The sequence below is a fragment of the Canis aureus genome, chromosome 14 (genome assembly GCF_053574225.1).
Source record: "Canis aureus isolate CA01 chromosome 14, VMU_Caureus_v.1.0, whole genome shotgun sequence".
Classification (NCBI taxonomy): domain Eukaryota; kingdom Metazoa; phylum Chordata; class Mammalia; order Carnivora; family Canidae; genus Canis; species Canis aureus.
This window is the reverse complement of record NC_135624.1, coordinates 64610564-64754742: the sequence shown is the minus strand read 5'-3', so window position 1 is coordinate 64754742 and position 144179 is coordinate 64610564. Positions and strand designations below refer to the sequence as shown.

Sequence of the window (144179 nt, the reverse complement as noted above, 5' to 3'; positions counted from 1 at the left end):
AACCATTTACCATTTAAATGATCCTCAAAAGAAAGCAGGGGTAGCCATCCTTATATCAGATAAACTAAAATTTACCCCGAAGACTGTAGTGAGAGATGAAGAGGGACACTAAATCATACTTAAGGGATCTATCCAACAAGAGGACTTAACAATCCTCAATATATATGCCCCGAATGTGCTCCCAAATATTTAAATCAATTAATAACCAAAGTGAAGAAATACTTAGATAATAATACACTTATACGTGGTGACTTCAATCTAGCTCTTTCTATACTGGATAGGTCTTCTAAGCACAACATCTCCAAAGAAACGAGAGCTCTAAATGATACACTGGACCAGATGGATTTCACAGATATCTACAGAACTTTACATCCAAACTCAACTGAATACACATTCTTCTCAAGTACACATGGAACTTTCTCCAGAATAGACCACATACTGGGTCACAAATCGGGTCTGAACCGATACCAAAAGATTGGGATCGTCCCCTGCATATTCTCACACCATAATGCCTTGAAATTAGAACTAAATCACAACAAGAAGTTTGGAAGGACTTCAAACACGTTTAGGTTAAGGACCATCCTGCTAAAAGATGAAAGGGTCAACCAGGAAATTGAGGAAGAATTAAAAAGATTCATGGAAACTAATGAGAATGAAGATACAACCGTTCAAAATCTTTGGGTTGCAGCAAAACCAGTCCTAAGGGGGAAATACATCGCAATACAAGCATCCATACAAAAACTGGAAAGAACTCAAATACAAAAGCTAACCTTACACATAAAGGAGCTAGAGAAAAAACAGCAAATAGGTCCTACACCCAGCAGAAGAAGAGAGTTAATAAAGATTCGAGCAGAACTCAATGAAATCGAGACCAAAAGAACTGTGGAACAGATCAACAAAACCAGGAGTTGGTTCTTTGAAAGAATTAATAAGATAGATAAACCATTAGCCAGCCTTATTAAAAAGAAGAGAGAGAAGACTCAAATTAATAAAATCATGAATGAGAAAGGAGAGATCACTACCAACACCAAGGAAATACAAATGATTTAAAAAACATATTATGAGCAGCTCTACGCCAATAAATTAGGCAATCTAGAAGAAATGGACGCATTCCTGGAAAACCACAAACTACCAAAACTGGAACAGGAAGAAATAGAAAACCTGAACAGGCCAATAACCAGGGAGGAAATTGAAGCAGTCATCAAAAACCTCCCAAGAGGGATCTCTGGGTGGCGCAGCAGTTTGGCGCCTGCCTTTGGCCCAGGGCGCGATCCTGGAGACCCATGATCGAATCCCACATCGGGCTCCCGGTGCATGGAGCCTGCTTCTCCCTCTGCCTGTGTCTCTGCCTCTCTCTCTCTCTGTGTGACTATCATAAATAAATAAAAATTAAAAAAAAAAAAACCTCCCAAGACACAAGAGTCCAGGGCCAGATGGCTTCCCAGGAGAATTCTATTAAACGTTTAAAGAAGAAACCATACCTATTCTACTAAAGCTGTTTGGAAAGATAGAAAGAGATGGAGTACTTCCAAATTCTTTCTATGAGGCCGGTATCACCTTAATTCCAAAACCAGACAAAGACCCCACCAAAAAGGAGAATTACAGACCAATATCCCTGATGAACATGGATGCAAAAATTCTCAACAAGATACTAGCCAATAGGATCCAACAGTACATTAAGAAAATTATTCACCATGACCAGGTAGGATTTATCCCTGGGACACAAGGCTGTTTCAACACTAGTAAAACAATCAATGTGATTCATCATATCAGCAAGAGAAAAGCCAAGAACCATATGATCCTCTCAATAGATGCAGAGAAAGCATTTGACAAAATACAGCATCCATTCTTGATCAAAACTCTTCAAAGTGTAGGGATAGAGGGAACATTCCTCGACATCTTAAAAGCCATCTACGAAAAGCCCACAGCAAATATCATTCTCAATGGGGAAGCACTGGGAGCCTTTCCCCTAAGATCAAGAACAAGACAGGGATGTCCACTCTCACCACTGCTATTCAACATAGTACTGGAAGTCCTAGCCTCAGCAATAAGACAACAAAAAGACATTAAAGGCATTCAAATTGGCAAAGAAGAAGTCCAACTCTCCCTCTTTGCCGATGACATGATACTCTACCTAGAAAACCCAAAGCCTCCACCCCAAGATTGCTAGAACTCATACAGCAATTCGGCAGCGTGGCAGGATACAAAATCAATGCCCAGAAGTCAGTGGCATTTCTATACACTAACAATGAGACTGAAGAAAGAGCAATTAAGGAGTCAATCCCATTTACAATTGCACCCAAAAGCATAAGATACCTAGGAATAAACCTAACCAAAGAGGTAAAGGATCTATACCCTAAAAACTACAGAACACTTCTGAATGAAATTGCGGAAGACACAAAGAGATGGAAAAATATTCCATGCGCATGGATTGGCAGAATTAATATTGTGAAAATGTCAATGTTACCCAGGGCAATGTACACGTTTAATGCAATCCCTATCAAAATATCATGGACTTTCTTCAGAAAGTTAGAACAAATTATTTTAAGATTTGTGTGGAATCAGAAAAGACCCCGAATAGCCAGGGGAATTTTAAAAAAGAAAACCATAGCTGGGGGCATCACAATGCCAGATTTCAGGTCGTACTACAAAGCTGTGGTCATCAAGACAGTGTGGTCCTGGCACAGAAACAGACACATAGATCAGTGGAGCAGAATGGAGAACCCAGAAATGCGTCCTCAACTCTATGGTCAACTAATACTCGACAAAGCAGGAAAGACTATCCACTGGATAAAGGACAGTCTCTTCAATAAATTGCTGGGAAAATTGGAAATACACATGCAGAAGAATGAAACTAGACCACTCTCTTGCACCAGACACAAAGATAAACTCAAAATGGATGAAAGATCTAAATGTGAGACAAGATTCCATCGAAATCCTGGAGGAGAACACAGGCAACACCCTTTTTGAACTCGGCCACAGTAACTTCTTGCAAGATACATCCACGAAGGCAAAAGAAACAAAAGCAAAAATGAACTATTGGGACTTCATCAAGATTAGAAGCTTTTGCACAGCAAAGGATACAGTCAACAAAACTCAAAGACAACCTACAGAATGGGAGAAGATATTTGCAAATGACGTATCAGATAAAGGGCTAGTTTCCAAGATCTATAAAAAACTTATTAAACTCAACACCAAAGAAACAAACAATCCAATCATGAAATGGGCAAAAGACATGAAGAGAAATCTCACAGAGGAAGACATAGACATGGCCAACACGCACGTGAGAAAATGCTCCGCATCACTTGCCATCAGGGAAATACAAATCCAAACCACAATGAGATCCCACCTCACACCAGTGAGAATGGGGAAAATTAACAAGGCAGGAAACCACAAATGTTGGAGAGGATGCGGAGAAAAGGGAACCCTCTTACACTGTTGGTGGGAATGTGAACTGGTGCAGCCACTCTGGAAAACTGTGTGGAGGTTCCTCAAACAGTTAAAAATAGACCTGCCCTATGACCCAGCAATTGCACTGCTGGGGATTTACCCCAAAGATACAGATGCAGTGAAACGCCGGGACACCTGCACCGGATGTTTCTAGCAGCAATGGCCACAATAGCCAAACTGTGGAAGGAGCCTCGGTGTCCATCAAAAGAAGAATGGATAAAGAAGCTGTGGTCTATGTATACAATGGAATATTCCTCAGCCATTAGAAACGACAAATACCCACCATTTGCTTCGACGTGGATGGAACTGGAGGGTATTATGCTGAGTGAAATAAGTCAGTCGGTGAAGGACAAACATTATATGGTCTCATTCATTTGGGGAATATAAACAATAGTGAAAGAGAATATAAGGGAAGGGAGAAGAAATGTGTGGGAAATATCAGAAAGGGAGACAGAACATAAAGACTCCTAACTCTGGGAAAGGAAGTCGGGGTGGTGGAAGGGGAGTTGGGTGGGGGGTGGGGGTGACTGGGTGACGGGCACTGAGGGGGGCACTTGATGGGATGAGCACTGGGTGTTATTCTGTATGTTGGTAAATTGAACACCAATGAAAAATAAATTTATTAAAAAAAAAAAAGAACAAAGGCTATAAAAAGAAAAAGAAGAATCCTATTCCCCTCCCATCCTGACCATGTCAGGTACTTCTAATTGATTTAGAATCAAATCTCCAAGTATGATCTGCAAGGTCCTCCACTGTCCAGTGCTACCCATCTCCACAAGTTTGTTTTGACCTTCCTCCCATCCATCATGATTTCTTAACCAGTTGGTTGCTTTCCAGTTCCTCCCGCACTAATACCTTCCATAACACAGGGCTGTAGTGCACACTGCTTCCTGGACCTGGTTTGTTCTTTCTCATATTCTTTAAATGATTATTTTCCTCTTTGCTTTTAGTTTTCAGCATGCAAAAATATTGGCTCCGCTGAAAGGTCTTTCTTTTTGAACATAAAGAAAATATATAATTCTATACAGGGCTCTTCTTTTATTGTTCACTGTCTTGTTTTTATTTGTTGTTTATATGTGTCACCAGCTAGAATATACTCCACGGGAGGGCGAGAACTATATCTGTCTTGCTCACCTTTGCATTCCCAACACTGAATTGTCAAATTATGCACAGTGAGTGACACAGATGCATAAATTGATGTTTGCTGTAAGGTATACACAGAGTGTTAAAGGTACAAAGGAGTTCGACCAAGATAGGATGGGATGTCCACATGCACAACCCTTTCCCTCTTTACAGATCATACAGATATGCAAAGCTGAGGGGAAACCATTTCTAGGGGCAAATAACAGCTTGCCTACACACTTACAGCTTTTAAAAGTGTAGCTAATGAGTCCTCCTATCCAATTTGATTTATCTGAACAAATAAACAAAAGCGAATGTTATTATCTAGTAGTAATAGAAATTAAGTAATTGCAATTTCTGGCCCAGTAGGAAATTGTGCATGATTGAGTATCAACCAGCATATACTATTAAAATATTTGTTCAGTTAATTAAAATTAATGTCTCAAATTATATTTCAAAAAGTTCACTTCAAGCCTCAGGGCTCTGTATATGTTTGTTAGGTCTTTTATTACAAGAGTTTTTATTAGTGAAGGAAAAGCTTTTTTCTTAATAGACAATTACTAGAAGAAATTGCACTGGGGGTTGAAAAAACAGCATGATGTGCTTCACTGATTTCACTTCTCTTCTCACCAGGTTTCTGTCTCCCCTGGTGAAAGATGTATTTTCTACCACATTTTTGAGAGAGCAATGTTAGGGAGTTGTTCAGATAGGATTTAGGAACCGAGCGGTGCCATTTTGAGTCAGCATCTCAGTAGTCCTCAGGAATAACCATCAGAGGCCCTTCTGAATCCCCTTTATGTTCTTTTTTTTTTTTTTTCCTTGGGAAGTTGTTTGGGAAAATGCAGTCTAGCCTTTGAGGTCACACAGATTCTGGGTCAAATCATGAGTTATCACTTGTTGGGCATTTATTACGCTGTGCCTCAGTTTGTCATCTAAAAGTCAGATTGAAAATATTTAATTTATAGGATGAGCTATATGAAATAGTGTATTCATGCCTGACCTAGAATCATTATTAATGGTTGCCTGTTATTATTCTTGAGATAACAGAATACTTTGGAAACAGAGTTGCTGATTTAAGCAAGATTATGGAATAAAGTAGTACCTTATGCTATTTGTCTTCTATTTTCAGTTGACTTGCCTTTCTTCTTTCCTCCTTCATCCTGACTACTCACCTCCTTTCTTCATATCCAGTGCTTACAATTTGCTTTCTGTCTGAGAGTTCTGTGAATATTCACAAAGATTTACATCTTTTGGCTAATGTTTTGCTTCTACCATGCCCCTCCCCCTCACAGCTCCCAAAAAACATGCAAGGAAATTCCTGAGATAAAAAATCAGAAATCTCTCTTGCTTCAAAAATGATTCTTGTGGTAAATCTAGACACACATCTAATTTAAGACAAATTTTGTGTAGATTTTATATTGGCTATATTATGAATATTTACGGACTAGAATTTTATTCTAGAACATGGTATTCCAAATTTACACTACGATCTAAAAAGTTGTTACAATTAGAAATAAAAATATGGGGCACCTGGGTAGCTCAGTCAGTTAAGCGTCTGCTCTTGGCTTGGGTTATGATCCTGGGATCCTGGGATGGAGCCCCATGTGGGGCTCTCTGCTTAGCAGGGAGCCTGTTTCTGCCTCTCCCCTGCCTGCTGCTCCCCTTGTTTGTGTGCACTCTCTTTCTGTCACATGAATCTTAAAAAAAATAAATAAAAGTTTAAAAAGAAATAAAAATATTAGAAATTTTAACAAAATATGCATGCCTAAGGAAAACCAATGTGCCACTCCAGGTAACAATCATGGGCCCTATAATGTATACCCTGAATACCAGCCATTCGGTGAAGTCCCATTTGTGTGTTCTGGCATTTAATTCGCCCAGCCCTGTGTTATGTGCTGTGATTGTTGCATATTTGTAGAGGAGGACCTCAGGATTTAGGCTAGAAGAAACTTTGTTAAGTCCTACGGAAGGCAGAGTTAGGGCTGGAATCCTGACAGGAACCAAGCTCCATGGTTTTTCTTTTAATCCCTAAGTACCTTCTGCATTTTACTTACTCTCTACTGACAATCTACTGTCTCCACTTCTGGGACTTGAAAATATGCATATGGCAGTTACGTGCCTTTGATGCAAAGCACTAACTTGAACCTAGCTGAATGCCTGCTTGGTATTTATATCTGTTTGAGGTATTTCCTTATACTCATTTTTAAGGTAACAGATAATTAAGTGATATAATGAAATTTGCATACTACCCTGTGTTTTTTTTCTTACTAATGAATCTGGTTGTTTTAAATACTGTCTTATATTTGCTAGCCATTAGAGGTTTTCCTTCTCTGCCCTATTCCTATCCTTTGTTTATTTTCTTTTTCTTTTCCTATTTTTCTTATACTAGGAAAGAGTTTTTTTGTATTGGGTAAGCCATATGTAATTGCTATTCTTGTATGTCAAAATTGACAATTTCACGTAATTCCATCTAATTGTAATACAGATTAAAGTTTGTCAGTTTTAAATGTATAAGTATCTTTGATTATTCTGTCATCTATATGTTAGCATTATGTATTTTTAATAGAAATCACTGATTTTAATCAAATCCATCACAGTTTTTTAAACATATAATTTCTATTAAGAAGTCCTTCTAATTTCAGAAATGTTGTTGAACATTTTCCTTACTGGATTTATTTTCCTTTCTCATTCAGGTCATCAATCCTTCTGAAGGGCATTTTCTCATATGATGTAAAATGGGGCTCTGTTTTTCTCCATACACTTAAAGAATTCTCTCAGCATCACGTATCATAATTGGTTTGTTCTATTTTGGTTGGCAGGGCCTCCTTCATCTTGTATCCATATTCAATACAAACGTAAAGCTATTTCTGTGCTGTTTATAAGATATTGTCCTATTTTGATCTTAATGGTATGACTCATCCCATTTCTTTGCTTTTTTTTTTTGTAAAACCAAAATATCTTTTCAAACCTTTAACTATTTTGTATTAACTTTAGTATATACATTTCCTATTTCTCAAAAAACAATCCAGATGGATTTTTGGATGGGAATGCACAGAATAGGCAGATTAATGAATTAATGGATATCAAATAATATAAAATATTAAAGCTTAATATTTTGTGTATTTAAAGTATGAATTCATATTGTCTTTGGACATAGTATACCTCCTCATTTCTTCAGATCATATATCATATCCTTTATGAGAGTTTGAAATTTTTCTCTTCAAGAGTTGTATGTAGGGACACGTGGGGGCTCGGTGGTTGAGCATTTGCCTTTGGCTCAGGTCATGATCCGGAGGTCCTGGGATCAAGTCCCACATCAGGCTCCTCACAGGGAGCCTTCTTCTCCCTCTGCCTATGTCTCTGCCTCTCTCTCTGTGTCTCATGAATAAATAAATAAAATCTTTAAAAAAAAGTTGCATGATGACATACTTTTTTATATGCCCAATACTGGCAAACACTATAAATACAGTGGATAAAATCAGATGTAAACATATTAGTGGAGAAAGAGGAAACTGGGATGCACTGCTGACAGGAGTGTAGATTGGCACAGCTATTCTGGAAAGCAGTCTGGGAGTTCTTAGTATACTTCAGTATGTACCTACTCTTTCAGCATTTCAGTCCTGGATAAATTAATGCATAAGTCAATTAGGAGACATGATGCATACAAAGATATGTAAATTATAAAATATAATGTAGTAGTTATTAGCAAGAAAATTTAAAACTTTGTTATTTTTTTTACACATTTGAGAAAATGGGAAACTACAAGCTTCATAAACATAGCCTTAATTATGTACGTTAGCAAAACCAACAAATAAAATAACATTAGATGCTACAATAAGGCATTCCTTGAGGACCTACATGAAACACATAACAGAGACTGAGGAAGAAGAAGAAAACTATCAACATGAGTGGGGCCTTGCCTGGATTGTGGATAATAAAGTGCCCGGAACTAAGTATGGTTAGTACTTATTCTATCTTCTATCTTTTGTGTCCAGGCTTAAAAGACACATTTCTAATAGGTTGTGAAAATTCTGTTTAGGAGGGGGAGGCATGTTTTTCACTCTAGAGCTTCAAAAACAGAGCAGGAAGAGGGCCTATCATTTTCTCCACCACACCTGTCAACCTCAATGCGAGCTACAATTATCACTGGAACTTGTGAGCAGAACTGTACTAAAAATGACATTTGAATGCCAAGTTTGAGCATTTATTTTAACTAATTCCTGTCTCAACTATTTATATGATCCAAAGTCAGCAATTTTTGAGGCAGATACTTAAGGAAGAACATAGGCTCACTTATTGGATGCTGTAGAACAAATTTTAAAAAAAAGAGAAGTTGTCTTTATGCTTCATATTTCTATTTTCCTACCCTGGCCAGGACCCTCTTGTGATTTGACCTCAGTGTTTTTCATGAAGATGGATGCGGCTGGTATTGCATATGCTGCTAGTGACCCCTTTTGGACTATGGCACAGCTGCACGGGAGCTTTTTAAAAACAAAGCTTGTGCTTATGGGAGAAATCAGTGGTTCTCAAAGCATCAGCCAGAGAAGTAGGACGCACCCACAGCGGTCCTGTTCATGCCTGTGGCTAATGTGAAAAGCCTCCATGCCTCACTCCTATTTCCATCTTTCAGAAGAAACCCACTTCGAACCCAGTTATATCTCCTAAGACTATCAGATCTTAGGATAGCCTGAGGTTATCCTTAACCAATTAGGTTGGCCGTATTATTATTGTTATTATTATTTTGCTTCCTTATGAGAGCAGTGGAGCTATAAAACTCTAATTATTGGCTAATGTGCTTTATCTTACATGGGGGAAGACTTTGGTTCATGTGAGAGACAAAAATGTTCTGGGGTCAGGTTTATTGACTGGTCTAAGTTATCACCACCCATTTGTGATACATAAAAATAATAAACAGGCTTAATATGGAGTTAAAGTGATTTTTTTAATCCTCAAGTGGAGATAATGATAATATTCTTAAGGAAAATTTCCATACATGGGTTGGCAACTGCTTTTGGTTTTCTCTTGTTCCAAATGAGATAATAAAATATAGAATATAGGAAATTTTCTAGAAAATCTTTAAGGCTCTTTAGAAAGAGGCAGAATGTGTACTGGATGTAGAAAGACACACGTGGTAGAGTGATGAAATCACAAGCTCCGTGCTGTCCAGCAGCAGCCCAAGTCACTGGCTCGGAGAGCTTCTCTGCATCGGATAAGTCACTAAATGTGCTCTGCTTTAGATTCCTCACCTTTAACATGAAAATAATCATAGTATATAGGTTAAAGGATTTTTATGAGAAAGAAATGAGTGAATATATGTTAGATGCTTAGAACAGTGCTTGACTGATAGTAACCAATACATGTTAGCCATTGTATTGTAGCCACAGTGATTAGAAGGACAGGCTCTGGAATCAGCCAGCCAGTGGTCGTATGTGTTCCACTATTGGTTAAGTCTTAATCATGGGTAAGTCTTGACAGCCCTACGCTTTAACCTATTCCATTATAAATGATGATAATCTTGATACCTAGTCCAGAACTGTGTGGAACATTAAGTGAGATACCACATGTAAAATGTTTAACATAGTGTGCGGTACACGGTATATACTAACCAAATATTAGTTATATTGACTGGGATTTTGTTAAACCTGGAGTCAAACTGGGGAGATCTGACATCTAAATAATATTGAGTCTTTCAATCCATGAATACATTGTATTCTCCGTGCACGTAGATCTTTTAGATTTTTTTATCAAACAATTTAGAAATTATTTTTGTTATTTTTCCACATACATATCCTTTTATATTTTGGGGATATCTGGAAGATTTAAAAGAGTGAATATTACATGAGTTTATCATCAGGTAAAACAGAGTAGTTGGTTTGGAATGAGCTGGTTTTAGGTAAAGTGACTGGCTACTCCATTAACATAGAATTAATAATTGGGGGATTTGCTGAATATTTTTTAATCAAATTGAGCATGGTATCAATGAAAATTTTTTGTAAGTTTTCATTTAATTACAGATTTAAATATAAAATTATGCTATGACTAATTATTCTAAGCACCTCTAATAATCATGGTTTGATCATATCTGATATAATTGAATCATGATGTGAATTTTTGAGCTCAATACGCTTTTAGAAACAATCTAATTTTATCATACTGAAAATACAACAGGTGGAGATTTTATGATCTTGGCCCAAACCACATAGCTAATTAATAATGAAAATGGGCCTAGAACTTGGCCTCTCAGTGGAGGTCTGCTGCAATACAAAATGATCTGTCTCATTCCCCATTTTACAAAGAGAAGACAAGAAAGGAAATATGACTTGCTCTGGATGGTAATCCTAAAAGCAGTATCTGTACCCAAAGTTCAGGAAACCAAGAGCTTAATCATTTCCCTTAAGTAAGAATTAATCAGCATTTGGGTGTATTCATTTACTCCACAGAGAAAAAATTTGGTGAACTATTTTTTGGTGAAGGGGCTTTAGTCTAATTCACCCAGACCTTTGCTAAACACTTACGTTTGGAAATAAAGAGGAAAAAGAAATCCCACTGACTTGAAGGATTTCAATGTCCAAAGTCTGACATTCAGTAAAGCAAGGGCACATAGGTATGCTAATGAAAGCAAGATACTCAAGCAATCAGTAATCAATCTTTCAATAATTTAGATCCAGGCATTTGCAATAAGGGAATGGTATTGAGCTAAACGTTGCCAAAAGAAAATGTCTTTAAACATTTCAGGAGGTCTTCTTACTAAAAGCACAGTTAACACTTGGTAGTATATAGCACAGAGATGGTTTATATATGGGATTTACTGCTGTTATTCTTTAATTCGGGTACCCATTCATTCACTCAAGAAATATTTACTGACTACATATCATAGGCCTGACACTGTTCTAGGCACTGGAGTAAATAAAATAGGCTGTTTTCATGGAAATTGCTTTTTACTAGGAATAATAAGTACAAGTAAATATATAGCATGTCAAAATGATAAAGAAAAAAAAAACTGTGTGGTAAGGGGGCTATAGGGTATAGTGTAACGGGATGAGAAAGTACCTGGCAGGACTTCAATATTTAATGCAATAAAATATATTCTATTCTGTAACTAAGAATAATGTCATCTTCTCATATGACTTCAAATAAGAAGTGTTTGCAAAGATAAATACATTATAGACTGGAAATTCCAAAGAAATTGCTAAGCTATTTAAGCGATTTTATTTTTTTTTTATTTTTTTTTATTTTTTTATTTAAGCGATTTTAAAAACAAAGATAATTTCCCCTTGGCTTTCCGAAAGAAAAAGAAATTTAAATTCTTAGGACTCTTTTGAGGAACACAGTCCCATGTAGTTCAATATCGTAAACTCTTTAGTTGCTGGCAATTTTCTCTGCATCCTACTTACAGATTTAGCAAAAAAGATGCCAGGTTGGAAATGCTTTATCTATACAAACAGCTGAACTAAATGAATATCGCACTGTACTGTAAAATCTGTGAAGATTTTTATGCATCCAGTTTTTCAGATTAAAATTTAAGTGAGTTAGAGAAATAAACTACTGAACAAGGAATAAAGAAGGAGGAGATAGAATTTAAAAGAAAACAAAGAACTTCAAGTAATAAGTAAATCTGATGAGTCCTACATACAAAGTAGAGTAGCTCATTATTCAAGGCAACTATTCATTATTCACCTGCACACTAAAATTTGTCATCCCCAAGTCAATACCCAAAGTGCTTTTGTGGTCATTTGCAGACATGCACAGCCAAAAATGTTAATCACCTTATATCATATTTCCAGCTGCAGTCCAACAAGGTGCCATTTTGCATTGTCATGTCAGCTCTCATGCTATGTACCAGTGTAATTTTTGTATGTAGTTCTGCTGTTGATTTCACTGTTTAAATGGCCCTCACCTATGGTATTGAAGCGTTGTCCAGTGTTCCTGAAGGCAGGGAGGTTGTGATGTGCCCTAGAGAGAAGACACATGTGCTAGATAATATAATGCTATTGACTGAATTCAATGTTAGTGATCCAATGAGATATACATTAAATAAAGTGCCTTCCAACAGAAACACATATAATACAAGATTATTTATTAATTGGTTGATGAAAATATTGTGACGAGAAGCTCATAGTAGTCTAAGCATATGTATATCTCAGGAACAGTTCTTCGGAATTGGCTTACTCAGTATTCCTAGCAACTTTGAGAACATAACTACTGTGGGTGACAAGAACTGACTGTATCCACAGTCTGACACTTTGCATGATTTTTGGCACTACCATAACTTTAATTAGCCTCTTCTATCTAAGATTCTTTGTGTCTCTCCAGCACACAGATTGAGCCTTTGAAAATATTAGCTGGGTCTTATTCTTCTACTTAAAACTTGCCCGAAGTTTCATTGTATCGTCTTAACAGGGCTGCAAGGTCCTGCATGGTCTGCTCTCCCTACTTGAACATAGCCACTCTCTGAACCATTCTTCTGCCATGCTCACCACCTCACCACTCTGCAGCCGTACTGGCTTCTGTTATGTTCCTTGAGTGTGTCAAACACACTCCTACCCCAGGACCTTTATGCCTCCCATTCTCTCTGTCTGAAATGCTCTTCCACAGATAAGTAGTTCATGCTCCCTCTTCCTGTAAGTGGTCTTTTCTAACATCTTCGGTAAGATGGCATCTGCTTTAGTTTAGCTACCTTTGAAGTCAGTGCCACACTGCATATTATATACTTATTTGCTGACTTATTTACTGCTGTCATCTTCCTCTGAAAGGTCAGCTCCCTGAGGATAGACTCACTGCTGTGGAGAACAGCTCCTGACACACAATAGGCATTAAATAGATAAAAGCTGAAATAAAAAATGAGGAAAGTTGTTAAAAAATAAATCACGTGACTACAATTTCAGAACAAGAACCAGTTTGCATATTTTGAAGCCACCTATAGTCAATCAGACAATCCTCAGACTGTGTAGTCAGTCATTTAGAACTTAACACCTTAGATCTGAACAATTTTTTTTTTAAGTTTGCTCTGTGAGGACACAGGGATTGCAGTGCTGAACAAGACAGCTTTCCTTATCAAGGAGCTCACCATTTTTGTGGGAGAACGTGGCTACCTACACCCTACAGGTGAGAAATAAACTTCTTGGTTTCCAAAACGGCAATCTCTGGTCCAATGCAATTGTTAGATTTCCCCTAGTCCATGAGAGAGAGCGAGAGAGAGAGAGAGAGGAAGAGAATGTGCAATAAGTTCACCTATAAATACAGAATTTATGCTTTCAGGAAGATAAAATATGTCTCGAAAGAAAAAGAAAAGTGTGAAGATTATTTTATAAATCTGACTAGTGAATAAAGCTAAAAACAAACAATCTTGAAACAATTTAGCAGCAGCCAACTGTTCTCATGGCAAGCTTGTCATTACGAGAAGTTAACCCGGGACTCTGAACTAATCTCTAGCAGTTTAAGGTATCTGGTATGTGCCTCCTGCGAGATTACGTGAGGCTGCTTCTTTTACCAATTGAACCTGTGTCTGCCTCTGACTGCCTTGAAAGTGCTGCTAAACTAAGGAATGCTTGGTCTTCCATAGCATTATGAGTACAAAGGGACTGTTCTCCATGGTTCGTGACTTCAAAAGTATAACTAAGGCTCAATCTAAAAGCAATGCTGAGCATTGCTATGTCTCTCCTTTACCTACCTATCCTCGTTTGGCAGCTCCTTATCTTTGCTATAGATTAGCTCCATACTTTGTTTCCTGGTCCTTGACCATAATCATCGTTTTCCTCCTGTGCCTTTTGGAAATAAAAAAGCAAAAAGAACATTAATCTCCATTTTGAAATGCTTTCATCTTTGGAAGCAGGAGGATAGCAGAGTGAGAAAAAGAGAAGATAATTACCTAATCTGCCAGGTAGATACACAAAACTATCTGGCCATCAGATGGAAGGGAATACCTTATATTTCCTACTTGATATAAAATCTTAGAGTTGGAAGAGAAATTATGATTATTATAATCTGATATTAGCTCTTTACTGGGAACCAATGAATTTGAGCTAATCTTAAATTTAAATTTCTATTAAATGCTTATTCATCATATGTGTTATTTCAGCTCTCATGTTATGAACCAGTGTAATTCATATTCGTGTGTGTGCTTGAAAATGCGTGCACAAGTGTGAGGGAGCTTGCTAATAACGTGCTCCTGTGTTTAATTTACATTATATACTCCTTTGTTTTAGATACACAAAGTGAGAAATGCTTCATGATTTGAAAGCTTCTGAAGGACAATAGGTTGTAGTGGACTCTCCAGAAAATTATTCAAGCCCTTTCTGTTACAGTATTATCTGGCATAAGAACATTTATTTGGTATATGTATACTATTTGGTATATAACAACAATACATAGAAAGCTGCCACTTAAGATGGATTTGTTATACTGATTTTTTTTAAAGGAAACGAAAAAATTCTTAGCACTAACATCAATTGAAATTAATTTTGATTTACAGTGGTTTCTAATTTATACCTCATTTTTCATGGGAAGATTTAGCTTTATATTAGCTCTCTGAGACAGTTTCATCAAGGGCTCAGCTTCACTTTGCAAATCAGTGTAAGAACTTCTAGTTATTTGTAGCACCTGGATATGCTCTGCTGGTGCATTAAAGTGCAATTGAGCATAAAAGATGAGCTTATTGGTAATAGATAGGACATTGAAAAATTCACTTCAGAAATGTGTACACTTATGACTATAATCTCTATGTGTCAACTAATACACGAAGCTCAAAGTGAATGTGAATAGGAGCTCCGTGACTCCTTAACTCTCTACCCCAAGGAGGACTGACCAGCAATTAGTTATAATAATATATTTAAAAAAAACATTGTGAAAATAATTACGATTATATTTCCCCTTATTTTCCTAAATGGTATCTGTAGATATTCTTTTTTTTTTTTTTAAGATTTTATTTATTTATTCGTGAGAGACACAGAGAGAAAGAGGCAGAGACACAGGCAGAGGGAGAAGCAGGCTCCATGCAAGGGGCCCGACGTGGGACTCGATCCCCGGTCTCCAGGATCATGCCCTGGGCTGAAGGCGGCGCTAAGCTGCTGAGCCACCCGGGCTGCCCTGTCGATATTATTTTAAGCTTTCCTTTTCATTTAATCACATAATAGAATCCTACTCTGATCTACATTTGAATTTCTGGACCTGGGACTCTACATTCAGCTTTTGTGAGTTCACTCTTGATTTCCAAAAGGAAACTTTGTAGCTCTGTGATACTTGCTATTTCTTCTGATATATTTCTTATATCCCTCCCTCATAAGCTATCTTCTCGTACTCATCCTCTGATTTCTTTCACAAACTGACAGTCTTTGGGAATATCTACAAATATACATTTATTTTTACTTAGGGGTTTTTAAAAATGAATATTAATACCTTTGGACTGAGCATACAACCCCCAGTTTGACATATTCTCACTTTATCTTATAAGGTTTTTATTGGTCTATTCCACTCTTTTATGTCCTCTTTCTTAGACTTGTAGGCAATTGAGTTTGAAAGGCCTCTGTGGAGCTTTAAAAGTCTTTTACCTGCTTTGTATTATTCCTATGACTGGGCTTTTACTTATAATATATAAGAATCATTTAAGCCTTTCAAAACTTCTTTAATGACACTTTTTAACATCAAAGAAAAAACATGAGAAACTATATTGTGTAGTCTGAAGTATTGTACTCTTCAAACATGGCTTGATTTATGTGTTATAGTTACTGGAAAAAATGGAAAGCCTTCCCCTATTATCTTCCCTTGCTTTACATACGATTTCTAAAAAGATTATAAATTAAAGGGCAAATAAATATTCTTAGAAAATATTTTTATCCCCCCAATTTTAAGATATGCCATTCATTCATCAAAAAAATGTGTATTGAGTGCTTACCATGTTCTAGGCATTAGTAGAGATGAAGTCCTTACTTTCAAGATCTTACATTATAGGGGCTAGAGACTCAGTAAACATTCAGGTGGGTAATCTTGGGTATGAAATAATGAAGTAGAGCACTGAGGGTAGGTAATGATGAGAAAGAACACAGAGGTTAGTATGGCTGCAGAAATGTGCACAAGGATTGATCAGTTGGAGATGAATGCCAATAGAAAGAGAGAGTGGAGCTGGGCAAGGGTGGGTCACATAGGTCCTCATATTCCATGATGATGGTATGGTTTTACTCTGAGACAGATGGAAAGACACAGGAGGGTTTTAACCAGAGGAATGACGCGACCTGATATCTTGCTTTAGAAGGACCGCCAAGACTTCTGGGTAAACTATGGTATAGTGGGACAGAGGTCAAAACAGGAACACTAGGAGATAGGTGAAAGATGAGTATCCTGAAATGGGTGGGTAATACTGAACTTAGTGAGAAGTAGTCTGATTCCGGTGCATTTTGAAGTTAGAGCTGATAAGATTTTCCAATAGATGAGAGCAGTATGAGAGAAAAAGATAAGCCAGGGGAGACGTTCAGGCTTTTGACCCAAGCTTCTAAAAGAAAATGGATTTCATACACTGATGGAGAAGCCTGTTGAAAAGGGTGTAATGAAGTCTTGTCAGAGACATGCTACATTTGAATTGTGTGCAGTAGACATCCATGTTAGACACTCAAGTACCTTTGCTTAATAGGCTATTGGACATTTAAAACTGGAATTCAGGGTAGTTGTCTTCTCTAGACATATAAATTTGGGCTTGTAAAGTATATTGATGGTATTTAAATTACAAGACGGTTTTCCTAACAACTGAATATTTGAGAAGAGCTATCCAAGGATTGAGCCCCAGTCCATGCCAAGTCATAGAGATTGCTAATATTATAAAGGAGTAACCAAGGACACTGGGAAGGAGTAGCCCTTGAGTTAAGAGGAGAACCAAGAGAGGACTTTCAAGGAAATCAAATAAAAAAGGAATTTAAGAAGAAGGGAGTGACAAACAAACAAACAAAAATGATGTTAGTAGGTTAAGGAAGGTGAAGTCTGAGAATTGACCACTGGGTTTGTCAGTATGGGTTCACGTGTGATCACAGTGAAACGGCCTTCAGCGGAGTGATTGGGAAAGTGCTGATTGGAATGTTTCCAGAGAGAATGAGAGAAGAGGAAGTGGAGGCAGCAAACACAGACAACCTTTCAGGAATTGTTTAAGGAAAACTGAGAATTTGCGCAGTTGCATAGAGGAGTGTGGTGGCAGGGGAGAAAGCTTTATGAACATGAAAGTTATGACAGCATGTGGAAGAGAATAATCCAATAATCCCAGAGAAAAGGAAAAAAACTTGATGCTACAAGAAGAGAAAAATTCCAAGAACAATGTATTTCATTAGGCAGGAGGGTGGGATCTGACATCCAAGTGGAGGGATTCATCTATAGTATAACGAGATATTCTTGTCTGCTGTCATAGAAGTGAGGGCACAGAGTGGGTAGTTCATAATCCTCAGAAATTTCTCAGTTATGTATAACAGTGAATTAAGGAATAAAAAACTAAAACTCTTAAACATATGGAAAAACGTTATACAATATATGTTAAATACTGATAATGTCTATGGAATTAAGTGTTCAGTATTTAAGAGGTAAAAGTCTATCCAGTTTTCAGGGTGAATAACTTAAAGAAAAAGACAAAGATAGAAATAATCTTGTATTTCAAAGTAAATCTGATTACAATGGTTAGTACAACTAGAAATGTTTAATATTTTTAAAAGATTTTATTATTTATTCATGAAAGATACACAGAGTAAGGTAGAGACATAGGCAGAGGGAGAAGCAGGCTCCCCACAGGGAGCCCAATGTGGTCTCCATCTCAGGACCCCGGGATCATGACCTGAGCCAAAGCTCAACCACTGAGCCACCCAGATGCCCCAAGATTTTTAATTTGTTAGGACTATGAATGGATTAGAGGAGTCTATTAAAGGTCAAAAAATGGCAGAGTTTTTTTTTTTTTTTATTGGAGATAGGTCAGTATCTCTTTGCAGATGAAAGAACATATTACATACAATTTTGGCAAAATGAGATGGGAGGAAAAGTTGTTTTAGGATTAGATTAAATAGGCAAAGGACTTACTAACTTAAATCAATTTGCTTTGATAAGATAAATTTAATAAAAGTTATCACCACAAGAAGAAAATTACCATTAAAAACTTTTCTCTATAAGAAAATCTTCCTCTAATCCACATTTTACCTGTCATTTTAGCTGAGTTACCACAGCAGGCATCAAATTGCCTTCTTGATGTGGTGATATATTCCATTGGTCTACTCTTTACATAAATTAAAGTTCACTAATATTATTTTCTATATCCAAAATAAATAGACTTCTTTGCAAAATATACTTGAGAATATTAAAAAACTTAAAACAAGATACATTAAAAGTGATGGTAATGAATTCAAAACATTTATATCCATAGAAATGAATAAGTTCTAACTAAGAGCACAGGGAGGGAGGAGGGTATTACTTATTTAACAATTCAGATCAACAAAATCATCCCTGAGATAATCTGTTCATCATTATTTATGGAAAACAGTATAGAAATAGTGACTGAATTTTTCTTTCCTGGTTTGGACCCCTATTTATCTCTAAAGACTCAATTTTATTACTTTTTAAACCATTTATTTATTTATTTATTTATTTATTTATTTATTTATTTATTTATTTTTTAGTTTCTTTCACTGCAACAAATTCTAAATCCCAGCCTCCCATACAAGACAGACTTTTACCCTGAACTTCTTAATGCAATGTGGCCTTCATGGTGGATGGAGGAATAGACAACATATTAAAAAGGTGAGGTTATAGGGATGCCTGAGTGGCTCAGTGAGTTGAGGGACTGACTCTTGGTTTCAGCTCAGGTCATGATTTCAGGATCCTGGGATGGAGACCCCCATCAGGCTCTGTACTCAGTGCTGAGTCTGCTGGAGATGATCTCTCTCTCTCCCTCTCCTCTTCCCCTGCTGTCTCTCTGTCCTTCTCTCTCTCTCTCTCTAAAATGAATAAGTAAAATCTTTAAAAAGTATAAATTAAAAAAGGTGAGGTCATATATTTAGCTACAGTTAAGCTTTTTACCATTTTAATTATTTTAATTCAAATATAAATTATTATAAGGAAGTAAAATCCCATCTTTGTGGCTTTAATTTTTAAGATATTACTGAAAATAATAATTTACCTATTATATTTTCATTAGGAAAAACTTGGATCTTTGATGAATTTTTAGTATATTAGCATTTCAATTATAATTTTTATTGCATTCATCTCCATGCTGATTTTCTAAAAAAGATATTATGTATTTATTCATGAGAGACACAGAAAGAGAGAGGCAGAGACACAGGCAGAGGGAGAAGCAGCCTCCTTGCAGGGATCCTGGTGTGGTACTTGATCCCGGGACTCCAGGATCATGCCTTGGGCCGAAGGCAGATGCTTAACCGCTGAGCCACCCAGGTGTCCCCTCCATGCTCATTATATCCATCAATTACTCAGGATTTTTAGAAAAATATGTATTTTATACCAATACATTTGCAATAAATAATAGGCTTTAGATTGTTTAAACATGCATATCAAAAATAAATTATTCACAATTTCCTAAATTGCTGTTTAATTTTCAACATCTAAATTATCCCAGGGTAAACAATATATTTGTATTTACATTATTTCTCAGTTATAAGACCTAGTGTTTTATTAGTAATTGATTAATGGTTAGTTGCTTCATCTAGTAATTATTGAATATTTGTACAAAACTATTCTAGACTCTGCAGAACGTAATAGTGAGCAGAACAGGCAAGTTCCTTGTCCTTTTCAAACTTTGAATTAAGTTGCTTCTTTATAAGCTGGTTTGTAAACAAACAAACAAACAAAAAAACAATTTTGTGTCTTTCTCAATAAATATTCAGTTGGTTGAATGGAAATAATTTCTATGGAAATAATTGCAAGCAGATCCTAATATTGTTGATGTAACCACATAATGTAGCTCTAGGATTAATACTGTATCAAGAAAACATTATTGATAATCAGAAAGATTCTTGGGGTACCTGGATTCAAAGCTAATAGAGTTGAATTCTCTTGAGGGATCTTTTATTAAATACAGGATAATTTGAGAAATTATTCTTGACACACAGTAGAATGTCTTCTTATAACAGAAACATTGCTTTCTACTGGATATAATATATATCTATATGGCCATTCACTTGTGAAGTTGATAATTATTTTGCAATATAGACTCTCATTAAAAGAAAGTATGTTAACATCTATCAAATCTGATCCATCATCAATTTAATTACAGCTTTCTCATGGGCAGCAGAGTTTTAAAACTACTTCAGGAAAGGTACTCATTGATGAAAAGTGATATTCTGATGGTAAAAATATAAAGAAGGAAAATGAATGTAGGTCTTAGAGTCAAGGCTTTACTATTCTGATTTAAAAAAAAAGAGACTGTTGCATAGGTTAAATGAATGTAATATTTCTTTTATAAAATGGGGCAATTGAGTTATTTGCCCTGAGCTTCTCAATAGTACTTCACGGATCCATTAGGATCCTGGTATGTCTCCAAGGGGGGTCAGATTCCTAGGCTGTTGGAGGAAGTTTGAGAAGGGTGATTTAGACTAGCTGAGGTTCTATTTCTTTGATTTTACCGTCAACCAACTAACAAATTGGGGTACGCTGAAAATTGACCCTCAAAAGACTTCCATGTCTTAATCCCTGGAATCTGTGAATGTTTTCATATATGATAAGAAGAAAGATCTTTGCAGATGTGATTAAATTATAGATCTTGAGATAGAGAGACTAAACTACCAGGATGGGCCTAAATACAATCCCATGTATCTTTATAAGAGAGAGGCAGAGAGAATTTAACTACAGACACAGAAGAGCAAGTGTCACAATGATGGAGCACAGAGAAATTTGAGGAATATGTCCTTGAATATTGGAATGGTGTGATCCCAAGCCAAGGAGTGCAGGTAGCCACCAGAACCTGGAAGAAGCAATGAATGGATCCTCCCCTAGAGCCTCTGGGAGAAGTGTGGCCCTATCAAAACCTTGAGTTTGGATCCTTGTTATAAGAACTATGAAAGAAAACATTATTTTAAGTCACCGAGATTGTGGCAATTTATCACAGCAACCACAGACTGCTAGTATACAAGTAATGCAACATATGGACATAATATTAAGAATCTATGAAGGTATAGCTCCCTATGGCTTTCCATTTTATTCATGGAAGTGTACCTGAGGATGATTGTTCTCTGCAGCCCAAGTGGTATGCATAATCTGGCAAGGTCAGGCAATATCCAAAGTTCACGTTTTTTTCTCTCTTGTAGGCTATTGTTAGATAATCTGCAGTTAGGAAGATGGCTAAAATGAGCGGCAATATAGGAGTTTTTTATTTATTTTCATTAGAGAAATAAAGGTACGTCAAAACACTATGACCTTGGGACTGCATTCTTATATGCTAGCAGGGAGATTGCTTCAGTGTGGGTGAAAAAGATTGATGGAGGCAAGCCAACATGTCCTGCAAAGCTCTACTGAGCTCTGGTGTGGAGTGACCATGCGCAAGCTAGATCCTCCAGGATTTGGAGTTTGAGGTATAAGAATCCTTGATGTGATTTTTGCAGTATATGTTGGCTGAAGACGATCAATACTTTTAGGCATTCATTGAAGCACAAGAGTTTTGTTTCGGAATAAAACTGAGGAGTGTGATACATTTGAAAAAAGAACATGGATCTCAATGACCAATCAAATTAAGACATTCTTAATGAGAATATGTATACAATTGTTTAAATGAGAAAGGCAATATACAGCATGGTGGTAAAGGACATGGTCTTGGGAGTCAGACTTCCTGATCCTGTCTCAGTTATAAGCTATGGGGCCTTTGTTAAGCTACTTTATCTCTCCATGCTTTCTTTTTCTCCTTTGTGAAATGTGGATGATGATAGTGAAAATATTCATGTCTGAGGATTGAAGCCATCTAGGAGAAGCATTAGAACTGCGCCTGACACAGCAAGCACTTACACAAAGGGTGGCTAATATTATAAACTACTGTCTGATAATTTATCCATTTGATGAATATTTATTAGGTTTCTATTCTGCCTCAGTTCCTTAAAGGCAGGCATTTTGCTATATGTAAAAATAAAGCAATACATTCTGGAATATAGGCATAATGTAGGTTAAAACAAGAAACGGAGAGCATTTTATATGGGTCTTGTCTTCTTCCAAATGGAATAGGATGGTGGGTCAGTTTATAAGTCTCATGTTCCAGAGACCGAAGTCTCTGCACTGGAGAGTCCGGTCTCAGTCCAGTCTCATACATTGGAGACCGAAGATCTGCCTAAGAATTGTAAAGGAAAAAAGACTTTGCTCCCCCAGAGTCTGAGTGCACAAAAAAGGGATATAGTATGGCAAATGGATGGAAAAGATATAAAGTGCATTGTTCTCACTATTGTATTCTTTAGTGTCTATTGATGATTCTCCTGGACTAGAGGAAAGGGCATTTCTCCTTGCCCCTTAAGTGAATTCTTTCTTCTTACTTTTATATGCTGCCTGGGAGTAACCAATTTTACTAAAATTTACATGAAGTATTTCATACATTGAAGATAGACATTTAAAATACCATTTAGGGCAGCCCGGGTGGCTCGGTGGTTTAGCGCCGCCTTCAGCCCAGGGCCTGATCCTGGAGACCCAGAATTGAGTCCCACGTCGGGCTCCTTGCATGGAGCCTGCTTCTCCCTCTGCTTGTGTCTCTGCCTCTCTCTCTGTCTCTCTGTCTCTGTCTCTGTTTCTCTCTCCTCTCTCTCTCATGAATAAATAAAATCTTAAAAAAATACCATTTCTAGAGGAATTAATTGATATACTGCATGTGACAATATGATGTGACTTGTGAGGCACCATACAAATTATTTATTTTAAAGATTTTATTTTGTTTATTTATTTGAAAGAGGGCACAGAGGAAGAGTGGAGAGGAGGGGGAAGCAGACCCCCTGCTGAGCGGAGAGCCCAACTTGGAGCTCATTCCCAGGACCCTGAGATCATGACTTGAGCTGAAGGCAGACACAGCCATCCAGGTGCCCCCCAAGTAGTCACTGACTGATGAATAGATAATGAAGATGGGATCCATATATATATGCATACACATACAAGAAATATTATTTAGCCATAAAAAAGAATGAAATCTTGCCATTTACCATGGCATGGATGGAGCTAGAGAGTATAATGCTAAGTGAAATAAATCAGAGTAAGACAAATATCATATGATTTCACTCAGATATGGAATTTAAGAAACCAAACAAATAAGCAAAGTAGAAAAAACTCCATGAGGGATAGGGAGATAGGTTAAATAGGTGATGGGAATTAAGGAGTGCACTTGTGATGAGCACAGTGTGATGTACGGAACTATTAGTTGTATTTTTTGTACTGTTTCTTATAGTGGCTGCCCCAGATTGCATTCCCACCAACAGTGCATAAGGGTTCCATTTTCTTTTCGGATTATTTGTTTTTTGGTGTTTTTTTTTTTTTTTTTTAAAGATTATATTTATTTGAGGTAGAGAAAGCATGAGCAGCGGGGAGGGGCGGAGGGAGAGGGAGAAGCAGGCTCGCTGCTTAGCGGGGAGCCAGTCATGGGTCGATCCCAGAACCCTGAGATCATGACTTGAGCTGAAGGCAGACACTTAACTAATTGAGCCCCCGGTGTTAAGTTCTATGGGTTCTTTATATATTTTGAATACTAATCCTTTATCAGATATGTCATTTGCAAATAACTTCTTCCATCACCTTCCAAAAGTGACATTTTAGTTCTGGCAATTATTTCCTTTGCTGTGCAGAAGCTTTTTATTTTGTTGTAGTTCTAATAATTTACTTTTGCTTTTGTTTCCCCTGACTCAGGAGACATATCTATAAAGAAGTTGCTACAGCTGATGTCAGAGAAGTTGTTACTTGTGTTTTCTTTTTGAATTTTTTATGGTTTCAGATCTCACATTTAGGTTTTTAATCCATGTTCAGTTTATTTTTATGTATGACATAAAAAATTTGGTCCAGCTTCATTCTTTTGGAGATTGCTATCCAGTTTTCCCAACACCATTCGTTGAATAGACTTTTTCCCCATTGCATATTCTTTCTTGCTTTGTTGAAGATTAATAGACCATAGAATTATGGGCTTATTTCTTTTTTTTCTATTCTGTTCCATTGAATTATGTGTCTATTTTTGTGTCAGTACCACACTGTCTTGATCACTACAGTTTTGTTACATAACTAAGAGTCTGGAATTGTGATGCTTCCAGCTTTGCTTTTCTTTTTCAAGAATGCTTTGGCTATTCATGGTCTTTCATGGTTCCACACAAATTTTAGGATTGTTTTTTTCTAATCCTGTGAAACATGCTGTTGGTATTTTGATGGGAATTGCATTAAATATGTAGATTCCTTTGATAGTATCGCTGGGCTAAAATTAAGGTGTCAGCAGGCATTTCTTTCTGAAGGCTCAAGAAGAGACTACATTTCCTTGCCTTGCCAGCTTCTAGAAGCCTCTCCCTGTTCCTTGCACATAGTTCCCTACATTTCAAAAATAGCAATAGGGCATTATCAAATTTTTCTCATGCTGCCATCTTTCTTTGACAATAGAGGAAAGATACGCTTTCGAGTACTCATGTGATTATATTGGACTCACCTTTATTAACCCAGGATAATATCCCCATTTCTTAACCTTAACCTTAACCTTAACCTTCATCACATTTTCACTGTTTTACCACGTAAGGTATCATAGTCACCAATTCTGAGGATTACCTTATAGAGATCTGCAAATCTGTCAATATAGGCTTTATATATTTGGGGGCTATATTGTTATCTGCATATACCTGAATATAAGATCAGAATTTTTATTTTTACTTATTTTATTTTTTAACATCAGAATTTTTAGCATTTCCTTGTGAAATACACCTTTTCTCATCCTGTAATTACTGATTTTATTGTTAGTTATGCTATTTGCCTTAACATCTAATTTGTCTCATGTTGAAATTAGCCATAGCAGCAAAAAACCAACGATGTATATGAGAAGGAAAATCATAGGAGTGATGAAAAAAATGTATGGTATAAAATGGGAACCAAATTTTAGAAAACAAGCACCCCCAAATAGATCTGAGAAAAAAAAATGAAGCCAAAATAATAATGGAATCTATGAGAGAAGAAAAATATTTGGGTTAAAATAAACATATAAACAACCTTGAGCCTTGACACTGTAAGAATTATCCATATTCTCATTAGATTTGATGAAAGCATTATTCTTGAAATTTAAAAATGAAAAACTCATCCAGAATTCAGTTTAAAAAATGTAAGCAATAAAAAAATCAAGACCAACATAGATAGCCATGTGGCAGAAGTCAGTCTGACTAAATTTTTTTGCACAGTGCTAAATTGCAGAAAATGCAATGCTGAGAGGAAATTTATGATGTCATAATTTTATACTCAGTCAATTTTCATTCATGCGTGAAGAGAATAGTCTCAGATATGCAAAATACAGCTGTTTTAGAAATCTTGCCTCAATCAAGAGCAACTCCTTTTCTTTTCCACATCCTCCTTAATCACTTGATTCTTTTAAAAGTGATAGGAATATTTTCAGAATACTGAAAAAGAGAGGTTACCAAAGAAGGAAGACTTCCACCAAAAATAATATAAAGAATACTACATATATATATAATATATATAAATAAATTATTTATATATATATATTATTATATTATAAAATAATATAAAGAATACTACCAAGTGTTGTGTGGACTGGTGACCCAGGTCCTGCCTTAGTTGAAATGTCCAGGCAGTTGGGTCCCTCCACCTTAGGAATTATACTCTTAACATGTGAAGGGTTCTTATGCATTGATTTAGCTGAGCACTAGTCTTTTAAAACGTGTCTAAAAGATATATATATAGATTACTGAACAAGTAACAATGGCTGATAAACATAGCAAATGTTCAGTCTCACTGACAATGGAAAATACTTAAAAATGGCTGTTATAACATTTTTGTCTAGCAACATAGAAAATACAAAAAACAAGAATACTTGCTGCCAAGAAGGGAATATGTTAAAGGATGTAGTGCAGATGGGCATACAACCCAGGAGGGAGAGGCAGAGACAGCAACACATCAAGTTCGTAATAATTTACTTGCTGGCAAAGAAGGGGCCTCTTGGGAGATATTCCAGCCTGTTTGCTCTGTCTGACACATGAGCCAGTTAGGCCAAGAAGTCTCTGTGCAGAGTATTCAGGACCCCTTTAGGAGTAAGAAACCAGTGAGTCCAGCTGGAACCTGTGATTAGCCTGGCAGCTGACACGCGACAGATCCATGCTGCATGCGAGCTAGAGGAGCAATGGAAACGAATGTTAGGGTGAGACTTTGCAAACTACTGTGGACCAAGCAGGTCTCAGGGGTCCCCTCATTCATGCATTCATTCTGCCAGGGAAGGGTCTTCCACTTTCCTCAGCCTGTTTGCCATGTGATTTGGCAATTTGAAGGATCTAAAATATTAGTGGTGACACACAGTCAAGGGGCAGTGGTGGTCATCATGGTGACCAGTGGAAAGAAGTGACATCCATTTGGAATGGCGGCATTTGCAGGGTAGCATGACCCAGTGGGAGAACCATGTTGTCTGAAGTATAATGCTGGGCACTTAGTTTACCTGCTACCATTTGCTAGATCTCTGTAGGGACTTTGAAAAGTACTTGGGACTGGGATTTTATGAAAACAGGATTTCACCTCTATCCACAGACACTGAAGCTTGAATGAAAAAAGGGTTCATGATTGTAAGGAAAAAAAAAAAAGAAAAAGAAAAAAAAGTATGAGAAACGACAGAAATATTCCAAAACGAAAATGAGAACAGTGCTAACTTTTGGGTTATTGGTAGAATTATAGGTGACTTTATTCTGTGTCTCATCAAGTTTCAAAATAAGATATTTTAAAAATTAAAAGTAAAGTATCTATCATCTATCTATACACACACACACACAAACACACACACACACACCCATACACACACAAAATATGATTAAACAATGAAGCTGTGATGCCTGTCTTAAAATAGGGCATTTCAAATGGGACACACTGAATGATTTATAGAATCACTGGGGAGTCTACATAATATAGTAGTTATTTGGAGGCTCTGGGTTCACATCACAGAGCCACCATTCCCCGTCTATGAAACCATGGGCAACTTAAAATTCTGGGCCTCAGTTTCCTCATGTGTAAAATGGGGAGTAGCAATAGTGCTTACCTCATAAGAATGTTCTTCTTTGAGTTCTTTAATCTGATTATCTGGTGTATTAGTATTGAATGAGTAAATCTAGAATCGATTAGAAGAGTGGCACATAATTAGCTATTAAAATGACTCAAGGCTTGTCATTGAGGAAATAATTGAAATTAAGGGTTAATTTACTGAAATTATGTGTTTTTTTTATAGTATACTATGTTTTTATTTGTCTTGTTTTACTCAGTTCAGCAAAGACAGTGACTTATGGTAGAAATAGCATTCAGCTTTGTATAAAGGGACCTGATTCCCAGATGTGACTTATCGCATACTATCTGTGTGACCTTGAGGAATTCTTCATCTGTAAAGTGGAAGCTAATTTTGATTACTCATAAAATTTAGCCATGCTTCTTAAAAATTATTTATTTATTTATTTATTTATTTATTTATTTATTTATTTATAAGAAAGAAAGAGAGTGAATGAGAGGGAGAGAGAATGTGAAGCACACTCCTCACTGAGCACAGCCTGACACAGGGCCTGATCCCCCAAATGTCAGATCATGATCTGAGCCAAAACCAGGAGTGAGACGTGAAACCAACTAAGCCACCCAGGCACCAAATAGCCGTAATTGTTTTTAAAAGGTTGCCAGTCATGATCATTAATCCTGTCTTTCTTAGTGGGAGCTGAAAGGAGATAATAGTGAGATAAAAATAAAGGCACTTTGAAAATATGATTTTAATGTTAGAGCATATTTTAGCTTCAGTTCAGGTGTTCAATAGAAGGTGAAGCAATCCATGCAAGGTTCTTATGTCTCTGCATTTGGTTCCCTCTCTCTCTGAAAGAGAATAGCATTTACCTAGGCAGAAAGACAGAGAGCTTGCAGATGATTTTAGAGGTTCTATGGATTCCAGCTATTGACATCTTTTTCCTAGGACACCCCTTTCACCTAAAGGTTTCATCTGGAATCACATGATATAACTTTCTTGTATTCATCTTATATTGTTTATATAACAGTCACACTTTCTAAGGAGAGAAACCCCACATCGGGCTCCCTGCTTAGCAGCGAGTCTACCTCTCCTTCTGACCCTCCCCCCTGCTTGTGCTCTCACACACTCTCTCTCTCAAATGAATAAATAAAAAAAAATCTTTAAAAAAACCTAAATAAATACATCTGTTGGTAGAGAAGAACAGTGGCATACAGCAAAGAGGAAACAGTGAGGAGTTGGGAGATACATGACGGGGCCCTAACCCTGCTTCCAGGCGCCCTAACACTGCTTCCAGCTACATTGTTCTGAGTGTGGCATCATTTTTCAGAGGCTTCGTTTACACCTAGACAGAATGAACATCTTTGAATCAGTGAACACAATGTCACTAAGTCCTCTATGTTGAATAACATCGAGGAGGAATTTGGGGGAAGAGATTGTGCACTTGGCCCCCAAGCTGAGCAAGACGGCACAGAGAAGGCACTTGAAATCCTCTGTATGTGTTCTTTGCCTACCTGATGAGCTCACCTCTCCAGGTCAGAGTGACCCAGGTTATAGGTGAAGAGCTGAGAGAGGCTGAGTGTAGTTTACACGGACAGAGAAGCAGGTAGTTCCTCAAATTGTTGACAATCCTGTTCAGAGGCCTAGAGATTCATGGCCTATCATCACCTGAGAACCCTGCTGTATTCTTTGCTTCTCCCCTCACTAACCATCTTGAGTCAGATGTACAATCCTGGCTTGCTCAATTATTTCCAGGAATGTAATGGTACAAACATGAACATTAGTAGCTATACCTGCAACAAGGGTTTTAAAATATATATGAGTGTGAACTGAATACTTCAAAAGATGCCCTAAGTTCCTCTGAAACATCACAGGATCCTTGTTTAAAAGCCCTTAACAATTACTTTTCACAGAATGGAACTTGGGGGAAAATGGAAGTGGATTCGTAACAGCGGGTAAGGCCTAGAAAATATTGTGAGGCTCAGATAGAATGTATACCTGCTAGTGATCTTGACAAACAATTTTTCAAGTTGCCTATGCCTAAATATGATGTATCCCCCTGCAGAAAGTGCATGGTTGTATACTATCTCTATATGTTTTCTAGGCCCAAATCGGTATGTTGCAATTTTAGGAGTACACAGTTCTGGAATTTTTGCCTTGTGAAAAGTGCTGAACACACGGAGGAAAGAACTCTTGAATCGTGAGTGAGCTTTTACAAGTAATTATTCTCAAATATGGTTAAAATAGTTTAGTATCCTTTTCTCCAAGGTGGTGTGCTAAGAGAATGCAGAAATAAAGGAATAGCCACTAATCTGCATGTTAAGAATGCCAGAAAACAGTTACTTATGAGGGAGAAGTAAAATTTGCTCTGGTGAGTTAGGGTATTTCTCTATAAACATTATTCTGTCAAGAGAATTTAAACTGGTAGTTTGTCCGCAAAAATTACTAGATATCCCTAGAGTTTGTTGTCAGATATGTCATATTTTATATTAATAATGATCTTCAGGGACACCTGGGTGGCTCAGTGGTTGAGCATCTGCCTTTGGCTCAGGTCATGATCCTGGGGTCCTGGAGTCGAGTCCCACATTGGGCTCCCCTTGGGGAGCCTGCTTCTCCCTCTGCTTATGTCTCTGCCTCTCTCTGTGTCTTTCATGAATAAATAAAAATAAAATATTTTAAAAAATGATCTTTGGGCAGCCCGGGTGGCTCAGCGGTTTAGCACCACCTTTGGTCCAGGACCTGATCCTGGAGATCCGGGATCGAGTCCCACGTCGGGCTCCCTGCATGGAGCCTGTTTCTCCCTCTGCCCGTGTCTCTGTCTCTCTCTGTGACTCTCATGAATAAATAAATAAAATTTTAAAAAAAGAATCTTTGAAGGGAGAAAGATATTGTATTATCTATACTGTATAGTTAAGCATATATTATAAAAAGACATAAAAATCCTCCAGACATTTAATATTTCTTCTTTTCTGTTAAATGTTAGTCACTATTATGTTCTGACCTCCAGTGCTATTAATAACTATATTTATATCTACATTTCCTCTGAAGTTATGTAAAGTTTCAAAAGAATTTTTTGGCTAAACAAAATAGGTTTCCTAGACTTTGAGAGTTCTTTTGCTCTCTCTCTCTCTCTCTATCATAAATAAATCAGTAAATCTTTAAAAAAAAGGGGGGGGGGCTTTGAGCACCATCTTTCCCAGCTTCGCTCACAAATCAGAAAGTTTCTGTTTCTGTCTAGAGAGTGCTAATTATTTGAAAAGTTTTTCCTTGTTTCTAGAGTGAAATCCTGTTAATTTCTATGCTTGATTCTTGTTTTGGTCCTCTGGTAGAGACAAAGAAATGTTTTATAGCCCACCTTGGTTGTACCTTTCCTGGATTAACTAATCTTAAGGTCTTCAAAAGTTCTTCATATAAAATGGCTTCAAGTTCCTCCTTCCTTTTTTTAAAAATATTTTATTTATTTATTCATAGAGACAGAGAGAGAGGCAAAGACAGGCAGAGGGAGGAGCAGACTCCATGCAGGGAGCCCGACGTGGGACTCGATTCCGGGACTGGAATTCCAGAATCCCTGGCCGAAGGCAGGCACTAAACCGCTGAGCCACCCAGGCTGCCCTCTTCCTTCCTTTTTGATGTTTCTAAAATGTATCCATGTTTCCTTAATTTACAGCCCTTGTGGAAAGTCTATGTATTATTGTCCTTGGTTTAGACACTGCAGCCTCAAGTTATTTTTCCATGTAAGTAGTACCTATTATTTTATGGCCAAAGAGAACCTAGTATCAACCATCCTGTATTCATATAATTTCTGTTTTCAGCATAAACCTCTTTCCCATTCTGTCAAGTTTCTCGGTGATTCTTTGTTCGGTTAAGTAACAAGGCACTCTACTTCTATATTCCATGAATTATATATTCCACTTTCTTGGTTTTGTCATGCACATATTTGAGAAAACTGTCTTCTATATGGATTTCTGTAAATGGTTTTTAAACTTGACTGATCATTAGGTCAATACGTCAATAGGTCTAATAGGTCTAAGACCTATTAGATCAATAGGGCTTAACTAGACCTATTTTAATGTATAGAGATTTCAAGCATTTAGTACTGAAGATTCTGATTAATAGACCTGGGATGGGGTGGAGAACACACGTATTTGAACAAAAATTTTTCTAGATAAATAAGATAATTAGTTCTACTTGTCATTACAGCTATAGATCAATAGTAAAAATGTTGAAGACCGATAGAAAAACAAAATTTAGTTCAATAAAATTCAGTGAAAGAGGAAATGCAGTAAAGAGAAACATTGTAACCTGTCCTAGGCCTAGTGTGACAGGATTCCTCATTTGGTCTATGGCCCTCTGTGCCACATCTCCTGGACTTTATAATAATCTCTGCCTTCATGGATGGTTGGTTGGTTTGTTTGACTAGATAATCTACCAATAGTATCACAGAGTTTAATTTTGTTCACATGATATTATGATGTATCTACACAGTTTTGGTGAGACGAGTAAAATTGCTATATTTGTAAGCATTATGGGATGACTTCAACTAATTGATTTAGATTGACACACAGGTTCATTCTAATGCATGCTTTTAGAATCATAGATTTAGAGGGATAATAAGGAGGTGGATAAGTAATAAGCCTGTAATCTGTTTTCTTCCATACCTAGAGAAACACCCCAGGGAAGAAGAAGGTAACCTGATCAAATCTCCCTGTAAACATGCTAATGGCAGATAAATAAACAGCCTAAAGTTAGTGCCAGCAGGAGAATACTTCTATGGGATTCTTCTAGCAAGATGTACCTGGGTTTTTTTTTGTTGTTGTTGTTGTTGTTGCTGTTGTTTGGTTTTTGTTTGCTTGTTTGTTTTAGGATTGCTTATTATAAACTAAACTTTAGGACTTACAGATTTACAGGGCGTGGTTCCCTGGAAAAAGTTACCTAAGTTATGTAAATGAGTATAAATGGGGATGTTGTGTGACCCATCTCCTCTGCGTAAGTGCTAGGACTACAAACATTGCTTAGAGATTTTATTTATTTTTTTAAAGATTTTATTTATTTATTCATGAGCGACACAGAGAGAGTGAGAGAGAGGCAGAGACACAGGCAGAGGGAGAAGCAGGCTCCATGCAGGGAGCCCGACGTGGGACTCGATCCCTGATCTCTAGGATCATACCCTGGGCTGCAGGCGGTGCTAAACCACTGCGCCACCAGGGCTGCCTGCTTAGAGATTTTATATGCTGATCTAGAGTTGGAGCAGCAAGATCGGACCTGGGGAGCTACAATAGAAATCCTAGATTTCTCTGGGCTCTACTCCTATTTCCTAATTTTCATACCCTTGAAATAATTAGTAATTCTTACTCTCGAGTGACATTTCTGATTTGTGGGTAGCTGACTGGGCAATATAATTCTTTCAGTTATTGGAGTGTCACTATGACAAGACTGTTTTTTAGACCCCTGAATCACAATGGTTAATATAATTTTTGGTAAGAAAAAAGGATAGAATATGTTATGAACTGAACGTTTGTGTCCTCCTCAGAATTCTTATTTTGAGGCCCTAACTCTCAATGTGATAGTATTAGGAGATGGGCTTTTGGGCGATACTTAGATTTAGATGAGCTTGTGAGGGTAACGCTCCTGTGATGGGGTCAATGACCTTACAAGAAAAGGAAGAGACTGGAGTGCTCTCTCCATCCTGTGAGGCCACAGTGTGAAAGTCTGCAAGCCAGAAAGAAGGTCCTCCCCAAGAACTGATCTTGGACTTTCCAGCTCCCGGAGCTGTGACACGCGTCTGTTGTTTAGGCCACCCAGTCTGTGGTATTTTAGACTGAGATGTGAAAACACAAGGAGGACTTGGATATCAGGATGGTGCCTACTCATCTTTGGACTGAAGTAGAAAAAGTCTTGGACAGATTATGGGGGGAGGGAGGAATCTCAACCATGGGATTTGGTGGAAATAGAACTGGATGAAATACCTAAGTGGGTAGAAAAAGAATAGATAGAAAAAGCAGGCAGAGAGGAAATGAGTGAACATTTTGTTAATAGCCCTCTAAAAGAAGTGGCAGTTGAAAAACAAACAAACAAACAAAAAACCTCAGTAATACTGTTTTTCCTCTGTTATTGTAAAGCCTTCTACTGCCCTTTTGGCTACCTGGAAAGATGTTATTTTCATTCATAAAGTCATTAAATGATTGATAAAAATCTAAACAGCCAGGAGGAGGCCACAGCTACATGAGTACAGAATCCCAAGGGCATTCTGTGGGGAAGCAGGCCTTTTTACAGAGACTATTAGCAGAAGGTTGGCAAACCGTTATTGGTACATTAGTATGATAGATACTGCAGCTTGCAACGCGTTATGTTTCATGACTGATGTCCGAGTAGCTGAGAACTTCCTGGAGTGGATTTCTCCAGATGGTCTGACAGCTGACCTCCTACATTTGACAAAGGTGGGACATTGACTGACTGACTCTGGAAAAGGTCACTGGCACACCTTCCCATTCCACAAATGAATACTTACTTGTAACAGTAGGAGTAAGTCTGTATGCACTGGGGAAACCGAATTAAAAATACATTCTCTTGGGGTGACTGGGTGGCTCAGTCAATTAAGTGTCTGCCTTCGGCTCAGGTCACGATCTCGGGGTCTGTGATACGGAGCTTCACACTGGGCTCCCTGCTCAGCGAGGAGCCTCCTCCTCCTTCTGCCTCTCCCCCCTGCTCATTCTCTCAGCTTTCTCTCTATCAAGTAAATAAATAAAATCTTAAAAAAAAAAAACCCTCTCATCAAACCAGAAAACCTCTCCAAATCATAGAAGAGAAAGAAGATAATTTTATTACTGGATAAGCATTAAATCAGAATGTGATGTGCATCACAGGCGATTCACTACAGAGATTGTAAAGACAGAGAGAAATCTTACCCTCTTATATAACCAAGAAGGTAGAACCCACTACATACGTGTTCGTAGGGGAACAATAACTAATCCTCAAGTAAGAGAAACTGATGGCACCATATGTCACACAGAGTTTGTCTTAACCTTCCTTGGTTGTTATGGTAGCCATTCCTGTTAGCTAATTGGCTTTATCCAAAGAAAAAAATGAACTAATCTTTATGATGATCTTTCAGATTTGGGCTCTTGCTGTCCTATAGATAAGTTAGTCAGGTGTTTGTTTGTTTTAAATTGGAATCACTAAAGCTAAGGGAGAGGCTATAGTTAATTTCATTTTTGAAAAGCCTCTTGAGATTTTAGGTACAAAATCAGAGAATCTGGAGAATCATGCACCTAATTGCTCAGTCAGAGGATTTGTTTGTTCTGCAAAAGCTGGAATCCACTGTTCTGTACTCAGCCCCAAATTTTCTGGGTTTTGCTTTGTTTTGGTAACAAGGTATTTTATCTCAAGAGTGGACTGACTCCTAGATTATAACACTCTGTGGCCCATGGCTGACAACATATATCATAAATATTTTACCCCAGGGGAGCAATATTACACATTGTCTAGTGAAATCTTGTGGCCACGTGAAGCACAGGATTGTAACAAAGCCAAAGGATCAATTTAGCATCGTTCTCTTCTTTCTGAGGCTACCAGCAAGTCATTTACATGTTGAATAGTTATAAATCCCTCCAGTGGGACAGATTTTCTCTCTCTCTCCTTTTTTTTTTTTATGACTAAAGAATAGAGCGAGAGAGTCCTAAAACCCATGAGGAATCCTCGGACATAAAAATCATACTCCTTCATAAGCAAAAGCAAACGAGAACTCAAACTCAACTGCTAGAAGAACAGAAAGAGACAGAGAAACAAACAGAAAAGGCAGAACAAAATCAATCACAGAGAAAAACTTTGCAGACAGTGTCCTGAAGTGAGAAGTCAGAGGAGATGCAGCCGGGAACCACCACGATTAATGCCCAAAATCGCGTACAGGTTTATCCTAGAACTGCCTTCAGGAGGCTTAAGGAGAAGTATTGGTAAGAACCATAGCACAGCTGGTTCTGTGGTTAAAAAGAACCCAAAAGGCTGACCGCTGAGGGAGGGAGTTGTGTCAGGACACGTTATCCGTGGACACCAGAGCGCACAGCCAATGGAAGAGGTGCTGGGCTCCTGAGTGAAAAGCACCCGACTCGGGGAAGGAATGAAGTCAAGAATTTCTGAGGGAGCACCCAGAGTAAGAGAGAATACCAATATCTTTATTTAACTATTGATAGGTAATTTACTTATTTATTGGCATAATTAAATAGTATTACATTTAATTAACATTACTACTATACATTAACAAATAGGTTTACATAAAATTTATTACATAAAGGCAGTAACAAGTCTGACTACGACTGATGGCTGATGCTGGGGAAATTGTTAGAACTGTATTCTCTAGAAAGAATTGAAAAGCTTATCTAAGAATTCAATCACAATTTTTTTGGGTAGATGTAGTGACCCAGGGCTGCCTAAAGACTCAGCTCTGATGATCAACCCTGGAAGTGAAGAGACTAATAAAAGGAGTTTAATGCTGGGACAGAGCTTATGCCCTCACTCATTGATAGACTATTGGTTATTCTGAACACTCTGGAATCTTATATCTTTAAGGTCAATCTAGGACTGTGCAATACTGTGATTGATTGATTGATTGATTGATTGATAGTGTTGAACCCGTCCTGGCACTGGACTCCTAAAACGCTTGGAATTTCCTGTGATCAGAGTGTATCTTAGATCAAGAGATCTTACTATGTTAATGAGGTGACATTTGGAAAGCCCTTAGATAACCAAAGAATGGGCACTGTTGCCCAGCACCCCCATGTGATTAGAGCATTGCTACTTTCAGTACCCCACTCCCACAACCTCTGGGAAGGAGAGGAGCGAGAAGATGAATCAATAGCTAATGGCCAATGGTGCCATCAATCATGCCTATGTAATGAAGCCTCCTTTATAAAAATCCAAAAGGAACAGGGTTTGGAGAACTTCCAGACTGGCAAACGCATCCATGCCAGGCAGGTAACTCACCCCAACCCCACAGTGACAGAAGCTCCTGTTCTCAGGGCTCTTCCTTGCTCATTTGTCTCTTCATCTGCCTGTTCATCTGTATCCTTTATTATATCCTTTTGATGTAGATTAGGAATGTTGGTGTAGGGATCCCTGGGTGGCGCAGCGGTTTGGCGCCTGCCTTTGGCCCAGGGCACGATCCTGGAGACCCAGGATCGAATCCCACGTCGGGCTCCCGGTGCATGGAGCCTGCTTCTCCCTCTGCCTATGTCTCTGCCTCTCTCTCTCTCTCTCTCTCTGTGTGACTATCATAAATAAATAAAAAATTAAAAAAAAAAAAAGGAATGTTGGTGTATTTGATGGGGTCCACCGTGGACCACCAAGAAAGAATTCTTGAGACGTCTTTGGGGCAAAATAATGATTTTTACTAAAGCACAGGGACAGGACCCATGGGCAGAAAGAGCTGCTGCTCAGGGATTGTGAGGAGCAAACAGTTATATACTTTGGGATTGGGAGAAAGTAAAGATTAGGGAAATTCCAAAAGGATTTTCATATGTTTGGGAAGATTCACAGGATACTGGAGGCTTTGCTGTTGTCAAACCAAGGTTGTTTTCCCTCTAGCATGGCATTAACATTAAGACAATTGAGAGTTCTCTGAGAAACATGATACACTGCCTGCCTCCAGTGTTTGTCAATGCTGCAGGTTATAAGGACATTTAATTTTATCTGCATTTCCTTCTGCCTTTGTGTCCCACATCACTTTAATAGACTGGACATTTAAGCAACTCTTTCCCTGTGTTCTATGAGCCGCCCTAGCAATCCTAAGGACGGGGTTGTTGGAACCTCCAGTCTGTAGGTGGTTGATCTTAAGCTCAGGTGATAACTTGGGCTTTTGACTCCTGTCTGAAGGGGAGGGAGCAGGACGGAGGGCAGTCTTGTGGACCTGAGCCTTAATGTGGGATCTGCTGCCATCCCTGGGCAGATAGTGTCAGGGTTGAGTTGGCAGAGAGTAAAGGAGACTCACAGGTAAGAAGCACCCAGGGGAGATCTGGGGTTTCCCTACACAGGAAAGAAGAAAAATTTTCAATTAAAGCCAGGCTAATGAGTGCATTGATGCGAATACTATATGGTAAGCCCAGGGCAGGATAGCTCTGTGTAAACAGAGTAAAGGGTCCCCAGACAGAGGCAGACATAGCTTTGTGACACAAGTCATTTTAGGTGCCCAGCTATCTATCCATCCTTGCCTGCCCCCCTCCTCGTCGTCCCTTCCATGATCTTTGCCTACTTGCCCAGGAATGCTGCTGCTTGTAAAACTTCTTAGGAGGTGTCAGAACTATGAAGAAATGCAAAAACCTCAGTAATTAAGGATTTCAAGGGAACACAGGGGATGCAAAAGCTAAAAGCTTCTACCAGGCCAGGAAATTGCCTAACCATATGAGACAGACCAGATCCCCCATCGCTATTTCAAAGGTGAACAAGACCCTGCATTCCTTACCCAATATAAGGATCCAGGCCCCATAGAGTTTATACTTGCTCTTAGAGCATGCCCCGTCCCCTTGCCCCCGTTACCTCTGTTTCATGATAGCATTAAAGTCTCTACCCTAAGAGGAGCACACGTCTCGTTAGCACAACATACGATGGCTGTACACCATGCTTTCTAAGTTCCTCTGGGTAACCTGCCCACCTTCACATGTCAAGACCAAGAATATTGAATATTCATCCTAAATCCTAAATAAAAATAAATAAATAAAAATAAATAAAAATAAAAATAATTTCTCACTCCTGCATGGGGAGTCACAGCTTTGGCAGTTATCCCCATGATCTCCTTATTTGCTACAAATAAAATTTCCTTTGTGTGACAACTTCCTGGTAACTGTCCTCTCTATCTATATGTGACTCACTGAGAAGCAAACTCACCTTAGTTCAGTTACCATTGGATGGTTGTGCCTTTATGATTTTTAACCAAAGGCCCAAGTACTACAGATTTGCCCTCTTTGTGGTTAAGACCTATAAAGGGACAAAGTTGTTTATAAGGGTAAATAAGCAACATTATGTAATAATATCTGCAAACTGGTATCTGTAGAAAACTATACAATGAGAGGTGTTTGGGTGACTAGTTGGTCATCTGCCTTTAGCTCAGATCATGACCCCAGGGTCCTAGGATTGAGCCCCATGTGGGGCTCCCTGCCCAGTGGGGAGTCTGCTTCTCCCACTGTCCTTCCTTCACTGCTTGTGCACACTTTCTCTCAAATAAATAAATGAAATCTTAAAAAAAAAAAAAGAAAGAAAGAAAGGAAACTATACAAAGATATCACTGGTATGGTTATGACTACAAACAACAAAGAATACAGAAATTACCAAACATTGATCTCTGGTCACTACTCTAGTTACCAGGGATGTGCGATACGTGGAAAATGTTTCTTTAGGGAAGGAATGGATGGTTTTAACTGATGTATGGTACATGAAGTATTGTTCCAACCTCTATACCACAACTCTCTATGTGACAAAAGCTTGGTAAATTCATTTGTATACAGTCTTCTCCTAGGAAGAGACATCATTTAAGAAAGTTGATTTGAAGACCCAATTCATGTAATACTCAAAGAAACTAAGTGGTCAGTATCACGAGCACTCTGTAAAGGTGCACACGTGAGTTGCGTCTCTCCACAAAGTCAGCTTTATTCAATCATCAAGCAATATTAACATAATTGTAAAGCAGTTTCAGAATTGTAACCTCAATGGCATTTTGCCGCGTGTTTAACTCGGTTTCTTACACGTCACACAAGCAAAGCACAAGACAAGTCACACAAGTAAGCTAGAACAAGGGATAGGAAGTTAACGAACCAAAAGTGAGCACGCAGTCAAGGTGAGGTCTTGGACCCGAGTCCTTGGATTGTTGCTTATTAATTTCAAGCAGTGAAAGATCTGCTCCGCTCACATCACTCAGGAAGAACCTTCCACAGCAGGTGCCTTTTTTGATGTGGTCAGACATGAAAGGGTCAGCATCTAGAAAGTCTGATAGTTTGCTCAAAGATCCTCCCTTTCTAAAGGAGTTTTTGTCAGGTCTTGGACCTTTGCAGACCTCCTCTGGTTCTGCTGGTTATTGGTTCTGGGTGTGTTGTCAGCCTATGCTAATTTCAGCCATATCTGGTCTTAGCTCAACACCCTTGGCTGCTTGCATCACTGCTTGACATAAGTGACTCCATCATGCTCTCTACAGCCAAAAACAGAAGTTCAATTTAGTATTAAAAAATTACAGTTGATAAAATGTTTCCAACAATATTTTCAAAAACTACTAATTACTCTGGGTGATGGAGGAAAAAAATAATTGAGCTATCAAGAGAATATCAAAAGATTTGTGAAGGGATATGGTCATGATTAATATCCTTATAAAGGGAATCTAACTATATTAAAGTATGACAAAAGTTGTTGTAAGACAAATAATGAAAATACATTTAAGAAATATGTGGCAAAGAGATATTTACACAGATCACCCACATCTTGTGGTGTGGGGCCATGGTATATCTAGATGTTGCACTGGAAGTTCCAGACTTTTCTGCTTCACATGGGCCTCACAAATACTTGTGTCCTTGAGACCATCAGTAGAGCCTGATACTAGGAAAGATCTTCTGATTTGTATGTATCTGGTTTGACAACCTAATCCTTTATGTTATCTTCTCAGAGCATGTTTAGAAATTATCTGGCTAAAAGAAAAGAAAAGAAAAAATATTATCTGGCTCAAATTCATTTTGTTATAGATGAAAAAATAGAATAACTTTTGCTTCTTTAGAATTTTTGCTTAACCATTAATGAATGTTGCATCTGAATAATTTTATATTTCTTTTAAACAACCTATATTTGATCTATGTCATTTTGCCATTTTAAGTTCAATGTCATCTCAGGGATGCCAATGACCTATTTGTCACCAGGAGTAAACACTTCAAATTCAGATTTATTTATCACTATATTCTGTGAATTGGCATATAGACCTTAAAATTCCAAATTATTGCTCCTGAAACTTGGCTTCTTTTTTCCTACTAGGACTATTTGAAAATATTTCCTCCCTAGGCACTTGACGGGATGAGCACTGGGTGTTATTCTGTATGTTGGTAAATTGAACACCAATAAAAATTTAATTTATTTAAAAAAATATTTCCCCCCTATGTTGTACCTACTCTATGTATTAGTCAGGATTCTACAGAGAGGCAGAACCAACAGGGTATGTGTTAGGGTGTGTGTATGTGTGTGTATGTGTGTATTTATTTTAAGGAATTGGCTCACATGATAATGTGATTATAGAAGTTGGCAAATCTGAAATCTGCAGGGTGGGCTAGTAAGCTGGAGACCCATGCAAGCCATCTGCTATCAAGAATTCTCTGTAGCTTAGGAGGAGTCAGTCTTTTGTTCTGTTCAGAACAGAAGGCTTTCAACTGATTGGGTGAAGCCCACCCATAGTATGGAGAACGATCTTTATTCAAAAAACACTGGTAATTTTATCCAAAAACACTCTCATCACAGAGATGTCCACAATTATGTCTAATCATACATCTGGACATGTGGCCCAGTCAAGTTGACACATAAAATTAAAAATCACAGTTTTCATGGTGTCCCCATCTTCTAGTTTTCTTTGGATATTCTCATCTCTTTGCTACAAATTTCTTTTTGTATCTTTATTGATCATTTTTACAACCCTCCAACAAATACATTTGTTGAGAAAACATTGGGAATCACACACATTCAGTCCTATGGAATAGTACTTCTGGGGACAACTTCAGAGAGAGTATCAGTATGAGGTATGTGTAGATATACTGCTGCCCATAAAATTCTGGAATAGCACATAGGGATCTCATCACAAGACATCAGATATCAGGAGAGAAACTCTTTTTGTCATGATGTGGAACTTAGGCTGGATGATGAGTAAAACAAGAGTTGCTGCTATATTATAGTCATGGGTTAGGATCCAGGCCAAGGGATCCCTGGGTGGCGCATCGGTTTGGCGCCTGCCTTTGGCCCAGGGCGCGATCCTGGAGACCCGGGATCGAATCCCACATCGGGCTCCCGGTGCATGGAGCCTGCTTCTCCCTCTGCCTGAGTCTCTGCCTCTCTCTCTCTCTCTCTCTCTCTCTGTGACTATCATAAATAAGTAAAAAAAAATTAAAAAAAAAATTAAAAAAAAAAAAAAAAAAAAAAGGATCCAGGCCAATTTTGCCACTTCACATTCATTGGTTGGAAGATGACAAGCCTCTCTTCTGGTGTAATGAGCAGTCTATGTTTTAAGTCTTACATTTTTAGCTAAATAGTATGGTGGGCCAGTGGCCTGATCTGCCTCTTTGATATTCTTGAATTAGAGCCTTAAGGTTTTGGCTCTAGTTGGTTTCCATAAAGCTCTGTTGGAGGCCAAAATCTCCTCTGGAAAAAAAAAAAAAAGCCTGGAAAGAATCAGTCATGGATAAATGAACTCTTACATAACTTTAAAAAAAAAAATGTTTCTTTCATCCTTCATGAGATGGTGAGCAATACCTGCCTAGATTTGTTATCATAGTTTACAATCTGAAAATCAAAATCCTTTGAAATTATCTTAATTAGTCATCTATATCTTCATTTCTTTATCTCTTCATTTTTCATAATGTTTTTATATCTCCATCTCCACAAGACTCAGTCATCAATTTGTCAGATGAGTTTGATGTCTTCAGATACTTGCTTCAAAATGCCAGCATATATCCCACTGAGGCTTGTCAGATCATTGTTAGGTGACATGCATGCTTTTTGATAGCATCTCAGTCTTTAATCACAATACATAGCTCTTTTCTCTGGGGGCCAGATTGAAAGATGCCGTCTGTTTGGTTTTGCCTGGGAGATTTGCTTAATTTTATTGAGTAGGGGATTCTATTGTTTATTTAGAATGGGTGTTTTTCACTCCTGGCTGCATATTTAAATCACCTGGAAATTGTATAAAACAATCACTGTCCCACCATAGACCAACTAAAAGAATATCTGGGACTGGTGACCAAGTAGTATCAATGTTTCTTTAAAACTCTCCAGGTGATTCTAACGGAGAGCCAGCATTGAGGGCCACTACTTTAGTGTGCTTAGCCACAAACTCTTTTAAGTTAAAATGAGTCATCTACATATCTTGTTAAAATTCAGATTCTGATCAGTATGTGTGGGGCAGGGCCTGAACGCCTGTATTTCTAGTAGGTGATGATGCTCTGCTGACCATACTTTGAGTAGAAAGACTTTTGAAGTTCTTGGTTCCTCCTTAATGGTTTTAATCTCACAATGAAACATGTCTTTCCTAATATGTCACCTTTATTAATCAATACTCATCAGTTGCAAATTTTATGGACATGATGTACCTCTCTCCTATTAAATAGCATAATCCCTTGTGATCTGTGTCATTGGGCTTCCTGTTTTTATACCATCTGGATGTTAAGAGTTGAAAATAAACTTAGGGAGGTGCCTGGGTGGCTCAATTGGCAGACATCTGCCTTCAGCTCAGGTTGTGATCCCAGGGTCCTGCCATTGAGACCTGCATCAAACTCCTCATAGGGCTCCCTGCTCAGTGGGGGTCTGCTTCTCTCTCTCCCTTTGTGTTCTCTCTCTCAAGTAAATAAAAGTAAAAATCTTAAAAAAAAAGAAAAAAGAAAAAAGAAAAAAGGAAAGAAACTTAGAGATGACCTGGCTGGTGGTTTCAGATGTGCTTCCCAGAGCAGAGAGGCTTGAGAGGGACACTTGGGAGATGGGGGAGGGTGCAGACAAGGCTGGAAGCTTCGTCTCCATTCCAATGGGGGAAAGTCTATATTTATGGTTTGTTTTATCTTTCAGTGTGATATTTCAGTTGAAAACTTTTTTCAGTTGAAAAAATAATAGAAAAATCACTGCTTTTGTCATTTCAAAGATGAAAAACTTGAGGTACTTAAGTTTATTAAATGTTATGTACTTCAGTTTATTAAATATTCCATAACAAATTCATAAAGTTTCTGAGAATAAAAAAATCACTGAAAATACTAATTTACAGCACATGCTAAGTTTACAATATAAAATAGGATAAAACTATCTCATGGTAATTTCATTTTTTGTATTGGTAATATGCCTGTCACATTGGTGTTTGTTTATAGATGAGTCATTGGAGACCTAGTGGAAGCAAGTCACAAAAATACTCATAAGGCTCCAAGCATAGGGCCAATAATGCAGTAAACCAGGGAATGAAAAGACTACACTATCTGCAGGATCCTAACAGCTTAGCAAATGAGCACAAAGTAAAGATATTGTCATGTCCTTCCCTTTCTCCCAGCTGGTGTAAGTACTATAAACCTGTATACTAATTAGAAGTTACGGTGTATGACATTTTTCCTATTATTTATAATTATCCTGATTCTCTCATCTCAGGGAGGAGAAAATAAGACATCAATCTTCACAGTAGGAGCAAAAAGATGGCCTTGTGGTCTTTCTGTAATTATCCCCTGTAGTGGTTTGAGAATATCATGAAGTACAGCCATTGGGAAGTACACAGCAAAGCCATACTTAAGTACCACTAGCAAAAGAACTTAACAAGGTATTAGTAAGAGAAGACTTAGCATACATGGCCCTCCTGGATGCCCGTGATAGACTTTGCTCATGTTCATGTTTGGAGAAAAGGGATTATCGGCTGATGCATAAAACAATTCATTTGGAACTATAGTTTCAGAAGATGTGTGAGGGACTTTTTCTAGGTAGTAGCAAATCCAGGACAGAGTAGAAACAGGTATGTCCATCTTCCAAGCTCTTTCTGTGATGTGTTGTCATTGCATGTGCTAGGAAACCTTGATTCTATCAATTTTAGTTTTCTTCTAAAAATCTGATTTTGTGTTTGAATTTATAGGGCATTAATCTTAAAGGACCCATTTCAACACATTACAAATGAACAAATAAGGCAGTTTATATTTCTGTTTTTGTCAGCAGCATATACATACTACAATTATGATTGAGCTTATAGGCAAATACCTCTGTATTTGGTGGTAGAAGGAGAGGACATGAAAGGTGATGAGTAGGTTGTCAGGCCTAGAAAACTTTGCTTGTTCAGGAAAAATGTTTCTCAGTTCTCTGCAGTCTTCCTCTATGTGTGTTCTGGATTCTCTTGTTGTTTAGCCATCAGTGTGATTCTATCCACGTTCCACATTCCATACATTTGCAAAAAAAGTACTTGATCTGCTGATTACAATCTCCTGACCTCAGCAATATTATATATTTATTGCTTTTTGCATGTTTTGTATTAAAATTTTGTATTTACAAATTTAATGTCAGAACTGTTTCTCTAAAGACTTTAAGTACTTAAAATATGTTCAATTTTTAAAAAATGTATGACACACCCTTATTTCATGCTCCATGTTACATCAACTTCCCAAGCATATTAAATAATAGCAAATTAATTGCAAAATTATTTAGAGAACAAGTTCAGGTTTTCACTCACATGAAATGAAAGGGGAAATGCTGTAGACAATAAGACTTAAGGACATGTCTTTATGTGTCCATATAAATCCATAAGACCATAAATCTATTTGACATTAGTGTTCTTTGGGGTTTATTAGATTCTCAAGGACAAAAGGTAAAGTTCTGGAGTTGGCAGGAATAATAGTCCAGCAACTAGCTATTCACATATATCACTCCACTTTATTTTGAGCGCTGGGATAAGTCTGGATGATCGAGAGGCAGCCCAGTTTTTTCACTCCCCTCTTCATCTATAATCTTTCTTGGCACACAGGTTATAAAGCATTGACCTTGATCTGAGAGCCCCAAATGAAACTCCCTCTCTCTCTGCCCCCGGTTTGCTCACTTTCACCCCACACTGAGTTCTGTTGGCTGCCCTTAGCTCAGGCCTGACAGTCTGAGCAGCCCTTGACCTTGCCACTTGGACCTCATAATCTCAAGGTTCTTCATATTCATACAGTGTTTTCTATGTGAAATCAGAGTTCTTATAACCTCTTGTGGTTATATGACACTTACTTAACCTCATCCTAGAAAAAATCAAGAGTTTGTGCCACAGAAAACCTAATTCTCATTTCCCCTCTTTCACAACAATAGATACTAGGATACTCTGAAGAAAACATCCCAAAGAGGATATGCACAGAGAAGTGTGCGTTTCTGTGATTTTTACCAGATTCTGTTCTGAAATAATGCATAATTCAATCCAGCATCTGTGGAGTCCCTGCTAACATGTTCAGCATGGGTTAGAGCCCAAAGCGTTAAATCAACAAACTTACAGCTTCACTAGGGAAGCAAGAAGCGCTTGTTCATGGGACCATTAGGAAACAATGGATGACAGCATATGATGGATTCCAGTACACCTGCTGCTCGGAGTACATGCTGTGATAACCCACAACATGGAAGGATCATTTACTTCTGGCTTTCTCAGGAAAGACTTCAGATCGAACTGGATCTTGAGGCAGGGAGGATATGATTAGGCTGCTATGAGAAGCACTGGCATGAAGGCCGAGTACCTGTGCTCAGCGTATGCTCACTGAAACTAGAGGAAATCCTTTTCCATGCTGCTGTATGTGGACTGGCATCCAAATTTGAAGGGAAGCAAAGGGACCCAGAGCCAAGGGCTGAACCAGAAATCTAACGAAACTCAGTAGGGGCAGATTCACAAAAGAGGAGAGGGAAAACTGGTTTCTGGAAATAATGGGGAACAATGAAAAGGCAGCCATGCTTCTCCCTTCTCTAACTTGGAGACGGTGATGTCAGATTGAATGTGTTTTGCAAATGTGATAAAAGAGATGAGCAGTGATTTTAAAAAACTGCCTGATAGTCCTATTAGGCTATATTTCAAAACTCACACTTGACTTCCTCTCTGCACTGGAAGGCCACCCCACTCCTTCTCCAAAGCCCCTTACTTCCTCATTTTCTCCTTTGTCAGGAACGCAGTACTTTATGTCAGGCTGACCTCCTCCACTATCTGCCTGAAATTGAGAATTGATCAGGACAGCTTCTAATTAATTCCCCCCAGAAAACCTAGAAAAAGATAGCTAAGGCCCTTTGATGTCTGGTCCATGAGCTCTGGCAGGAGTTGAAGATAGCCAAGGTAACACAGCGAGTGGCACTGTCAGCTTAAACTGACAATAGTAGTAACAATAACAAATGTGCTTTTTTTTTTTTCTAATAAAAGGTAACATGGGCTTCAATCAAAGTATGTTCCTTTTCCTTTCAACCCAATTTGAGAGCAACATTATCTGCAAAAAACATTTCAACTCGTTTCTTCCACAAACCCTGATATGCCAAGGTACATTTAATTTGTTAACATGATTCTATCTGACTGTGGGGTTTTCCCCTACAAATCAATTGTCCCGTTTGCTGTTTTATGTATGTAAAGTTACAAAGAAGACAATATTTCAAACCTTGCAAGGAAAGTATTGGACTAGCTTATCAAAGAACAATTATTTTAGATTATTCTGATTTTTCTTCCCACTGCTTTTTTTTAAAGATTTTATTTGTTTATTCACAAGAGACACAGAGACAGAGAGAGAGAGAGAGGCAGAGACATAGGCAGAAGAAGAAGCAGGCTTCATGCAGGGAACTCCATGTGGGACTTGATCATTGGGTCCCCAGGATCATGCCTGGGCCGAAAGGGGCGCTAAACCGCTGAGCCACCCAGGCTGCCCTCCCACTGCTTTTCAATCTCTCGATGTTATGGGTTTTTCTCTCTATAAGCTTTCTAGTATTTCTCACTCCATGTCAGTTAAAGGCCCTGTGAAACCAGGAAAAAGTTCTTTCTTCCTGGATTGGGACTTTTGTTGATTATTTCCATTTATATGTATGTATAATCTGTGTCTTCTGAACACATCACCTCCACAGTCTACCATACCATGCTGTTAATTACCATGTACATTTTCTATTGTTTGGCATGTGAAAGTGAAGTCTCAGCAAAATAAATAAATAAATTAATTAATTAATTATTTAAAAAATGAGTTATTGGTCTCTAACAGGAGAAAAGCACCAGAAGGGACAACGGGAATGTATTTTGAGTTAAGGGAGGAGATAGCCTCCTTGGGAGTAATAATTAAAAGTCACGTAGAGGAAGTGTTTTCAGGAGGAAGGAATGATCAACTGGCAATAATGCTGCTGATAATAAAATAAAGAGTGATCATGGGCCATTAGGCAGCAACATGGTGGTCAGTGGCGACCTTGACTGGAGCACTTTTGGTAGAGTGGTAGAGGTGAAAGATTGAGGTCATCCCTACTGAGAATGACTAGCGAGAATGGAGAGCCTCCCGCTTGCCGATTGTGCTGTAAAGAGAAGCCGAGGGACCTGGAAAGAGATGAGTCATCAGGAGAAAGTCTGTGTGTGGTATTTTAAAGATTGCAAATTATACAGTATAGTTGGTTCTCAAGATATTCCAGCAAAGGGTGAAGTGGGGAATTTATGAGGTGTGAGAGAGAGGGGGATGATCACAAGAGACAGTCCTTAAATCAGCGTGAGGGATGACAGCCAGTGAGTGCACAAGTGGAAAATTTGCCCTTAGATAATGGGATGTGAGTAGTAAATGGCGGTAGAATTGGTAAATTCTGTGGTAATTGTACATGGGAGACATGTACAATTTCCACATGTACAATTTCCTTTCAATTTCACCTATAAAATAAGAGGGAGGGACACCTGGGTGGCTCAGCGGTTGGGTGCCTGCCTTCAACTCAGGTCGTGATCCCGGGCTTCCGGATCAAGTTCCGCATCAGACTCCCTGCGAGGAGCCTGCTTCTCCTTCTGCCTATGTCTCTGCCTCTCTCTCAGTCTGCGTCTCAAATAAATAAATAAATAAATAAATAAATAAATAAATAATAAATCTTTAAAAAAGGAGGGTGATTATTAACAGAATTACTAGCTTTCATGTGTTCCTATATTAAAAAAAAACTTTTTAAATCAGTTTTTTGTTTATATATCAACAAAGACCACATTGTAAGCAAAAATCCAGGCATTTGAAAGAGCTTGAGATTGTCCAGAAAAAAAAAAAATTTGTAGGCTTTGGGGCTGGGTTAATCTGGTATATGGCAAGAAATAGTAAGAGATGAGGTTTGCGAAATGGGTTACTGATGGAAGGAGAGTTGTCTTGTACATTTGAATGTGTTCCATCGTTGGGCTTTATCATGTAGCTGCTGGGAAATTATCACTAGTTAGTAAGTAAGGGAGTGGACTGATCAAATACGTGTTTTCAAAAGAGGTTGTAGATGTTTGGAAGGAAGTCAGAAAGCAAATACGGTAAGCTCACATTAAAGCCTAAAACCAATGGATTTTTTTTTTCAACCTGGGAAGTTTTAATATCTCCTTTGAAGATGTTTTCCTCTAGCTAAGATACAAGTAGATATTTGGGAATTTTACAGAAGAACACACGTATGCAAATAGACACACAACACTCTGTATAATTTTGAATGAACTAGATTCAATGTAATTGCCAATGTAAATTAGCTCAGCTTGTTCTGTTAAGATTCTCTAAGTATAATATTTTTTAAAAAAAGATCCCTTTTAGTGTTTTAGTACAAATCTGTACCTTTTCATTTCATCAAATTGTAGTTGTAAATAGTAAATTGGGTTTCTTTTCTTGCAGTATTCTTTTGAAAGCTTTATTTTGCTTCTTATATGATAACAGTATCAAAGAGAATATGTACATCATCACAAAATCTGTCAAAAATTTGTAAACACTTTTCAGAATCTATTTTATGTATTTTTAGTTTTTTAAAGATTTTATTTACTTGACAGAGAGTGAGGGAGCACAAGCAGGCAGAGCTGTAGGCAGAGGGAGAGGGAGAAGCAGGCTCTCCGCTGAGCAGGGAGCCTGATGCAGGGCTCCCTCCCGGGACCCTGGGATCTTGACCTGAGCCAAAGGCAGATGCTTAACCGACTGAGCCACCCAAATGCCCATCACAGTCTATTTTAAAAGCAACATCATTATATTCCTTCCCAATTTACACTTTGAATTAAAACCTGTCATAAAAACATTTGGAACTTGTGTGTAGGAGAACTTGGTTTACATTGTTCCAGTTACTTGCTCAAGTATATGTCAAGTGCTCTTTATTGTGGCTCTACCACAAGACTGTCATGATGGATATGCTAATAGAAGATTGAAAACTAAAAAATAAATAAATAAATAAATAAATAAATAAATAAATAGAAGAAGATTGAAAACTATCACTTGGACAGGAGGGAATGTGTCCACAGACCATTAGGTCCAGTAAGAGTCTGGCATACTAGGACCTCTCCAAGCTCCTAGTTCTTTAGTAACTTTAGCTGGTTAGGAAAGTCATAATGAAACATAGAATTCAGCTTTGATGTCTACCAGGGAAAAGCTGCTGTAAGTGGGAATGTTTCTTAAAAAGTAAGGGAGCAAGCAATGCATTTCCAAGGAAGAAACTTAGAGGGAAAGAGAACAGCAAACATAAATTCCCCCAAAACAGGAGCATGGATATTTTCTCTTTTCAAATGTCCGTTTGGTCCATAAATGTAGTCTTGGAACAGCAGGCTTTGTATGAAAGCTACCTGTTTCGATTTGATTCGACAAATATCTCCTGAGTAGCATCATGCCGAAGAGGACTCTCCCTGGAGCAGTCCTACGAGGCGACCCCAGCATGAAGAAGGCTAGGTATGCAGGACTGAAGGCAGAACCAAGTGTAAAAGCGACCAGTGGGACAGAGGCTGCCCTGCAGCCAGAGAATCTTCCTGTGTATTCTAAGTGAGAATGAATTAGCCACTTGCTAACTACATGGTGGTCACACACAAGGCACATCAGACCAGATCGTAGTAAGAAATTTTCACCCACCAAGAAGGACTTTTTCTGCTTCTCAGCCTCTTCCCCATCACTAATGTGGCCTTTTCTCCAGGCTCAATCCTGGAGGAGCCGCAAACAGCTGCTGGTAGGAGACAGAAGGAGAAATTAAGAGACCTCCACTGCTCCATGTATACTGCTCTCCCTTGAGAACACAGGAGCTGGGAGGCAAGTAGTTTAATTTACAAGGGTTTTAAAATTATACTTGATTGGGTTAAATGTTAATGCCTAGAAAAATAGGTTATTTACTAACTGAGGATGACCAAAAAGTCTGTGGGATCTGCCAGAGACACTCTCAGGGGACAGGGAAGAAGGAGATCCCCAGACAGTCTGGAGAGAATCAGGAAAACAAATATGGGTACTTTTACTTGAGCTCAGCTCATTGATTATATATAGTTTGTTTTTGTTTAACTGTCGTCAATTAATTCAGATGGCAGTGACCAGCTGCTGCATAGCTAAGTACATCGCACTCCATGAAGAAGGGGTTTACCGCCGATGGCCGCGCGAAGGCAGTAAGTGTATTTTGACTTAATCAAATCCATTCTGCAAGAAGGCCAAAAGCAAACAGGGTACTGTGATTAGGGGATCCCTGGGTGGCTCAGCGGTTGACCGCCTTGCCTTTGGCCCAGGGCGGTCCTGGAGTCCCGGGATCGAGTCCCACGTCTGGCTCCCTGCATGGAGCCTGCTTCTCCCTCTGCCTGTGCCTCTGCCTCTCTCTCTCTCTCTCTCTCTCTGTGTGTCTTTCATGAATAAAATAAAATAATAATAAAAAAGAATACTGTGATTAAATGTAGCCAGGATTTTCTCTGAAAAGATCTCAGGAGAAAGAAAAGGACAGAAGGTGGGAGGAGAACCAAAGATTCAATGAGTGAAAATAAGAAGAAAACAGAGAGGAGTAAGACAGGACTCTACTAGGAAGACCTATTATGTCTGCCTGGCTATGAGGATCGTCTGAATCTGGTTCCAGCTTCCTTGCTCACACCAATTGCTCCGTCTTCCTGTCGTGGTCCTGCGATGATTTCCTCCTTGCCTGAAAATACCAGGTTCCTTTCCAGCCGTCTTGTGTCCAACTCGATGCTAGTTATGCCTGCTTCTGCCTTGGCCACTTCTGCCTTCAGCGTCCGGGTTAAATGTCACTCCTTTGGTGCAAAGGTCCTGAGGTCCTTCAGGCCGAGTTGGACGTTCTGAGCTCTGGCTGCTCTTCTTGTCTAGCTCACTGCGTGCATGTCCCCCGATGCCCCGCAGCTGTCCTATCAGAAGCTGTAGCAGGCCTACCTTGGCCCCTAACCTCGGAGTTGCCTGGAGACAGCTCTGCGTCCTCTGCATTTTAAACCTCTACAATCTGGTATAGTTCCTCACACATGTTAGGTGATCAGAGTGTTCATTTACTTGATTAATCCCCAATGCTCATTAGGTCGCTAACGGCAGATGGAGGAAGAACTCACATCGCTGGTATAGGTCATTGCTAAGTACTGACCTCCATTTAGGTGTTGTTTTCAAGAACCCTCACCAACAGGGAGAGAGAAAGGAGTGGGACTTCCACCCCAGAATTAGGCAATGGCCCTGAACTTTTCTCTCACTGTCTTTTCCCAGACTTCTCCTACGCAGCCCAGCTAGAGGAGGAACAGGACGAGACAGACTAGTCATCTCCCAGCTGAGTAAGGCTCTATCCCCATTAAAGGGGCAACGAGCAGGCTAAGCTTGCAGAAGTAACTGAAACGGTGCTGAGAACTGAGCTCTCAGGGCCCCCCTGAAGACTCCTGCTTCGCAAGTTACTCTGCAATCGCAGGAACAGGTGCTTCATATGCAAAGCCTTAATTATAGTCAAGGAAATCCTTCGCTGTCTTAATTTTTCTTCAGGGGAATGTTTCTACATTATCCTCTTCCTCTTTCTGTCTTCCCTCATCCATAGAATTTGTCTTTTCTTATTGCTTTACTCTTCTTCAAAATAAAAACTTCCTTCCCCCCCCCCCCCCCCCAAAGGAGACAGGAGCTTTAGCTCAGAGATTCAGGTTAGTAAACTATCTTACACGAGCCTGGATGTTTTCAAGAATGAGTGAATTTGGGCAGCCCCAGTGGTGCAGCGGTTTAGCACCACCTGCGGCCCAGGGCGTGATCCTGGAGACTCTGGATCGAGTCCCACATGTGGTTCTCTGGCTGGAGCCTGCTTCTCCCTCTGCCTGTGTCTCAGCCTCTCATTCTCTCTCTTGTGTCTTTATGAATAAATAAATAAAATCTTAAAAAAAAAAAATGAGTGAAATTTTTTGGAGTTATGAGGGCATACTTGCTGTCAAAGTTTCCTTCAGATTCCTATATTCTGTGATTCTTTGAGGGAAAAATTGTATATTCTTAAAATTAGAAAATATTTTCCCAGGATCTGCAAGTTTTTTTTTTTTCCCTGAAAGAGACTGGATATTTGTTTTTAGAATTTTAAATAACAAAATTTAGAGTTGTTTATGTGGTTTTACTTCTGATTGTTGTAATTTTATTTCCATAACTTAAAGTTTATATTAAAATGCTTACACAGGAATATATTTGCTAGAGTAAAAATAACTCTTAGAGATGACTTGTAATGGGCTAGCCTCCCTCAAAATTGTCTTCATAAAGGCTGCTTTGGAATATTTATCTATTGGCACATATACTTCCTGTTACTCATGGGCCACACCAGGATAACAGAGGGCAATACAATCAATAAAAAAAAAATCATATGAACATATGAAGAGCATCATTTCCTTTAGAAAAAAATTGAAATTTCATAAAAAGAAAAATTTTTTTTGAACATTAGATGAGATAACCTGTAATCAGAACATGATTGATTTTAACTACTTAAGACTAGAAAAACATTTACTTATGTTCCAGTAAACCTACTTAAGGCTTTTAAATATTGATAGACTATCTTTGCACTAATGTCTCTGGTTCTTAGGCTTAAATAATAAGCTGTTACTTATGCAAATACAAACTCAAATGCCTGGAACTTAATCGCTACCTATACTGGTATTAGTCACAATTTTCTGTATGTATGAAATACTGTGTTACTCTCTATAAGTAATGTGATAAGTGTGTTATTTCTTTTTTTCTTAAGATTTTATTTATTTATTCATGAGAGACACAGAGAGAGAGAGAGAGAGAGAGAGAGAGAGAGAGAGAGGCAGAGACACACACAGGCAGAGAGAAGAAGCAAGTTCCATGTAGGGAACCCGACGTGGGACTCGATCCCAAGTCTCCAGGATCATGCTTTGAGCTGAAGCCAGCGCTAAACCACTGAGCCACCCGGGCTGCCCAAGTGTGTTATTTCTCTTCATCAATAAGGAAAATAAGTCTTAGGAGAGCTTAGCAAATCTCCTGTAGTTATTCAGGTAGCAAGTTGCAGAGTTAAAAATCCCAGTGTCTACAAATCCAGTCTAGGCCCTTTATACCAACCTGCCTTGAATGAGCAATAACATTATTTTTACTTTAGGAGACTAACCAGCAAAAGAATTCTTAACAGGGTATTTTATTTATTTAGTTTTTTGGCAATGTTTAAATATACAATCCACAAGGAAATTTGGTTATTTCTGTGACACACAGCCCTTCAGGATAATAACTGGAATTATAAATGATTACATACCAGGACAGATCAGATTTTTAGGAGTTTCTCACAAATTCTAGAATGATTATTTTAATGACATATATTTCTACAAATAGAATTGAAGAAGGTCTAGCATCAATTATTTGGCAGTGCCTCCCATGTAATTGAACATACCAAATACATCTATTTAATCTCTCTCTTTTATGAGGAGAACAAATCCTTTGGCTTATTCCAGGGACTCTCTCTGAGGTTATAATACTTTATTTTAGAATTTGATTTTGGGAAGTATATTAAAAAAATACCCAAAGATTTGGACATTTGATTGAATAGGATCACTGGTCATTATGAACCAGATTTAGTTATTCATTTAACCAAAGTGGCATTTAAAGACTTCATAAGAGATTTTTAGAAAGTTAACTAATTGTTAAAAAGTCTTAGTTCTTCTAATATTCAATAGACTCATTTTTTCGACTATGTAATCAAAGACCTGATAAAGACAAAACAGAATCCTTGTTTTTCTATGTAGATTACACAAACAGTAAATAAAAATGTTTGTTTATGAATTCCTATAAAAATGACCAATAATCCTAAAACATTCTCTTTTAACAGAAAGAAAAACTTAGTTTTGTATCAGCTTACTTTTGATATAAAGTTCATTTTTTTAAATAAATAATTTTTAAAATTCCAGTATAACTAATGTAGTTTCAGATGTACAATACAGTGATTGAACGATTCTATGCATTACTTAGTGCTTATCGTAAGTGTACTCTTAATCCCCTTCGCCTATCTCACCCATCCTCCAGCACCTCCTCTCTGGTGACCAGCGGTTTGTTCTCGATGGTGAAGAGTCTGTTCTTTTATCTCTTTTTTTGTTTTATTTCCTAAATTCCATATATGAGTGAAATCACATGGTATTTGTCTTTCTCTTACAGACTTAGCATTGTACCCTCTCGATCCATCCATGTAGTGGTAAATGGCAAGATTTTTATTACTGAATAATATTACATTTATCTTTATCTTTTCATCTTTCTTTGGGCACTTCCTTATCTTTTCATTTATCAATGGACACTTGGGTTGCTTCCATATCTTGGCTATTGTAAAAATGTGCATATATCTTTTTGAATTAGTGTTTTCACTTTCTTTTGTTTTTATTTCTTTATTCTTAGTCATTGTTAGAGGTAACATGGCTATATGGAAAAAAAGGCCTAACAAATGTATTCTAAGTAAAAGGTCAGATTAGTCTGAAATTAATTGTGCATTGTTTATCATTGTGTTCTCTCTCCTGCAATTTTGGTGAGAAAACACCTCCTTCTAGTTACTCAGCTACTAGTGGGTATAAGAAATATTGAGGTAAGAAGTATGTATGATGTTGGAGCATTTAAGGAAGCTTTATCTGGAAGTATGAGCTGAGGAAAGAGCACAGGCTTTGGCATACACAGACCTGTGTCCCATTCAGAGCTTACTCTGAGTTTGGCTATATAATTTTAGGTAAGTTACTTGATGTCCTAAGTTCCAGTTTTTATACCTTTAAAAACGAGGATAAACAATAATTTATCTGATAATTTGAAGCCAAGTACAAAATTATTTAGCATTTCTGGCATATAAGGCTCAATAAGATTGGACTTTTGTTATCTTTCTTTGTTCTGCTTATTGTCCAAGCGGCCAATTTAAAAGTCATCTCTAGGGGCGCCTGGATAGCTCAGTCAGGTAAGCCTCTGCCCTCAGCCCAGGTCATGGTCTCAGGGTCCTGCGGTTGAGGCCGGCATCAGGCTCCCTGCTCAGTGGGAACGCAGCTTCTTCCTCTGCCCTGAAGACCACTGCCCTACTCCCTGCTCCTGCTCTCTCTCTCTAATAAAATCTTAAAAAGAAATAAAAGTCATCTTTTAAAAAAAAATTTATTTATTTATTCATGACAGACACACAGAGAGAGAGAGGCAGAGACACAGGCAGAGGGAGAAGCAGGCTCCATGCAGGGAGCCTGACATGGGACTCCATCCAGGGTCTCCAGGATCACACCCCAGGTTGAAGGTGGCGCTAAACTGCTGGGCCACTGGGGCTGCCCAAAAGTCATCTTTAATCTCAGTTTTATCTAAGCAGTACTGAGCCTCTTAACAGTTGGCAATGGACACTAGGCTGATATGAAATGTGTTTCCTTTTGGTAAATGGAAGCATAGTAGGTAGAATTCGAATCTATTGACATACAGTATTGCATGAAATTTCTTAATAATCCTATTATTGTATCCATTGTACAGATGAGGAAACTGAAGCATTGAGTTTTTGTAACTAATATATACATGGCAAATACAATCTCCGATCATCTGAATGCTGAATAAATATTTTTTATTCCCCCCCCATGTTAATATTTAATATGTCTAAGCTTCTGTGTCTGTCTGAAAGGTAGATAATCATAACACTTACCTCACTGTCTAAGGATCGAATGGAATGACTATAGAAAGCTTAGAACAGTACTTGCCACAAGCTAAATAAACACTCATATGCTGACATGGGTAGGAATTTGGTTCCATTGCTCAAATTTTATGCAATCTTGGCCAATTCCCTTTAACTCTGTGAGGCCAGTTCCTCATCCATAAAATGTGGGTACTAATTGCTACTCCATGGTGATGCTATAGAGATTTAAAGATCATAAATAGTTCATAAATAGTAGTATTTATTACCTTAATAATACTTTAAGTCTCCGTTAGAGACTTTTGGCTTCATTTCCTTATACAGCAAACTTGAGTAATTAAAACTACTTGATATTGTCTGAAAAAAATTATATGGAATAATGTCTGAGGATTGTAATTCTAAATGAGAAACTATTCTATTGTGGCATTTATTTATTTATTTATTTATTCATTTATTTATTTATTATTTTTTAAATTTATTTATTCATGAGACAGAGAGAGAGAGGCAGAGACACAGGCAGAGGGAGAGGCAGGCTCCATGCAGGGAGCCCAACGTGGGACTCGATCCCGGGACTCCAGGATCACGCCCTGGGCCAAAGGCAGATGCTAAACCACTGAGCCACCCAGGGATTCCCTATTGTGGTGTTTAAAGACAATTTCCCAAACATAGATTCTGTTTGTTTTTTTTTAATTCCAATGTAATGAACACATAGTGTCATACTGGTTTTAGATGTACAAAATAGCGATTCAACAAGTCTATACATTACTCGGTGATCATCAGTATAAGTGTACTCTTAATCCCCTTCACCTTTTTTTTCACCCATCCCCATGCCTACTGGCAACCACTAGTTTGTTCTCTATAGTAAAGAGTCTGTTTTTTTGTTTGATTCTTTTTTTCTTCATTTATTTTGTTTCTTAAATTCGACACATAAATGAAATCATGTGGTATTTGTCTTTCTCTAGCTGTTTTATTTCACTTAGCATTATGCCCTCTAGATCCATCCATGTCATTGCAAATAGCGAGGCTTCGTTCTTTTTTACGACTAATATTCATTCTTTTTTACAACTGAGTAATATTGTATGTATGTATGTATGCGCCACTGAGGCTGCCCTGTAACACCACTTCTTTATCTATCCATCTGTGGATGGACACTTGGGTTGCTTCTATAACTGGGCTATTGAAAATAATGCTGAATAAACAAAGGGGTGCATTTATCTCTTTGAAATAGTGTTTTCATCTTCCTTGGGTAAATACCCAGTAGTAGAATTACTGGATCATATAGTAGTTCTATTTTTCATTTTTTTGAGGAACCTCTATACTGTCTTCCATGGTGGCTGCACCATTTTGCATTCCTACCAATAGTACATGAGGGTTCCTTTTTTTCTCCACATCCTTGTCAACACTTGTTTCTTGTCTTGTTGATTTTAGCCATTCTGACAGATGTGAAGTGATATCTCGTTATAGTTTTAATTTGCATTTCCTGATGTGTCTTTTGGCCTTTTTATGTGTCTGTTGGCCTCTATGCCTTCTTTAGAGAAGTATTCATGTCTTCTGCTATTTTTAAATTGGATTATTTGGCTTTTTGGTGTTGAGTTATATAAATTCTTCATATATTTGAGATACTAATCCCTTATTGGACATGTGATTTGCAAATATCTTCTCCTATTATTTTTTTTTTAGTTTTGTTTATTTTTTCCTTCACTGTGCAGAAGACTTTTTATTTTTGCTTTATTTGCTTTATTATTGTTGAAGGAAACACTTCACCTCAGCAGACATATCTAGAAAAATGTTGCTGTGGCTGATCTAAGAAGAACTCTTGCCCATACTCTTCTCTAGGATTTTATGGTTTCTCACATTAGGACTTTAATCTATTTTGACTTTTATTTTTGAGTATAAAAAAGCAGTTCATTTTTATTCTTTTGCATTTAGCTGTCCAGGTTTCCCAACACCATTTGTTACAGAGATGGTCTTTTTCCCATTGCATATTCTTACCTCCTTTGTCAAAGATTAATTGACTACATAATTGTGGGTTTATTTCTGGGCTTTCTATTCTTTTCTCTTAATCTATGTGTCTATATTTGTGCCAATACAATACTATTTTGCATACTGTAGCTTTGTAATAAAACTAGAAATCTGAGACCATAATAGCCCCAGTTTTGTTTTTTCTTTTTCAGGATTGCTTTGGCTATTCAGGGTCTATTTGTCTACTCGTCTACTTGTGCTTCCATATTAATTTTAGGATTGTTTGTTCTAGTTTTGTGAAACATGGTGGTGGTATTTTGATAGGGACTGCACAAAATGTGTAAATTGCTTTGGGTAGTGTGGACACTTTAACGCCATTTTTTCTTCCAGTCTGTAAACATGGAATACCTTTCTGTTGGTATCACCCTCAATTTCTTTCACCAGTGTAATATAGTTTTTAGAGTGTCAGTCTTTCATTTCCTTAGTGAAGAGTATCCTAGGTATTTTATTATTTTTTGTGCAATTGTAAGTAGTGGTATTTTCTTAATTTCCCTTTTTGCTACTTCATTATTAGTGTATAAAAATGCACAAGATTTCACTGTATTGATTTTGTATCCTCTGACCTTACTGAATTAATTTATCAGTTCTAGCATTTTTTAATGGAGTCTTTAGGGTTTCCTAAGTATAATATGTCATCTGCAAATCCAATTTGGATACCTTTTATTTCTTTTTTGTTGTCTGATGGCTGTGGCTAGGGCTTCTACTACTATGCTCAAAAAAAGTGGTGAGACTGGACATCCTTGTCCTAAACCTGACCTTAGAGGGAAGGTTCTCAGGTTTTCACCATTGAGTATGATGTTAACAGTGGGTTTTTCATCTATGTCCTTTATTATGTTGGGGCATGTTTTCCTCTAAACCTACTTTGTTGAGGGTTTTTGTCATGAATGGATGTTGTACTTTGTCAAATGCTTTTTCTGTCTCTATCAAAATCATCATATGGCTTTTATCCTTTTGTTGTTTGTGTGATGTATCATTCTGATTGATTTGCAAATATTGATCCATCCTCACATCCCAGTAATAAATTGATTGTGGTGAATGATTTTATAAAAAGGTATCATTGGATGTGATTTGCTTGTATTTTGTTGAGAATTTTTGCATCTATATTCATGAGAAATACTGACTAATAGTTGGATTTTTTAAGTATCTTTAATCTGGTTTTGGTATCAGGGTAATGCTGGCTCCATAGAATTAATTTGGAAGCTTTCATTCATCTTATTTTTTGGAATAGTTTGAGAAAAATAGGTATTAGCTTTTCTTTAAATGTTTGATAAGATTCACCTGTAAAGCTGTCTAGTCCTGATCTTTTGTTTGTTCGGAGTTTTTTTGATTACTGATTCAGTCTCATTGCTGGTAATTGGTCTGTGCAAATTTTATATTTCTTCTTGATTCAACTTTGGGAAGTTACCTGTTTCTATATTTATCCATTTTTCTAGGTTGTCCATTTTGTTGGCATATAATTTTTCATAATATGCTCTCACAATCCTTAATATTTCTGTGATGTTGGTGGTTATTTCTCCTCTTTCATTTCTGATTTGGTTAATTGAGGTCTCTGTTTCTCCTTGTTTTTGTTTTTTGATGAGTCTGGCTAATGTTTAGCAATTTTTCTGATATTTTCAAAGAATCAGCTCCTGGTTTCATTGATCTGTTCTGTTTTGTAGGTTCTTGCTCTCTTTTGTTTAATTCTGCTCTAATCTTTATGAACTCCTTCCTCCTACTGGTTCTGGGTTTTGTTTCTTCTTTTTTCTCCAGTGCCTTTGGGTCAAAAGTTAGGTTGTTTATTTGACATTTTGCTTGCTTCTTGAGGTAAGCCTGTATTGCTGTGAACTTCCCTCTTAGAGTAGATTTTGTTACATCCCCCAAATTTTAGGCCATTTGTTTTTCATTTTCATTTGTCTCTATGTATTTTTTAAATTTCTTCTTTGATTTCTTGGTTGACCCATTTTTTTGTTTGTTTGTTTCATAGCATGTTATTTACCTCCATGTGTATGTGTTATTTCCAGATTTTTTCTTTTGGTTGATTTCTAGTTTCATAGCATTGTGGTCAGAAAAAACTTCAGTCTTTTGAATTTGCCAAGACTTGTTTTGTAGCCTAACATATCATCTGTTCTGGAAAATGTCCAATGTGAACTTAAAAAGAAAGTGCATTCTGCTGTTTTATGATGGAATGTTCTGAATATACCTGTTAGGTCCATCTGGTTTAATGTGTCATTCAAAGCAACTGTTTGGTTGTTGATTTTCTGTTTGGGTAATGTATCCATTGATGTAAGTGGAATGTGAAAGTCCTTTACTATTATTGTATTACTCTCAATTTCTTCCTTTATGTTTGTTAGGTGTTCCCATGTTGGGTCCATAAATATTTACAATTGTTATATCTGTTTGTTGGATTGTTTCCTTTATAATTATGTAGTGTCCTTGTTTCCTGTTACAGTCTTTGTTTTAAAGTCTATTTTTTTCTGATATAAGTATTGCTACCACAGCTTTCTTTTCACTTCCATTTGCATGAATGCTTTTCTGTTCCTTCACTTTCAATCTGCATGTGTTTTTAGGTCTGAAATGAATCTCTTATAGGTAGCATATGAATGGGTCTTGCTTCTTTTTTTTAAAAAATCCATTCTGTCACCCTATGTCTTTTGATTGGAGAGTTTAGTCTATGTTCAAAATAATTATTGATAGTATGTACTTATTGCCATTTTGTTACTTGTTTTATATATTTTTTTGTAGTCTTCTTTCTTGCTCTCTCATGGTTTGATGGCTTTTTTTAGTAATATACTTGTATTCCTTTCTTTTTATTTTTTGCATATCTATTTCTGGTTTTTAATTTGTGCTTACTATGTTTATATGTAACACGTATATAACAGTCCTTTAAATCATTTAAATTTGGACCCATTCTAAAAGTACTAAATTTTTACTTCTCTTTCCTCCCCACATTTTAGATATATGGTGTCACTACATCATTTTATTTTGTGAATTCCTTGATTTTTATAGGTATACTTAATTTTACCCCTGTGTGTTCTTCTTTTCTTACTTCTGCTTATGATCTTTCCTTTCCACTCAAAGAATCCCATTTAACATTTCTTATAAGGCTGGTTTAGTGGTGATGAATTCCTTTAATTTATGTTTTTCATAAGTTTTCTTTATCACTTCTTTTATGCTTAATGATAGCCTTGATGGATAGAATATTCTTGCATGTAGGTTTTTTCCTTTCAGCACTTTGAATATATTATGCCACTACCTTCTGGTCTGCAAAGTTTGTGCTGAAAAATCAGCTAATAGCCTTATGGAGTTTCCCTTGTTTGTACTGTTTTATTTTCTCTTGCCACTTTTGGAATTCTTTGTTTATCACTACTTTTTGCTATTTTAATTACTATATGTCTTGGTGTGCACCATCTTGAATTGATTTTGCTAGAGACCCTCTGTGCTTCCTGGATCTGGATTTCTGTTTCCTTCCCCAGATTTGGGAAGTTTTTAGCTATTATTTCTTCAAATAAATTTTCTGATCCCTCCTTCTCCTTTTGGGATCTTTGTCATGTGAATGTTGTTATGCTTGGTGGTATCAATGAGTTCCTTTAGTCTATTTTCATTTTTTATTATTCTTTTTTTTTCTCCTGTTCAGCTTGATTGATTTCCATTACCTTATTCTCTGGGTTGCTGATTTGTTCTATTTCTTGTAGTCTACTATTTATTCTCTTTCATGTATTTTTAATTTTAGTTATTGAATTCATTTATAATCGGTTCTTTTTTATGTTTTCCCATTGTTGAGGGTCTCACTAAGGTTGTCCACTCTTTTTGCAAGTCCATTGTGTATATTTATGACCAATACTTTAAATTCTTTATCAGGTACATTATGTCCATTTCATTTAGTTCTCTTATCATGAATTTGTCCTGTTTTGTCATTTGGGAACTGTTTCTCTGTCTCCTCATTTTGTCTAAATCTCTGTGTATGTTTCTCTGTGTTAGTAAAGTCAGCTGTATTTCCTGCTCTTGAAAGTAGTGGCCTTATGAAGAGGAGGTCCTATAGTGCCATGCAGTGCAGTGTCCCCTGATCACTGGAAGCTGGTGCTTCAGGGGTGTCTCCTGTGTGATGTATGTTCCCTACTGTTATGACTAAGCTGATTGGTATCAGTCAAATTGCCTACAATAGTTCTTTTTGCCTGTTGTGGGCAGAGTTTGGTCCCTGTGGTGTCGGTGGGCCACTTGGGTTGTCTTGGACTTGAGTTGGGTCAGACCGCAGTTTGTCCAAGCTGTAGTTACACTGATCTACAGGGCACTCTTGCTGTGTTGTACCCTGAGAAGTATTGGGTGGTTCATTTTCTTCCTCTCTCCGTGGGTAGGAGTCACTTTGGGCTGGTGCCAACCCCTGTAGGTGTTGCTTGCATAATGCTGTGCTTTAGATGGACTTTTACTGACAGTGGGTTGGAAGAGTCAGGTCTACAGAACAATGTAGGGGCAAACAGTGTGGTATTAACAAGATGGTCTGTTTTGGGAGGAATCTGTAATTATTTTGGAGCATTCCTGATGCGGTACTGCTGGAGGGGGCAGGTCTGGACAAGAGTGCAGGGGATGGGGATGCCAGCTCTTTTGTTCTTAGAGAAGTCTCCTAAAGACCCCTGCTCCTCTAGCATGTAATTTGAGATTAGATTAGAAAGAGATTAGATCTCTTTCTCGGCCGTGGGAGCGCAATTCTGGCAGCACAGGTCCTGGATCCCAGGGCACCAAGCAGACACAGCCCAGGATACTGTGCTCCCACCGGGATATGCAGAGGCCAGGAGGGCACAGGACAGCAAGGTCTCTCCTGCCCCCGGGCACCCCTAAGCTGTGCAGATCAGCACTGCCCTCCCTGGGGGCAACCAGACCAGTGTGGACTGCGGGAGCTAACTCTAGAGCTTGAAGGCTGGCTGCCACCAGTATTGTTCCTCCTTGTGCCACCTGGTGCCCGGGATGGAGCAGGGCCACCAGGGAACGGGGGCCTCACAGGATAAACAGCTCCACTGAGCCATGCACCTGGCAGGGGATGGGGCAGCTCCCCTAGGTGCACACGCCTAAGAATCAACACAACAGGCCCCTCCCCAAGAAGACCTGCTGGAAGGACAGGGGAAGAGCAAGTTATTCACCAAGCAGAGCTGGAAAGCTCCAGAGGAAGTCGAGGGATTTATGGTATATAGAAGTAGAGGATACCCCTCCTTGTTTTTTGTTTATTTGTTTTTCTTTTTTTTTTCTTCCTTTTCCCAGAACAACTTGTTTTTAGCCACTCTGCACTGAGCAAAATGACTAGGAAGAAGAACTCACCACAAAAGAAAGAATCAGAAACAGCCCTCTCTCCCACAGAGTTACAGAATTTGGATTACAATTCAATGTTAGAAAGCCAATTCAGAAGCACAATTATAAAGCTACTGGTGGTTCTGGAAAAAAAGCATAAAAGATTCAAAAGACTTCATGACTGCAGAATATAGATCTAATCAGGCCAAAATAAAAAATCAATTAAATGAGATGCAATCCAAACTGGAGGTCTTATCAATGAAGATTAATGAGGTAGAAGAAAGAGTGAGTGACATAGAAGACAAGTTGATGGCAGGGAAGGAAGTTGAGGAAAGAAGAGAAAAACAATGAAAAGACCATGAGGAAAGGTTAAGGGAAATAAATGACAGCCTCAGAAGGAAAAACCTATGTTTAATTGGGGTACCAGAGGGTGCCAAAAGGGACAGAGGACCAGCAATTGTATTTGAACAAATCATAGCTGAGAACTTCCCTAACTTGGGGAGGGAAACAGGCATCCAGATCCAGGAGATAGGGAGGTCCCCCCCTAAAATCAATAAAAACCATTCAACACCCCGACATTTTATACTGAAACTTGCAAATTCCAAAGATAGAGAGAAAATCCTTAAAGCAACAAGAGACAAGAGATCCCTAACTTCTATGGGGAGAAGTATTAGATTAATAGCAGACCTCTCCACAAGATGTGGCAGGTGAGAAAGGGCTGGCAGGATATATTCACGTCCTAAATGAGAAGCACATGCAGCCAAGAATACTCTATCCAGCAAGGCTCTCATTGAGAATAGAAGGACAGATAAAGAGCTTCCAATATAGGCAGAAACTGAAAGAATATGTGGCCACCAAACCAGCCCTGCAAAAAACATTAAGGGGGACTCTGTAAAAGAAAGAGGGAGCCCAAAGAAATAATCCACAAAAACAGGGACTGAATAGGTATTATGATGACACTAAATTCATATCTTTCAATGGTAACTCTGAATGTGAATGGGCTTAATTTCCCATCAAAAGACCCAGGGTTTCGGACTGGATAAAAAAGCAAGACCCCATCTATTTGCTGTCTACAAGAGACTCATTTTAGACCGAAGGACACCTACAGCCTGAAAATGAAAGGTTGGAGAACCATTTACCATTGAAATGGTCCTCAAAAGAAAGCAAGGGGAGCAATCCTCATATCAGATAAATTAAAGTTTATCCCAAAGACTGAAGTAAGAGATGAAGAGGGACACTATATCATACTTAAAGGATCTATCGAGCAAGAGGGCCTAACAATCATGAATACTTATGCCTGAATGTGGGAGCTGCCAAGTATATCAATTAACAACCAAAGTAAAGACATACTTAGATAGTAATATACTAATACTGGGAGACTTCAACGTGGTTCTTTCTACAAATGACAGATCTTCTAAGCACAACATCTCCAAAGAAACAAGACCTTTAAATGATACACTGGACCAGATGGATTTCACAGATATTTACAGAATTTTACATCCAAACACAACTGAATACACATTCTTCTCAAGTGCACATGGAACTTTCTCCAGAATAGATCACATACTGGGTCACAAATCAATCCCCTGCATATTTTCAGACCATAATGCTTTGAAACTTGAACTCTATCACAAGAAAAAATTTGGAAGAAATTCAAACACGTGGAGCTTAAAGAGAATTCTGCTAAAAGATGAAAAGGTCAACCAGGAAATTAGAGAAGAATTAAAAAGATTCATGGAAACTAATGAGAATGAAGATACAACCATTCATAATCTTTGGGATATGGCAAAAGCAGTCCTGAGAGGGAAATACATCACAATACAAGCATCTCTCAAAAACCTGGAAAAACTCAAATACAAAAGCTAACCTTACACCTAAAGGAGCTGGAGAAAGAACAGCAAATAAAACCTACACCCAGCAGAAGAGAGTTAATAAATATTCGAGCAGACTCAATGAAATAGAGAGCAGAAGAACTGTGGATCAGATCAACAAAACCAGGAATTGGTTCTTTGAAAGAATTAATAAGATAGATACACCATTAGCCAGCATTATTAAAAAGAAGAGAGAAAAGACTCGAATTAATAAAATCATGAATGAGAAAGGAGAGATCACCACCAATAAATACCAAGGAAATACAAACGATCTTAAAAACTTATTATGAGCAGCTCTACGCCAATAAAATAGGCAATCTAGAAGAAATGAATGCATTTCTGGAAAACCACAAACTACCAAAACTGGAACAGGAAGAAATAGAAAATCTGAACAGGCTGGTAACCGGGGAGAAAAAGGTAGCAGTCATCAAAAACCTCCCAAGACACAAAAGTCCAGGCCCAGATGGCTTCCCAGGAGAATTCTATCAAACGTTTATAGAAGAAACAATACCTATTCTACTAAAGCTGTTCAGAAACATAGAAAGAGATGGAGTACTTCCAAACTCGTTCTATGAGGCCAGCATCACCTTAATTCCGAAACCAGACATGACCCCATCAAAAAGGAGAATTATAGATCAATATCCCTGATGAACACAGATGCAAAAATTCTCAACAAGATACTAGTCAATAGGATCCAATGGTACATTAAGAAGATTATTCACCATGACCCAGTGGGATTTATCCCCAGGATGCAAGGCTGATTCAACACTCATAAGCAATCAATGTGATTGATCATATCAGCAAGAGAAAAACAAGAACCTTATGATCCTCTCAATAGATGCAGAGAAAGCATTTGACAAAATACAGCATCCATTCCTGATCAAAACTCTTCAGAGTGTAGGGATAGAGGGAACATTCCTCAGCATCTTAAAAGCCATCTACGAAAAGCCCACGGCAAATATCATTCTCAATGGGGAAGCACTGGGAGCCTTTCCCCTAAGATCAGGAACATGACAGGGATGTCCACTCTCACCACTGCTATTCAACATAGTACTGGAAGTCCTAGCCTCAGCAATCAGACAACAAAAAGACATTAAAGGCATTCAAATTGGCAAGGAAGAAGTCAAACTCTCCCTCTTTGTAGATGACATGATACTGTATACAGAAATCCCAAAAGACTCCACCCCAAGATTGCTAGAACCCATACAGCAATTCCGCAGTGTGGCAGGATACAAAATCAATACCCAGAAATCAGTGGCATTTCTATACACTAACAAGGAGCTGAGGAAAGAGAAATTAAGGAGTCAATCCCATTTACAATTGCACCCAAAAGCATAAGATACCTAGGAATAAACCTAACCAAAGAGGTAAAGGATCTCTACCCTAAAAACTACAGAACACTTCTGAAAGAAGTGAAGGAAGACACAAAGAGATGAAAAAATATTCCATGCTCATGGATTGGCATAATTAATATTGTGAAAATGTCAAAGTTACCCAGGGAAATTTACACATTCAATACAATCCCTATCAAAGTACCATGGACTTCCTTCAGAGAGTTGGAACAAATCATCTTACGATTTGTGTGGAATCAGAAAGGACCCCGAATAGCCAGGGAAATATTGAAAAAGAAAACCATAGCTGGGGGCATCATGATGCCAGATTTCAGGTTGTCCTACAAAGCTGTGATCATCAAGACAGTGTGGTACTGGCACAAAAACAGACACATAGATCAATGGAACAGAATAGAGAACCCAGAAATGGGCCCTCAACTCTATGGTCAACTAATACTCAACAAAGCAGGAAAGACTATCCACTGGAAAAAGGACAGTCTCTTCAATAAATGGTGCTGGGACAATTGAACAGCCACATGCAGAAGAATGAAACTAGACCACTCTCTTACACCATACACAAAGATAAACTGAAAACAGATGAAAGATCTAAATGTGAGACAAGATTCCATCAAAATCCTAGAGGAGAACACAGGCAACACCCTTTTTGCACTTGGCCACGGCAACATCTTGCAAGATACATCTATGAAGGCAAGGGAAACTAAAGCAAAAATGAATTATTGGGACTTCATCAAGATAAAAAGCCTCTGCACAGCAAAAGAAACAGTCCACAAAACTGAAAGACAACCTACAGAATGGGAGAAGAGATTTGCAAATGACATATCAGATAAAGGGCTAGTATCCAGGTACTATAAACTCAACAGCCAAGAAATAAACCATCCAATCATGAAATGAGAAGAATACATGAACTGAGATATCACAGCGGAAGACATAGACATGGCCAACAGGAACAAGAGAAAATGCTCCACATCACTGGCCATCAGGGAAATACAAATCAAAACCACAATGAGATACCACCTCACACCAGTGAGAATGGGGAAAATTAACACGGCAGGAAACCACAAATGTTGGAGAGGATGCGGAGAAAAGGGAACCCCCCTGCACTGTTGGTGGGAATGTGAACTGGTGCAGCCACTCTGGAAAACTGTGTGGAGGTTCCTGAAAGAGTTAAAAATAGACCTGCCCTACGACCCCGCAATTGCACTGCTGGGGATTTACCCCCAAAGATACAGATGCAGTGAAACGCCGGGACACCTGCACCCCGATGTTTCTAGCAGCAATGGCCACAATAGCCAAACTGTGGAAGGAGGAGCCTCGGTGTCCATCGAAAGATGAATGGATAAAGAGGATGTGGTTTATGTATACAAGGACTATTACTCAACCATTAGAAACGACAAATACCCACCATTTTATTCGACGTGGATGGACCTGGAGGGTATTATGCTGAGTGAAGTAAGTCAATTGGTGAAGGACAAACATTATATGGTCTCATTTATTTGGGGAATATAAAAAATAGCAAGAGGGAATAAAGGGGAAAGGAGAGAAAATGAGTGGGAAATATCAGTGAGGGAGACAGAACATGAGAGACTCCTAACTCTGGGAACTGAACAAGGGTTAGTGGAAGGGGAGGTGGGCAGGGGGATGGGGTGACTGGGTGACTGGGTGACGGGCACTGAGGGGGGCTCTTGGAGGGATGAGCACTGGGTGTTATGCTGTATGTTGGCAAATCGAACTCCAATAAAAAAATATACAAAAAAAAAAAGAAAAGATCTCTTTCCCATATACCTAGGTGTTTTTTAAACTTCTGCTTCTATGCTGTATATCAATGGGCCTGTTTGTTAGGGTGTCTCTTTAAGTACAGGGATACAGTTTCCTCTCAGCCTCTAGCTCTCCCAGAGGGGAACCCACTATTTTTAAAGTTCTAGATGTTAAGCCTCACTGTAAGAACTCACACAGTTAAGCCCCTCCACTTTCAAAGCCACATGTGGAGATTCTGTCTTCCGTGTGGGTCCTCTGTGCCTGGGGTGGCTGATGGGGGGGAAGGGGGGTCTGCTCCTGTCCCTCTTTCATGTCTGTGGTGTTCCTCCTCCTGTGAATAGTCTTGTGAGTCAGTTGGTTCCCAGCCGCACATCAGTGCTTCCTACCTTTTATGGCTTGTTCTCTACATTTAGGTAGAGACAGTCTGTTTCGCCAGTCTTTGTGTTGCTTTCTGGGCTATTTGCACTGATGTGGGTGTTATCTAGGTGTATCTGTGGGGTGAGGCAAGCTTAGGATCCTCCTACTCCACCATCAGACTCTAATTTTTTTAAATTTTATTTCCAGAAATTATATTAAATAACTATTTGAAAACTAGTAATAAATTCCTGCAAAGTTCTTTATATGAAATTTTACTCATCATAATACTTTGGATTTACAGTAAAATCAAAAGTACCATTGTGTGTCCTTCAGTGATTTATTCACTTATGAGTAATATTTAATTGGAAAACAATAGTTCTTACCAGGGAAATGTTTTATTTATTTTATTACAATTCACAGTTACAGATCATAGTGTTCTATCCTAGAGGTAACAAACATGGTACAGTAACAAATTCATTAGAATGCTTGTTCTGATATTCAATTTACTTGATATCAATTATTCACCTACATGTTCAGGACAACATGCTGATTTTGGAGACACAACAATTAAAAAGCTGTTTCTTGCCCTCAAAAGCCCATGGTTTAAAAAGGAAGACAAATACATGAGAAAACACATAGGCTATGTACAGAGAAGTGATGCATAATTCTTGTCCATTTTTAGCCCATTTCCATTCCCTCAGACTTGAGATTTTCACTTACATTTACTTTTTTTCTCCCATTTTTGCTTTAATTGGCATTTGTATGCTACATATATGCCATCTTCTGTTAGTCATTCACTATGTGACATAGGTAAAAGCTTACACCCAAGTACTCAGGGATTATGTATCAGGTGAAGAAACTCCCTTTACTTTTATTTTTTTTTTATCCAGTAAGAAATTTGGCTTTTTCCATTAGAATATGTGGTACATGTGACAAATTGTGCAGATGATTATTTGAAGACTAAGCACTGTTTCAAATACTTTATGTAATCTAACACATTTAAGGACAATCTTATGAGCAGGTACTATTATCACCCCGTTTTACAGATGAAGATACCAATGCACAGAGGTATTAAGTGATTTGCACAGATTTATGCTGTTGGTAACAAGCAGACAATCCTTGATTTGAATTTATCTTCCCTTCTCTAATATCTATCATCCTAACTGCCACACGTACTGCCTTTGTGCCATGCTGGCCTAACCACTGACTGTGCTGATCTTTATTCAATGTTGTAATTAAAAACTGAAACACAAAACATATCTCTACTGAAACTCATATACCTTTTTATGTTCTTTGGAGTACAACTTTCTGTATAAATTCATCAAAGCTGGATTTTTCTTATTTTATGTATTTGTTTGCTGAATTGAACTTGTGCTTAATTTGTACATGGTATAATTCAAAGGCCATAACACACCCTCCCACCTAAAAACTCCCTACTCAGAAGGAGGCAATGCACCATAGCACAGTCCCTAAGCAAGGGAGCAGCACAGACAACCAACCAATCAAGTAGGGCTGCTGTTGCTGGCCGTTATCTAGAAGGGAGAGCGTTCTCTAACTAGGATCCTTTAATGAGCTAGAGCACAAGCCAGGCAGAGAGACGACTGAATGGAAAAACTGCTTAAATACTATAACAAATTTATATTTTTCTCTTATGAAAAATATATTTCAAACATATCGGAGAATTAACTATAAAAAAGAAAATGAAATTTCTTGGAACAACTTCTCTCCATCTATGGACCTCTGAAATTAAAGAGGCAGGTTATTTGCTCCCAAAACACAATGATGGTACAAGCATGGAGTAAAAGTTATAGGCATATCTGTGCAAAAAGAGAGAAAATGGAAAGAAAAAAGAAATCACCAGTTCCAAGAAATTTTGAAATCTAGTCAGGCAAATTCCATTAGGTTTAAGGGTCTGGAAATAATGCCCTGTGGCTTGTGGCCTAGGTTGTCTTGAACCGGCTATATGGATAAAATATGGATATGAAACAACTCTGTGACACTCAAGAAAATGAGCATGGTAGGGAAAATATATTACCTTAGATAATACCTACACTGTCATAAGCAGAGTATTGGAAACACACAGGTAAAAGGGAGTTGAAGTTGATAAAAGTTAGGTTGAGAACAGGTAAGGGTGTGGGGTTTAGTTATGGGTTTGAGGTGCTGGTAGAATGTGGGGATGCCCATCAGAAAATACTACTCTAACAAAATAATCTTCAACATCTACATATTATTTTAGTGAATCAGGGCAAAAGAATATAAGATCAAATTCTATAAATAAACTTTGAAGTTTAAACTTTTGAAAGGTGCAGAAAATGACATTTGAATATTCAATCTGTATCATGTAGCTCAACTCAATTGAAAACTCAACAGTTATTTTCTCAAAGGGCTATTTAATGTTGAAAGGCTTTTAGCTTGAACCACATAAACGACTGGAAAAACACAATAGGTCTAAACCAAGAGATTTATTTTTGTTTGCCAAACTATTTATTTTATTATCAAATTTTCTAAGGACTAATCTCACCCTCGAATAAAAGCTAGCATTTACAGCTGTTATCATTACATAATTGAAACACAGCAGGATCCAAGGGTTTCGTTTGCAAGTCTCTTTATAACAGTGGTACTAATTTACAAATTCAGCAAGAGTGCCAGATTTAAATGCTGTGCCCAGCAGGAAATCTGGAATAATTGGTCCTGTTCTGTACAGACTTCATGTGAGTCTTATAATGATTGTTGAACATCTTTGACTAAGCACTACAAAGTAGAGCTGTCACTCTTTTCCCTGTCAGAGATTCTATCAGAGAGGAGGGCAAATTGAGGTCTCAAGTTACCTCTGTGGGAAATACGAGTTCAGCAAAGGCATGAATTTTATTTATGAAAATATTTTTTTTAATTTTTTTTATTTATTTATGATAGTCACAGAGAGAGAGAGAGAGAGAGGCAGAGACACAGGCAGAGGGAGAAGCAGGCTCCATGCACCGGGAGCCCGACATGGGATTCGATCCCGGGTCTCCAGGATCGCGCCCTGGGCCAAAGGCAGGCGCCAAACCGCTGCGCCACCCAGGGATCCCCTGAAAATATTTTTTAAGCATTTATTTATTCATTTAAGAGACAGAGATTGAGGGCATAAGCAAGGGGAGGAGCAGAAGAAGAGGGAGAAGCAGACTTCCTGTTGAGCAGGGAGCCCAACTCAGGCTCAATCCCAGGATCCAAGGTCATGACCTGAGCTGAAATGAAGAGTCGGACACTTAACTGACTGAGCTAGCCAGGCACCCTAATGATAAAAATATTAAAAAGCCAACAATGTTATGATTTAATTAATCTTAATTATATTCTTTAAAAGAAAAAAATTAACCTTCAAACAGAAAGAAATAGTGTTTATTTGCTATTACAGTTCTTATTTCTGAGAAAACTAAGTATATTTTGAAAGCACAAATAATTCTGTAACCTGAAATTTCAACTCCAAAAGCAAAGCTGGAATTGATAAAATGTACTCTCATGCAAAGAATTGCCCATTTATCCCACTTGGGGAAAATGGATGTGTGTGTTGTGTATATTTGTGTACCCATAATACACATACTTGACTAATACACAAATGGCTAAAATGGAAAAGGTCAAGCTTTGAAAATTGTTCTTAGAAAATGGATTTATCCAGGCAAATTTGTTTGTCAGTCTCTATATATTTTATATACCAGATAAAATATATAGAAGAATATAAGAATATAAGATTATAATATATATTAGAATAATATATATTAATATAATAATATAATAATAATTATAATAATATAATAATAATTATATATTAATATAATTAATTAATATAATATACTTATATAATTATAATAATATAATATATTATTCTATAAGAATAATATATTCTTATAGAATATAAGATTGAATACGAACATAAAACCAGTTTTTTCACTTCTGTTCAGAGAGGGCTTTCAGTATGTTTCCTTTAGAACATTCTCAGAAAGAACTGAAGTACAAACCTATAGAAAGCAAGAGTATTTCTATATATAACTCACAGTATAGTTAAAATCATCATACCAGCTCTTTTAAAACCTCAATGCTATGAGTGACTTCCCCTAATTCTAACATCATCAATTCTTGTTTGGGTTTTTCCTCATGTGAATTTTGAATTGCAGGTCCCTGGGCTAACTGATGAGATGCACTTAGGATTGCATTGTTTTTAGTTCTTAGGGTGTAGGTTTTCTGGGGCTTTGCTCTTTTTTGGCATACCTGGAGATGAAAAGCATCTTGGAAAGCATGATGAAAATTCTCATTGAAGAAGCCATAAATGATGGGATTGATGCTACTGTTGCAAAACGCCAGCCAGTGTGCAAAAGGGTAGATGTAGATGTTGATGACCCGCAGTTCATTTAGAGATAAGTCAGCATAGTCTGACAGCATCATCAGTGTCCACAGAGGCAGCCAAGAGAGAACAAAAAGTAGGGCCATGATCAGGAGCATCTTAATGACCTTCTGCTTCTTCTTGGACACCATGTGCCACTTCTCTTTGTTCTGTTTGCCTATGTGGGGCACCGTTATTTTGAAGAGTGAAATTCCAATCCTTCCATACATGATGACAATGAGGGACAGGGGAGCTAGGTAGATGTTGGCAAACAGCACAATGGTGTAGATTTTCCTCATTTCTTGATTTGGCCAGTCTTCCTGGCACCAGTAGACTGGACTGGTTTTATTTTGAGAGTTGAGTCTCACTTGGTAATATTTTTCTTCTTGTACATGTAACATTATTGCAGATGGGGACATAATGACAATGGTCAGGACCCAGATGATTACAATAATGATAAATGCTGCCTTGATAGTGAGCTTTGGCTTAAAAGGGTAGACAACACACCGGGACCTGCAATTAAAGGCAACTATCAGTGGACCACTGCCTTATAACTTCTAACCAAGTTGTGAATTAAATTTCATTCTCTCACATTCCCCTCAAAAACCTTGAAAGTTACGATTTGCAACAGAGAGGCATTCATTGGTATTTTCTGGTAACTGATATAAATTTCAACTCAAAGTATGAATATCTTTAATATTATTAATAATTATTATTATATTAATAATAATTAAAGTAACCATTAATATTGTTAATATTAATAACAATAATTACTATTAATAATAAAAGTGACCATGGTATCTAGCATATATTGAACGTGAATATTTAGTATTCTGTCCCAGATTCTCTTTCATTGGTTTGCATTAATTTTCTCCTTAAGTTTCCCCACTTAAAAGAGGGCAAAATAGGCTTAGAAAGGGTAAAAAAAAAATCTTTCCCACAAGTACACATGATTTTAACACAAGTAGTCCATTTTGTTAAACTCTCCTTCATGACCTTCTATGCTCGGTCAGTTGAACATTAACAAGGATGACATAAACAGAAGCTTGAGCGATGACACAGAGGCACCCATCCAAACCACAGAATTATGAGAAATGCTTAAGCATTATTGTTTCAAGCCACTAAGTGTTTGGGTGGCTTGATTCACAGCTGTAATAGTCTGAGAGTTTCCATTATGAATTCTGATTACGTGCCTTCCAGATGTTTTCTGTCCTTTGGTGAGCATGGAAATTCAGTATCAGTATGTAGAATAACCCTGATTTCATTTTACTGCAGTTTTGCTATTGTGAGTCTTGGTGTTATTATTCATACTCACTATGATAATTATAATGATACCATATACAACTGTATAATATTTTATATTTTTCAGAGTACTATCAATCACCTACTTAATCTTGGGTTGTTGTAATTATCCTGTAAAATGGAAATATGAAAATTACTACTTTCCAGATCTGAAGATAAGAAGACTTAAAGCTTTTTAGTGGCTTACCAGCAGCTCCATATTTATCTGACGTATCTTCATATACTAATTAACTTGAACGTTGATGGCTCTGTTGTCCTTTATTGCATATGTAAGGTCTGCTGCCTTAACCTCCAAGTTTTCTTTTAGTCTTCTAATTAATGAGTTCCCCATCTACTCACCCTTAAATTATAGATAACTTCATAGGCACAATTCTAGTTATCTTGCTCTTTTTGTAAGTCAACTATTGGGGCTTCACATATTTTTTTTTCATTTATTCAACAAATACATGTATTCAGAGAGGCAAAGATAAACATGTCAGAAAATGCTCTCTGCCAGGAAACAGTCAATCAAAATATTACATAATTATGCTAAAGTCATGGTGGAGTTTAGACTTAGCCACTGCATTAGTCAGGGTTCTCTAGGGAAACAAAGCCAAAAGTACGTATAAATATATAGAAAGATATTTATTTTAAGGGATTGGCTTATGCAGCTATGGAAGTTGAGAAGTCCCAAGATCTGCAGTTGGCAAAATGGAGACCCAGGAGAGCCAATGGTATAGTTCCAGTTCAAATCTGAGGGCTTGAGAATAGGACAACCACTGATACACATTCCAACCCAAAAGCCATCAGGCTCCAACCCCAGAAGAGCTAATTGTTGTAGTTTGAGTCTGAGGCAGAAAAAGACTCATGTCTCAGCTCAGCAGGAGGAGTTCTCTCTTACTTGCAGGAAGGTCAATCTTTTGTATTTGGGCCTTCAACTAATTGAATAAGGACCACCCATGTTAGGGAGGGCAATCTTTTATTCAGTCTATTGATCCAAATGTTAATCTCATCAAACACACCTAGAATAATGTTTGACCAAATATCTAGGCATCCCATGCACAGTCCATTTCACACATAAAATTAATCACCACAACCAGTTAGGGGAAAAAATCCCAAGTATTCTATCTCAAGTCTTGTTCTGGACCAGTGAGCACCCAGAAGTGATGGGATTTGAAGAGTAACTAGAAGTTGAAGAGAGAAGGAAGGTTCAAGGATAAATCTTAAGATTTTCATTTAGATTGGGTTTGTGATCCTGACATTCGCCGATGGGAAAATGAGAAAAGGAGCTTTTAAAGTTTTCTTTGTGGAGGACCGGTAGGAATGAAAGTTGAATTCTGGGTCGGTTTATTTTGAAGTGCTTGTTGTTGGATGTGCAGGTGAAGTTATTCAGGAGGTATTTTGAACATAAATATGAAATTTAGGAGAAAGAATCTAGAGAAATAGTTTTGGGAATTTTTTTGTAGTTTGGCTTCCTCTAAGAGCTAACCCTAAGAAAGGCATTTAGGCGCCAGTTTCTCAAATAGAGATGAAGGTATGATTTTAAAACAAGTTCAATTTGGGGCACCTGGGTGACTCAGTCAGTTAAGCATCTGCCTTTGCCTCAGGTCATGATCTCAGGGTCCTGGGATCAAGCCCCATATCAGCTCCCTGCTCAGCAGTGGGTTTACTTCTCTCCCCCCCTCTGTAATCACTCTTGTTCCCACACTCTCCCAAATAAATAAAAATCTTAAAAAAAATGTTCAAATTCTTTAACATACCTTCCAAAGGCCATTGAATATGGAATGGCCTTAGTAACACTTTTTTTTTTTAAGATTTATTATGTATTCATGAGAGACACACAGAGAGAGGCAGAGACACAGGCAGAGGGAGAAGCAGGCTCCCTGCAGGGATCCCAGGGGATCCCAGGACCTGGGATCACGTCCTAAGCCAAAAGCAGATGCTCAACCACTGAGCCACCCAGGCGTCCCTGTGACTCAATTCTAATGAGTAGGATGCAGAAGGGACACTGTGTGACTTTCACTACCAGTCTCTCTTAGGACACACCTGTGAGGAGTTCAGCTACCTTGAAGCTGCCATGCTGTGGAGACAATATGGGGCCTGAGAAGCCCCAGTTCTTTGTCCTAGATGTTCAAGTCTTCTCAGTCTGGGCACCAAATAAGAGAAAGGCATCATTCCTGGCCTTGGAGCTGCCCCTTTAGTGCCAAGTGGAGCAGAGATGAGGTATATTTCTCCAATTAGTGAAGCTGCCCTCATCATAGATTTGAAAGCACCATGAGGCACTAAGTGGCTTGTTTTGGGAGGTGACTTGTTATACTGCAATAGATAACTGAAACTATAGAGAAATGATACACGGATGGGAAGGCAGGAAGCAAAGGCTGTGTCATATCATAGCAGGTGACCATATTTTCATCACTTTATAAAAGTCCTAAAACATGACAGATACGGATGACATTTTTTTTGGTAGGTCTATTTAATCCTAATCCTATTCCATTTTATTCAGAAATCCTAATGTTGTTATGTATCCTTTCTGTCAATGTATTTATGCTTTTACAATATTAGTCTGCATCTAAAACATTTTAAATTCTATATTATGGCACTATGTTATATGTATCATTCTACAGCTTTGAGATTGTATGCTTTTGAAATTTATGCATCTTAGTATATACATTGATCTAGTTCCTTAATTTTAGCCACCATATAGTTAATAAATATAGTACAATATACTTATTATTTTAACCTTGCTTTTTAAAATGAAATCTCTGTTTAAGAGGCATACTAGTAACAGTGAAAAAGAAATTCAGGGATATTTAATACTAAATGTAATGTGACAGTAAACCTGATAAGCTCAAGACTCAAGTAGAAAATGCAAAGGATATTAGTTTTTTAATTCATTGCAGAGATAACATAAATAATCGTAAAATTAAGGTATAGTATTACAAATTTATGACAAAATAGTAGCACCGTTACTAGTATAAAGTAAATATTAGTATGAATTAGTATGCAAAAAACTAATAGTAACAGGATGTAGTAAACTTGGAAATAATTAGCTGCCAAATTTCAATGTAAAAAAAGGTATCTTTGGGGGATCCCTGGGTGGCGCAGCGGTTTGGCGCCTGCCTTTGGCCCAGGGAGCGATCCTGGAGGCCCGGGATCGAATCCCACGTCGGGCTCCCGGTGCATGGAGCCTGCTTCTCCCTCTGCCTGTGTCTCTGCCTCTCTCTCTCTCTCTCTCTCTGTGACTATCATAAATAAAAAAATTAAAAAAAAAAAAAGGTATCTTTGGCATTTGGTGGTTAGCATATATTGTAAATTCTGTTATCTACTTGGAAACCAAAATGCCAGATCTATAGGATGGGTTCTTAGAAATAGATTACTATTGAAAATAGAATCTACCAAGTTGTTTTTTGATATCAACAGTTCTATTGCATTTCATGTTTTTTCAACACTCTATCCTGTATGTGTGTGTGTGGGGGGGGTCGTGTTGTTGATTGCTTGTTTTTTGTCTTGTTTTGTTTTGTTTTGTTTTTTTCCTTTTCTTCACTTGGAGATATAGCCTTCAGGTAATTGTTCAGTTTCCCTCTCAAATCTAATTGTCATCGCCACTGCTTTACATCCACTCCCATGTAGCTTGTTACAAAAGTTTAACTGTTCTTCCTTTCTCCAATCTTGCACAACTCCAAACCTTTTCTACCTGTTTTTCTAAAATGAAAATCTAGTCATTATTCCCTTGTATAAAAAAACTTCAGTAGCTCCCTCCTGTCTTCAAGACAAATGGAGGACAGGCCCACAAACAACCCATTTGCCTCTTTTTGTGCCATTCCACCCTCCCATGTTCTAGCTAGCCTGCCTCTCTGTATTTATCTTGACAAGTATCCTACTATTTCAAGAGATGCTCCTTCTGTTTCTTCCAAAATTTCCTGAAGGATCAGATATGACGTCTTCTGTGAACCCAACACTTTCTATCCTGAGAGGTAATTTGATCACTCTCTCCTTTGTACAATTGTTATATTAGTATTACTTGTAAGTATTTGTTAATGTGTCTATCTGCCTCTACCAGAGTGTGGACTTCTTTAGGTAGCACTTTGTCTAATTTGTTTTAGATGATATACAGCCCAGCACAGTACAGGCGTACCTCAACACTATGTGAAGATGAATGTATTAGTAAATTCTCTCTTAAAATCTGGATGAAATTTGATTTATTTCACCACATTCCACCATTGGAAAATTCAAGATCCTAGTGAAAACTAGTATAACTATGATGTTAAAGACTTTGTGTCCCCCCCAAAAATTCATACCTGGAATAAGGGTTAGGGTTTTAATCCTGATTGCATGGTATTAGGAGGTAGGACCTTTTGGAGGTAATTAGGTTCAGATAAGATCAAGAGAGTGCGGTCCTTATTATGGGATTAGTGACCTTTTAAAAAGAGGAGACCAGAGCTCAAGGCTCCAAAGAGAAGATGGCCTTCTGCAAACCTGGAAAAGGTTTCTCACCAGACTCAGAGGCTACTAGTATCCTGACATTGAACTGCCCAGTCTCCAGAACTGTGAGAAATAAATTTCTGTTGTTTCAGCCATGCAGTCTATGGTATCTTGTTATAGCAGCCCAAACTAAGATATATATCATTCCTAATTATTTAATTTTAAAATATGAAAATTTTGGTAGTCTTATTAATCTTAAAAGAGTAGGATATCATATTTTGGACAGACATATCAGATTTAGTAGATTATACATTTTGGTGCTGACTTACCTATCCACAGCTATCGCGACCAAAGTAAAGACTGAAGCCGCAACTGAAATCCCCTGGATGAATCCACTGATCTTGCACATTGTGCTTCCAAAGGGCCATCCTGAAAGGGGTATGAAAGAATCTTTGAATGGATCATATATTTTTAAAAATTTCATAAAAAATATGAACAGAAAAGCATGGATATTAAGACTGATAAAACTATTTCCTAAATGATATCCAGGGAACAATCAGTGTTTCCCATTATTTCCATTAATTTCTCCAGATCTCTTTTTAGTATATTAATAATAGTGTCCGAACTTATATAGTAGTATCTTTTAACTTATCTAATCCCCTAAACAGGCTTTTGAAGGCTTTATTCTCCTCCTCATGATATAGATTAGGCAGTAAATACACAAATATCACATACCTTGCCACAGCTAGTTAGAGGCATATTTAGGATTTCAACCCCAACCTAAACCATTAGTCCTTATGTAATAAATCCCTTTAAATGAATAAGACAGGAAGAATATTGGTTTTATAACTTGGAAATATAGCCCATAAATTATGAGTAACAGGAGTTATATGTAGAATAAATAAAATTAGTATTTATTCATATATAATGCAATGAGACAATTAACCTCAGAGGTACAGTGTTATAGAGTGAATGTTTGTGCCACCCCCTCACACACCAAATTCATAAATTGAAGCCTTATGCCCTAATATATTTGGAGGGAGGGCCTTTAGAAAGTATATATTTTAGATAATACTTTAGGGTGGTGCCCACATGATGAGATTAATGCCATTAAAAGAGGAGGAAAAGACAGAGCTTTCCTGTCTATGAACATGCCCTGAGGAAAGACCAAGTGAGCACACAGCAAGAAGGTGGCTGTCTACAAACCAAAAAGAGGACCCTCGCCAAGAACCTGACCATGCTATCACCTTGATTTCGGACTTGTAGCCTCTGATATGGTAAGGAAATAAATGTCTGTTGTTTAAGCCACCTGCTCTATGGTATTTGGTTATAGTAGCCCAAGCTAACTAAAACATACTTTGAGAATAAAGAGCACTTTGCATGAACAAAAATAGTCTATTTGAATTACTGTCTAATCAAACCTCATTTACTGTAATGTTTATAAAAGAAATAGAACAGGTTGATATAACCACCCATCTGCTATTACAGGAAAGTAATAATATTCTTTCACTAGCAACTATTCTAGTTTCACAAAACAAATTTTAAAAATCTGAGAAATATGCAACATGGATTTTTTAAAAAAAGATCATACAATTTATTTGTAAAAAATACATTTACCTAATTTAAAATATTCCCAATAATCTAAATAATCCAATGATATATATAAAAAAACAAACATTTTGTCATCTATCCAGACCATTTTATTTTTAATTTTTTTAAAGGATTTTATTTATTTATTCATGAGAGACACAGAGAAAGAGAGGCAGAGACATAGGCAGAGAGAGAAGCAGGCTCCATGCAGGGAGCCCAATGTGGGACTTGATCCCGGGACCCCAGGATCACGCACTGGGCCGAAGGCAGGCTCTCAACTACTGAGCCACCCAGGTGTCCCTATCCAGACCATTTTAATATGGATGCTTGAGTGACTGTACTGAATAAAAACCAAGAGAGTGCATGTTTTCCCAGTCCTAAATTTTATTTGGCTGTTATAATATTAAACAAAGATACAAAAAGGAGTGTGCATAGCCTTTGGTCAAAAATAAGGAATAAGTTTATGACTCATCTCATCTCCTCACTTAAATTCCACTGAAGTGAAAGCACTAGGGAAAAGAGAACTCAAATAGAATATAAAGCTGGGAAAATAACACAACTGGCTGAATTATGAGTAAATGTAACCAGATGCCATTTGGTTTTCCCCTGGCCAGTGAAAGGATTACTCTTTCAGGAGGTGGAAGCAAAGGGCCTCTAGACTCTGAGTGATCAGGTGCAGGTGGAGTGGATATCACAATGATACACAAGGGTTAAGTAAAAGTATACGCTCTGCATGTAATACCATTGCCCAGAGACCCACTGAGCTCCGGAATGCAGACTGTATTATGATTCCTGTAGCAATAGATCAGAGAATTTTACTTCCGGGGAATGTGATCTTTCCAAGAAAGATCTGCACTGATGTGCAGAATTTGACAGTTGTGAATTTCCCGATGAATGGCCCAGACTAATGATGCAGAGAGTGGGGCTAACCTCAAACCTAAGGCACACAGAGATCCAAGGCAGCCATACCATGTCTCAGTCTGAAACACAAACAGCTAAGTAGCAATTGAAATAAGGGAAACGTCAAATACAGAAGCGACTAAAATGAATAGGAAAAAAGAAACTTGGATGCCTGAGTGACTCAGTGGCTCAGTATCTGCCTCCGGCTCAGGGTGTGATCCCGAGATCTGGGATTGAGTTCCACATCGGGTTCCTTCTAGGGGGCCTGCTTCTCCCCTGCCTATGTCTCTGCCTCTCTCTCTCTCTCTCTCTCTCTCTCTGTGTGTCTCTCATGAATAAATAAATAAAAACTTTAAGACAAAAAAAAAAAAAGAGAAAAGAAAGTTAAGAGAAAACAAATATAAATCAGGAGGTGAAAATGAAAAAAAAATATTACAAACCTCTAGCCAGATGTATCAAGAAAAAAGAAAGGACACAAAATTACAAATGAAAGAGAAAAAAAAACCCAACACCACAGAAATATAAAAAAATTAGAAAATTATGAAAAGCTATATGACAACAAATTAGACAAACTACAAGAAATGGATAAATTCCTAGAAACATATAACCTACCAAAACCAAAACAGGAAGAAATAGAAAATATGAACAGAATCAGTAATCACAAACTCCCAACAGAAGTCCAGGATCAAATATTTACTCTCCTCAAACTATTCCAAAAAACAGAGAAGGAAGGAAACCTTCCAAATTCATTGTATGGGGCCAGCATTACCCTAATGCCAAAACCAGATAAAGACACTATTAAAAGAGAGAGAGAGAAAGAGAGAGAGAGAGAACTACAAGCCAATATCTCTGATGAACACAGATGCAAAAATCCTCAACAAAATACTAGTAAATGGAATCTAACAATACATAAAAAAAAATTATCCACCACAATTAAGTGGCATTTATTCCTAAATTGCAAGAGTGGTTCAATATTCACAAATCAATCAATGTGGTATATCACATCAACAAGAGAAAAGATAAAAACCATATGTTCAAAAAAAAAAAAAAACCATATGTTCATTTTGATAGTGGCAGAAAAAGCATCTGACAAGATTCAACATCCATACCTTCCATCCAATACCTTCAACAAAGTAGGGTTTAGAGGGAACATACTTCAACATAATAAAGACCATATATGAAAAGCCCACAGCTGATATCATCCTTAATGAGGAAAACTAAGAGCTCTTCTCCTAAGATCAGGAATAAGAGAAAGAGGTCCACTCTCATCACTTTTATTATTTTATTTTTATTCAGCATATTACCATAAGTCCTAGCCAGAGCAATCAGACAACAAACAGAAATAAAATAAAGTCAGTAAGGAAGAAAGAAGTAAAACTGTCATATTTGCAGATGACCTGATACTCTATACTGAAAATCTGACTCTGCCAAAAAAACTGCTAGAACTGATACACAAATTCAGTAAATGATATAAAATCAATGTACAGATATCTTTTGCATTTCTATACACTAGTAATGAAACTTCAGAAAGAGAAATTAAGAAAACAATCCTATTTACAATTGCATCAAAAATAAGATTACCTAGGAAGAACTCTAGCTGAAAAGGTTAAAGACCTACACTCTAAAAACTATAAAACACTGATGAAAGAAATTGAAGAGGACACAAAGAAATGAAAAGACATTCCCTGCTTATGGATAGAAGGACGAATATTGTTAAAATGTCTATACTTTGAATCCCTATCAAAATATAAACAAGCGTTTTTCACAGAACTAGAACAAATAATCCTAAAATTTGTATGGAACCACAAAGGACCTCAAATAACCAATCTTGAAAAAGAAAAGCAGAACTGGAGGCATCACAATTCTGGACTTCAAATTATATTATAAAGCTGTAGTAAGCAAAACGGTATTGTACTAGCACAAAAATAGGCACATAGTTCAATGAAACAAAATAGAAAATCCAAAAATAAACCCACAATTATATGGTCAATTAATCTACAACCAAGCAGGAAAGAATATCCAGTGGGAACAAAGTCTTTTCAACAAAGTGTGTTGGGAAAACTGGACCATTTTCTTATGCCATATACAAAAATAAATTTGAAATGGATTAAAGACCTGAAACCATAAAAGTCCTAGAGAGAACACAGACAGTAACTTCTCTGACATTATAGCAACTTTTTTTCTGGATATGTCTCCAGAAGCAAAAGAATAAAAACAAACACTATTGGAACTTTATCAAAATAAACTTTGCATGGTGAAGGAAACAATCAACAAAACTAAAAGGCAACCTATGAGATTAGAGAAGATATATAAAGAATTTAAACAACTCAATATCCAAATCCAAATAATCATATTAAAAAATGGGCAGAAGATATGAACAAACATTTCTCCAATGACAACATACAGGTGGCCAATAGATGTATAAAAAGATGCTCATAAGCACTTGCCATCAGGGAAACAGCCCAAGTGTCCATTGACTGATAAATGGGTAAAGGAGATTGTGTGTGTGTGTGTGTGTGTGGTGTAAGATATTATTTGGCCACAAAAAAAAAAAAAAAAAGAATGAAATCTTACCATTTGCAACTACACGGGTGGACCAAGAGAGTATAGTGCTAAGTGAAGTAAGTCCATCAGAAAAAGATGAATACCCATACGATTTCGTGCCTATGTGAAATTTTTTTAAAGATTTTTATTTACTTATTCATGAGAGACAGAGAGAGAGAGAGAGAGAGAGGCAGAGGGAGAAGCAGGCTCCATGCAGGAAGCCCAACCTGGGACTCGATTCCGGGACTCCAGATCACTCCCTGGGCTGAAGGCAGGTGCTAAACTGCTGAGCCACCCAGGGATCTCCACGCCTATGTGAAATTTAAGAAACAAAACAAACTAGCAGAGGAAAAGGGAGAGAGGCAAAACAAGAAACAGACTCTTCACTATAGAGAACTAATGGTTACCAGAGGGTAGGTGGGTAGGAGGATGGGTTAAGTAGGTTATGGAGATTAAGGAGTGTGCTTGGCATGATGAGCACCAGGTAATGTATGTAAAATTTTTAAATAAATTTATTTTCTATTGGTGTTCAATTTGCCAACATATAGAATAGCACCCAGTGCTCATCCCATCAAGTGCCCCCCTCAGTGCCCGTCACCCAGTCACCCCCATCCCCCGCCCGCCTCCCCTTCCAACACCCCTAGTTCATTTCCCAGAGTTAGGAGTCTCTCATGTTCTGTCTCCCTTTCTGATATTTCCCACACATTTTTTCTTTCCCTTTTATTCCCTTACATTATTTTTTATATTCCCCAAATGAATGAGACCATATAATGTTCGTCCTTCTCCGACTGACTTACTTCACTCAGCATAATACCCTCCAGGTCCATCCACGTGGAAGCAAATGGTGGGTATTTGTCATTTTTAATGGCTGAGGAATAGTCCATTGTAATGTATGTAATTTTTGAATCACTATACTGTACATTTGAAAGTAATATAACACTTAGCTGGAATTAAAATAAAAAGATAAACCTCAGAGATATAACACATTGTATTGATGAAATGTTCATGATAGTTTAAGAAACACAGAGAAAATAAAAATAGCTCAAAGAATTTAAAATATGACAACAGAAATGTAGACTTCAATATAATATCTGGAAAGAAAATTAAGAAAATCTTTGAAAATAGAACAATAAGGAACAGAAAATGAAAAAGATATTTAAAAAGTCAATCTAGAGCCTCCAATATCTGACTAGCATGAATTGAAAAAAATAAAATGAAGAGAATTATACAAGAAAATTCCCAAAAATTAAGTGGCATTCTATTCTTGATTGAAAGCATCTGGTTTGTTTCCAACACAATAAATGAAAAATAAAAAGACTTATCCAAAGTATAATTGCCTGAAATTCAGAGCACTATAGACAAAGAGAAACCCTGAGAGTTTTCAGGAAAAACAAAACAAAACAAAATGCAAATCAGGATAAAAGAAACAAGAGTCTAATGTTAATAGATTTTTCAGCAGTAATATCAGGTTTCTCTGTAGTAACAATAAAGACATTTCCATTAAAATTTTGAGGGGAAAAATGTCCAGCCTTGAATACTTTATACCGCTATCTATAATCAAATATTAGGGCAGAGTAAAGATAATTGTAGACTAGATCTCAAGTGATTTTATTTATTTATTTATTTATTTATTTATTTATTTATTTATTTATTTATATATTTATGTCAAGTAAGCCTTTATGCTTTTGATCTTTTACAATGCAGTTATTTTTAATGGGTGACAATATATCTGCCTCATAAACTTTGCCTTTAGACAAGTGATTTTTTAAATATTAATGCACACTTTCTCAGGTAAGCGTTAGAGAAATAAACCATAAAAGAATATATAGGCTTCAAAAACGGGATTGAGCATGAAGAGAGGTGAAGAGAATTGCTAGCGTCTCAGTGAAGGGACATCCCAGAGCAACAGCTCCATGCCTGAAGAGCAAGATGTCTGAATAGAAATAAAAGGTTAAAAAAAAAAAAAAAGAAATAAAAGGTTAAAGATAACCAGGAGGGAAGATCTCCAGAGGAAAAAAAGAAAAGATGCAATCTGCAGGTCGCCTGATATATTTGAAGGTATTTGCAAGAACTTAACGCGTCTGGGAGAGAACTTGAGGATATATGACTTATAAATAGTACATACTCCAAACTAAGCAAACCCAAATATGATGCTTTTATTAAATCCAAGAAAACATTTCATAAGAAAAAAATTGATATCCTACCACTCTACCTGCCTCAGTAGGGCTAGGATGCATATAATAATAGGAATGTATACTCTGCACACTGACTTAACTAGAAATTATAATTACATTGGGAAAATGAGAGGAAGCAAATAATGTGAAGGTGTATTTGTATGTCTATGTATGTATGCATCTGATTGCATTTCTACACAATTCCAGCCAATCCTGCTTTCTCAACTTCACTTTTGGCAGTATCTGACAGTTGCTATGGATTTATGTTCTTTTGTTCTATGTCGTTTCAGTGGAGTCTGGTGAGGGAAACTACCTCTTGCGGTAGGAGATATTTAGTACAACTAAAGTGCATCTCCCACAGTGTGAACAAAAAACATTACAATGGAAACATGTTGCTTAGAAATATGAGAGTAACTACCAAAGATAAAGGCAAGATGCTGAATGTGACTGTCTCCTGTGAATGGAAAGGGTACTAATGTGTATGGAGAAGTTGAGATAACACTTTCATTATAAATATTTATGGGGGGGGGGAACTGAGAACATTTCTTACTGGCAAAAATGTTCCTTGAGAGCAATAACAATAATTTGAATCAATTTTTTCATTTCTTTTGCCTAATAGAGTACCTTAAAAATGTACATTTTTGATATTTTTTTTAAAATGCTAGACCTCACAAAAAATGCAGAATCTATGAGTACAGATGCTAGAAGAGGCACTCTAAGACTCTCCCTGGCTCCCACTCCATAGAAAAGAAGGAAAAAGAAGTCAACTCTAAAGAGAAACCTCTTATTCTTCACTAAACACTTCCTGAATACTATGAAAAGCTAAGAACTATGATAGAGCTCATGCTGTTCTAAATATTTTTGATATCATTTTTTCTCTTAAAATGTTTTTAAATTAAATTAAATTAAATTAAATTAAATTAAATTAAATTAACATATCCTGTATTATTAGCTTCAGAGGTAAAATTTAGTGATTCATTGGTTGCATACAACACCCAGTGCTCATTACTTCAAGTGCCCTCCTTAATGCCCATCACCCAGTTACCCCATCCCCCCACCCACCTCCTATCATTTTTTCTTATACTGATTTGGAATATATCTTGAATACTGTTCATTAATTAATACAGCAAATACTTATTAAGAAGGTACTTATGTACCCAATATTGTTCTGGGAGCTGGAGATACACTGCCCCCGCGCTTCTAGAGTATATAATGTAGTAATGCAAGCCAGAAGGACTGTAGGCTAGTACTCTAACAGCTACAGTGTGAAGTTACTAATGTTGCATATGTACATTACCACTGACAAACTACCACTTTTTGAGAAATCAGGGACTGCTGCTCCATCTTCCCTCAACTATTGGAAATCTCCCTAGCTAACCACAAGAGGGCCTCAATACCTGTTTGTTAGAGTGAAGACATTGTATCACTGGAAACCAGACTTACCAGTTTCTTGAGCTTTACGGTGTATAATATTACCAATAATATTCCTACCACATTATATGTGCCCTGAACTATATCAAGAAAATTCAAAGTCTTCAGTAAGAAATGATAGATCTGATTCTCTGATGACCTGCAGTGAATTCTCTGTAAAAATGAATTTCTATTCTTCATCTCTGTCACTTGCTTTATTTTTACCCCTACTTCTTATTATTCTCAACTATTTATGCTATATCTATTGGTTTATTGTCTCTCTCCTCTCTTAGAATGTAGAAGCTGGAGCAGTTCTTGGAATTCCATAAATATTTGCAAATGAATAGATGGCCCTGCCAGGTGCAGGGATAGGGGACAGACATTTCCTCCCATTATCCTTGCACTGCACACAAATCAACATACCTGCTATAATATTGTCCAGCAGCGTGATAGGCATAAAAATATGCCAACCAATAAATCACTTATTGCCAGGTTCAAGATTAAGAGATTAGTGACTGTGTGCATATGTTTGTTCTTCATTACAGTAAAGCACACCACCGTATTTCCCACCATACACAGGAAGATCAGAAAGTAGGAAATAATGAGATTGCTGCCACTTGAGGCTGGTGAAGATAGTAGTCCACATAGGTAATGTTGGTATCTGAGTATAGGTGATACTTGGTGTCATTGACACTCCAAATGTCATGCCAGTTTTCTGAAGAGTTCAAGTCCCATTTCTCACTCATGACGGACCTGAATGAAAGAGAAGTAGAAAAGAAAAAGTATAATTAGAAGCCAGTAGAACATAAGTTCTATATCTGAGTTTAAGAGGAACACTTTTAGAATGCTAAGGGATTTTGATGGTCCTTCTATAATCATTAATGTTTCATGGAACTGAGTTATAAATAAAGCATTCAAATTATTAGGATCTTAACCAGGAGGGTTTGAAATTTCCACTTTACTATTATTTTTTATATCCTCAATATCCTCTGTGTTTCACTTTATTATACCTCCTATCCATTTGCAAAGTTTCAAGGGAAATTCTGTTGGCTAAACCTTTTAAAACTCCCCTTTCTCCTGTCTTCAGGTATCATAACCTGTCAAAACCTACTTGTTCCTTTAAGGCTTACCTGTTTTTAGCTTTCCTGGCAATTTAAACAAGCTAAGTTGTCTGTGTCTTCAAAAGTGCCTTTGAAATAAGCTTCTTGTAGACTCCTTATTCTGCTTTGACTCAATTGACTGAATATTCTCTTTATATATGAACAGGTAGCCACTATGCTGTGAATTTCTTAAAACAAGTCCATGCTACTTGCCTTAGTTTCACTTAACATAATTGCATTCACATAGTATGTATTTGATAAATATTTTTATTTAGAATCTATATACCTTCATGAAGACATTTCAGTCAACCTTGTGGGTCAGAGGTCCTCAAAGAACATGCCTAGGTTTGGTGGTTTACTGGAAAGATTCAGAGGTTTAGCATATAGTGTATTCACAGCTAATATTTATTATAGCAAAAGGATACAAAGAAAAATTGGCAAATAATAAGACACGAAAGGTAAAATCTGCAGGAAACCAGTCACTAGCTTCTAAGAGTCTTTCTCAATGGAGTCACACAGTGGGTTAATTCTTCCAGCAATGAGTTTGACAACATTTGTGAAGTGCTGTCTACCAGGGAAGCTCCTTAGAAACTCAGTGGCCTAAGATTTTAATTGGAAAGTGGTCACATGATACCTTCCTCCTGCCAGTATCAAAATTTCAGACCCCCAGATGGAAAGTAGGTGTGCAGTATGAACAACGTTGTTTGTACAGACTAGGTATAATGAGCTGTTCTTGTCACTTATGGGCACTTTATGTCAATATAGGGAACCTTTTCTGATTTAAGCTCCCAGGCTCTAACCAAGGGCAAACCTTGCAAGTAGTCCTTAATGAAGATCGCAGGCTCAGGCCCGCTTGTTAACTCTTTTCTGCATACCTTGTAAATTGATTGGACAGAAGGTTATATGTGCCCTTAACAGAAAGTGAATTTGACAGTAGACTTACACAGTTGAGCTCCCACAAAAATCTTCACTTTTTGGCAGTGGTTTCAATTAAGACTCTGTAAAGGCTCTAACCTATGGAGTTTAAACATGCTGCTTCACTCCTATCACCTAAAGAATCAGCTGTCTGAAAGAAGAGTCTATATTCTTCATTCTTATATCAAATACTTATTAAAGTGACCAAGTCTGCAATAAGTTGTCACCAATCGTGGGCTATCCAGACTGCCAGACACACGCAAGTGAACTATGACCACCACTCCCCATTTTGGTTATCCATTTCTCCTTGGACTTTGTCCTGTTGCCTCTATTACTATGGTGTTATTGTTAATTTTACTGCGTTCTTCATTCTTTCCTTTTCTTTCCCCTATGTACCCATATGAAGACTTAAGGACAAGAAGGTGGCAGTATTTACTTCCTTCTATGTTGGATGATCTAAACTAAACTCTGATGATGATTCCTAAAAGCTATTACAGTGATTAAGTAACTAATTTATGACAACTTAAATTGCTAAAATAATTGAAAAGGAGAGCTAGGGAAAATGGGAAGGATAGAAATGTTATAAATGCACATGCTTAAACTGGAGGTGAATCATTAGCCATCATTATAAGACAGTAATAATGCCTAATATTTTAATTTTCAAAGCACTTTCAAATATATCACAATATATTTGAGATATATTTGATGTCAGCATTTTTTTTATTTTTATTTTTTATTATTTTTTATTTTTTAATTTTTTTGGACGTCAGCATTATGGAGGCATAAGATGTCCCTCCCTTTGCATGCCCTCTTGACAATGAAAATTCAACATCTGTCTGCGAACAGAAGTGCTTCTGTGGGAGCTGTGGGATCCAGCACCCACAGCTGTGGAGGAGAAGTCCTACTCACCTGTGTACTGGGTAAGAGACGGACGGACCTCCTATGGCTGTGGAACCAGCAGAAGCCCATGAGCTGGCCCCAGTCCCTTCCACCACCGTGCGGTAAAACCTGGCCAGGGCTGAATTAGGAAGATGAGTGAGCCTTTGTAGAAATCCAGGTTTCCTGAGGAGAGATTCCAGCACTCTCTTGGAGCAAAACAAGCAAAAAGCAGAAATGAATCTGGAGTCATTGGAGAGGGGAGGAGGAACTTTGCCAGTGCCACTCTCTCAGATCTGGTCCTGGTTAATAGCCAATATTGGGGAAAAAATTGTTGGACTTCTTTTCACTGGAAAAAGACTGGGTTCCCATTAACTTGTAATCTGAAAAAAGGAAGAAACACATGGCGCTGAATAATACTGTTGTTACTAATGCATGGTGTGTCAAATGTTGCATAAGTCTCTGTCAAAGCTAAGTCATATACTAGAGGGTCTGTGATTTCATTGGTAAAATTAAGTGAAAACCAGACTTATGCAAATGACGCCCCTCCAGATAAGGCAATGCATTTTAAAGCTGAGTTGAACCTGATTGATAGAAAACGTGTTAAAATTGGTTATCCAGAGGAGGAAGAGAATTGGACTTTAGAAACATTGCACATTCAATTAAATGTCCCCATCAAATTATACAAAAAGTTTCAAATAACTGTGCGCAATTGAAGATAAACAGTAATCGAGATTGCAAAAGGACACCAAATACCTTTATACATACAGTTCATACAGTCACTATGAAGTACTTTTATTCCCTCCTCCCCCCACCACTGGGCCTTCAAATCAAATCTTGGTGGTTATCACAGCATTAGAAGCATATTCCTTACTGAAAATATTAAAGGAAATGGAGTAAGACAAAAAATAACAATGAGAAATGTGTGGCAAAGAAATACTAACTGAGGTCAGAAAGAATTTGGGGGAGACGTCAAAGCAGCCAGCCAGTAATCCTTTTCTGCCCCAGACATAGGAGAATAACCCCCAGGAAAAGAAAGGAAGACTGATGATTCAGACTAATGTTCTTGTGGACATAACAACTGTACATCAAGGTAGGGTCATGATATTTGCTAGCATGATAAGCCTTCACCTATTTAAATTTTTAATAGGATAGTCCTTGATAAATATTGCTCATAGTAAATAAGCACAGAATCTATGGATTTATGAAGTGTGACTCCCTAGAAAATGTCATATAAACCAGAATACAAAATGAAGACATTTCATGGACAGAACACTCACCTTGCTGTTAGGTTATACAACTAAACCTCACCTGGAGACCTCATCTTATACTCTGAGCCAGAGTGAACGTCAGATGTTTTAGGAAGAGGGATCCTAAAAAGCCACCCTCAATGTCCCATGCCTTCTTTGATTAAGCTCTTTGATTGCCTATATCTTTGAAGTTATTAGTAAAGCATGAAAATGAGTAAGATCAAAAAAAAAAAGAAAATGAGTAAGATCTCTGACTTTAAAAAAGTAATTCAGGTTTTAGCGATAAAATCCAATAGGCATGGATAATTAGTTTTTTATACTCTTATGTCTGGAAATATATAATCTTTTAGTCTATCTCCTACCAATCTTTTTACTATACATATATACTATATATATAGTACGTGTATATATGTGTATATATATATATATATATAAACACACACACATATATATATTAAAGATTTTATTTATTTATTCATGAGAGACTGAGAAAGGCAGAGACATAGGCAGAGGAAGAAGCAGGCTCCATGCAGGGAGCCTGATGTGGGAATCGATTGTAGGATCTTGGGATCACGCCCTGAACCAAAGGCAGATGCTCAACCACTGAACCATTCAGGTGCCTCTTTTTATTTTATATTTTAGATAAATTACCCTGGAAAGAAAAATAATACTATTTTAAAGGAGGTAACATATTCCATTGGGGTGAGAACTGTTTCATTTAGAAAAATACTTTGAGGAATTGCCTTTATATGAGAAGGAGACCACCCCCATATAACCTCATCCTCTAGGGCATAATAAGTGAGTAGAATATCCAAAATACTTTATGATATTTGAATTATTGTCTTAATTATTTTATTATCTCTGAGCATTTTGATATCTATTCTGTGCTGATCACTATATGAATTGCTTTATTTGTGTTGACCTGTTTAATCTTCCAGTATGAAGTAGCTGCTAAAAGCATCCCAATTTAGTACATAAAGAAGATAAGAGATGTTAAGTAACCTGATCCAGGCTCCACAACTGACAACTGGAAGAAACAAGAAACACATAAAGAGGTCTCTTTCCTAAGGTTACAAAAGTAAGCAACATAGCCAAGGGGGGGCAACTTGAGAGTTAGAATCTGACCAGAATGAAGTTCCAAGGATGAATATGGCCAAGGGACTTCTAGAATCCATGCCCAAAGTTTATTTCAAACTACTCCCTGCCTACAAATCAAAACTGTCAGCAAGAGTCCACTAAGCACAGGCTGCCTTTGTGGGAGACATTTTTGCAAATATCAAGGGAAGTGTTTTAACATTTGGGTTAGTATAAGGCAGAGAGAAAAGAACAACTATAAAGATTGCATTATGTAGATCTAGAGAATTCCTAGAGATACTGTGGAAGGGGAATAGACAGATGGATGCTGGATCCTCCAAAGCACATAAGACAGTTTGTGTGTAATTTACAGTGAACAAGCATGACTTGTCTGATGCAATTTAAAGCAACTATATTCATATTCTGCTGATCCCTTTAATTTTATTATTTGCGGCCAATTTCGTCCTTGATCCCAGGTGAAATTTGAAAGTTTTATTACTTTTTCTAATCACTTTCTGATAATAAAAACAGTATAGTAATTAATATGTCTAAGTAAGCATAATAAACAAAATTTTAAATTTCTACCAAGGATGCCTCCTTGTCTTTTTTTCTTTGCTGACTTGCTCTGCAGTATCTCCACCCCTATCTTGTCATTCTCAGTTCCCATCCTTGCCAGCATTGTGAGTGGACAAGGAAAGGGTGGTGGAAAGGGGCAGGGAAAGCCCAGGGTTGTTATGAGGTGTTTTGGGGCTAAAAAGAATTTTAAAGCTGACCTTCGTTTTTGTGGGCACTTTCCTGGGCTCTTTAGACATGTAGATTATTGCTGTGGATCCCTTATCAATAGTTCTCTCCACGTGAGGACATTCATCTCTGGCTGCTGGCTCTTTCCCTGGCCTCGAGGAATCCAGTTGCTCACCTTGCCATAAAATGTCTGTGTTAACCATCATGCAGGTGAGCTAATTACCCTGGCCCCAGGTTAACATTCGCATATCTTTTGTCCAGAAAGACTCTTAGAGAGTAGGCTGGCCAGTGTCACCAACTCCATGTCGATCTGCTGTGAGAGTAACGTGCCAGCCAGCCAGCAACTGGCACTTTGGATGTCTCGTGTGTGAGGCAGACACAAGTTCACCGTATCCTCTGAAATATCACGTTCATATGTTAAACTGTCTGCTTATCTCCGTCAGTCCCTCTTCTAAGCAGGAGCTGGGGACAATCCCCCCCACCTCTCCATCTGGTAAGCAGGTGGCTCACCGTACCTCAGCAAACCTCCCTCAATCCTTTTCTACTTTGTAATTCTGGGCCTTTTAATTTCTTCAACCTGAGGATAAATGCTGCTTGGTACCTTCTTTTACAAGTCTGTACAGTGGCCCACATAATTGTCTTGAGGTTTTAGCTGAAAGTAAAACTAGATAATTTTTCTTCCTTTTTTTTAAGATTTTATTTTTAAATAACCTCTACCCAGTATGGGGCTCAAACTCACAACCCTGATACCAAGAGTCGTGTTCTTTACTGACTGAACCCGCCAGGCATCCCAAGAATAGTCTCATTTTAATATTCCCTTACATAATTATCAGATAGTTAAACCCTAAAGACATGAGGTTCTGGGAATATCCGAGCAAGCAACACTCATGTTCGAAATTGGAATTATAAAAAAAAAAAAAAAATTTTGTCAGTTAAGGATATACTACAAGTTTTTGTTCAGCTCAAAAAGTGCTCTTTCCAAGAATAAATTTTCTTTGGTAAATTGATCTGTTACAAGATGTACTACAATTTATTCAACCTATCACCTGGTGTCGGACGATTGGAAATTTTCCAACTTTTCTAGTGTTAAAGTAATATTTTGATATTTCATCACTTATTAGAGTTTTCTAGAATATTCTTAAGATGGGAATCAAAAATTAATAATCGTTTTTCTGCTCTTGACAGATATTACTTATTGTCAAAATGCTGATCTTCACAATTCTAGTAGTGCTTAAAAATGTTCCTTTTTGGGGGGTGCCTGAATGGCTTAGTCAGCTAAATGTCTGACTCTTCATTTTAGCTCAGGTCATGATCTCAGGACCCTGAGATCAAGCCCCACATGGGCTCTGTGCTCAGCGGGAAGTATGCTTGATATTTTCTTTCCCTCTGCCCTTTCTTCCCACTGTCTCTTTAAAAATAACTAAATCCTTGAAAAAAAGTTCTTCCTTTCTTGCCTATACGAGGCACTAAAATTCCCCACTACTTTTTAAATTTTACCAATTTACTATTTTAAAAAATGGTTAACTTATTTAAATGTATATTTTAAAAATACTAATAAAATTGAACTTTAATTCCAGGTTTTTGGAATTTGTATTTTTTTATGTGAGCTGTTCATTTCTTTTCTTTTTTCATGCTGAAATATTCATTTTTAGGTTGTTAATAAAAGTTCTCTTACTAGGTATTTTACCCTTTGTTACATATATTTTATATGCCATTTCTTGCTAGCATTTTGCCACTTAATTTTTACAGTGTTTTTAGGTTAAAAATATTGATATGCTTGTGTAGTAAAATCTATTATGTTATTTCTTTGAATTTTCTCTAAAATACTTTTTTCCTGGAAGCATGTAAATATTCACATTTTATAGTATTTGAAATGTTTTATATTTTATAATTTTAATTAAGCATCACTTCTATATTGTTCATTTGGAGAAGTCCTTTAAGATTGAAATAGTGTTATCCTGAATCTGAGTTTTAGCTAAATTTCCTTCATATTATGAGTTAGCATTACTCAAATACACATGCTCCTGTGAGTCTTGCAGAAATTTGGCTGCTTTTTATTTTCTTTCTGAACACCTAAATTTACCTGTCAAAGTATATGTTATGTTGAAAATTAAGCAAAGAGTTTTCAGATATATCAATTATATATATTCCTTGAAAATATTCAATATAAACCATGCCACTTAGTATTGTCAGTATTTCATACACTTAAAATCTGACCCAAAAAATGCCATTATACTATAGTCGTTTACAGTTCTTTCCTATACAATATGTCTTTATAATTGATCCTTAAATATTTGGACTACAGAAAGATAACAGATTTCCCAATTTCCTGTGGCACCTAACGATGCTCTATGAATATATACATTGCACATAAAACCTTCTTTAATTTGAATATTCCTTTGATATTAATAGCACACTTCTGGTTTTATGCTTGTACCCATTTTGAAGGAAGAACTGATTTCTAGGAGTTAATAACAACCATATCTTCTGGAAAGACCATATGAATATAAACACAATGGAAGAATCAAGAGGAGAAACTATTTCTGAGTCACCCCTAACATGAACATAACTGGTCCTAGGCATCCCCAGCCCACTTTATCCCACTCTCAGCTATGTATCCATTAGGGTTATGAAGTTTGAATCTTGGATGATTTGAGAAGAAAATAAATACAGTAGTAGTTTACCACTCTTCAGAAACGTATAAAAACATTTCACATTTTCAACCAGGGATTTTACCATTCATCATGTTGTAAGCGTTTGTGATAAAGCGATGGCCAGAATATTTGTTGTCCTGGCAGCTTCAAGAAATTGAGGTTCTACTTGTTATGAATGTTCCATGTTCCAAAGATGAATTTTTATTCATCTTCCAAATAGCCCCAAATAACAGACTTATTATCAAGGGGAATTTAGGCCTGGCCGGCACCCTAACACCTTTTATTCTTATGGTAGCTTCTTTACTTCTTTACTTCCTGTGAAAGACTGTTTTACTATCAGCAGAAATGGAGAGAATTAAATGTGGCTGAAGGCTTATGTGGCTATAGCAGAGATCCAGAAATGTGACTGCCATTTACTTTCTCATGGTTTTTACCATTCCAAGACCTCTTCATTCTGCTAAGAAGCCACAACTAAACTGCTCATTAAATGTTCTGCCAAGAATGCTAATCCTCAAAAACATGACCACCTTTTGAGGTAATCCTCAATTTTTCAAGAACGGTTTTAGAACATTGCCTGATAATTTTCTTAATAGATGACCAGATGAACATTTGTGACTTAGGGTAGTTTGTGATTGAGTCTACTTTAATTTCTCATATAAAAGTTTCTTGAATGACTTCTGATAAAATTTATTTGGGAGGCACTTTTTTTCTGATGAAGAATTCACAGATTATTAATAGCGCATATTTTCTATTAGTCCAGTTTAGAAACAACATAGGACTATCACTAATTTAGTGTTACTGCGTTTCCTTAAAGGCAAGGCTACTGTCTTTGTAGTATTTCTATTTGACTACAAACAGTTCTTAGATTTTAAATTAGTAAGAGAGGGCCCTAAATAGTTTTTTCATGAATCAGGTCACAGAACTGGCTCTCAAAACAGTGCAACTTTCAATAAATCATTGATGTTTGCATCTTCTAGGCTGGTCTCAGCCTTATAATCTCTCCTTATTCCTATATATTAAGTTGTCGTAGTAACTTCTTAAAATATTTTATTTTTCATGTTTCTTCAGTTGTTTAGCTTTTTTTTTCAAAGACTTCTCACTTGTTCTGAGTGAAGTCCATTCATTTATCTGGCATTCAATTTCCCCCACAAGGTGAACCCAATGGATCTCATCAGCTTTGTCTCTTTCAATTCTCAATACTCAGGTTTCTTCACTAAGTGAGTCAAATGGTTAAGGAGAATGAGCCCGTAGGAGTGGATTTTGTGGGAGCCATAGAACACATAAAAATGATTTATAAGATTACATTTAATGTATCTGCATATCTGAGTTTCTAAAAACAAAAATCATATTTTTAATTAAGTAACTCCTATAAAAATGCGATATTAAGGAAACTATGCTCCATATCCTGTGGTTTTGTGAAAGTGCTGGCTAACAACCTTACTCAGGAGTATCCTAGTTGGAGAATAAGTTGTAGTTTCCCTCAAGAGGAACACTTCATTCCAATTGATTTTTTTTCTCATATTGTTCCTTGAGGGGTCTTCTTGTTTCCCATTTCTTTCCTTCTGTTTATGATTTTATGCATTCTTTCATCTTTATCCAGGAACATTTCCTTTCCCCTTTATCTTCTTTAAACCCCAAGATAAATCTTATCTAGGAAATTCTCACTGACTAACCCAGGGTGAAATAGGTCTTCTTCCTCCAAATTCCTAACTCAATTTTATGCCATATAGTTGATTGTTAATTATTGAGTATCTTATGATCTCTCTTCTGTTACATATAACATTATGTTTCAATATTTTAAATACCTGTGTATGTATATTTTCCCTAAATGTTAATGCCTTGAGGGGGAAAAACAAGTTGTAAATACATCGGTCTCCTCCTGCCCACCTACTCTATTCTACTCTATACTTTTTTAAAAAATGGATTTAGTATTCAATTTATTCAGCTTTTATCTTTGGAAGCTTAGGTTGCATGGACTTAGGTAGATCTTGTTCAAGAAGTAATAAGCAGAAATCAGTGAATTGCATGGCATGTGAATTATCTCAGTAAATTTGTTAAAATGATGTGCAGAACAAAGAGTGATTTTTGCAGCAAAATATTTTTTTTTATTTTTCTTAATGGAACTTTGTTTAATGTCTAAATGGACATAGTGTAAATATTTCTTTTTCCTATAGAGTGAGGAGTAGTTCTTGAAGAGTGTTTTCAAGTAATTTTATGGATACTATCATTAACCAGAAAATAGAACTATTTCTCTCAATATAAAGCTATGAGTGGAAAATGCATGGGAAGATACTTCTCAGATCTCTGAGTTCTGCCTAGATGATTTAAAATGATAACAGCCCTAAAACCATCTTTCAGCTGGCAGTTTTCTAACACAAATTTTTGAAGTCTACACTTTCAAATCTCTGCTCTTCATTATGTTCAATTACAACATAATTACCTCTGTATTTGGATGACATATTTTTTATGTGTTAAACAATTTCAAGAAATTATATAAATAGGAAACCTCCTTGCCAAAACTCAATCAGCTAATAGTTGTATGCAAAGGAAAACAAAACCAAGCAAACCTTCCTGTATTTAGTTTGAAGATGATTTGCTAAGTCTGCAAATTAGAAAACAAATGATATTACTATCAGAGACAGGAATTAAGTAGTGATGACTAAAATTCTATTGAACCACATATTAGCTGCTCTTCAGTCAATACTTCATTTAAACATCCCAGCAACTTTGAAATTCATGTATTATTATCTTTATTTTATAAATGAAAAGACTGAGTTAGGAAGATTAAATAACTTACATACCATCACACAGAACTTCAGCAAAAGAACCAAAATTGAATTTAAGTGTGTCTGAATCCAGAGTTTGTATAGTTTTCTGTACAATTTTTTTTTGAAAGGGAAAGTATGTGAGTGGGGAGGGGCAGAGTGAGGGAGAATCTCAAGCAGGCTCTACTCCCACTGGAGAGGTCAACCTCACAACTCCAAGAACATGATCTGAACAGAAATCAAGAGTCAGATGGTCAATCATTGACTAAGCCACCCCAGCACCCCTCTTCATAATTCTTAAGTTATCAGCTCAATTCTTGATTACTGACTCATCTTGGCCAGTAGTGAGCAGTTTCTTCATTTGCATATTATGGAAACAAAATCCTATATACTTTTATTCTGTAATGATTTCCTTATAATTCTTAGTTATATTTGGAATGAAAATTTACTTTTTGGGCATCTCGGTAGCTCAGCGGTTTAGCGCCGCCTTCCCTCCAGGGCATGATCCTGGAGACTCCGGACCAAGTCTAATGTAGGGCTCCCTGCATGGAGCCTGCTTCTCCCTCTGCCTGTGTCTCTGCCTCTCTCTCTCTCTCTCTCTCTGTGTGTGTCTCTCATGAATAAATAAAATCTTTTAAAAAAATAAAATTTACTTTTTTAAAAATTATTACTATTTTTAGTTCAATTTGCCAACATATAGCATATCACTCAGTGCTCATCCCATCAAGTGCCACCATCAGTGCCCGTCACCGAGTCACCCCAAACCCCACCCACCTCCCCTTCCACTACCCCTTGTTTGTTTCCCATAGTTAGGTGTCTCGTATGTTCTGTCTCCCTTTCTGATACTTCCCACACATTTCTTCTCCCTTTCCTTCCATTCTCTTTCACTATTTATATTCCCCAAATGAATGAGAACATATAATGTTTGTCCTTCTCCGATTGACTTACTTCACTCAGCATAATACCCTCCAGTTCCAGCCACGTAGAAGCAAATGGTGGGTATTTGTCATTTCTAATAGCTGAGGAATATTCCATTGTATACATAAACCACATCTTCTTTATCCATTCATCTTACCATGGACACCGAGGCTCCTTCCACAGTTTGGCTATTGTGGACATTGCTGCTAGAAACATCGGGGTGCAGGTGTCCCTGCATTTCATTGCATCTGTATCTTTGGGGTAAATCCCCAGCAGTGCAATTGCTGGGTCGTAGGGCAGGTCTATTTTTAACTCTTTGAGGAACCTCCACACAGTTTTCCAGAGTGGCTGCACCAGTTCACATTCCCACCAACAGTGTAAGAGGGTTCCCTTTTCTCCGCATCCTCTCCAACATTTGTTGTTTCCTACCTTGTTCATTTTCCTCATTCTCATTGTTGTGAGGTGGGATCTCATTGTGGTTTTGATTTGTATTTCCCTGATGGCAAGTGATGCGGAGCATTTTCTCTTGTTCCTGTTGGCCATGTCTATGTCTTCCTCTGTGAGATTTCTGTTCATGTCTTTTGCCCATTTCATGATTGGATTGTTTGTTTCTTTGGTGTTGAGTTTAATAAGTTCTTTATAGATCTTGGAAACTAGCCCTTTATCTGATACGTCATTGAAAATATCTTCTCCCATGCTGTAGGTTGTCTTTGAGTTTTGTTGACTGTTTCTTTTGCTGTGCAGAAGTTTTTTATCTTGATGAAGTCTCAATAATTCATTTTTGCTTTAGATTCCCTTGCCTTCATAGATGTATCCTGCAAGATGTTGCTGTGGCCAAGTTCAAAAAGGGTGTTGCCAGTGTTCTCCTCTAGGATTCTGATGGATTCTTGTCTCACATTTAGATCTTTCATCCATTTTCAGTTTATCTTGGTGTATGGTGTAAGAGAATGGTCTAGTTTCATTTTTCTGCATGTGGATGTCCAATTTTCCCAGCACCATTTATTGAAGGAACTGTGTTTCTTCCAGTGGATAGTCTTTCCTCCTTTATTGAATCTTAGTTGACCATAAAGTTGAGGGTCCACTTCTGGGTTCTCTATTCTGTTCCATTAATCTATGTGTCTGTTTTTGTGCCAGGACCACACTGTCTTGATGACCACAGCTTTGTAGTACAACCTGAAATCTGGCATCATGATGCCCCCAGATATGGTTTTCTTTTTCAATATTCCCCTGGCTATTCAGGGTCCTTTCTGATTCCACACAAATCTTAAGATGATTTGTTCCAACTCTCTGAAGAAAGTCCGTGGTATTTTGATAGGGATTGCATGAAATGTGTAAATTGCCCTGGGTAACGTTGATATTTTCTCAATATTAATTCTTCCAATCCATGAGTGTGAAATTACTTCTTCCTCCACTTCTTTCAGGAGTGTTCTGTAGTTTTTAGTGTATAAATACTTTACCTCTTTGGTTAGGTTTATTCCTAGGTATCTTATGCTTTTGGGTGCAATTGTAAATGGGATTGACTCCTTAATTTCTCTTTCTTCAGTCTCATTGTTAGTGTATAGAAATGCCACTGACTTCTGGGCATTGATTTGTATCCTGCCACGCTACCAAATTGCTGTATGAGTTCTAGCAATCTTGGGGTGGAGTCTTTGGGTGTTCTATGTATAGTATTATGTAATCTACAAAGAGGGAGAGTTTGACTTCTTCTTTGCCAATTTGAATGCCTTTAATGTTGTCTGATTGCTGAGGCTAGGACTTCCAGTACTATGTTGAATAGCAGTGGTGAGAGTGGACATCCCTGTCTTATTCCTGATCTTAGGGGAAAGGCTCCCACTGCTTCCCTATTGAGAATATTTGCTGTGGGCTTTTCGTAGATGGCTTTTAAGATGCTGAGGAATGTTCCCTCTATCCCTACACTCTGAAGAGTTTTGATCAGGAATGGATGCTGTATTTTTTTTAAAGATTTATTATTTTATTTACTCATAGAGACACAGAGAGAGAGAGAGGCAGAGACACAGGCAGAGGGAGAAGCAGGCTCCATGCAGGGAGCCCGACGTGGGACTCGATTCCTAGTCTCCAGGATACGCCCCGGGCTGCAGGCAGCACTAAACCGCTGCGCCACTGGGGCTGCCCCGGATGCTGTATTTTGTCAAATGCTTTCTCTGCATCTATTGAGAGGATCATAAGGTTCTTGTTTTTCTCTTGTTGATATGATCAATCACATTGATTGCTTATGAGTGTTGAATCAGCCTTGCATCCTGGGGATAAATCCCACTGGGTCATGGTGAATAATCTTCTTAATGTACTGTTGGATCCTATTGGCTAGTATCTTGTTGAGAATTTTTGCATCTGAGTTCATCAAGGATATTGGTCTATAATTCTCCTTTTTGATGGGGTCTTTGTCTGGTTTTGGAATTAAGGTGATGCTGGCCTCATAGAACGAGTTTGGAAGTACTCCATCTCTTTCTATCTTTCTGAACAGCTTTAGTAGAATAGGTATTGTTTCTTCTATAAACGTTTGATAAAATTCCCCTGGGAAGCCATCTGGCCCTGGACTTTTGTGTCTTGGGAGGTTTTTGATGACTGCTCCCATTTCCTCCCTGGTTATCAGCCTGTTCAGGTTTTCTATTTCTTCCTGTTCCAGTTTTGGTAGTTTGTGGTTTTCCAGAAATGCATTCATTTCTTCTAGATTGCCTAATTTATTGGCATACAGCTGCTCATAATATGTTTTTTTAATCATTTGTATTTCCTTGGTATTAGTGGTGATCTCTCCTTTTTCATTCGTGACTTTATTAATTAGAGTCATTTCTCTTTTGTTTTTAATAAGGCTGGCTAATGGTGTATCTATCTTATTAATTCTTTCAAAGAACCAATTCCTGGTTTTGTTGATCTGATCCACAGTTCTTCTGCTCTCTATTTCATTGAGTTCTGCTCAAATATTTATTAACTCTCTTCTGCTGGGTGTAGGTTTTATTTGCTGTTCTTTCTCCAGCTCCTTTAGGTGTAAGGTTAGCTTTTGTATTTGTGTTTTTCCAGTTTTTTGAGAGATGCTTGTACTGTGATGTATTTCCCTCTCAGGACTGCCTTTGCTGTCTTCCAAAGATTTTGAACGGCTGTATCTTCATTCCCATTAGCTTCCATGAATCTCTTTAATTCTTCTCTAATTTCCTGGTTGACCTTTTCATCTTTTAGCAGGATGCTCTTTAAGCTCCTCCACGTGTTTGAATTTCTTCCAAATTTTTTCTTGTGATAGAGTTCAAGTTTCAAAGCATTATGGTCTGAAAATATGCAGGGGATTGATTTGTAACCCAGTATGTGATCTATTCTGGTTAAAGTTCCATGTGCACTTGAGAAGAATGTGTATTCAGTTGCGTTTGGATGTAAAATTCTGTAAATATCTGTGAAATCCATCTGGTCCACTGTATCATTTAAAGGTCTTGTTTCTTTGGAGATTTTGTGCTTAGAAGATCTGTCATTTGTAGAAAGCACCACGTTGAAGTCTCCCAGTATTAGTGTATTATTATCTAAGTATGTCTTTACTTTGGTTGTTAATTGATATACTTGGCAGCTACCACATTCAGGCATAAATATTCATGATTGTTAGGCCCTCTTGCTGGATAGATCCTTTAAGTATGATATAGTGTCCCTCTTCATCTCTTACTTCAGTCTTTAGGATAAACTTTAATTTATCTAATATGAGGATTGCTCCCCTTGCTTTCTTTTGAGGACCATTTCAAAGGCAAATGGTTCTCCAACCTTTCATTTTCAGGCTGGAGGTGTCCTTATGTCTAAAATGAGTCTCTTGTAGACAGCAAATAGATGGGGTCTTGCTTTTTTATCCAGTCTGAAACCCTGGGTCTTTTGATGGGATCATTAAGCCCATTCACGTTCAGAGTTACTATTGCAAGATATGAATTTAGTGTCATCATAATATTTATTCAGTCCCTGTTTTTGTGGATTATTTCTTTTGGCCCCCTCTTTCTTTTACAGAGTCCCCCTTAATGTTTTTTGCAGGGCTGGTTTGGTGGTCACATATTCTTTCAGTTTCTGCCTATATTGGAAGCTCTTTATCTGTCCTTCTATTCTCAATGAGAGCCTTGCTGGATAGAGTATTCTTGGCTGCATGTGCTTCTCATTTAGGACGTGAATATATCCTGCCAGCCCTTTCTCACCTGCCACGTCTTGTGGAGAGGTCTGCTATTAATCTAATACTTCTCCCCATAGAAGTTAGGGATCTCTTGTCTCTTGTTGCTTTAAGGATTTTCTCTTTATCTTTGGAATTTGCAAGTTTCAGTATAAAATGTCGGGGTGTTGAACGGTTTTTATTGATTTTAGGGGGGGATCTCTCTATCTCCTGGATCTGGATGCCTGTTTCCCTCCCCAAGTTAGGGAAGTTCTCAGCTATGGTTTGTTCAAATACAATTGCTGGTCCTCTGTCCCTTTTGGCACCCTCTGGTACCCCAATTAAACATAGGTTTTTCCTTCTGAGGCTGTCATTTATTTCCCTTAACCTTTCCTCATGGTCTTTTCATTGTTTTTCTCTTTTTTCCTCAACTTCCTTCCCTGCCATCAACTTGTCTTCTATGTCACTCACTCTTTCTTCTACCTCATTAATCTTCATTGATAAGACCTCCAGTTTGGATTGCATCTCTATTAATTGAGTTTTAATTTTGGCCTGATTATATCTATATTCTGCAGTCATGAAGTCTTTTGAATCTTTTATGCTTTTTTCCAGAACCACCAGTAGCTTTATAATTGTGCTTCTGAATTGGCTTTCTAACATTGAATTGTAATCCAAAATCTGTAACTCTGTGGGAGAGAGGACTGTTTCTGATTCTTTCCTTTGTGGTGAGTTCTTCTTCCTAGTCATTTTGCTCAGTGCAGAGTGGCTAAAAACAAGTTGTTCTGGGAAAAGGAAGGAAAAAAAAAAGAGGAAGAAAAAGGGAACAAACAAACAAAACAAAAAACAAAAACAAAAAACAAAAACAAAAATACAAGGAGGGTTATCCTCTGGTTCTATATATTGTAAGTCTCTTGACATCCCCTGGAGTTTTCTAGCGCTACTTGGTGAAGAACTTGCTCTTCCCATGTCCTTCCAGCAGGTTTTCTGGGGGAGGGGCCGCTGTGCTGATTCTCAGGTGTTTGCAAGGGGGAGCTGCCCCACCCCTGCCAGGTGCAGGGCTTAGAGCTGTTTATCATGTTGGGCCCCTGTTTCCTGGCAGCCCTGCTCCCTCACAGCACAGAGTGACACCAGGAGGGACACCACTACTGGCAGCGGCCAGCTCTCCAGGCTGGAGTCAGCTCCTGCAGTAATCACCAGTCCCCCAGTCCGCACTGGCCTGGGACTGCTCCGGGGGCGGGGGCGCTGCCCTGCACAGCTGGAGGGCCCCAGCCGCAGGAGCGTCCTCGCTGCCCTGTGCCCTCCCCGCCTACACCTGTCCCGGGGGGAGCACAGGATCCTTGGCTGTGACCCCGACGCCCTGGGCTCTGGGGCCTGCACCGCTGGAATCAGGCTCCGGGCCATGCAGCCCCCTCTGCAGAGCTGCTCCTGAGGCCCCACTGGGTGTGCTCCAGCCCTTCACGGAGCTCGGCCCGAGATGCGCAGTGGGTTCTCCCCTGGGCGCCCCTCCTCTGTTAGTGCCCCGGGAATCCGGGGGCTCCACTGCCCCTCCTGGGGTCCTGTCCAAGTTCCCTGCGAGCACCTTTCCATCCCGGGAAGATTGTTAAAGTTCCTGCTTCTCTGGTCCTGGGCTTTCCTGTCCTAGGGGCCCCTCCCCCACTGGATTCTTACTTATTTGTTTGTTTAATTAATTAATTAATTTGTTTGTTTATTTATTTTTCTGCGTTCCTACCTTGTTAGAAGCGCAAACTCTTCTCTCTGTAGCGTTCCAGCTGTTCTCTCTTTAAGTCTGAGGCCTAATTCACAGGTTTTCATGATGATTTGAAAGTTATCTAGGTAAGTTGGTGTGGACAGGTGACCTGGGGACCCTACTTTTCCACCACCTTGCCCTAGCCCTCGAAAATTTACTTTTTGAAGCACAGAATGTGGAATGATGATAGTACATTATCTGAGCAGAATTATAATATATTAAGTTAGATATCAAATTTGTATATAAAATATGAAGTTAGAAATTAAGCACAAATGACCTAACCTTATTTTTATGGATCAAAATATTTCAATAATTTTGAAGGTAAAAATTCAGACATTAGGCTTGTGTTAAGGTTGCTAACTTTACAAAAAATTCAAATATCATATATTTTGCAATAGTCTTAATCTTGTTATTTATTATCATGTCCTTTTATTCATTTTTAATACTTCAATTTTTATTAATTTAAAATATTTGAATATGGTTGACACACATGTTGCATTGTTTTAGGTGTACAACATAGTGATTCAACTTCTCAACGTTATACTGTGCTCACCAGAAGTACCGCTACCATCTGTCACCATGCAACACTATTACATCATTGACTATATCCCTTACACTGTGCATTTTATTCCACTGACTTGTTCATTGCATAACTTGAAGCCGGTATCTCCTATTCCACTTCACTCATTTTGCCAAACTCCCCAGACCTCTCCCCTCTGGCAACCATCAGTTTATTTTCTGTACTTATGGGTCTGATAAAGCTTTTTGTTTCTTCATTTGTTTTTTTAGATTTCATATGAGTGAAATCATAGGTAATTTGTTTTTCTTAATCTGACTTATTTCACTTAACATAATAATAGCTTCTAGGTGCATCGATGTTGTCTCAAATGGCACAGTCTTATCCTTTTTTTATGGCTACATAATATCCCATTGCATATGTACTTCCTTATCTATTTGTTTATTAATGGACACTTAGGTTCTTTCATATCTTGGTTATTGTAAATAATGCTGCAGCAAACACAGGGGTGCATATGTCATTTCAAATTAGTATTTTAATTTTGAGATTACTAACTCTGTGTGCCATTTGTATGTTTATGTGCTGGTTTCATATATTCACAGCACACATGTCTGTTCTCTAGAAATAGTAGCATAAAGACTTATTCCAATAACCCTTATTAAAGTAATAAAATATTGATTTTTTAAATGGTTCTATTGGTATGTCCTAAAAGGTAAAATAAGGAAAAGATAAATTTCACCATATATACCTCAGTTAAATCAATTTTTATCAGATGCATCATATGGGTTCAACAGACATTGATACAATATTTACAAACAACAACTTATCAGAAAATAGATGGAATAGAAGCTCAACAGATCTAAGATGCATGTATGTGACTGTTATGATATGAATGAGCTTGCTTAGAGTGAGCTTTTTATATTTGTTATTTAATGATTACATGAAGAAAACATTTTGGAGCATAGTGGTAAGAACAAAATTGAAGGCCTTTTGGCCAGAATCACCATCTTCCAGTAATTTGCTGGAATGACCAACACAAAAGGAAAGAGGAGAGGCACCTGGTGTCTGTTCTCTAGGCCTTTTAGAAAACATGGAGTTGTTCCATTGGCCACACACATGCAAATCTACAAGAAAGGTAATATTGTGGACATCAAGAGAATGAGCACTGTTCAAAAAGGAACACACTACAAAAGTTATCATGGCAAAACTAGTCTACTGTGTTACCCAGTACACTATTGGCATTGTAGACAAACAGGGTAAGATTTTTTTTTAAGATTTTATTTATTGACACAGAGAGTGCATGCATAAGCAAGGGGAGCTGCAGGCAGATATAGAGGGAGAAGCAGGCTCCCTGTTGGGCAAGGAGCCCAATATGGGGCTCTATCCCAGGAACCTGGGATCATTATCTGAGCCAAAGGCAGATACTTAACCAACTGAACCACCCAAGCTCCCCAAGGGTAAGATTCTTGCCAAGAGAAGTAATATTGGATTGATCGTATATTAAGCATGCTAAGAGCCAAGATAGCTTCCTAAAGAATGTAAAGGAAAATGATCAGAAAAAGAAGGAAGCCAAAGAGAAAGGTCCTTGGGTTCAACTGAAATGCTAGCCTGCTCCACCCAGAGAACCACACTTTTTGAGAAACAATGCAAAAGAGTCTGAGCTGCTATAACCCATTTCCTATGACCTTATGTCATGATAGATATAAAAAATCAAAGACCTCTGGACTATAAGAAGGAGGAGGAAGAAGAGAAGGAGAGGAGGAGAGAAGGAGGAGAAGAAGAAAACTGAAGAACTGCATGAGTAAACTATTCTAAGTTGCCTGTACAAATTGACTTAATTCTAATTATACTTAGCAACCAACCTAGAGACAGTACTATACACTAATCAGTATATTTTTGTGTTTGTTTTCCTCCTAGGCAGACAGGAACATACTTCTGAGCTTCCTGCATCTAGACAGAGTAGTAAGACAAGCTTTGGCCAAATGAACGTGACAATGAATACATGACTATACAAGGGAGTTACCACATAGTCTAATGTATATACAATGTAAAGAATATAATGTATACTAATATATACTAATTAGTTCTTGCAAAATTCCTAGAGATAGGTAAACTTTATTAAAAGTGTACATTTTTAAAGAAAAGAGACCTAGTTGATATTGACGTAGCTCACTTTAAACAGTAAAGTATTTCAACAATTTTAATTTTGGTATGTTCTCAATCATAATATTCAACATTTATAAAGTGTCTTCTATTTACCAAACTATGCTTGATGATGAATGCACATCATGAATAGAGGACACATTATTGCTACTTTAATAGAACATAGGCTTGTTTGTTATATGAACACTATACAAAAACAGTAGAAGCATTACAGGGTCTAGCTTTAGGTTCAAAAAAAGCAAACACAAACATGGCCTATTCTAAAACCAGAACATATGCATATCACAACCCTACAAATCACCTTTCTTAAAATTACCAATACTTACTTGACACCTTTCATTTTATCAAGGTTTCACCATCGAATTTTTTAAGGGATTTTATTTATTTGAGACAGATTAGAGAGAGAGAGAGAAAAAAAACACAAGTGGAAGGGAGGGGCAGAAGGAGAGGGAGAAGCAGCCTCCCCGAGGAGCAGGGAGCTCAATGCAGGGCTGGATCCCACGACCGTGGGATCATGACCTAAGCCAAAGGCAGCTGTCTAATCGACTGAACCACCCAGGCATCCCTTCACCGTGTAATATTTTATTAATGCTTCAATTAGTCTTTTTTTAAGGCAGTTTATTTTATTTTTTAAAGATTTTATTCATTTATTCATGAGAGACACACAGAGAAAGGCAGAGACACAGGCAGAGGTAAAAGCAGGCTCCATGCAGGGAGCCCGATGTGGGACTTCATCCTTTGACTCCAGGATCATGCCCTGGGCCAAAGGCAGGCACTAAACCACTGAGCCACCCAGGGATCCCTTCAACTAGTCTTTTAAAAGAGAATTAGTGAAGCAGTTAAAGAAACAATGCTGGGATCCTTAGGTGGCGCAGCGGTTTGGCGCCTGCCTTTGGCCTAGGGCGTGATCCTGGAGACCTAGGATCGAATCCCACATCGGGCTCCCGGTGCATGGAGCCTGCTTCTCCCTCTGCCTGTGTCTCTGCCTCTCTCTCTCTCTCTCTGTGACTATCATAAATAAATTAAATTAAAAAAAAAAGAAACAATGCTAAGCGATCCACAAGAACAACACAATTTGAAAAACAATCTTTTATTTGCATAAATATCAACTTGGAACCTCTGCTTCTAGCCAAGATAGAATAATGGTGAGGATTTACTCTTCCACCTAAAACAACCAAATTATGGACAAATATATTGAAATAATGGTTTTAAATATAGTGAACATCAGGCAGGAAGGACAATCATCCCTGAGAGACAGGAAAATGGGATGAGCTCTGTGATAATTATGGCTTTGAGAGAGTTGAGAGACTACAGCACAGAGAATGGCACCCCCAGCAGAAAACCCTGTGGACTCCCTGAATGAAGAAATGGAGTTGGAAACTGGTGGAGATGGAGGTAACTAAAGTTCTCAGGACAGAGAACTGAAGAGGAACTCTCTCTCCTTCCCCTCCCAAAAGGATAGATAAGAGGTTCTTGGGGCTTCTGTAGGATATGGAACAGTGCTGCTTCTCCCCAGTCAGATCAGAAAATATCAGTAAAGTGTATTAATTCCTTTAGTTTCACTTCCATTTTTTTCTTCTAAAGTTTAAGAATAATTTTAAATGGAATACATTTAAACCTGTTTAAAAAGGTTTAAGAGAGAAAGAGGGAGACAGAGACAGAGAGAGAGTGCATGAGTACACCTGTGAGCAGGGGAGGGGCAGGGAGAGCGAGAATTTCAAGCAGCCTCTGAGCAGAGCACAGAGCCCAAGGCAGGGCTTGATCTCACAACCCTGAGATCATGACCTGAGCTGAAATCAAGAGTCAGAAGCTCAACTGACTGAGCCACCCAAGTGCCACTTAAATTGAATACATTTTATTTAAAAATATAAGTCTCTCAGCAATGTCTACCATGAAGAGGTGTTTCCCTCAAGGAAAATTCCTTTTCTATAACAACAACCAGTGGAAACTGTTCTTACTCTCTGTATTCGGTCCCTTTAATTTTCCCTTCCACCAATCCTAGCCACCTGCTTCCAGAAAGCAAACAAATCCCCTTTCATACCTGTCCTAAAGAAAGTTCTCAAATTCTTGGTATCTCATTATTCAGAAAGTTACCTTATTTTTATGAAGCTTCATCTAGATCCTTTAGAGGGGCCTTCACCCATCACAACTAAAGTGAGTTTACATAAACAAAACAATCATTTACAAATACTTTATCATTTATTAACAATTAGTAACCCAAATAGCAAACTTTCAAGTTTTAATACAATTTTTTCTGGATTATAGTTTTAGCCTGGTTTGTCTGCTCTTGCAGCAATCTCTGTAAATAGAAGGCAATAAAAAATCACATTATCTGTCTTTCCAGGGGAAACACAGAGATCATGGAAATATTTTTTTTGTATGTTATTTTTATTTTCTTCCCAGTGTATTAATGACAGCAGCAAAGAAAGATTTTAGCAAAACAATTCACAGAATCTCTAGTGGGTCTTGGACGTATTTCTAGCAAGCTGCTGTGTGGACCACCAGTCAGATTTTTCAGTGATTAGAGGTTAGTGTTAAAAATTAAAATCCTACAAGCTGTCAAATACCTTCAAGGCACAATCCATGTGTCAAATTCTCATGTACATCACCAAAGTAACGTTAGCGTGAAATAACCTGACAAACTCCATTTGGCATTTCTGATGAAGTATAACACTCTTCTAATGCTAAATAAAATTTTTTTTGCAATTTTTGTTTTTTTCCTCCCAATTTTTCTAACAATGTTTATGAGGAAATTACAGACCTGTAAAAATATTAATTTTTTGGTCATTAAAAATTCAAAGTTTATCAATAGTTTAGTCATCTAAAATACATATTTTTATGCTCCCAAAGGATGCGTACTTCTTTCTTAAGCACTGTGTCATCTTATACTGTTTATATTCACCTCAGTCTCTAACAACAATCATTTTGCCATTTATCCTGCATTAGAAATAAGCTGTTAATATTCTTCCAAAATAACTTTAGCAGTAATGTGGTTTTAAGGTAATTCTGAATACTAAATAAAACTTATGTAATGAATCAATTTCAAACTTTTTCAGTTTAAAATAGTCAAGTAAATAGATATTAGGTTATTTCCTTATAAATCAGTAAGAAAATCAGAAATATATGTAGATTGCTTCTCAGTATCTGAATTTCCAGAATGCCTTTACTTAAATTAAGAACTGATTTTTAACTCTCAGTTTATTAGGGATATGCTAAAGGCCTTTATATGCTAAAAAGCCTAAACAGAACATTACAGGTAGCAAAAATAGCTTCAAATTATGTAGCTTGCTTATAGACACACAGAAACACAGTTGTTAATGACATCTGTGTTCTGGACCATTAAAGTACTACTTACATTGAAGATTTCAAGGACTTCAAAATCTAAAACCTTTTTCTTGTACAACTTAAGGGGTCTCAATCTTTATATCCTATCTAAGCTAGTTCATGGACTATTTTTTTTAAATGTATTATTTATTTATTTATTCATAAGACACACAGAGAGAGAGAGAGAGAGGCAGAGACATAGGCAGAAGGAGACAGAAGCAGGCTCCATGCCAGAAGCCGGATGCAGGACTTGATCCTGGGACTCCAGGATCATGCCCTGAGCCAAAGACAGATGCTCAACCTCTGAGCCACCCAGGCATCCCTCATGGACTATTTTTTAAAATTAATTTTAATCTTCAACAGAGAGCAATGATTGGTACTTTGATCACCAAACAAGAAACAGGGAATAACAACAACAACAACAACAAAGACATTTATTTTGCACTTATACCTGTGCTTTGTACTCAATAATCTTTTTTTTTTAAAGATTTTAGATTTTTTAAAATTTTTATTTATTTATGATAGTCACACACAGAGAGAGAGAGAGGCAGAGACACAGGCAGAGGGAGAAGCAGGCTCCATGCACCTGGAGCCCGACGTGGGATTCGATCCCAGGTCTCCAGGATCGCGCCCTGGGCCAAAGGCAGGCGCCAAACCGCTGCGCCACCCAGGGATCCCTGTACTCAATAATCTTACGTGCATTATTTTATATAAAGAATGCTCACAATGACCTTGTGAGGGGATATTGAGAGCTAGTAGTCATTATCAAGCATCTTAGTATGTATCATGTTGGCCAGACACAGTCCCTGCTCCCATGCAGTTTATAAAATGAGGAAAGCCAGTCTTTCTACTCCATTCTTTCTTATCAGAGTTTGGCTTGCTGTGGCAATATCCATGCATATCTAAACTGGTAGTCTTAGGAGTTACCAAAAGGTCATTTGATTTTTTATCTATCAATTTCATTTCAAAATTTTAGTTTTCTTGACTAAGAAATCATGTCCTACAGAGCAAGGTAAAAGGGTAGTCAGAGTAGGAGGGTTTAGAAGCTGTTGTTTTTAATCACATAATGATGAACACTTCTTTATGTCTAAATTGTCTTATGGATCTAGTTCATTGGACCCTACATAATTCAGTTGCTCTCCTTAATCAGTAATTATAATCAATAAAAAGTGAAAAAATGTAATAGAACACCATTTGCCAAGGCAATTAGGCAGAAACAACTCCAAAATTAAAAGACATGTTTTATGCTATGCTAATCTCAATACGGCATATATCTACTTGAACAGAAGAAAAAATAGATTAAGGCATATAAGGAAAGGAGATTAAGAAGAAAATTTTAAAAATGCTGAGGAAAATACCACCACCAATACTGCCAACAATCTTGAATCTTGAAATGCAAAATCCAACTGGAAACCCTTTGCTTTAATACATTTTCTTTTCTCCTCTTTCATAGCTGAAGATTATTTAGTTTTATAGAAGCTTGAGATAGCAATAACATAAGAAAAAATCTTGGAACAAATAATTACTCTGTGTTCAGCTGAAAGCCACCTCAGGTCACTTGTAATAACTAGGGGAAAAACTGGTATGGCTACAGAATGTGAAAAAGAGTGTTAACATTGTTAGTGTTTCTTTTTTGTCTGATAGATTTCTAATTATACTCTTAGAAGACTTGCCAGTATTGTGTGACATATCTTTTTAATGACTAAGACTTCTTAACACATTAAACAATATTCTTAATTAATAGTTCTTGAATTAAAAAAAAAAAGATTGCCATTTTGAGGTTCCACTTAAAGTAGAGATTAAGACAGGGAGTTAGGTGCAGGCGGTTTATTTGGGAGGAAATTCCAGGGATTACGAATGAATGCCAGAGTGGATGAGGAAGTAAAAGAAGAAAACCCCATAAAGCTGAGTTCTCAAGCTAGTGACCACTATGGACAGAGGAGGACTCTGAGTAAGTGTGTTGAAAGCCTAACAGTCTGATTGCAGACTCTTGTCACTTGAGCGTTGCCTGTGAGGGCAGTAAGTGTCCCATGTGCCAGGCTGAGAGATGTGCTGCCTTCAGGGAAGCACTGAAGCAGAGAATCCAGAGCGGGTACATTTTTGAGATAGAAGGTTGGTGTCGTGCAGAACTGTCCACTACAGCTGCTGCTGAAATCAGAGGAAGGCTGACAGAGTGAGTGGGCCACGTGGAACACCTACTACAAACATGAATCTCAACTATTGTTTAACAGATCACTATTTAAGATAAGAAAAGTTAGTCTAGTTCCAATAGTTGGTCTAAAAAATGCTCACATAGGTATAACCTTCAAATCACCCTGAAAATCTACGAATTCAGCCTGAGAGTTAGAGAGAGAACAGCTGGAAGGCTACAGTGAGAAGAGTTCGTGCTTCTATCAAGGTAGGAAGATGGAAAAAAATAAAGAAAAAACCATCCAAGGAGGAGGGCCCCGCGAGGAGCCGGGCTGAGGCCGAGGCGAGTGTCCCCAGGACAGGAGAGCCCCGTCCCGGAGGAACAGGAGCTGCACCGACCTTCCGGGGGGAAAGGGGCTCCCAGGGAGGTGGAGCAGGACCCAGGAGGGCGGGGATGCCCTCGGGCTCCGGGGACACTAACAGACACCTGCGCCCCGGGAGATGCGCCGAGCTCCCTAAGGGCTGCAGCGCGCACGGGGGGACCCGGAGCAGCTCGGAGGGGGTAGGGGAGAGGGCGGAGGAAGAGGCTCCGCGGAGGGGGCTGCGCGGCCCCGGAGAGCGAATCCACCAGCCCAGACGCCGGAGCACAGGGCGCCGGGACACAGCCCAGGATCCGGCCTCCCCCGGGACAGGCAGAGGCCGGGAGGGCCCAGGACAGCGAGGACGCTCCTGCCCCAGCTGAGCAGATCAGCGGCCCCGCCCGGAGCCTCCAGGCCCTGCAGACGGAGAGCTCTGGAGTTACTGCGGGGGCTGACTCCAGGGCTGCAGAGCTGCCGCCGCCACTGGGGTTGTTCCTCCTGGGGCCTCACGGGGTGCACAACCCCCACTGAGCCCTGCACCAGGCAGAGGCAGAGCAGCTCCCCCAAGTGCTAACACCTGGAAATCAGCACAACAGCCCCCCGCCCCCCCAGAAGACCAGCGAGACGGCCAAGTTCCAGGGGAAGTCAAGGGACTTAGAGTATACAGAATCAGAAGATACTCCCCCGTGGGTTTTGTTTGTTTGTTTGTTTGTTTGTTTGCTTCCCCCACCTTTTTTTCCTTTCTTTCTTTTTCTTTCTCTTTTTCTTCTCTTTTTTATTTTTTCTTCCTTTTTTCTTTTTTCTTTTTCTCTTTTCCTTCCTTCTTTCCCTCCTTTCTTTTTCTCCTTTTCCCAATACAACTTGTTTTTGGCCACTCTGCACTGAGCAAAATGACTAGAAGGAAAACCTCACTTCAAAAGAAAGAATCAGAAACATTCCCCTCTCCCACAGAGTTACAAAATCTGGATTACAATTCAATGTCAGAAAGCCAATTCAGAAGCACTATCATACAGCTACTGGTGGCTCTAGAAAAAAGTGTAAAGGACTCAAGAGACTTCATGACTGTAGAATTTAGATCCAATCAGGCAGAAATTAAAAAATCAATTGAATGAGATGCAATCCAAACTAGAAGTCCTAAGGATGAGAGTTAACGAGGTGGAAGAATGAGTGAGTCACATAGAAGACAAGTTGATGGCAAAGAGGGAAACTGAGGAAAAAAGAGACAAACAATTAAAAGACCATGAGTCTATTAAGGGAAATAAACGACAGCCTGAGGAAGAAAAACCTACATTTAATTGGGGTTCCCGAGGGCGCCGAAAGGGCCAGAGGGCCAGAATATGTATTTGAACAAATCCTAGCTGAAAACTTTCCTAATCTGGGAAGGGAAACAGGCATTCAGATCCAGGAAATAGAGAGATCCCCCCTAAAATCAATAAAAACCGTTCAACACCTCGACATTTAATAGTGAAGCTTGCAAATTCCAAAGACAAAGAGAAGATCCTTAAAGCAGCAAGAGACAAGAAATCCCTGACTTTTATGGGGAGGAGTATTAGGGTAACAGCAGACCTCTCCACAGAGACCTGGCAGGCCGGAAAGGGCTGGTGCGATGTATTCAGGGTCCTAAATGAGAGGAACATGCAACCAAGAATACGTTATCCAGCAAGGCTCTCATTCAGAATGGAAGGAGAGATAAAGAGCTTCCAAGACAGGCAGGAACTGAAAGAATATGTGACCTCCAAACCAGCTCTGCAAGAAATTTTAAGGGGGACTCTTAAAATTCCCCTTTAAGAAGAAGTTCAGTGGAACAATCCACAAAAACAAGGACTGGATAGACATCATGATGACCCTAAACTCATATCTTTCAATAGTAACTCTGAACGTGAATGGGCTTCATGACCCCATCAAAAGGCACAGGGTTTCAGACTGGATAAAAAAGCAGGACCCATCTATTTGCTGTCTACAAGAGACTCATTTTAGACAGAAGGACACCTACAGCCTGAAAATAAAAGTTTGGAGAACCATTTACCATTCAAATGGTCCTCAAAAGAAAGCAGGGGTAGCCATCCTTATATCAGATAAACTAAAATTTACCCCGAACACTATAGTGAGAGATGAAGAGGGACACTATATCAGACTTAAAGGTTCTATCCAACAAGAGGACTTAACAATCCTCAATATATATGCCCAGAATGTGGGAGCTGCCAAATATATCAATTAATAACCAAAATTAAGACATACTTAGATAATAATACACTTATACTTGGTGACTTCAATCTAGCACTTTCTACACTCCATAGGTCTTCTAAACACAACATCTCCAAAGAAACGAGAGCTCTAAATGATACACTGGACCAGATGGATTTCACAGATATCTACAGAACTTTACATCCAAACTCAACTGAATACACATTCTTCTCAAGTGCACATGGAACTTTCTCCAGAATAGACCACATACTGGGTCACAAATCGGGTCTGAACCGATACCAAAAGATTGGGATCATCCCCTGCATATTCTCAGACCATAATGCCTTGAAATTAGAACTAAATCACAACAAGAAGTTTGGAAGGACCTCAAACACGTGGAGGTTAAGGACCATCCTGCTAAAAGATGAAAGGGTCAACCAGGAAATTAAGGAAGAATTAAAAAGATTCATGGAAACTAATGAGAATGCCGATACAACTGTTCAAAATCTTTGGGATGCAGCAAAAGCAGTCCTGGGGGGGAAATACATCGCAATACAAGCATCCATCCAAAAACTGGAAAGAACTCAAATACAAAAGCTAACCTTACACATAAAGGAGCTAGAGAAAAAACAGCAAATAGATCCTACACCCAGCAGAAGAAGAGAGTTAATAAAGATTCGAGGAGAACTCAATGAAATCGAGACCAGAAGAACTGTGGAACAGATCAACAGAACCAGGAGTTGGTTCTTTGAAAGAATTAATAAGATAGATAAACCATTAGCCAGCCTTATTAAAAAGAAGAGAGAGCAGATTCAAATTAATAAAATCATGAATGAGAAAGGAGAGATCACTACCAACACCAAGGAAATACAAACGATTTTAAAAACATATTATGAACAGCTATACACCAATAAATTAGGCAATCTAGAAGAAAAGGACGCATTCCTGGAAAGCCACAAACTACCAAAACTGGAACAGGAAGAAATAGAAAACCTGAACAGGCCAATAACCAGGGAGGAAATTGAAGCGGTCACCAAAAACCTCCCAAGACACAAAAGTCCAGGGCCAGATGGCTTCCCAGGGGAATTCTATCAAACGTTTAAAGAAGAAACCATACCTATCCTACTAAAGCTGTTTGGAAAGATAGAAAGAGATGGAGTACTTCCAAATTCTTTCTATGAGGCCAGCATCACCTTAATTCCAAAACCAGACAAAGACCCCACCAAAAAGGAGAATTACAGACCAATATCCCTGATGAACATGGATGCAAAAATTCTCAACAAGATACTGGCCAATAGGATCCAACAGTACATTCAGAAGATTATTCACCACGACCAAGTAGGATTTATCCCCGGGACACAAGGCTGGTTCAACACTTGTAAAACAATCAATGTGATTCATCATATCAGCAAGAGAAAAAACAAGAACCATATGATCCTCTCAGTAGATGCAGAGAAAGCATTTGACAAAATACAGCATCCATTCCTGATCAAAACTCTTCAGAGTGTAGGGATAGAGGGAACATTCCTCGACATCTTAAAAGCCATCTATGAAAAGCCCACAACAAATATCATTCTCAATGGGGAAGCACTGGGAGCCTTTCCCCTAAGATCAGGAACAAGACAGGGATGTCCACTCTCATCACTGCTATTCAACATAGTACTAGATGTCCTAGCCTCAGGAATAGACAACAAAAAAGTAATAAAAGGCATTCAAATTGGCAAAGAAGAAGTCAAACTCTCCCTCTTTGCAGATGACATGATACTGTGTACAGAAATCCCAAAATATTCCACCCCAAGATTGCTAGAACTCATACAGCAATTCGGCAGCGTGGCAGGATACAAAATCAATGCCCAGAAATCAGTGGCATTTCTATACACCAACAATGAGACTGAAGAAAGAGCAATTAAGGAGTCAATCCCATTTACAATTGCACCCAAAAGCATACGATACCTAATAAACCTAACCAAAGATGTAAAGGATCTATACCCTAAAAACTATAGAACACTTCTGAAAGAAATTGAGGAGGACACAAAGAGATGGAAAAATATTCCATGCTCATGGATTGGCAGAATTAATATTGTGAAAATGTCAATGTTACCCAGGGCAATTTACACGTTTAATGCAATCCCTATCAAAATACCGTGGACTTTCTTCAGAGAGTTAGAACAAATTATTTTAAGATTTGTGTGGAATCAGAAAAGACCCCGAATAGCCAGGGGAATATTGAAAAAGAAAACCATAGTTGGGGGCATCATGATGCCAGATTTCAGGTTGTCCTACAAAGCTGTGGTCATCAAGACAGTGTGGTACTGGCACAAAAACAGACACATAGAGAAATGGAACAGAATATGAATCCAGAAGTGGAACCTGAACTTTATGGTCAACTAATATTTGATAAAGGAGGAAAGACTATCCACTGGAAGAAAGACAGTCTCTTCAATAAATGGTGCTGGGAAAATTGGACATCCACATGCAGAAGAATGAAACTAGACCACTCTCTTGCACCAGACACAAAGATAAACTCAAAATGGATGAAAGATCTAAATGTGAGACAAGATTCCATCAAAATCCTAGAGGAGAACACAGGCAACACCCTTTTTGAATTCGGCCACAGTAACTTCTTGCAAGTTACATCCACGAAGGCAAAAGAAACAAAAGCAAAAATGAACTATTGGGACTTCATCAAGATAAGAAGCTTTTGCACAGCAAAGGATACAGTCAACAAAACTCAAAGACAACCTACAGAATGGGAGAAGATATTTGCAAATGACGTATCAGATAAAGGGCTAGTATCCAAGATCTAAAGAACTTATTCAACTCAACAGCAAAGAAACAAACAACCCAATCATGAAATGGGCAAAAGACATGAAGAGAAATCTCACAGACGAAGATATAGACATGGCCAACACGCACATGAGAAAATGCTCTGCTTCACTTGCCATCAGGGAAATACAAATCAAAACCACAATGAGATCCCACCTCACACCAGTGAGAATGGGGAAAATTAACAAGGCAGGAAACCACAAATGTTGGAGAGGATGCGGAGAAAAGGGAACCCTCCTGCACTGTTGGTGGGAATGTGACCTGGGGCAGCCACTCTGGAAAACTGTGTGGAGGTTCCTCAAAGAGTTAAAAATAGACCTGCCCTACGACCCAGCAATTGCACTGTTGGGGATTTACCCCAAAGATACAGATGCAGTGAAACGCCGGAACACCTGCACCCCGATGTTTCTAGCAGCAATGTCCACAATAGCCAAACTGTGGAAGGAGCCTCGGTGTCCATTGAAAGATGAATGGATAAAGAAGCTGTGGTCTATGTATACAATGGAATATTCCTCAGCCATTATAAATGACAAATACCCACCATTTGCTTCAACGTGGATGAAACTGGAGGGTATTATGCTGAGTGAAGTAAGTCAATCGGAGAAGGACAAACATTATATGTTCTCATTCATTTGGGGAATATAAATAATAGTGAAAGGGAATAGAAGGTACGGGAGAAGAAATGTGTGGGAAATATTAGAAAGGGAGACAGAACATGAAGACTCCTAACTCTGGGAAATGAACTACGGGTGGTGTTAGGGGAGGAGGGCGGGGGTGGGGGTGAATGAGTGACAGGCACTGAGGGGGGCACTTGACGGGATGAGCACTGGGTGTTATTCTGTATGTTGGCAAATTGAACACCAATAAAAAATAAATTTTTTATTTAAAAAATTTAAAAAAATAAAAATAAAATAAATAAAATAAAAATGCTCACATAATGTCGACCTAGTCATTGTATTGCTCAAATTCTTCAGGGAGTATCTGAACTTTTAAGTTCCTAAGTCCTTCTCACTTTGATCCTCTATATATTTCCACTGTCATCACTTTCCCAATTTCCACATACTTTGTCCTCAACCATATTAGACTATTGGCAGTTTCCTAACTACAACATGCTGTTTCCTGTTCCTTTGTGGAATTGAGATGAGAGCAAAGACAAAACCAGGTAAGTTCTTAGAAGTCATAGTAAAAAGATAGGATTTTATTCTAATAGAAACGGTTTTAACTAGGGAAGAAATGATATGATCTGCAATTTAACAATATTTTCCTGGTTGTTATATGTAGAATGGATTGGGCAGAGGAAGAAGCAGGAGTAGAAGCAGGACAGTCAGTTAAGAACTGACTCATTCCAGTTCACATGGAAGATGTTGATCGCTTACACTAGGCGACAACAGTGCAAATATAGATGGAAGGATGGATTGGTGATCTTTGCTGGTGGTAGTATTAATTTTGTTTGCCAATGAATTGGATAGGGGTCATATAGAAACAAATAGGACAAGCAAGCAGACTCTGGGTTGGCTTGAGAACTGAATGGGATGTCACAAGATTTATTTAAATTAGGAAAAGTGTGTGGCTTTGGACATTAAGATATCTTTTAGAAGACCAAATGAAGATGGAAATTATTGGCTATGACTTGGGGCTCAGAGAAGAGATAAAAGCTAATGAGATCAATTTGGAAATTGTTAGCATATTGATAGCATTTTAAGTTATGGAACCTGATATCACATAAGGAAAGAGGTAGTTAGGTAGGAAGAAGAGATGTCCAGAACCAAGCTCAAAGTCCTCCAACCTTTAGAGTTTGGCAGAAGAGGTCAAGACAGAAAAGGTGATTGGGAAGGGACACTTAGTGAGGTAAAAAGCCAGGAGAATGTGATGTTACTAAAGTTAAGAAAGTATTTCAAGGAAAATAATAGTCAATTATGTCAAATACTCAAAAGCTGCTAAGATGTTGAGTAAGATGAGAACAAAAGAATGGTCATTGGATTTCGCAAAATAGATATTCTGGATAGAACATACAAGATTATCTTTGCTAGAGTAGGTAGGAAGAAACCCTGACTGCAATGACAAGGAGTAATTCTGAGAGAAGATACTCTGCTCTACTTCATTAGATGGAACACTTCCAATCTTTTTGTTGAGCTCCTCCTATTCTTTGAAGGAAGCTGTCTTGGAAGAAGTTATTTCTAAACTAATCCCATGCTGACGTCTCTACAGTACCAGTACCTAAGGATTCAGTCCAGAAGGAAGAACCATGTAGGATGTGGGTTTCATTGTAGGAATTATACTTTACACCACAGGTCAACAAACTTTTTCTGCAAAGAGCTAGATAGTACATATTTTTTGTGTTGTGGGCCAAAAAGTTCTCTGTCCCAACTACTCAACTTTTCCCTGCAGCACAAAATAGCTATAGTCAATACATAAACAAATAACCATAATTCTGTTTCAGTAGAATTTTATTTTAAAAAAGGAAAGCAGGCAGTGGGGCAGTAGATAATTTGCCCATCCCTGCTTTACATAAGAGTGGGAGTTGCTGGGAAAGTGAACTTACAGAGGGGAGTGTTGTAGGATCACAGAAATGTCACTAAAGTATCCTCTGAAGCATTGGTACAGAGGACCTCTGGGAAGCCAAGCAAGTTCAATTTCCTTACAAAGACAGTATAAAGGGAATTATAGAGAGGTCTTTGTGAAGCTGGTGTTTCAGTGTGGCTCCTGCCTCTGTTGGCCCTCAGGGTCAGCAGTCAGGAAGAAGAGTTTGATGTGGAGCAGAGTAGAATGAGCAAAAGCTGAGCACCTCTTCATCTATTTGTCATTACCTCTCACTTTTAGGTCCTTCCAAGGGTAATCATTATTTTTTCGCCTTCACCTCCCTAATTTTATGAGATTTCCTTCTTATCCAAATCTCAGGTGTAAATATACAGGTTATGGAGATTTTAGGAAACCCCAGTGTGATAAAATTGGAAGTAGAAAAAATTGGTATGCTCTATCTTTGAACTGCAGATGAAATTGAGACAGTAAGATTCTCATTTTAGCATTATATAACTGTGGAAAAATAGATCTTCCCTGGATTTTTCAGTGTTTCCATAAAAAGTCTTAGGTCCATGAAACATAGATATGTATATAATATAAATAGAATATTTGCTTTCATTTCCTCTAGAAACATTTAGATTAGATTGTAGTCATTTGTTTCCCTGATGAAGTTAATTGCTCTCACTAAAAGCTAATAAATCTCCTATCTCCCCAAGAACCAAATGGTTACATCATGGGATAGGCATTTATGTTAACTCCCAAACCGAGTTTGGTGACTGAATATACCAGAGATTTCCAGGAAGACTTTAGCATATCCTCCTAGGTGTTTATACTTCAAAGAGATGAAACCCAGGCCTTTGGTGACATCTCTAGGTTGTGAATGCTGGACATACTGGACTTATTCAGCCCCTAAAGAGATTTATTTATATACAAAAGAACTAGAGTACTGATTCTTTCCATTATATCTTCAGAAGACTCAGAAGCATTTTTTTTCTCTCTATAAATGCAAAAAAATATTTTTTTTCTATTTTCTTCACCTACCAAATGAAATTTGCCAATTGTGTAGGTAATTTTTTCATTTGGCTCACATTGTGCCAATCTACAAAGTTGCTAGGCATAGGGGACCCATGCTGCAATGTTAATCTGGCTGCTGGCAGTGGGAAACCTAGACATTTATGTCTACCTGGAAGCAAACAGAGTTGTTTTTTTTTTTTTTTTCCAAACAGAGTTAATTGTGAAACAAATTGATACATCTAAATCATGGAATATTACTTAGCAATAAAAATAAATGAATTATCAATAGATATAATAACCTAGATAGATAAATCTCCAGGGTATTATATTAAGTGAAAAAAAAATCCTCCAATCACAAGCTATATGGTTTCATCTTTATAACAGTCTTGAAATGATATGATTTTGGAATGAGAGAACAGATGAGGAGTTGCCAGGGATTGAGGTGGTACAAATGAGAAGGGAGTAGATGTGGTGATAAAAGTGCAACAAGAGGGATCTTTATGGATGGAAATGTTCTGTGTCTTGACTCTATCAGTGTCAATGTCCTCGTTGTAATATTGTACTATGTAGTTTTGCAAGATGTGACCATTGAGGAGAAGCTGTGTGAAGGGTGTATGAGATCTCATTGTGGAGAGATCTTAAAACTGCATGTGAATCTACAATGATTCTGAAATTAAAAGTTAAATTAAAAAAAAACAGAATAAATGAGTTAAGAGTATTTACAAGGAATTTCTTTATGAATGAATGAATGAACGAATGAATGAATGATGTGGAATCAAGTGTAGATAATAGAACCTAATGAGTGTATGAATAATGACATAGTGGTAAGGTCATCAGATCAGAAGTGGGGTTTCATTTATTTGGAATAATTTATATACAATAAAATTTACCTTTTTAGGTATAGTTCTGTGAGTTTTGACAATGTACATAGTCTAGGAATCACCATCGCAATCAAGATATGAAACAATTCCATTAGCTCACAAAATTCCTCCATGTACCACTTGGTAGTCAGTCAGTCCCTCCCCCTCAGCTCCAGTAACTGGCAACCACTGATCTATTTTTTGTCCCTATAGTTTTCCATTTGCCAGAATGTCATATAAATAGAATATAATGTAGCCTTTTGAGTCTGGTTTCACTCAATTAGCATAATACTCTTGAGATTTACTCATATTTTTCACCTATTGAAAATTAATTCTATTTTATTGTTTAGTATTCCAGTGTGAATGTTTCACATTTAAAAAAAAACGTTTTTAATGTGAAAACAGTTGACACACAATGTTATGTTAGTTTCAGGTGTACAACATAGTGATTCAACTTCTCTATGTGTTACCCTGTGCTTGCAAGTGTAGTTACCACTTGTTACTATGCAACATTATTACAACATCATTGACCATATTCCTTATGCTGTGCCTTTTATTCATGTGACTTATTCATTTCAGATTGAAAGTCTGTATCTCCCATCTCCCCTTCATCCATTTCACCCATCCCACACTTATCCATTCTCCACCTGAGAGACATTTAAAGGATTTTTCTAGTTTGAAGCAATTACTATTAAAGTCACTATAACATTTCTCCATGGTTTTTGTCTGAATAAAGTTTTTAATTTCACATTGATGAATGCCTACATGTAGGACTATTAGGTCATATGGTAAATGTATATATAGCTATAAGAAATAGCCAAACTGTTTTCCAGAGTAGCTGTACTGAAAGAGTATTCTCACATGATATATGATTTTAGTTGCTTTGGATCTTTATTAACACTTGGTATTATATATTTTTTTAAAAAAATAGCCATCTTAATAGGTATGTAGAGATATATTGGTGTGCTTTTAATTTGTATTTCCCTAATGATAATGGTGATGAGCATCTTTCCATGTGCTTATTTGCTATGTATATATTTTCTTCAGTAATTTTTTGCTTAAATCTTTTGCCAAGCTTTTACTGGATTGCTTTCTTAATATTGATTTTGAGAGATTTTTATTTATTCTGGATAGAAGTCATTTATCAGATGTGCGGTTTGCTAATATTTTCCCCATCTGTGGTTTGCCTTTTCATTCTCTCAACATCGACTTTCGAAGAGCATAAATTCTTAATTCTTATGATGTCAATTTATGAATTTAAACTTTCCTAGCCCAAATCACAAGTATTTCCTTATATTTTCTTCTAGATGTATTTTTCATATATTATTTTATTTCAAATCAATTAGCTAGCATATAGTGTATTATTACTTTCAGAGGTAGAATTTAGTGATTCACCAGTTGCATATAACACCCTGTGCTCATTACTTCATGTCCGCTCTGTATCTAGAACCATTGTTTGAAGTTTTGCATTTAGGTCTCTGATCCATTTTGAATTAAATTTTGTATCAGGTATGAGGTATGGGTTAATAATCTTTTTAACTTTTTTTTGGCATATTGATATCCTATTGTTCCAGCACTATTAAAGTTTTTAATACAGTTGAAGAACTGGTGAAGCGATGTGCTGAAGTCAATTGACTGTTAAAGAATGCTTCCTGTTACACAGATTTCCAGAAGGTGCGATATAACATAAAAATGATGTGACAACATGTAGAAAATTGTCATTTCGGGAAAGGTGTTTAAGAAACCCAAAAGCTGTAATAAGCCCTCTACACTGGTGTTGACAATTCCTAGAAAATAATTGAGAGAAAAAGAATGAACCCGAACTACAGATATCATTAAGTGTGAGCTGCTGATAGCAACATGGAAGGTTAGTGTGAACTTTGTGTTATTACGTGAACTTCAAAATATCTGGGGGCTTTTAAGGGAGGACAGAAGATTCCCTGAATTAATCAATAAATTAATTATAATTTCTATCTAAATCCACACAAGGGTTTCTGTGTGTATGTGTGTGGACATGGACAAGTTTGTTCTAAACTTTATATGAAAAAACATAGGATCTAAAATAGCTAAAACAATTTTAAGAAGGAGGATAAATGGGGAAGGATGCCAGGGCTCTACCTGAAGCTAAGGCTTTCTATATAGCTACATTCATAAAGGAAATGTGGTTTTGGTGAAGATATAGATACACAGATCAGTGGAACAGAATAGGGAACACAAAAACAGACCCACAAACACACAAATTCAATAGAATTATGCTGAGTGAAAATGATAGATCTCAAAAATTTTTTATTGTATGATTCCATTTATTTAACATTATTAAGTGGAGAACAGATTAGTGGTTGCCAGGGTTGAGGAAGGTGGGAGGTAGTTATTGCTACAGAGAGTAGCATGACAGATCCTTGTGATGGAACTGCTCTTTATCCCGACCATTGTGATGGCCAAACAAATCTATATATAAAATTACATAAAACTGAATATATACACCAAGAGTATATAAAATTGGTAAAACTTGTATTGTTAAAACTTGGGATTGTATCATTGTCAAATTCCTGTTTGTGGTATTGTATTATAGTTATGCAAGAAGTTACCATTTTGGGAAACTTGATGAAAGGTACATGGAATCTCTCTGTATGACTTTTTACAACTACAAGTGAATCTACAGTTATCTCCGAAAAAAATGTTAAAAAAAAAGAGGATGGTGCAGAAATGATTTAGTCTTATTCATCTTTATTTTTGTAGTTCTTAGTGGAAAAAAATACATTGTATGCTTTCAAATTACTACCGTTTGTATGATAGCCATATGAAAATTTTAGTGGTATTATGTATGCAAATCCTCACTTTAAAATAAAATATATAGCTAGTAAGCATAATCAATATTTATTACAAACCAGCAGTGGCAATTAAGAAATAAGAACATGATTTTTAAAATTATGTTTTAGTGATGGGTAAGACAGACTTATATTGAAGAACCCCAAAAAGCTAAAGCACAATAATTTATGCCTGATAACCCATGACACGTCTTATAGAACAAACATATGAGATAACACAAGTGTACATTATAAAAGATTGGATACCATTATTCCCTAATTTATATTTACTTTTTAAATATAAGAATGGCTCCAGCAAAGTAAAAAATAAATATTCCTCAATATACCACTCCAAAGCACTTACAACATAAATGACCTTTAAATCTCTATATGGAATTGAAAATTAAACCAAATTTACTTTCACTTTATCTGAGTAAAATATCTTCTGAAGCAAATCTATTTTTTTATAAGAATATGTTAGTTTTACTGGTTCCCTGAGAGCTAATATATATGAAAGAACTACCACAGCAAAATGGGCTCCTGGAACCAAGTGAAAATGAAAGCCCTGTGGAAAGTTTGGCCTCAATTATCAGGACCCTTGTGCTAAGAGATTTGATGATTCCCAATGAAGCTGTTACCTGAGCAGAGAGCAACTTTAATGAGGGTTCTAAGAAGGTGCCTATCGCAATGTGTAACACTTTCAGTTCCGGTGCTAAAGGCTGGCAAAATATACAACCTTTTAGGGGTGTTAATTAATAATTCACCTCTTTTAAAGAACTTCGTTTATATCAGGACTAAAAATCATGAGTGGAATAAAAGTTTTGTATTGCCCTCACTGAAGGTCATCTGGAAAGAGAAGCAAGAGACCTCAGTTATTTGTGTGTGGTGTGAGAGTGCTTGAATGTTTGTTTTTATTAATTCTACCTTTTATTAGACTTAACCATTAATTTCCATTTGTTGTGGCTCACTACAGCCTCTGAAAGGGTGTAGGGGTGGTCTAAGTATCCCCATAATATGTGGCATAGGAGCAGATTTTCTTCTATTTATGCCAGCAAACAGAAAGAATATATTCAGTATCATGTACACAGGTTACACTAGTGAAGCCTAGCAGGGACCTCAGGAAAGTAGTATTTCTAAATAGGCTAATTATGAGGACAAATGTAGGGGAAAGCAGTGGACATCTGAGGACATGAAAATATTTTTAAAAACTTTTCTCTCACATACCTGGGCAATTCATTACTATGTACGTTGGGGGAGAGCACATTTTCTCATTTTGAAAAAAAAAGTAGGACTGCATTTAGATAACTTATTACTTTCAGTTAAAATGGCAATATTTCATTTTTTTCTAGGAAATGCTGTTTTTTGCTATAGGCAGCTACATTGAATAAGTATTTTAAATAATGTTTTGCTGACAGTAGACAATACTTCAATTACCTCCTATGATTACATCACAGATCTAGCGTCTAAGAGTGCAGCAAAAAGTGAGTGATGAGGGATCATTTTCTCCAGAGGACTATTGCATGAACTCTCACTCTATCATAGCTTTGATATATCAGGTTTATTCATGCCAAAATGATTTGGTCACTCTCGAGCCTGCCTCCTTATCTAGCACTCATTTATTTTTCTTGCAGAAGAATAACGCTCTGTCTTCAGTCCACTCATTCTTCAGAGCACAGCAATTTGGCTGCTGCCTCCACTTTTCACTGAATCTATACTTGCTAAAGGCACTTTCTAAAACCTTGAAGGCAATGGCTTATTTCCAGTCTGAATATTGACCTTTTGTCTACTTTAACACATTTCACACTTAAAATTCATTCATTTGGGGGATACATTGCTTCTTAGGGGAGTACTTTGCATTAAGTTTTCTTAAAATGAGATATAAATACATGTAGAAAATCAATTTTATTAGAATATAAAAATGCAGCTTAAAAACAGATAAAATTTGTTTTTTTTTTCCAAATATCAAAAATAAGAAATATACTCTCACCTGACTTTCTTCTTTCAACCCATCTTTTCAGAATATTTTTTTCCCCAGGACATAGACCAATTTGGGTCACTTCTTTCTTTACTACAAAAATGGATTAGTGATGAACTGTAAGAAAAAGGCTTCACAGAAGAGCATTTGATGATTCTTTTACATCTAGCATTTACCTATCTTCTAGATTTACTGCTGATCTCAGTGGCCCTTTTACTATTTCCCAAATACATAGAGTGCTTCATTTACGTCTCCCTGCTTTTTTAGCTGTGTGATCTGTTCTCTTAGGCCACATTCTTCTTCTCATAACCACAAAATCCCACTCAATCTTCAAAAGTCAACAAAATGTCAATTCCTTCAAGTCCTTCTGACTGTGACAATTAATTGCACTCTTCTCCATGAATCGATAGTCTCTGCAGGGTGAGATTAACTAAAAAGTATTAACATTCATTGTATTTATGTTTGTTTCTTAATCATGTATTTATATGAGAAACATTAGGAGGGTGCTAAAAGTACAGGTTCTTCAAGAAGTAACCCCAGATCTATTGAATCATAACAAAATTATGTTTTTCTCTCAACGAGTTTCAGCATTATTTACTTCTGATATTTTTACTGCAGATACCACAAAAAAAATGACAGAAATAAAAGAAAATTTCACTGACTCATCCTAAGATTTCATCAATATTGTCATTTATTCCTGAAATAGTTTTGTTCACAAGTATATTTAACTATTTTTACATTACTGATGTGTTTTATCTTCCATGCCTTGACTAATTTATGCTTTGAATATTTTCCATTTTGCTGCAGTATTTTTTCCTCTAACTCTCTTCCCATTTTCTTATTCCCTCAATCTTTATAACATGGCTACTGTGCATAACTATATACCATTTTCCATCTTTAATTCCACAGTAACATATATATAAAGATTTTTAAATAAACATAGTACAGAAATTTTTCATATACTCCAAACTTGGCTTTCCCTATTATTAACATTTTATGTTAGTATGGTACACTTATTAACAAATACTGAAAAATTATTATTAATAAAGTTTATATTTTATTCATATTTTCTTAATTTTTATCTAATGTCTTTTTCTGAAATCTTAGCTAGAACAAGGAAATAGAGGTATGTACACTAAATCCTGTACATATGCATTTATTTTATATTTCTAGTAACCATGCTTATCTTTATTAAACTGAACATGAGTTGACACTGATGTTTCCAACTCTAATCCATCACCATATAGACCACTTCAGCCTTCCCCCCCTTGCTTGTCTGTAAACTCCTACTTACAGGGATTTAAAAAAATCAGTCATTTAAGCATGACATCATATACTCTCTTTTTCATCTTGCTTTAAAAATGTTTCTTAGATTTCATTTTAGTTCATCTGAAACAGTTAAAAATCATGTTGATTTATACACACTATTCCACATTACAAATATTGAGTCAGGATATACTCAAATGCAAAAGGAGACCCACCTTAGGTGTGTTTAATAATAAGAATGATTTATGGCACGTATTACTGGAAAATATAGATGTGGGATCAACTATAAACTTGATTGGCTTCATTAGGTTAGCATTAAAAAAAATCTGGTTTGTTTCTGTTTGCATTATCTTCAATCATGTCTACCTATTTTTAAAATAGCTACCTTTCATATTTGCAGAGTGGCTCTCCTGAGATTACATGATGTCTCATCCACATCTAGGGAGATTGCTTATAACACCTTCTCGAAAGAGGCAAAAAAATTCTCTTTTTCAAGACCCTAAGAAAACTCCATGAATCTCAATTATTTGAACCATGTAGCATAACCATCCTTGAAGTAATCACTATGGTCAGGAGATGATATTACAGTGATTACCTGAGGCTTCGCTGTTTACCCTCATAGACATTACCACATTTCAAATACTCAACAGCTTCCTAGCTACTGTATTGGATTGGAGAGATAGAGAACATTTCCAACATTGCAGAAAGTTCTTTTTTATAGCACTGATAAGGTCTCAATTATATACCCGTACTTAAAGCTAGGATAGAATCATCTGTCACTTTTTCTCAGAGAGCAGGGACTACTGGAGTGAGACCCTCAATAGCTAGAAAACATAAAGAAGAACCAATTAGAGATGAAGAATTCAATAACTGAAATTAAAAAATACACGAGAGAGAATAAAGAGTAGGCAGGGGAAGTAGAAGAATGGATTAGCAACCTGGAGGACAAAGTAATGGGAAGCAATCAAGCTGAACAAGAGAAAGAAAAATAAGAAGAAGAAATGAGAAAAGATGACTTCTGGAGAAAATGGAGGAATAGGAAGATCCCAGGCTACCACTGTGGTCCAGTGCTGTGTTCATCTGTCAGGCCTTTGCTGAGGCACTTGAAACTCTTTTGTTCCTGAATCTCTCTGGTGACAAACATTAACTTTTCTTAGCCTCAAGCACAGGAACAGTGTCTCTCTATTGTACAAGCTTTCCTGTCATTTCACTGGAACACTAAAATATTCCCCACAATTTGCCACTTGCCTACTTCATCAATTTCATTTTTCCCTATCACCCACATCTTTTTCCAGAATACTATTATTACTGATGGAAGGAATTACTTTTACTACCTTGTGGGGCTGTTTCTAAAATAACCCCCAATGACTTCTGCCTCCTACTACCTACGCCATTGTATAATATGCTCATCTTTTCCTTGAATGGGCACTGGACCTAGTGGCTTGCTTTTAATGGACAGAATATGACAAAAATTATCACTCTATATGCTGCCTATATGAGATTCATTTAGGATCCAAAGATACCAGCAGACTGAAAATGAGGGAACAGAGAAACATTTATCATGTAAATGGTGTCAGCTGCAGCAACTTGTTTCTAGAGGCAAGGAAAATACAAGCAAAAATAAACTATTGGGACTTCATCAAAATAAAAAAATTTGTATAGCAAAGGAAACAACAAAATTAAAAGGCAACCTTCAGAATTGAAGAAGATATTTACAAATGATGTATCTGAGAAAGGGGTAGTATCCAAAATATATAAAGAACTAAAAAATATCTATATCTATATCTATATCTATCTATATCTATATCTATATCTATATCTATATCTATATCTATATCATCTATCTATATCTATCTATATATATATAAAGAACTTACACAACATCCTAAAAATGAATAATCCAATTAAAAATGGGCAGAAATCATCAATAGACATTTTTTTCCAAAGAAGACATACAGATGGCCAATGAACACATGCAAAGATGCCCATAAGCACTTACTATCAGAGAAATAAAAATCAAAACTATAATGAGCTATCACCTCACACCTGTCAGAATGGCTAAAATCAATAACACAAGAAACAAGTGTTTGCAAGGAGGTGGATAAAGGGGAACCCTCTTATACTGCTAGTGGGAATGCAAACTGGTGCAGCCACTGTGGAAAACAGTTTGGAGGTTTCTCAAAAAGTTAAAAAATAGAACTACCCTATGATCCAGCAACTGCACTACTAGGTATTTACCCAAAGGATACAAAAATACTAATTCAAAGGGATACATGCACCCTGATTTTTATAGCAGCATTATCTACAACAGTCAAATTATATAAATAGTCCAAGTGTGCACTGATTGACGAATAAAGAAGTGATATATATATAAAATATATAATGCAATATATAAATAATGCACATATACATTATATATAAATATATACATAATGTAATATTATTCAACCATAAAAAAGAATGAAATCTTGTCATTTGGAATGACATGGATAGAACTAGAGAATATTATGCAAAGCAAAATAAAGTCAGGCAAAGAAAAACATATACTATATAATTTCCCTCAAATGTGGAATTTAAAAAACAAAACAAATCAGCAAATGGAAAATAGAGAGACTGAGACATACCAAGAAACATACTCTTAACCATAGTGAACAAACTGATGGTTACCACAGGGGAGATGATGAGGGAATAGGTAAAATAGGTGATGGGAATTAAGGAGTCCACTTGCCATGATGAGCACCAAGTGTTGTATGGAAGTGCTGAATCATTATATTGTATACCTGAAGGTAATATTACACTATTAATAGTGTAACTAATATTACAGTTAACTGGGATTTAAATGAAAATTTTTTTAAAAACTTAAAAATTTTTAAAAATCATGAAGCTCACTTCTGAGATTAAGTTTCAAAAGATTGTGACTTTCATCTTGCTCTTTCTCTGGCTCTTCTGGGCTTGCCTATTCTAGTGAAGCAAGCTGACAAGTTGTGAGCTGCCAAAGGAGAGTGGCAAGGGGTGAGTGGGGAAAACATCAGACCTCAGGCTAACAGCCCACAAGAAATTGGATCTGCCTAACCACAGTGCTGGTAAGCCTGGATGTGGATCCTTCCCCACTCTGCCACCAGAAAAACCAAACTCTTGACTGCACTCTTGTAAGAGATTATGAGACAGAGGACAGATGAATCACACTCACAGAAACTATGACACAAATGTTTTAAGCAACTAAAGTTTTGGGATAATTAGTCTGCAGCAATAGATAATCAACATGCCATCTTTACTATCATATTTTATCTCCATCCTCTTCTATCCCAGAGCACCTATATTCCTGGTGGAGGGAGGGGAGGGGAGTCCCAATGGGACTCAATTACTCACATGTCAATGCTTTTGTATATATGATTTTTCCCTTTTACTACTGCCACCACTTATTTGATCTCGTAAACTGTCAACATAAATTGAGACCTGGTCACATATTTCCTAATCCATGACCCATTCTTTTATTACGTAAGCAAATTTTATGCTCATACCTTATATATGCTTTTATTCTGCTTTTCACACAGATTAACAATCACTTCCTTTGGCCAAGTGTATATTCTCAGCACCTAGTAGGCTAAAAGACTGGATTTTCTCGAATTAACTCTCCTCTCATAAAGTTTTTTCATGTCCTATTCACCCCAACTAGAATTCACCTTCACCTACTTTTGAGTTAAAAGTGGGATTGCTGAGAAATAACCACTGTTGCCTTTCTCAAGCAAAATTTCAGGGTGCTTTTATTTCTATTTGTGTCAACTGATATTTTGTTTTGAAAGCCTGCACATTCAATGCTTGAAATTGCCCTGCTTTCCACTTGCAACATTTTTCTCTTATATGTTAGAACATCTCCACAACTCCAATATACTTAGGAAAGGTTATTTTCTCCTTAGCTGTTTGAAAACAAATTTCTTTAGAGGTTGACTTCCCTCCTGCACAGCACTATGAAAGGGAAACCATTCATTTCTTCAAATTGCCTGGTTTATTTCAACATAAGCAAGCAAATAAGTGGAAAATGTAAAATGCAAAGAATGAATAAATTCCTCTGACTTTTATGTATTGCCTATAGACTTTCAGAAGAATAAGAAATATAAGCATGCTTTTCATAATCAAAGCAAATATTCCAACTTTTCCCTAACTTAATATGTAAGTGATGACTCACTACACTGTACACCTGAAATTAACATTACACTAATATTAACTAACTATAATTTAAATAAAAACTTGAAACTAACAAAATGAATACTAACACCTTTCCGAAATAAAGTATAACTTAATAAAAAAAAAAGACATGGGAGCACTGTTTTTCTGACTTTGCTAAACAAAAAATACTTTTTGAATTTAATTATACTTACTTCTAAGTTTTTTAATCTTTATGTCACTGTGTGTATTTATCTATTGAAACAAAAATGTTGTGAAACAACAACCGTATAACTTTAGAGGTCTATAATAATGTTAAGCCTTCTAAAGGCTATTGGAAATTCTGCTAATCTGAACTTGGTTTAGTGGGGCTCACCCATGCATCTTTGGTCTGCTATAGGTTGGCTTTGCTACTCTTGACTGGGCTTTTTTATAGGTCTATGCTTTGACTGAAAAAACTGGGGTAAGTCAGCTTGCTTCCATGTGTATCTACAAGTCTGATCGTCTAGCAGGCTAGCTGAAGCATAGGCATGTTCTGGTGATAAAAGCAGAGGAGCAAGAGAGAGTCTAAGTTACAAGGCCTCAAGTCCTGGAATGCCATCATTTCCTATTGACAAGTAACATGTCACAAGAAAAAGGCTTAGGTGAAGTCTCTATCGCTTTATGAGAGAATCTCCAAGTTCACATATGAAGGGCACAGATACAGGGAGAAATAAAGAATTACAATCATTTTTTGCAATCTATTAAAATATGTCCACTTTAAAAAGGGATTTTAAGACATTAAGAAATTATAAACTCAGTGAGTGAAATGTTTAATTATATTTCTTTTTTTTAATTTTTATTTATTTATTTATTTATTTATTTATGATAGTCACAGAGAGAGAAAGAGAGAGAGGCAGAGACACAGGCAGAGGGAGAAGCAGGCTCCATGCACCGGGAGCCCGACGTGGGATTCGATCCCGGGTCTCCAGGATCGCGCCCTGGGCCAAAGGCAGGCGCCAAACCGCTGCGCCACCCAGGGATCCCTTAATTATATTTCAATGTTTCTGAAGAAACATTCTAGAGAAATTAAAATGGTAACATCATTAGTTTCTGTTTTATTATTTTATGGCAAGAAGCAAGCTTTAGAGGTATTTTAATTATTTAAAGATCCCTAAGGTAGACATTTTTAAAAAACACATTCATAAATACTACCCAGAAGAAAAATAGTGCTAAAAAATTAACAATTTTTCCTTGGGCTTCATGAAAAAGTAAAAAAATTATCTTAAATCTTCATTTGGCGATGCCTTCCTTCCCAAAAGCAGTCCTAATTAAACCTACAGGTGCTACAATATGTAGCCTTAAACATATAATACACTTGGAGAAGTTTAATTATTATGACTCATGTGGAATGCCTTTAGGAAGGAATCCCTAAAAACAAAAATAAAAACTCAGTTTCAAACAGTTCCAAACAGATTATCTGATTCCTAGTCATTTTGTTTGGATTTTGGCAAGACTATATTCTACATTTATAGATATTAATAATAATCCCTTAATGAATTAAGCCTTACTGTATGCCAAGCATCATTATACATATTTGATGTGTTAACTCAAAATTTCTTTGAAGTAGGTTGGTTACGTGCATTTTAGCTGGCACACTGGAGGCGCAGAGATGGTAGGTGGTTTACCAAAGGTCACACAACTAGATGTTTGAACAGAATTTGAACTCAGGTAGTATAGCTATCCTCTTAATCACTATGTTGGTTTGCCTGGTAATCAGTTAGCACAATTCTCACCATTGTCTATACTCTTTCTGAATCACAAGGGCTAGAAACCAAGGAGCTTCTTTTGCTCTAGGTTAGATCCAGCAGTGAAAGTCAGGGACATGAGATTTGGAAGGTGGAGGAGAGACAGAACCCTATTTTGCTCCTCCAGCAATGACAGGCTGCTGTATGGGCTCCAGCAGATATAAAGTCTTCCACTAACCTGTGAGTACTCTCTAAATTGTGAATTTCAACTTTCAAACAGGATCATTGGTTCCACACCTTTCTGATTTTTAGGAATCTGATAGAGAAACTAAGAGCCAATAGCAGCTTTCCCTGGTAATTGATTCTTCAGTACATCTGATGCTTTTGTAAACATATAATTCCCTGAATTAAATATCTTTCTACTATTGGGATACTAGTCTTCTGACAGAACTGTGACTCATTGCATAGAGTATCTAAATGGTTTGAGGAAATAGAATCTCGAAATGCCAATCAAAGATTAATTATTTAACATAGTTTGATTAAATGATGACCTCACTATCGATGAAAAACAGAATACCTGTAAATTATAGCATGCAGTAGTAAACAAGTTAAATTATCACAGGTGTTTGAATGTAATGAAGTGCTCACTAAAAACAAGATTTGGAATGTCCAAGCAGCTGCTGTGTTAGGGCTTTATGGTGGAAGTATGATTAAAAGGACTTAGGTGAACTGATTTCTGATCTTTCCCCAAATAATGACAAGCTCAGGGCTTTAAAGTCTCAGCTCCAGGATCTTGGAGACACAGAGACCAAAAGGGCAGCACTTAACGAAACGTGAGTGTGCATATCCTAATATTAGAAGCATGTTCAATTTGGTGATAAGAATTGTTGACCCACAGAGATCAATGTAAAATGCTATTGACTTGAAATACAGTAGATCAACTTTTTTAAGTCATACTTCAGGCATGAAGATTGGATACCTGCTTCAAGTAAGTCACTATAATGGAAAACCATAATGTTTCACCCATTTTCCAGACCAGAACCAGCTCACAGACCCAAAGTCTCTCAAATAAATGGAAAGTTGGATTCAGTTGAGGAAGCATTATGCATCACTGCCTCAAATATATTCATAAATATTTTAATAAAGGAAACTGCAGTTAATTGTAAAGACGATGGTTCTCTGATATCAAGGTGATGATTCTCTGGTCCAAAAACTTACTAGATCTTCTGGGATTTCTTATATCATTAATATGTGGGTTCCCAAAATAGTAATGTAAATCACAGGTCATAGTGGAGACTTGGAAAGGTCAGCTGATAATGAAATTTCAGCCTAGGTCTCTGTTACAGTGAATCTACAAACACACAATGGTTCTTTTCTCCTCTTAATTACTATATATAAATTTGGAATAGTTGTACTCAGTACTTGGAATCATCTCCACTTTGGTTCCCTGATCCATAGAGTTAGTGCCATTAGGGTAGGGAGAGCCAAGTTTAAGATTCTGTAATTTCCTCTTCTCAGCAAGGACAGCAAACCAGAAACAATTACCAAATCCCTGGAGGCAATGTAGAGAATGGTGCCACTATCCAAGACCTCAAAGACATACAGTTGTTAATTCTAATATTTAGGTTTACCTATTTGTGATGTAAAGACAGGTGGCTATTATATTTTCAAATGATAATAGGTGTTAGTGACATTGTGAAGAAACTGCAACCCTTGTACACTGTTGATGGGAATGGAAATTGGTGCAGCAGCTATGGAAAACATAGGGATCCTTAGAAATTTTTGGTTTGTTCTAGGTCTGTAAAAAACTGGTGGTATTTTAATGGGATTGCACTAAATGTGTAGACTGCTTTGGGTGGTACACACATTTTAACAATATTTATTCTTCCAATCCATGAATGTGGAATGTTTTTCCATTTCTTTATCTCATCTTCAATTTCTTTTGTAGGTGTTTTTATAGTTTTCAGTATATAGATCTTTTACTTCTTTGATTAAGTTTATTCCTAGGATCATATGATTTTGGGTGCAATTGTAAATGAAACTGATTCCTTAATTTCTCTTTCTGCTGCTTCATTACTGGTGTATAGAAATACAACAGCTTTCTATACATTGATTTTGTATCCTGTGAGTTTACTGAATTCACGTATCAGTTCTAGCACATTTTTTGGTGGAGTCTTTCAGGTTTTCTATAAAGTACACATCATCTGCAAACAGTAAAAATTTGACTTCTTCCTTGCTGATTTGAATGCATTTCTTTTTGTCGTTTGACTGCTGAGGCTAGGACTTCCAGTACTATGTTAAATAACAGTGATGAGATGGACATCCCTTTCTTGTTCCTGACTGTAGAGAAGTTCTCATTTTTTCCCTATTGAAAATGATATTAGCTGTGGGCTTTTTGTATATTACATTTATGATATTGAGGTATGTTGTCTCTATTCTTATTTTATTGAGGGTATTTATCAAGACCCCGAGTAGCCGAAGCAATCTTTAAAAAGAAAAGCAAAGCCAGAGGCACCACAATTCTGGACTTCAAGGTATATTAAAAAGCTTTAGAGATAAAAATAGTATGGTACTGGCATGAAAACAGACACATAGATCAATGGAACAGAAAACCCAGAAATGGATTCACAACTATATGGTCAACTAATCCTCGAAAAAATAGGAATGACTATTCAATGGAAAAAAAATGACAATCTCTTCAACAAATGATGTTGGGAAAATGGGATGGCTACATGCAAAAGAATGAAACTGGACCACTTTCTTACATCATACTCAAAAATGAATTCAAAAGGGATGAAAGATCTAAATGTGAGACAAGACACTATAAAAATCCTAGAGAAGAACACAGGCAGTAAGTAACCTCTTTGACCTCTTTTACTATATATGTCTCCTGAGGCAAGGCAAACAAAAGAAAAAAATAAACTATAGGAATTTCATCAAGATAAAAAGCTTCTGCATAGCAAAAGAAACAATCAACAAATTTAAAAGGCATCCTTCAGAATGGCAGAAGGTATTTGCAAATGTACTATCAGATAAAGGGTTAGTATCCAAAATATATAAAAACTTATAAAACTGAATACCCAAAAAAAACAAATAATCCAGCTAAAAAAATGGGCAGGACGCATGCATAACATTTTCTTGAAGAGGACATCCAGATGGGTAACAGACACATGAAAAGATGCTCCACATCACTCATTATTAGAGAAAAAGAAATCAAAACTACAATAAGATATCACCTCACATCTGTCGGAATGGCTAAAATTAACAAGACAGGAAGCAAAAGTGCTGGCAAAAATATAAAGAAAGGGGAAACCCTTTGCACTGTTGGTGGGAATGCAAACTGGTGCAGCCACTCTGGAAAACAGTATGGAAGTTCCTCAAAAAGTTAAAAATAGAACTAACCTATGATCCATCAATTGCACTACTAGGTATTTACCCAAAGGATACAAAACAGTAAAAGTTTGACTTCTTTTACTTGAAGACATACATGTACCCCAAAGTTTATAGTAGTATTATCAAAAATAGCCATATTATGGAAAGAATCCAAATGTCCATTGACTGATGAATGGATAAAGAGGTGGTATACACACACACACACACACACACACACGCACACACAGAGGAATATTATTCAACCACCAGAAAGAATGAAATCTTGCCATTCTCAATGACATAGATGGAGCAAGAGAGCACTATGTTAAGCAAAATCAGTCAGAGAAAGACAAATACTATATGATTTCACTCATATATGGAATTTAAGAAACAAAACAGATAAACATAGAGGAAAAAAAAGAGAGAGAGAGGCGCAAACCATATAGCCAACTATATAGAACGGAGAATTGCTGGAAGGGAAGTAGGCAGGGAGAGAGATTAAATGGGTGGCGAGTATTAAGGAGGCCATTTGTGATGAGCACTGCATGTTGCATTTAAGTGATGAATCACTAAATCCTACACATGAAACAAATAATATACTATATGTTAACTAACTGGAATTTAAATAAAAACTTGGAAGACAAAATGGAGATTCCTCAAAAAATTAAAAATAGGACTTCCATACGATGCAGCAGTCTGGGTGAATTGAAATTCAGATCTTAAAGAGATATCTGCGTTCCCATGTTCACTGCAGTATCATTCATAATAGTTAAAATACAGAAACAACCCAACTGTCTACAACAGATGAAAGGATAGAGAAAATATGGTATATATATATATATATATTGTAATATTATTCAGCCTGAAAATAGGAGGCAATCTTGCCATTTGTGACAACATCCATGGAGCCACAGGACATTATGTTAAATTTAATAAGGCAGTCACAGTAGGATAAATTGTGCATGAGGTATCTAAAATAGTCAGACTCATAGAAGCAAAGATATAGCAGTGGTTGCCAGGAGCTAGGGAGTGAGGGAAATGGGAAATTGGTATTCCATGGGTATAAAGTTTGTTAGACTAGATGAATGAATTCAGAGATCTGCTATACAGCATAGTGCATATAGTTAACACTTTGGTATTGTGCATTTCAAAATTTGTTAAGGAAATAGATCTCATGGTAAGTGTTCTTACCACAAAATAAAGCAAAAACAAAGAGATACAAGGAAACTGGGATGTGTTGGATAGGTCTACTACCCTGGCTGTGTTGATGGTATTATGGGTGCCTTATATATATCCAAACTGAGCAAACTGTGCACATTAAATATGTGCAGTACTCTATATAAATTATCCACAAAACTATAAAGCTGTTAAATAGGTTTTTTTCTTATGTGGAGAGAAAAAAATGACAGATCTTGGAGAAAGACAGCCTTATTGTAATTTAAATCTATTATTGACTCTCATTGACTTTATTGTTTCAGAAGTACACATATTACAGGAATGAATCAGCAGAGCCCCTGGAACCTGGTATGCAGTTCTTTGTCTGAAAAATCTCTTTCCTTATGCTATGGCCAAAGACCACAAGAGCTAATTTGCTCTCACTGTGCAGAGACAATAGTCTATCTTCCTCCCTTTACCACAAGATTATGTTGAACTATGTAAAATCTTCAGCTCTGTTTCATAACTTTGCTCATCTTCCAGTTACTAGTCTACTAAAATGATGAAACCATATTAATCAGACCTGATGAACAGAAATTAGCTAATAGAGTAGATGCCTTGATAAGGCACATAGGTGCCAGAGAATAGGAGCTAATCTCCACAAAAATTCAGGAACCTACCACCATAATTAAGTTCCCAGGGGAATAATAATCCAAGGCATAAATAGTTACCCTCACCAAAAGAAAAGCCAGTTGCTTCATCTTGTATCCTTCAACAACTAAGAAGCATAGCACTTGATAAGCTCATCTGACTTCTCTAAACAATATTTACTAATGATTTACTGATATATTTGCTAAATAACACTGATAGCTGGTAAATTTTGGCAGAGCCCTGGGCAACAGAAGGTTCTGCAGCAGATTAAGGCAGTAGCATGAGCTGCTTTGCCACTTGGGCCTTAAGATCATAGGGATCTAATTGTGTTTGAAAGATCTGTGATAGGCAGGGATAATGAATGGAAATTCTGGCAACACTAGGTGTGAGAAAAACAGACCCAACCCCAAGGGTTTTGCAGTATATACATATTCTCCTTTGAAAATGGCAAATGACCTTTTCAAAAACAGTTTCTAGCTACTGTGCCTAAGTTGAGACAGAATTGCTTACCATGGAGAAATAAATGACTGTATGGCCTGATTTGTCTATTGTGCTCTGGGTATTTTCTGATCTACCAAACTTTCTAGTGAAATTGGTATATACATGATCAGACTTGAGTAGGTCTGAAATTACAAATGAGTTATACAGGTAAACTCATACACCTATCACATCTACTTTGCCAAATTACCACCTTCTCCCTCTGTTACACGTAAGGCTTCTTGCAGAATTCCTCATGAAAAGCTAAATGGTTCCATAGGATGTGAGGACACAACCAGAAAAAGATGGCTTAGAGTGGCTCTTAGGGGCCTCAGGAGAAGAAAGACTTCCTGGTGGATAGCAATTCATTAGTCATCCTGTGTAGTTTGTCTGCCACGAGAGATGACCAAAGATATGAATATATAGTGATTAATTATCAATGACTAATGGACCAATATGGGAGGAATGGTGATATGGGTTCTGGGAATGAAGTATACAGATTAGGCAATTTAAATGAATACCACTTATGAGGCCATGTTTCATGTGAATGCCCACCAAATGGAGGCTCTCTATACTGAGATATATAATATGACCTATTCCAGGTACCCAGTCTCTTTCCCAAGCTGCCCTGTGTTTAATTGGTTTATCAATGAAATATCCATGGATATTATATATGGGTTCAATAGCAGAAGTTTCCCTTTTTGACACAATGGCTAACATTATTGCAGTAAGGTTTGTTCTGTTCCTTACTAAAATAGACTCTTACTATGGATATGGATTTATCTTTCCTCCTGCAGTGCTTTTGTCAGCACTACTATCTAACACTTACTAAATACATGAGTCATTTTCATGGCACATTGCCCATTGTGCTTCTGCTCCAGAAATATTTTACAGAAAAAGAAGGAAAGGGATATCATATCTGATGGATCCACTGGTCTTTCCCTGGAATCTAACATTTAGGATTGGTCAACCTGGTAAAGAACAGAACCAGTAAACATCCTTATTGAGATCAAATTGACAATGAGTGGGCAGCTCTGGTGGCTCAGCAGTTTAGCGCCGCCTATGGCCCAGGGCCTGATCCTGGAGACCCGGGATCAAATCCCATGTCAGGCTCCCTGCATGGAGCCTGCTTCTCCCTCTGCCTGTGTCTCTGCCTGTCTCCTCTCTCTCCTCTCTGTGTATTCTCATGAATAAATAAATTAAATCTTAAAAAAAATGACAATGAGTAAGTAGTGAATGGAGTCATAAACAATTCTAATATAATACTAAGTACATAAATTAAGGCTATATTAACTCTGAATATTTTCCTCTTTCTTAGGTAATATATTTGTGTGTGCTATTTTCTTTTGTTTAAACTTTCTCTTCCACTAGCATAAACATATATTGTGTGCTGGTAGTGGTTAGATTTATAATTAGTCTTAAGATTACTGAATATCTAAGGAGGATTGTGAGTTAATAATTAAAGAGAAATGAGCATCACACAGAAATGGATACAGTGACTGATGGGTTTCCTATATCTGGAAAGAAGGTAAGCACATCTTCGCTCCCATCAGAGAGATTTTCACCAACTTAGAATAGTGATGTTGTTAATCTTGTAATATGGAAGTTAAACATGCATCAAAATCTGTGTAAGAATGATAAGTAGCCAGAGGAATAGACTATCCCATATGGCTATTCCTAACTCATCAGCATTCCCATATCCTTCATTGCACTTCTTAGTATCTAACGTCTCACTAGAGCTCCATGTTAGACACTCAAATCAAGAGCTATTCAAATGATATTTGAAGGGCAGAAGAGAGAAAGAAGTGATACTATTGCTCCTCTGACAGCAGAGGGATGTGGCATGGGCTTTGGCAGATTCAGGACTCTTCCAAGACACACACCCTCTCTACCAGGGAGCTGTGATCACTGGTGGTAAGTTTCTTGTATGTCCATGCAACTTCCTGATTCTCTAAAATTTTGGAATAAACCTGAGACGTGGCAGTAGCTTTCCTTGACTTTCATTCTTCCAGTTCTCCTAACAATTTTGCAAGCCTTAATTATCTATATTTATCTCTTCTTGCTTAAATTTCTTCTATTAATTTTTTAACAATTTAAATTCGATTAATTAACATATAGTATATTATTAGTTTCAAATTTAGAGTTCAGTGATTCATCAGTCTTATGTAATATCCAGTATTACATAATACCCATTACATCATGTGCCCTCCTTAATGTCTATACCCAGGTAACCCATCCCTCCACCATCCTCCCCTCCAGCAACCCTCAGTTTGTTTCCTATGATTAAGAGTCTCTTATGGTTTGTCTCCCTCTCTGATTTTGACTTGCCTCTCTTCCCCTCTGATCCTCTGTTTTTTTAAACTTCGTATATGAATGAGATCATATGATAATTGTCTTTCTCTGACTTATGTCACTTAGCATAATACCCTTTAGTTCCTTCCACATCATTGAAAATGGCAAGATTTCATTTTTTTGAAAATATTTCATTATATATACAAACACCAGATCTTATTTATCCATTCACTATCAGTGGACATCTGGACTCTTTCCATAGTTTGTCTATCGTGGATAATGCTGTTATAAACATTGGGGTACAGGTGCCCCTTTGGATCACTACATTTGTATCTTTGGGGGTAAATCTCTAGTAGTGCAATTCCTGAGTCTTAGGGTAGCTCTATTTTCCTTTTTTTTTTAAAAAAAAATTATTTATTTATTCATGAGAGGCAGAGAGACATAGGGAGAGGGAAAGGAAGGCTCCCCACAAGGAGCCCAATGCCGGATTCAATCCCAGGAC

General features: G+C 37.4%; 1 protein-coding gene across 1 annotated transcript; it reads right to left on the bottom strand.

The window, feature by feature from the left end:
- Window positions 1-26439: 26439 nt before the first annotated feature.
- Window positions 26440-96577, bottom strand: NPFFR2 (neuropeptide FF receptor 2). The gene is given in 9 exon segments (XM_077846644.1): window positions 26440-26861; window positions 27773-27841; window positions 73299-73923; window positions 79443-79542; window positions 88155-88190; window positions 88193-88336; window positions 88339-88484; window positions 90656-91005; window positions 96424-96577. Coding segments are annotated over 7 exon segments (1197 nt in total). The 5' UTR covers window positions 88478-88484; window positions 90656-91005; window positions 96424-96577; the 3' UTR covers window positions 26440-26777.
- Window positions 96578-144179: the final 47602 nt, after the last annotated feature.